Here is a 144,179-nt window from a genome sequence, read left to right as displayed (position 1 = left end):
TAGCTTGGAATCAGAATTGTTTATGCATTGACATGCTGTACTTATATGTTACTCTATGTTTGTAATATGCACTTTCCTTGTGTGTAAACAGTTCATTGTGTGTTCATGAGTGCCTTTTACTTCAACATTTTGCAAGACAGTTGACATAAAAACAGGTACAAACAATGCTGTTCAGAATATACTGAATGAAAATAAACGGGGAGATTATTGTTCAAACTAAGCTGCATGAACAGCTGAAATCATTCCCAGAAGGTGCATCGAATGTACCTTCCATTTGTTTGTGCACCACTATTTCATACAAGGCAACAATGCAGGTGGGTACTTTATGTCACTGTGTCCTCGTCTCAGTAACTGATTTAGACATGTTAAACATGTGGATACATTGGAAAATAAATCCTTAAGAAAACTCGGATTATACGGAGACATTTGTACAGTGATTTCCCCCCAAGCGTTTGCTTATTAGCATGTCCCTGAAGCAAGGTATCCTGGCCTATCTGTACTGGGAAAAATGACACTATGAATATTTGATAATATTGCTGGAAGGGCAAATTCTATGAAATCAGAGCATGTCCTCCTGGTTAAATGCTTACTGAGAAAATGTGTTAATGTTATGACATGCCTTGAGGGTCTAATGTCCACAGTCAAAGTTATCTGTATACTGTGCATGTCATACACTTTTTTCACAATGATGTTCCTATCAACAAAATGTCCGTTGGCCTTTCACAGAACGTTCACGTTACATTATGACTGGCATCGTAAATCAATTTGCTTCCAAATTAACAGCCACTTGTTAAATTGCCTGATCCAGTCTGTTGCTCTGCTAAAGGATGGGCATTGATACGATTGGACACAGACCAACAAAAGTGCGAGAATGTACCCGTGAGTTCCATTGAATTAACTTACGACCACTTCAGAGGGAAATTAAACACAGCCAAAGTCAAATAATTCCAGAAGGTTCGATTATTCATTAATCGCCTAGAGTGGAAAATAAATTGTACGCAATTTAGGCTTATGTGCAAAAAAGACAATTAAGTGTCTTACAAAAAGTTCAGAGACTTGCGGGAGAATTCAAGGAAAACAAGTTTGAGGGCAAAATCATGCAAACCAAAGTTCTGCATAGAACTCCCCTTCCCTGCCCCCCAGTTCTTTCAAACATGTTGCTGTTTCTGGGGTGTATAAAACCTATTTTTGCAAATGAGTTAAGTGTAGATGTTGTTAGATCGGACAGGAAATGAACACACGGTCGTAGAACTCTCAGTGAGTGAAAACGAAAGCATGATATGCCCACACAGAGAAAAGCTGCCAGGAGGTGGGATGAGTTGGCCCTCAGAAGAAAGAGCATAATGAATTAGGCCGGAAGAACAAAGAAGTCATGCAAGCTCATTAGTGAGAGTGATGGGGTAAAAAAGAAATCACATTGTGCACAGCGATTAGAGGAGGAGGTGCCAGAAGGAAACGATTAATTGAGGTTTCAAACTTGCCCCTGTAAAGCTGTGGTGATATATTGGAAAACGATGCAGTGAGCAGCGGCGTAGGGGCCAACCGTGATGAAAGGACTTCTCTTCAGTAGGAGCAAAGGATGCATGGTGGCTAAACCACCTACTCAGCCCCCAGCCCTACAAACCAACAGTGATCGCAATCATAGGGGTAAAACAGTCACAGATAAGAGATATACATCCTTCATTTTATGTGCTCATATGTACCAGTAGCAACACAAACAGTAAAGTACACCAGTTATAAAATAAAAGAATGCCCAATCAAAGTTCTATAAAAATGTATACTTTTAATTACACAAGTCACTTGTACACTTGGGATGAATGACCATGTGGAAAGGGTGTAAAAGCCCTGGCTTTTTTGATTTTCATTAATAATAAAAAATGATGGGGGTAATTGCATCTCTGAATGAGTAATCTGATCAGATTCCCTTTACTTAAACGCCATGTCAAAAGCATAGTGTGCAATTATGCCCTGCTACATCAGTATCCTGATCGGTAGTGCCTGCTATACCAGTGGCACAGTGCATGTTCAGAGGTCACAGGTGCACATTTGACAGATGCAGTGAGAACAAAGTCTCAGCAGCATGGGGGCTGCATTTAAAATATGCACACCTATACCAGCACTATGATCATTATAAGTAGCTCATTATACTGATTGCAGGGTAAAGTCTAAAATAAACCATGCCTGAGGTAAGGCCTGGTACATGGCCCAACTCATAATCATTGCAGCCACATCCAATTTGATATGACACATATCTCACCTTCCGTGAGCCAGCTCAGCTGTGATGTTACAAATATCATATCATATCATATCATATCATATCATATCATATCATATCATATCATATAATATCATGTGTGTCCTAGCCAAACAAGCAAATCCTGCAAAAATGATAGGGCAGGATCTTGATTGGCCATGCTTCCTTTTTGATCACTTTGTGAGGGCAGGTATTGTCCTCCTCCTGAGTCAGTCGCAAAAAAGGCAGCTGGCCTGATCACAGCCCTACAGGGATCGGAACCATTAAAAGGGGGTAGTATTTTTCAAGGCTTTTGAATCGAGTGAGAATGGAAGAGGTGGGAATTGTGTTGACAGGAGAGTTTTGTACAGTTAGGGAAGATCTCCACCATCATGCCTCTTTCTGCCTTCACTCCACTTCCTCTAGAGCAAAGGCATTTGAGTGTGATGTCATAAGGGCAAAGCCCACTTATTTTGTGAGAATGATTTGACCAGTAAGGCAGGCTAGCTTGAGTCCACTCACCTGTGGTGGTATATCGCAAATGTGAGAGCTATTCAATGTATGCTGTTGCAATGCGGGGACTTAAGTATGGCAAAATATTAGTTGCCATTTAGGCCAAAATGTCGCACAAACTTTTGCGACTTCATCAGAGTGTCCCTATTGAATATATATATATCCCAAATTCGAGTTAACAGGTGTAACGAAAGCATATATATGCCAATCAGTATTTTTATTTCATGATCTATGTACTCTTGCAACTGAGACGATCCTAGTACCCTATGTCCAAGTACTTTTGAGAATAGAGGGGAGGCAGCTCCAGGGGTTAGCTCGCACACTAAAACTACTTTATATGCAATAACAGAGGTCTACTCAATATCTCTTATGAAGGCAAGATTGAAAACTAAGCTAAAGGTGAATCTAAGAACATATGGCTATGAGACATATATGAATGCATTAATAGCTAAGACAAATAGTGGATTGTATTGCTCCATGAGGGCCACGTGTATGAACACACCTGAGTACCTCAAGGCTTATCCTAGTGTGAGAACATTTGTACGTATTTATTAATTAAATTTAACTTCACAGAAGCACTAGAGACTAAGGGTGCAGGGATGGGAGTCAGTCGTGAAAGACGTTGTTGCCGACATTGTGACAACAACGTAATTGAATCACTCCAACATCTTATTATTGATTGTGAAAGCTTGAAATCCCTTCATTTTAAATATATAAAATCATATTGTAATACTGTTGACATGAATGTTTTAATTGATGTAGGGGGTGACTTTTCTTTTAGGAGATGATATCAATTTTATATATTTATACTGTTGTTTATCTGAAAATCGTTGAGATTTTAAAATGTCTTAAGCAAACCTCTCTTTTAGTTATGGTATTAATGTTATTATGAATTTTTATATATGCAATGTAAATGTAATGTAATGTGTATTATGTTATACAAAGCCAATATTGGCTATATGTATATATAATATAATAAGACATTTGAAATTTAAGTCAATGGCACTCATTACGACCCTGGCATTGGACCATGGTTGTAATTGCACCATGGTCCATGCTGGTAACTTACCGACTCCGCCATGGCGGAATGGGGAATTACCGCCCATTTCCGAGGTTGGCGGGGCGGTAATTCCCCATGTCGCCATGGCCCTTCCCCATTCCCATATTTGCCCCATAGGGCTCAATGGGAATGGGGAAGGCACCAAGTACGGTGCCGCAAATTGTGGAACCGTACTTAGCACCAAGGTCCCTTTGCGGGTTGGTTTTTAACGCCTACAAAAAGCAGGCGTTAAAATCTCCAACCCGCAAAGGGACCTCGTAATCAGGCGTTAAGGGGTTAACGGCGCTGCCACCTTTTACGGCGCTGTTAACCCCTTAACGCCAGGGTTGTAATGAGGGCCAATTTGTATACTTTTATTTTACAAGCCTAAGATTATCCACACTCTGATCTTTGCCGTACAAGGAGAATGTGCTTGTCCTTATCATTTCTTTTATAAGTTTGTTAATTTCTCAGCCACCTCACTATCATAAAGGTGAGGCCAGAGAAAGGATTTTTTACTTGGCTTTTGAATGATCTTTTAGGGGAAATGTACTAATATCTATCCTCGATATTCACCTTATTCAATATACCCTGTTCCAGAATTCAATTTGTGATCATTTCATCAGGGATATAGTTATGTTTTAATCTTGTCCCTTGATTATTAGTTATCAAATTGCTTAAACAATTTGTCATTTTTGTCCGTATTATAGAAATCTCCAGTTGCAGTACCACATATGCAGATTGCGTTAATTAACAATAGACTGAGCAGCATAGAAATAGTCCATCATGGAACTGCTTTGACCTCTTTGACAAGTAGGCTAGCTTGGTATATTTTGATTAGATTGAAAAAATCTGAAATTGTATTGGCCCCTGAAGAAGAGAGTTCATCTCGAAATGTGTTGGGCATATTACCCTCTTGTGAATAATAAATATATTCTGCACTAAATCAGATAACTTGTTCTTACTACTTATGTGCTTTTTCATAAATGTGTGCTACGAAAATATCCTTCAAAAGAACTTTTTACAATGTAGAAAATCATTACCTGAAAATGTGTGGCTGCCTTAGCCTTTGATAGTGTGTAGGGGACGGAAGTTCCCTAATAGGGAACTTATCTTTTTTTTCAATTCATTATACAGCCCACATGCCAGGGTTGCACTTCTTCTCCCCTGCACCTTAAAATCTCTAAGCAATTCTTTCAACATATTCTATATAACAAATAGCACTGAAGCTACACATGGTGTGCACGTGATAGAGATTTCTCTTTCTGGCTTGGTATATCACCAGGTAGATTACCACCCAATTTCAAAAAGTGCCAATCATTCATCAACCAGGTCCAGCAAATACTGACTGGATTTAGAGATGGGCCACAAGGAAGTCCCACACTTGATTTACCAGAAGAAGAATTACGACATGTACAATTTAGAACCCCTCCACCAAGATTCTCAAATTAGAGCCTATAATATTGAACTAATTGGAAAAACTGCGACAATCATCAAAGACAGATCTTTGACGTTGATGCAGATTGGGTTCCAATGAACGAGAATCAAAGGAGCTGAATGCTACCTCAACTCAAACTAGCAACCATAACAGATCTGAATTGCTGTACCATTCTTTACAAGAGCACCCCACAGAGTTATCAACTCTGATTATCAGACCCCCACAGAGGTGTACTTTCTCCCTCCTTTTAGATTTTATCATGAATATACAATAGCCACTCAAGATAGGTAGAGCCATCAACACAACTTCCTGCAAAAGAAAAATAGGGTACTCAAAAATGTCAGAAAAAATGTTGACAAAGCAGTTACACTTTATTACTAAGGATGTTTTCAACTGAATATATTATACTTTATATTTAGAATGGACAGCAGCCGAGACCAATTAACATTTCTACCCAGTACCTTATCTTCATGTGTACATACCTGAACAGTTCCAACCCACATACCTATAGTGTGCAGGTAATGGCGTATTTAGAAATTACCTAGTTATTTTTTTTATTGAAAAGATCTACTGTTTTAACATAACGTAAACACCTTTGTTTCAAATTCACATCAACCAACTCAAACTCAAATCACATCTCAAACCCTCCAGTGCAAACATAGGATCAAAGAAGAAAAAGAAAAAGAAATTTTAGTTGCAAACCAGGAAGGAAAGATAACAATTTCAGCCAACTTATAAATAAAAGAGTAAAACTAAATAAAACGAGGTAGTCTAAATCAAAATGTGGCATTATCAATACAAATTGTACACTACTCAGATATGATGTTTTAGTAAATCATCTAAGTAATTTACCAGTGCACAAACGTGTTTTGCATTGTTATCAGATGAGATCCTAGCCCACCATTCAATCATGTTAGCGTCTAAAGGAGCAAATTGGCCGAGATGTATGAATCGGGACACACTGGTTTTCTCACACTCAATAACCAGATGTTTCAGTGATTCAACTGACGAAGAACAAAAGCAACATAAATTGTCTTTTGTCGACTTTTCCTTTCGTAGCCATAAAATGTCCTTAGATTTCAAGATGTTGAAACTAAATCTAAGGAATTGCTCGCAATAGTAGCGAGATGGACATCGAAGAAGATAAGACGACTGGATATTTAGCTTGTTATGAGTGGTACCTAACCAGTGAGTGGACTACAATTTTTCACAGTTTGCTATGTTGGTGATCCAAGTCCACATTTCAATTTTTTTTGCGTGTTGTGGCCTAGTTAAGAGATCGTATTCAGAAATATCTGCAGCATCTACCCAAGCATGCACTCTAAGGCGCCACAAGTCCAATAAAGAGACATTAACGTCAGCATGGTTCATGTTGAATATTTGATAAGTGGGTGTTGGTCTTTCAGCGCTCATTTTTCGCATCAACATGATTGATTTCCAAACCACGTGACTTTATAATGAGTTCAAAGACAGCTCATAACGTAGAGCTGTCATTGGAACACATTATGGTAATTTAAGGACATATCGCCAGAATCACCCTTCAATAATATTCCAGTATTGCTCATTGATGTTCCAGCTAGCTTCTGCTCCGAAAGTTAGAATAGGAACAACCTTCGCAGGTAAAAAGTCAGGACCGTTGATAAAGAAAATTTGCCATAGCATTTGTTTATTTTGGCAGTTTGTAGAGCTAGCAATGTGGTTTTCGATTTTAAGTCATTCACCCAATGCTGTTCACGCATGCAGTTGCCCACATATTTGATTGAGTCAACAGTATCAAGAAATTGGTCACCAACAGCCCATCTGAACACTCTGGCCCTTTTATTCGAAACAGCGCCAATGGATATGATTTTTGTTTTTCCTGTGTTGATTGTAAGCTCGTTGATCGTAAGGTACTCATTTGAAAAGGTGAGAAGTCTCTGCAGACCAATTTGGGTTTTATCAATCAACACAAGGTCGTCGGAGTATGCAATACATGATACCAGAACTCGATTGAGCCTTGGAGAAAAACAATTTACCTGACTAAGATGGTGTGGTAAGTCTGCCAGAAATAGTTTAAACAAGTCAGCGGCAAGAGGACACCCCTGCTTGACTCCCCTTGCCATTGGGATAGGATTGGATAATTCCCCACTACCATTAAGGCGTACCCGAATTGTTGTATTCGAGTGGAGGGAAATTATAGGATCAAGAATATTTGAAGGGCAATTCCACTTTCTTAGTTTGTTCCAAAGCAGGCCTCGATTTATACGGTCGAAGGCCTGCTTCGTATCGATAAATGCTAGATGTAGATTATGCCCTGCTTTCTTGGCTTCCAGTTTAAAGATGGTAAGTAAGACAAGATTAACATCCACACCTACACCTTAAGAAAAGCCTGTTTGCAGTACATCAAGAATACCGGCTGACTGAGCCCATAGAATTAAGTTCAGTCGAAGCTGGGACCCAAAAATCTTCCCAATCGAATCCAACAAGGCAATGGGTCGATAGTTGTCAGAGAGGTCGCAGCTGCCTTTCTTATGAATGGGTACTACAATTGCCGATAACCATGAAACACGCAGACGTTTAGATAAGACGATGCTGGCAAACAGCTTTTCAATAAAGAGGGCCCAAGTCATTGAATTCTGTTTGAGCATCACATTGCTGATCAGATCAGGGCCAGCAGCACGAGAATTCTTTTATCACATAATTGCGACTTCAATTTCATCACACGACATTGCGACTGCCCATGGCTCATTTGTTTCAACCAGATGACACTCTAAGAGAGTAGTCAAACTGACAAAGACACCAGAATAATATCTGGTCCATCTGTCACCTGGGATGGTGTTTTGTGGAGTAAGTGATCGTCCAGCAGATCCCACGTTCAATATCTGCCAGATTTCATGAGAATTCTTGGTAATGATCAACTTCATCATCAACTCTGCACTGTCTTGTTCAATGACAGATTTGTGTGAAGTTAACCAATTCCTATAACTAGCTCTTCTCACTCTCACAGCTTCTTGGATCTGATTTTTGGGTTGTTTTTTTTATTAGCCACAAGTCCCATCGCATTGCTTTTTTTTCCGTATGCAAAACAGAACTGAACGGTTGTTTATGTGGAATTTGTTTGCGGCCCTGAGCACTATTGGCATTTTGATAGTTAGATATTAGGACAGGGTAATCAACCCCATTCAATAAACTAGTGAATCTGGCAGTGAGGTGACTAATTTGGAAGGCATTTATTTGAAGACGATTGCCCGTCCAGTTTGATTCTACCAGAACAGTATATAAAGGACCTGAAGAGGCGGATTCCATTAGGCAACTGAGTTTCAGTATCTTATGATCACTGTGGGAAGTGGTTTGGATTTCCAGACTTAGGAGCTTCGACTCAAAGTTCCTTGAGACCCAAAAGTAATCAATGATACTGTGAGAAGAGTCACAGTGCCAGGCTGGCTGAGCCGGGATGTCATCCGTTACTGCACCATTTAACATTACATAATCACGCAAATTCATGGCATCAGACCACAATTTCTCTCTAGCAGCTACATCTCTCATGGGACATCGCTTGTAACATTGAGTTGACTGATTGAAGTGGAACCATGAACAATTAAAATCACCGCAACAGATGACTGTTAGGTTATTGTGCGTCAACATTGCATCATCGATTAATTTACATATAGCGTTGACAAAAACCATTGCAGAGATTTTTACAGGATTCCAGTAAGAATTGACAATTAAGAGCTATTTTTTGAAACACTGGATTTAAGTGCATTGTATGCATAATGATTCCCAGTACATATGGATTACGATTCATGCAAATCGATGATGACCAGTTTTGAGTTATGTGGGTCATTATCAATAAGCCAGCACTCGATCTTCCTTGAGCATTTTTAACAGCAGGATTGATCGACATAGTGAAGCCATCTCTCCAAGGGGTGTCAATTAACCACGTTTCCTGCAAGCAGATAGCAAATACATGCTCAAGGGAGACTTCAAAGTTGTTAAACAAGTGTTTAAACCCACGAGTGTTCCATGATAAGATGCAGGATTGCACTTCGGTGACCTACAATCATGCTAAACCTGGGACAGGCATCTCGCTGGAATTGCAGGGCTATCATTTGAATTCACCATGCGGTTTTGAGTTGGTACAGTGCGCATGAGATTTTGCATGTGAGACACGTCGGAGATCTTCTTGGGCTTCAACTTTGGATCCTCGAAGACCATAAGGTGCGGTCCACAAGCCTTCATAGGTTCCAGAGAAATTTTGAATCCAAAGAACAGGAGGTCATCTGCTGCTTTGAGAAGCGTATTGCGTACCCCAGCCGAGTCAATATGCAGCAAAACTGAATCAGAACACTGCTCTTTCACGTATGCCACGATTTTAATATCGTCTGAATTTATCAAACGCAAAGGTGGAATGCACTTGAACAGTGTTAACATATTACCTCGAAGCCTTAGCTTATGATTGTAGACCACTTGATGAGTTGACTTTGAGTCATGAACTCGAGATTTGAAGTGCGTGAGATGTTTGCGTTGATTCTGAGTAAGCTTAGGGTTTAGGCACCGAGCACCCGAAAGTGAATCAGACACTCTTCCATCTTCCAGACCAGTTAAAGATTGAAACTCAAAATGTCTATTCGCATCTGAATTTAAGACAGCAGATTGAGACAGGGAATTGACTTCCTCCTCAGAACAAGTGTATGTGGATAAATCACAAAGATTTATTAATTCAGACACCACTGAAATCGCAGACGAACAGTCACCAGAGCTAATACGCCTTCTTTTTGAAGATGGCTTCGAAGGCGGCAAAGTGAAATTAGGCACTTTAAAGTTGGATACATCATCCGCACTGGAGTAACGAGAGAATAGACTCAGTCTTGGAGGGGTCGTCAAATTTCTTATAAATGTTTTGGTATTAGAGTGGCCTGGGGCAGTAGTTTTCTTTTTCGGCATTACTTTTGCTGGTTGCGGTTTTTGCTTCTTAGAAGGAGCCTTTGAAATGGCAAAGGGAGGAACGGCCGACTCTTTCAATAAACCGCCAAGGTTACTTGATTTTGCAGAGCTGGAAAAAATGCCAAATGAAGATCATGACTGTGCTTGTGTGACTGCTTTGGGCTGTACTTCGGGTGGAATTTCTGGCCCAGTAGCAGGTGCCCCCACCACTGAAATTACCAAATCTTTTTTGGCGACCAAAGTAGACTCATCCACGTCAATTTTGGAGCATACCACTATAGCCGGACATAATGATATAGGAAGGTCACTTGGTGCATCGTGCATTGCATCACAGGAGGCCGATGCCTGAACGGAATTCATGATTGATTGGTTATCAATGAAAACACTTTGAGGAACGAAATTGGCCAACATTTTTTTCCTCAATTTTTTTGGCTTGCAGCCACATGAGTCATCAGATGAATTTACCTTCTGACGCATCCATATTCCGCATCTAGTAAGCCAGAAGCAAGGTTATCGTTTTGACAATGATGGCCTGCCACAAGCTCAGTGAGCCGAAGTTGCCATTGCATCATCAATTCAGCTTCAGCCTGCATTTGTTGTTTCAAAAATTGGATAAAGGTATCAATTTGTTCCATTTTAGTACTTAACGACGTTAAGATGGCAACCTGATCATGGATAGAGTCATTCATAGATTGGTAGAGTTTGTCAAAACGAATCATCACTTGTGAAGAGGCCGCAAGAACATTATTATGTATTTGAATTGGTGCAGCAACTGATAGACTTGATTTGTCAGATGGAGTAGTCGGACAGTCAGCAGTCAGACATGCACAGCGTGATGATTCTTTGTGAGGAGTTTGAATCTGTGAACGATTGGCTGATTCTGGAATTTCTCTTGATTTTTTACGAATAGTATAGTCGGCTGATTGATGAGGGAAGTTGACAAGTTCCGGTGTTTCGTCCTCCTGACCACATAAAGGCACTTGCTGAGGCGTAGATGAAATGAAAGCGCCTGGGACAGGGTTAACAGTTTGCTGAAATTAGGTGCTTGCAGAGGTTTTAGAGGGGGACTAAAAAGGCAAATAATTAGAGGCTTGCAGGGCGAGAATTGTGAAGAGTCCTTTAGAGCCCTCACTCGCAGGCCTGGCAATTGCTGTCCACCATTGACACTTGCAGTCGAAGTCGAAGTGCAGTTTGCCGGTCGCTCCTTGCGCATTTCCCAAAGCAAGGGAACCAAGGGGCAAACCTTGTGATATGACATTAGGGCTTCAAACTGAGGATAGAATGAATTTTGGCAAATCATGTGACGGTAAAGATAGACGAGTGTCTGGTCTCAGACAAGGGTTGAGCATGTTCGTCGGGTTTTTTTCTGATAACTCCAGAGAACCACATTCACCTATTTTAGGTTCTGTTTGTGCGCACGATTCGGGAGGTGCAGACATATTGGTGTAAGCGAAAGCGAAAGCGAAGTCCTCGGCCACACCATCACCTGGGTTCAGAACAGCAGACTTGAAAACCAAAAGGAATCGGTAAGCCAGCATTGGATTCAACAGACACTCATGACCTCAGCATCTGTTATGTCAAACGGAGAGAAGTAGATGTCCGCAGTCGGTCTTCCGAGGCGATGGTCTTAGCTACGATCTTGGAGCTATACTAAGCTCCAACTCTGATATTGGTGTGAGATTAGATAGCGTCAGCAACATGGAAGGGCGTAAGGCCACTTCAGCATAAGAAAAATCGCACAAGTCTGATGAGCAAACAGCGGCATTTGCATTTGCAGGTGGAGAAACGGTAGCCATTGCACTTGTTGCTACGGATTGAATAGAAGCATCATCAGAGGCCACAGGCACTACGGTCGGCAAGGTAGAATCACAAATATTTTGCATTGCAGAGGCAGTCTATTTACTTAATTTGCATAACTTGCGTACCTTGCCGTCTAGCGGGCCTCTCTGGGAAGCAGGAGTCCATGGGTTAATCATCCGCCGTTGTTGTAAAGTTTTGTGGTGGGTCTGAGGACCAGGCAGAGAACCAGATTATATACAGTCAGTCATGCTGGATATGGGTGCCTCAGGGGGACTCAGGCGGACTGGGCAGACTGGACTCTGTGCCGGACTATGCACTAAGCTCCGCGCGGAAATGTGGTTTTTAAACACAGTCCCAATAAGAATAGAAAGTGGACTGGAATGCGGGCAGGTAAATTGCAGCAGAGGCAGCTCCACAGAGAGTAAAACACAGCAGACTGGGCAGACTGTACTCTGTGCTGGACTCCGCGACCTAGTTATAGGATGAGTTTGCCTTAGGTCTTTGGACTTTCAATGTCAAGGCTCCAAGCTCATACCCATATTGTGTACAATGTGTTTGACTTTTATAAATAAATGTTAAAAATGCATCAATTTAATTCAAAATCAAGTTGAAAGCATTCTTGGAATTAACATGAGCCACTACAAAATCTTCTCTGTTATCGTCATCTAATTTCACTAAACTGATGTTACTAGAGATAAAGGAACGTCGTGCAGGGATCATGTTGAAGACTCTAAACAATCTGTTAATAGAAAGCTGACTTGATCATAAATAATGTGCTCAAATCCAAAAGCTTCTTGAACCAACCATAGAGAGGTTTAACAATTTTTGTCAACATGTATACCAATCTTCCTATTCTTCTTTTCGCTTCCTATATCAAGAATTTCTACAATAGGACCACACCAAGTATTGCTGTCCTCTGCAGCTGGGATACTCAAATTGTCCTTGTTGATTTGAAATCATTGACAAAGATTTCCAGAATATTAGTTCCTGCATTGAGGCACCTATTTCTTGGGGAGGCAACAATAATACTGGTTTGCTGGAGGTTTGTTGCAGGAAATCTTTCTCCCACCCTGGTATTGTCCTTCCTTTTCGAGTACAACACTGTATTGTGTTTGTTTTTCCCAGTTTTAAGCTTCCTATTGTTCTTTTTTTTAATATTTATTTTAGATCAGGTTGTTTTGAGCCAGTTCCAAATTGGCCTTCATGGAATTACCACCTCACCTCATTATCCAGGTAATCTACTTTAGTTGAGTGTGTGTTCCGTGTGAGGGAAGATGTGCTGCTCAAAGGCTCACAATGAAGTCAGACCCACAGTTGCACTGTAAGAGAAATGGAAGATACACACGAGGCTGCTGGATCACCTGAACACTTGCTGGTGGCAAGCACTGTTGTCTCTTAGAAAACTAACAACCCGCCATATAGGAATGATCACTGACCTGTGCCTGAGTCTCAGTCAGCTCACCTGTGATTCTGAGGTGTTGCATTGTGTCTGCCAAAAGTGGCCTCACCTACATAAGCAGAGATATTGTCTGCTGATTGCTGCCCAAGGTGGGGAGCTGGACTTTAAAGGGTGATTCATACGTGTCAGAAGCCTTGAGGTCCCATCTTAAGTGAGTACTAAAAGTGTATGTCAACAGTGGTTTATTTCAAAAGTCAAAAAAAGAGAGAGCACAGTATGAGCCAGAAATCAGGCTCTTCCTCGATCATAGTCAGTGTACAAAAATGTACTTGGAATCTGAACCAGCAGCTCTTCCCTTGACAGATCTCCGACCACCTTACACTACACACACACACACATCCCCAACATACATCCACCACAGGCCCAGCTATTAGCTAAGCACTCGTCTTTAGCTCCATTGCATCCTTCAACACTAGTGGCTAAGCAATACCATAGCACTTCTTAGTTTAATTAGGATTATAAGGAATTATAATAACAGTATAATCAGGGCCTTACAGAAGACCAAGTAGACAGAAAATATTCGAAGATGACATTAAGCAACAATAGAGCAAAACTGTCGAAAATGATGCTGGGACAGAAAAAACAGGTAGGTGGAGGTATTAACAAAGTGAAAACCCAGCCAGGAAATAGTACACATTCTGTATATGCAAGATACATGTATAAATAGTGGACAAACAAGGAAGACTAATGAGGGGACAAACGCGAAAACAAGAGGAAGGGAGGGAGGGGAGCATGTAATGATGAAGCAGTGAAAACTTGGGAGTTAGATTACGATGCAAACCAAACCAAAAACACAATGTGAAAATCAGTTTAAGGAAGAAAGGATTGTGCAATAACATAAGAAAGCGCATATCAGGACTGCTTAAGAGCCATAGGATGTCGAGCGAAAGTGATATGATATGATAGGTTATTTATAACGCACTAAATACGCAGAGGTTTCTAATCAGGGACCCAGGGATCGAACCTGCGTTGCTCTGCGTCGTCTTGTTTCCAAGGCGAACACGTTGCCCGTGAGCGAACACGTTGCCCATGAGCTATCCTCCCGAGACAAAGTGATTCATGTAATGAATAAAGTGTTTGTTATAACAAATAAAGTGAGCCCATTTTGCATTGTATTTGGGAATGGCATCAAGGTAAATGGCCATGCAATGTTCCATTCTCTGCACATAACATACGTTGTTCCACCATCCCTTTACGGAAACATTGTGCACATGTTTCTAATTGGTAGTTACAAGTTTATGTGCCAGAGCAATAAGGAGGTCATAAAGTTTAGCGGATTCATGTAAATCAATAGTAAAAATGGCATGACTACCCAAAAAGACATTAAAAAACGAAAGGGGAATTTTGACATCAAAGATTAAATGAAGAAAACGCCACACCTCCTTCCAGAAATTGCGCACATGGGGGCAATCATAAAAATATGTTTATAGGAGGTAAAGGCATCACCACAGGACCAACATTTCTTATCCGTTCCAGGTTTTGATTTGGATAATTTCAGAGGAGTTATGAAGACTCCTGTGGATGAAAACATACAGACGTTGCATGTTGTTACTGGAAGTGGATACAACTAAAAGAGACCAGGTTTTGTTGTCCAGAGTAACACCGAATTCCAATTTCCAGTCGGATTACATGTATCATTTGGTGATAGGATGAGATGTAATGCACAAAACTTTATAGAATTTAGCAGCAGGGGCGGCACAAGCCATGGTTAAGAGCAGAAGTTTGGAGGCTTCAGGTAGAAGAATAACATTCGTTGAACAGGGCAGAGCATGCAACCAGGCATTAACCAATTCAATGTAAAAGTTGAGATCTGAATTAGGAATAGAAAACAGGCCTTTTAACTAATGAAATGATCGAGGGGAGCCATTATCTATAATGTGATAGAAGAATCTGCATTCAAATTAATAGCTTTGTTATGCAATAGAAATGGAGAGAGAATCTGGGTGGGGGATCTTAAGTCGGGGAAGAGAAACGATCTCAGACTGAAATCGAAGCCTTAATGGGGCCTGAGATGGCAGAGGGGATATGGCCAAAGATGTGCTCCCTTCATAGAGCAAAAACGCTTCGTGAATCGAACATTCTTTTTCAGCTGACTGCTACCAGCTGACTGTAAAGGTGCCGTGCCGTGCAGGACATCGCTCGCTTCCTGGAGGAGGCGGAGCTTGGGCACGATCACGTGGCTGATCACGTGATATCTCTTCACTTCAAAGGGGAGCACAAACCACCCTTGCGGCGTTAAGCCTGCGCTAGTAAAGGGCGCAAGTGTATAACTGTCAGCTAAAACATAGTAGAGACCAACTTAGGAACGAACCTATAATACAAAGCTCTCCCTCCGGCTTTGTCAAGATGAGAGAAATACTATGCAAACCCAACTCTCAGAGTCAGACAGACCAAGAGGCTTGCTATAATCGGTTAACTGAAAAATTAAAAGCTGACTATCTTGCCGTGGAAGCCAAATTAACAGCAAGTTTTCAAAACGTAGCAAACAAAAAGAAAGAAGAAAAAGGCGGTCTGATCTGACAAAACTGCTTCACACTTCGGAAGCTAGACGCAAAGCCACCACTAGTACCCCAATAACAAAACCTCACGATCTGAAAAATTTTGAACCAAAATCAATAGAACATTGGGACGCTACGTTAAATTTGTCTATTGCGGGCACTAAAGCGCACTATGCAAAAGACGAGAATGAATCCAAACATCCTCAAAACAGATGCAAAACGCATGAAAACGAAACTCAAATCAACCACGAGTCAGGAGCCAAACCTAATATTTCAACTGCAGCAGCAATCCAAATCCACAACAACGTTCTGGCAGCTACGACCTTAGCGTTATCCCCGTTCATTAATCTCTACCAGTCTCTCCATGAAACCGTGAATAACCAAATGATTATGATGACAAACTTGCTCTCGAAAATAACAGCAATTGACGAGTTTACAAAACTTCTTCACTGCAAAATCGCCAACGAAGCAGAACAATCAACGCAATAGCAGTCAATTCAGAAAGAGCAGATGCTAAAAGATCAATCCTCTAAAGACGATCTAATGGCAGCACTACTTGAATCCATAAAATGGATGCACCAAAATGAAATCAGAAAAGACTCTCAAGCTTCATGCCATAGCTCTAGCCGAGCTTGTAAAGAAGAATTCCCAATTGCAAGAGATGTCGCAGATCCAAACGGAAATTCTGAACCAGTCCAGCGACCGCTAGCACATCTTTACCCAACTGTTACTATAGCATTGAACTTGACAAATAACACCGTCCAGAGTGCGTTCAATGGCTGCACACAAAATAAAACAACAAACATGTTAGAGACAATCGAATTAGCTGACAACCTGAAATGCCAAAAATCATCAAGCAAACCTCCAAATGAAATACCTTCAAAAACTCAAACGGAAGAAGGCGACGGGAGAACACAGGATGGCAGACCAGTTTTAGCAAAATTCAAAAACAACGAGAATGTTATCCCAACGGGAAATTCCCAAACACACACTTCATCCTCTTATGGAATGTTTTCCGGCTCTGCAAAAGCAGGGAACTGGAACGTGAAAGGAACAACAAGCGGGATTATAATAGCAAAAAAGAAGCCTTCAACAAGCGTGCACAAACTCAATCTATGGAAGCCCCCGCGTAAAGCAGCCACATTTTTTATCCGAAACCTGACAACCCCTAAGAAGACAGCATTGTTTGAACGTGCAAAGCCCCAAGACAAAGTAAATGCCTCTCAAGAAGCGCTCGCAGTAACAGATAAGATTCCTGGTGGCGTATTTTCAACCAAAAATATAAACCAAAAAAAATGCCGGCGATTAGATTCTGAAAGCCAAGAAAGCTCCCTATCCTCCTCATTAACTGACTTATGCGATCTCTCAACATACTCAGATGATCAGATTGCTGAGGAAACAAGCAAGTGCGAAATCGAAATGAACTCAACCCCTTCGCCGGACGCGGAAAGAGCTAAGCAACCCTCACAGCTGAATAAAGGTAAACTTAACTTGAGCTGCAAATTAAATCCCAAATGTACACAACTACAACATCAGAATGACTCTACTCTAAAACCTAATCTGCCCTATAGGCGAGAGCCCTCAAAAAACTGTGCACAAATAAAACTACGACTACAAAATATTCACTCAGATAATGGTGATGTAAATCTAAATCGCAGCAACATCATGAAATTATTCAAATGCATACCAGTGCTGCGTACAGAAACCTCTGAGGACATATTGATGTTAGAATATGCAACTGAAAAAACTTCCGACCAAGTGCTACTTCATATTAACTCATTGGCTTAAGGAGAACGCTACTAGACGCAAAAGACAACCTTCTACTATATGGATTCGACCTTTCGCTTGAGCCACAGGATTTCATCAAAGCTGACCATGCTTCTAAAGGAAACTTTGTCCCAACGACACAAATGGAACAAAGAAGAGAACAATTGAGGTACCATATATCCAAGTCAAGGCAAGACAATTCAAATATGCAATTAGAACATCAAGAAAAAAAGAGGAAATATCATACCATCACTCAGAATTAGCTAGGGACTGAATGCCAAGACTGGGCCCAGAACTTAATCTCTTGGAATACAAGAGGATTCATACACCTGCTAAACACCTTTCAGTAAATCTTGATGGAAATGTTGCTATATGCTTACAAGAAACATGGTTACGAGAGCCTCCTACTACAGATGGCTATATGATCTTACTAAATCCGGCCGGAAAAAACAGAAATGGAAGACCTTTTTCCGGCTTACTGATGATGATAAAACATTCAACATATTGGCAGGTGAAAGAAACATTTAACCCAAACTTATTTGTCCAAGGAGCATTACTTGAACAGCAAAACAACTCAACTGTTAAAAAAACTCAGATGTTACTTATAAATACTTATTGGAATTCTGCAATGATTACCCTCCTAAATTTGTCAAATCTGTAACAACAATGATAGACACTTACCTGACACTTGGTAACAACCTCCAAATTATATGTGGAGACCTAAACAATACTTGGATCGAGATTGACGACCGCACGTCAAAACAAAGGCTCAAAACATTTCAAAAATTGTCAGCAGAGGACAAACTGTGGCATGCAGCGATGAAAATTCGAAATTGCATACTGTTGAACGGACAGGTCCAAGGAGACCTACCAGCCAATACAACCTGCCATCAAAACCAAACTAAGAAAACGCTAGATTACATCTGGATTTCACATAATCTACTTAAAAAAGTCACAAAACTAAGCGTGACACAGGTGCTCAATAGTGACCATTCCCCATTGAAGTTGACCTGGCAAACGAGCGAGCAAGCATCACCAATCAAATATGTTAATGACGTTTGGTCAAACGCAACTGGAACTCGTCTTCGGATTAATGGGAAGCAGATTTGTCAGCTGACTGACATGTTCGGTCAATCTACAGCCTCAAAAGATGCAAACTATGCGCCATTGCTAAGCAAATTTTTGGTGAAGACCACTTCTAAGGGGATAGCTGCCCATCATCACCAACACAAATTTAGTAGCCAGCTTATGAAGGAAAAGAAAAAATGTCTGCAAGACATTAGGAAAATCAAGAAATCAAACCATCTAAAGCACCATGAGCAGCTACGCCACCGTCGACAACGCTATCGAAATTGGGTCAAATCTTTTTCTACCCAAAGGGACCAAGAACGGGCAGAAACAATGCTAGAACTTTTTCAAAAGCATAACTCGAGGGATATCTGGGCCATCTTGAACGCTGGCAATTCCAAAAGCAATCAAGCATTAATCAACGAAGTAGTCTTGTGCTGACATCCAGAACGCAATCATGCAGCTGAAAATCTCGAGAGCTCCAGGCCCTGATAACATCTCAAACGTGATGCTATTCATCTCTGATCTACCCACTGAGTTAAAAGATGTAAGATGTTTTCCACCAAGAATAAATGGTCAAGAGCTCAACTGTATTCTCTACTGAGATGGCATTGTCTTGGCTGACCAGACAGCAATATGTTACAGCGGCTGCTAAACAAATGAAATATATATCTCACAAAGTATATGCTCGAGATTAACACAGATATAACCAAAATTATAAAGATGTTGAAAACGATGGGTCACAAAACTGACCACTTTAAATGGCATGTGGCAAACGAGGAAATCGAAACAACAAAGTCGATACGTTATCTCAGAATCATCTACAGTACTTCCATTCGAGAATGGCCATGGTACCAAGACCTGCGTAACAGAATGCTAATATACGCCCTACAAGGACAGAAATTACATAATGAATACGGCAAATTTTCTGTTCGACCATTATTAACATTTTATCTAAACAAAGTAATACCTGCAATAACATTTGGGGCTGAATGTGCTTGGAATCTCAACTTTAAAGTATGGGACTTACTAAAAGGGCTGTTTTGGCGTAAAGCCCTATGATTTCCTCGATATGTCTCGATTACAATCTTACAACATGAACTGGGGATCAACTCTTTATATATATCGTCACAATCTGGAAAGCATGTGCACTGCTACGCAAAATAAGAGATCACCCTGGAGAACCGGCATACAAAATATTTAAATCAGATACACCTGCTTCATACTCACACATCCTAAAGGATTGGGCCCATAAAGTCGATCAAATAATGGTGATCGCCGACATTGAAACTGACTCTCTGCAATACCATCCGCAACTTGTCAAAAAACGTCTCCAACGGTGGGGGTGGATCCTGAACAGTGAAAAAAGAGCACTTCTTAAATGTGCTCTCCCGTCAGGATTTGTACTGAACAGACTTGGGGGGTAATTCATAGAATTTAGCGCACAAGTGGCGCACGCGGCTGGCACACAGTGTGCACGTGCGAATCCCTGCGCCAGCCGCGTGTGCTAAAATCAATTTCCGCGCACAGCGTATTCATGGATTCCAGCTACCAAAACCAGCCGTGGCGCACAGTGGCGCAGCGGCCCTGCAGCAGCACCAGTTACGCCCCCAAGAATGCCCCTCACGCAGGGAAAAGCCATCAAAATCCCCAATCCAGCGCAAAGGGCTGCGCTAACCCTGTACCAGCACGGCAAGCAGGGAACGTGTATCAATGGGGATCGCGGGAAGTTTCACATGCGACTGGCCCTGTGCGTGCGGGGTACGTGTATTACTGGGGTGTGTGGGAAGTTTCACACGCGATTTCAGCAGGGTACGTGTATTACTGGGGTGCGCGGGAAGTTTCACATGCGATTTCAGCAGGGTACGTGTATTACTGGGGTGCGCGGGAAGTTTCACACGCGATTGGCCCTGTGCGAGCGGGGTACGTGTATTACTGGGGTGCGCGGGAAGTTTCACACGCGATTTCAGCAGGGTACGTGTATTACTGGGGTGCGCGGGAAGTTTGACACGTGATTGGCCCTGTGCGAGCGGGGTACGTGTATTACTGGGGTCCGCGGGAAGTTTCACACGTGATTTCAGCAGGGTACGTGTATTACTGGGGTGCGCGGGAAGTTTCACACGCGATTTCAGCAGGGTACGTGTATTACTGGGGTGCGCGGGAAGTTTGACACGTGATTGGCCCTGTGCGAGCGGGGTACGTGTATTACTGGGGTCCGCGGGAAGTTTCACACGTGATTTCAGCAGGGTACGTGTATTACTGGGGTGCGCGGGAAGTTTCACACGAGATTTCAGCAGGGTACGTGCATTACTGGGGTGCGCGGGAAGTTTCACACGCGATTGACCCTGTGCGAGCGGGGTACGTGTATTACTGGGGTGCGCGGGAAGTTTCATACGCGATTTCAGCAGAGTACGTGGAATACTAGGGTGCGCGGGAAGTTTCACACGCAATTTCAGCAGGGTACGTGTATTACTGGGGTGCGCGGGAAGTTTCACACGCGATTTCAGAAAGGTACTTGTATTACTGGGGTGCGGGGTAAGTTTCACACGCGATTTCAGCAGGGTACGTGTATTAATGGGGTGCGCGGGAAGTTTCACACGCAATTTCAGCAGGGTACGTCTATTACTGGGGTGCGCGGGAAGTTTCACACGCAATTTCAGCAGGGTATGTGTATTACTGGGGTGCGCGGGAAGTTTCACACGCAATTTCAGAAGGGTACGTGTATTACTGGGGTGCGCAGGAAGTTTCAAACGCGATTGGCCCTGTGCGAGCGGGGTACGTGTATTACTGGGGTGCGCGGGAAGTTTCACATGCGATTTCAGCAGGGTACGTGTATTACTGGGGTGCAAGGGAAGTTTCACACGCGATTGGCCCTGTGCAAGCAGGGTACGTGTATTACTGGGGTGCAAGGGAAGTTTCACACGCGATTTCAGCAGGGTACGTGTATTACTGCGGTGCGCGGGAAGTTTCACACGTGATTTCAGCAGGGTACGTGTATTACTGGGGTGCACAGGAAGTTTCACATGTGATTGGCCCTGTGCGAGCGGGGTACGTGTATTACTGGTGTGTGTGGGAAGTTTCACACGTGATTTCAGCAGGGTACGTGTATTACTGGGGTGCGCGGGAAGTTTCACATGCGATTTCAGCAGGGTACGTGTATTACTAGGGTGCGCGGGAAGTTTCACACGCGATTTCAGCAGGGTACGTGTATTACTGGGGAGCGCAGGAAGTTTCACACTTGATTTTAGCAGGGTACGTGTATTACTAGGGTGCGCGGGAAGTTTCACACGCGATTTCACAGGGTACGTGTATTACTGGGTTCCGCGGGAAGTTTCACAGGCGATTTCAGCAGGGTACGTGTATTACTGGGGTGCGCAGGAAGTTTCACACGCGATTTCAGCAGGGTACGTGTATTACTGGGGTGCGCGGGAAGTTTCACACGCGATTGGCCCTGTGCGAGCGGGGTACGTGTATTACTGGAGTGCGCGGGAAGTTTCACGCGTGATTTCAGCAGGGTACGTGTATTACTGTGGTGCGCGGGAAGTTTCACACGTGATTTCAGCAGGGTACGTGTATTACTAGGGTGCGCGGGAAGTTTCACACGCGATTTCAGCAGGGTACGTGTATTACTGTGGTGCGCGGGAAGTTTCACACGTGATTTCAGCAGGGTACGTGTATTACTAGGGTGCACAGGAAGTTTCACACGCGATTGGCCCTGTGCGAGCTGGGTACGTGTATTACTGGGGTGAGCGGGAAGTTTCACACGCGATTTCAGCAGGGTACGTGTATTACTGGGGTGCGCGGGAAGTTTCACAGGCGGTTGGCCCTGTGCGAGCGGGGTACGTGTATTACTGGGGTGCGCGGGAAGTTTCACACGCAATTTCAGCAGGGTACGTGTATTACTGGGGTGCGCGGGAAGTTCCACACGCGATTTCAGCAGGGTACGTGTATTACAGGGGTGCGCGGGAAGTGTCACACGCGATTGGCCATGTGCGAGCGGGGTACGTGTATTACTGGGGTGCGCAGGAAGTTTCACACGCGATTTCAGCAGGGTACGTGTATTTCGGGGGTGCCGGGGAGTCCTACACGTGATTTGGCAGTGTGGGTCCTCCCAGGTGTTCCCTGTACACCCTCCACGGACCCTGCAGGCAGCCCACACCACACGGGACTACCCTGCATCCCTGGTCATGTCCCGCAGGCAGCCCACCCAACATGGGCATGCCCCCCAGGAAAGGCACATGTCTCCTTGCATTACTGATCATCAACTCATGTCCCCTTGCACCCCCAGCCCCCAGCATTGAGGGGCACCTGCCAGCAGGCCCCCACTCATGTCCCAGTCATGTCCCCCTGCACCCCCAACCCCCAGCATTGCGGGTCACCTGCCCGCAGGCCCCCACTCATGTCCCACTCATGTCCCCCTGCACTCCCACCCCCCAGCATTGCGGGGCACCTGCCAGCAGGCCCCCACTCATGTTCCCCTCCCCCCTCACCCCCCAGCATTGTGGGGCACCTGCCAGCAGGCCATGACACATGTCCCCCAGCCAACACGTCATCACAATCTAGATCCCTGGCCCTTATGGGCAGCCTCCACATGCCAAACACCCACCCAAGTATTGCATCCACCCACTTAGAAATGCCAATTACATGATACAACCCCAATGGCAAGTATGTAAATGAACACATGTCCCTCACATACACACAATGGGTGTAAGTGAATGTCAAAAGCCATATCATGATATGCATGAATCCAATGAGATGATACTACACATTGAAGTTTGATGAAAACATTTTATTAAAAGCAACATAAATGGAATTAAAAATAAACAAACGACAATGGGAATTAAAAACCAAAAGCAGCATGTCTGTAAAATAATGAAAAAACACAAATCATAATCCAAAGGAAAGGTGTCCAAAGTCACAGTTCAAAAAAGTAAATCCAAGGGAAAAACAAAACTGAAAACCATTGCTCCATGGGTAAATCCAAAAAAAAAAACTATAATCCAACAGTCAACTATATACAGATAAACAATCCAGGGTCCATGATCCCAACTGAAGAAATGAAACCTATCTAAAAATACTACCTAATAAAAAAACTATATACAAAAATGTGGTCCATTGTCCAAAAGGTCCAAAATAAATAAAAAAGCAAAGGAAACCTAACACTAACTACATAACTATTTACAATTGCAGCGGGCTAGTCCGACGGCTCACTGGTTGTTGTCATGGGCCAGGGCATCATCAAACTCCTGTTCAATCGCTTGGAGGTGGGCATGTTCCCTGGCCCCGAGGTCTCGCAGGGATAATGCAGTGTCCAGCTCCAACTACCTGCGAATACCCTCGAGGCACTCAGCCCGCCTCAGTGCCCTCCGCATGGAGTTCTCCGCCCTGGCCATTGTGAGCCGTTCCTCCTCTGCCCGCTGCCGCTCCGCACCTATCTGCTGGCCCAACCGTTCCCACACGGAAGACACTCCCATTCCAGGGTTCTCCTGCCCTCCGGCCGAAGCCTGCCCCCCTGATGTTGATAGCCCCGAGCCATGATGCCTCCCACGTCGAGCCTGCCGCTGCCTCCGACGCAACTGCCTGTGCCAGCACGACGGCATCCAGGCTGATGGAATCCACTGACGCCATCGCGCACGTGCCCTGCCCGATGATGCCGTCACATCCTCCATCTGCTGGGGTCCAGTTGCTGGTGTGTCCACCCATGCTGGACCTCCGACTCCCGACTGTGGCAGGGATGGGATCCCCACCGAGTTGGCTGCGTTGGTCGGGGCAGGTCCACAGGGGGCCCTGGTGGCATCTGGGCCGGAAGACGGCATGGAGAATGACTGGCGCATAGCCTCCACAGAGGAGAAGAGTGTGGCCAGAGTGGCCGACACATGTACAAAACCCCCGACCACGGCCGCTCCCACTGGGCCACGTTGGCACAGTGCTCTTCGTGATGACGTGCGTGCTCCCCCCGGGAAGCACGCACCTCATCACGAATGACACCCGTGCGCAACACGACACCAATCAGGACGTTCTCCATACGGCCAGGGGTCCCCTCGTCCGCAGGTGGAGGGGAGTCAGATGACATGGACATCCCCCCTACCTGCTGACGGGCCTGGGATGGGACATCCCTGCTGGTGCATGGTGGTGCAGTCACAGTGTCAGGGACAGTGACATGCACAGGCACCTCCACAGTGACCTGTGCTGCCTCCTGCCCCTGCCCCTGCACTGCACCACTTGCACCAGCAGGGATGCCCCCACCAGGCCCCATGTGCGGCTCAGTAGCGGCCTCCTCCTCCTCTGTGGAAACCACCAACCTGTATGGCTCCACCCTGTCTTCCGCCGTTGCAAGCCCCTGTGGGGGCTCACCCACCCCTTCCGCTGCATCCGTGGTGGTATCCCCGCCGCTTTGCTCCACAGCACCGTCTCCACCCTCTTCTTCACTCTGCGCTGTGTAGAGGGAGACATAGAACACAAGCATCAGGGTACTGTACAATGGTCCCCTAGACAGGAAGCAATAGCAGATGAGTGGCACTGTCAAAGATCACTTCCATCATGTCCCTCCACAACACATGGGTCAGTGCAGGCAAAACACATGCAGTAACAGGCATGGCGCATGCTATGGACATTATCAAACATGTCCAAGGGACTCTTGAAACATACAATGTTGTTTTTGAACTCACATGCATCATGGGTCATGCCTATCACATGCACACACTTCACCGTACTTTCATCCATCTCGACTCGTACACCCCAGACACAGTGGATGCAAGGATAACTAGGCTGCATCAGTGATTCTGAACATTGTCACAGACATGTGTCATGCATCCATGGCATTCACAAGTCACAGACACGCAGGTCAGACACACAGACATGGACACCATACATGTACATGGCATCAGCACCCATCCCTCACCCCCACCCATGTCCAGGAACAGAGACTGGCATGCTCTCATGTGTCCATTTCTCATAGGGATCCCCATGTTGCATTTAAACACAATCACAACCGTGTGCTTCACACATTACTGGTCTCACATGCATGACCATGATGTCCCTGCACACACACACGCGTACATGGCCTATGTCACACATACAGGCAAGTATCAGACAACCAGCACACTGCAACATGCCCTGCCTCACACAGCAATGCTTGGCCATTTACCGCTCGACTCCAGACGGGTCTGCCTCTCAAGGATCTGGGCATGGAGCACTGGGCATACGCGTTCCAGGAACCTCAGCTGGATGGTACTCATGCTGCCCCGGTCCCCCTCCAAGAGGCGCCGGGCCTTTATGAGGGTCCTGGACCTCATGTCCTCCCATCGCTTCTTGACTTGCTTGATGTTGCGGGTTGCCACCCCCTCCGCGTTGATGGCAACCAAAAAGTCGTCCCAGATCCTGTCCCGTCCTTCCTTGTCGGCGCGTGATGATCCAAAGAAGGCATCATAATGCCCCAGGACAAGCTCCACCAGGACACCAACTTCCATCTGACGGAAGCTGGTGGCCCTCTGCCCCTCTGGCTGGGGGTCGCCAGTGGTCTCAGATGGTGTTTGCCCCGACATGGCGACCCCCGAAGCAGGCGTGGGTGGGCAACTGGGTCCTGGGGCTGGGCTGTGGAGCGATGGTATCCCAGTCGGGAGTCTTTTGTTACAGCAGGGGTGGACACAGCAACTGGACCCCTGCAGATGGCTGATGTGCAGGCACCAAATGGCAGAGCACGAGGGAAGCAGGCAGTCAGGCACCAGCAGATGGCAGGTGGGAGCGTGGTCGGGGCTCTGGGGGGCAGTGATTCGGCCTTTTGGGCAGGAGTGTGGTCTTCCGTGTGTTTTCGCGTGGCCAGCTTGATACGGAGTGATTTGGCACGTGAAAAAATTGCACGTCAGCGTGTAATTCGAGGAAAGGCCCTTAGCGCGTAAGCACGTCTGCACGCATACGTGTTTTCATTAGACCGAAGGCCCTTCAAGCGTAAGCACCTCTGTGACGTGACACGCGCGGGCGTGCACGGGCATTTCAGCGCGCGTGAAAAACTGCACGTCCGCATGGGAATGCATGTAATCCGAGGAAAGGGCCCATGCGCGTAAGTGACGTGACGCGCGCGGGCATTTCCCTCAGCACGGGTTAAAGGTGAGCAGGGGCAGCAGTTCGCTGTATGTGCCTTTCGTGGAGACCGACGTGTTTTGCTGCTTCCTGTTGTTTCGCGCGCCATCACAACTTCACAGCTATCAAGGACGTATCTCTTCTTTTGGCGGGGCTATTGGCTACACGTGTTTTTCTGCATCGCGCTAGTCAAACGGTGAGTCGCACACGCTATTTTTCCCACTGTGGGTGCCCCTGTGTATCGCACCCATTTTCGAGGTCATAGAAGCCTGCATGTCCCACGCGTATGCGTTATTCGTGTTACTGGGTGCCACCGCGTACTGCGGGAGTTTGATTCCACGCATGTAGGCTGCAGGGTTCCGTGCACGGTTTTACTGCAGTTTTGGGGTGCCTGAGTGTTGTGTGACCCGTCACTACATCACCGGGGTCACATACAGCCTTGCAGGTGCAGGGGGGCTGTTAACAACTTGCTTCCCACCCCCTTCACCCCAATTGCCCAGGTCAATTGTGGTGTACACCTCCCATTGGCACTATTCCATCTGTGCCGGCACTACTACATCTCTGCCATGGTTGGGAGGACACCAAAGGTGAGGGGCGCCTCAGCTGGGTGTACTCCTCATGGCGGGCGTGGTCGGCGACGTGGCCGTGGTGAACAGGGAGTAGAGGGACTCCAGGGTGTCCAGGGCGGCCACAGAGGGGGAAGAGGCAGGGGTGCGCCACTTGAGCACAATGTTGTGCCATGTGTTGGTGCAGTCATGCCACCACCCCATGTGGTTCCGGGGGATGCAGCTTCTGCATCTGGCACTGGTGCCCATGTGACCCGGCAGTCCGTTCCATCGACTGCCATGGGCCCAAGGGTAGTGGTAGCTGCAGGTGCAGCTGTGGAAACCGCAACCCAGGCTCAGGGTCTGCCAGCGCAGGCTGCGTTGGCACTTGAGGAGCCCTTGGTAGATTTCCAACAGGCCAGGAGGGAAACCATAGGGGCACGCAGGGCTGCTCAGACCAAGACACGTGTCCCTGGGGCAGTTATGTCATCTGCTGCCCCGAACAGCCGGGTGTTGGCAAGTGCAGTGGCAGATGCACCTAACAACACCCCGGTTGTGAGTCTGCCAACCAGGACCGTTGCAGTCAATGACCCTGCCACAGCGGATGTTGCTGTGCAGGGTCCATTAGAGGGCACCCAGATGCCACTGACACAAGTCAGGCCTTTGGTCGTCTCTCCACCTGCCACTCCCTTGGCTCAATCCACCAAACCCACTGGCCATACTGGTCAGGGCGACATTAGCCAGCCAGGGTCTGCACCACAGTCCAAGTGGAGGAAGGTTGCACCTGCAGCACAGGCTGGGACCCCACACACAGCCACGACCTCCTGCACGTCGAGGAAGAAGCCTTTCTGAAAGCAGGAACTGGACTTCCTCGTGGACTACGTGCGCGGCCACAGCCGTGACATGGTAGTGGGTGCCAATAGTCAGACTACGGCTGCCCACCGTGACACCCACTGGAAGCATGTTGTGGAACATGTCAGTTCATTCGGCCATGAAGTGTGCACGGCGCAAGAGTGCAAAAAGCATTGGAATGACCTCAAACGTAGCGCTGAGGCTAAGAGTGCCTCAAATTGACTCTGGTGACTGGCGGTGGGCCTGCACCAGAGGAGGAAGAGCTCACTCCACATGAGTCACTCGTTGCAGAGTTCATACCACCTGAATTGGTCAAAGGAGTGGGAGAGATGCTGGACTTTGATGCCCAGTCCAGTGAGTGTTGATGCCTGTTTGTTGAGGACGTGTGCATTTTACTTGTGGGATGTGTTGTGCATGATTGCCACTACATGTAACCTGTACATGGTTCTGATGTGTAAGTAATGCAATGCTTCCATGATGCATGTCTGCTCTGCTGGATGCTGGACATGTGGAACAGACGGGCACTGTCCGCATCACCACTATTGCACCCTACTCACATGCTGGTTACAAGTATGCCCCTCCGGTCCATGTTCCTGCTCACTGGCGCTTCTGCATGTGGCGTGGGGTGACCTTCTTCTCAGCCCAGGCAAAATGTCATTGCATGACTGACGTGCATGTGTCCTCTGCCTGCATGCGGGTACTCCATGTAGGCATGCTCCATTGCCCCTCCTCTGCCACTCTGCACCCCAGTTCCACCTTTGCACTGGTCTGCTTCAATCTTGCTATTGTGTACTTTCCTGTTCATGCGTCCTGTGTACATGCTAACTTCCATCGTACAATCTGCCAGACATTTGCTGTGTGGTACAGCCTTAGTATTTGATGCAGGGTATCTCACTTGTACTGTGCATAGGTCAGATGTCCCGCAGGGACATGAGGGCACATTCATGCTCCATGTGCATTGCACGCATGCCCCTATGTGTCCTTGACTGGATGATCACTGTAATACAAGTCCTGGGTGACATACATTTCATGGCATCTCATCAGCCTTCCCATGTCAACTGTGGCTCAGTACTGCATTGCACACATGTTTAGGGTCTGACAATCTGTGTGGGTCACAGGTCTCAGCCTGTTTAATGGCCAATGACTCTGGCCGACTGTTGTAGTGTCTTCTTCACACGTGGGTGGCCTACAGAGTTTTCATCATGTGTCCTGCTAACTGTCCCATCATCATTTGCAGTGTTGTCACTTGAATCACATTAAGTTGTTGATGCCAGTCAACACTGCCTGTCAATACACAGGTCTATGGTCAGCCTTTGATACCATGCTAGGCATCCCTGCTTTTGTTCTTGGGTGGAGGGGTGCTTTGCTTGTAGATATGCTACCCATTGAATGCACAGTGCATGTGATGCCTGAATTTGACCTTGCACTGCCTTCACATTTCCTGACACACACCATGGAGTCCTTGTACATGTAGGTAGTGAGTGACAAACACATTTCCTGCACTGCATAGACCCACTTCCATGCAAACTGCCACCTTTCAACAGGTCTGATCACAGAAGCAATTCAAAGTTGACCCAACATGCATGCCAGGTTCTATGCTGTGTGTCACATGTCTGCCTGATGTGTTTGTTGTCGGTGTGTGTGTGTGTTGTGTGCTCCTGACATGTGTAGTGACCTTTTTTCTCTCAATTTTTCAGGTGATGACGCAATGGAGGCAGAGGATGGTGTTGTCATGCCAGACACAGGGTTGTTACCACTACATCAACCCGGCACAAGTGGGGGTCGTGGGGTGGTAGGCCACGAAAACCCCCAAGTGCTACAGTCCATCTTGTCTCTGGCTGCCTATGAGTCCAGCCCTGATGACGACTCTGACGTCCATGTCGAGTTGGATGAGCATCAAGTCCATGTGTCAGGGGTGAGTGATTCTGATGTGGACACTCCTCTGTCCGCGACACCTGCACTGAGGGATCAGACAGTCTTGGTTCCTCCGCCCGCGGCGAATCGGGACGCAGGGTCACCCTCCACACCAGTCACTGATGTGCCTGGGACATCACGTCGACGGGGGCATGTAGTCGTGCAGCCGCGGGCGGTGCCAACACAGCGAGGACACCCAGTCCTTCGGTCCCGCAGGGGTCAAGCCCAGCAACGCGGTCGCCGCGCGCAACCGCAGTATACTGAGTGGGAGCAAGACATGACTGCCAATTCAGAACGGCAGGGGGCAGCAATGGAGAACATCGCTGAGAGCATGGAGCGTGTGGCCCGATCTGTGCTCCCCCCTGCTAGGCAGGTGCTTCTCCAGCAGCAGGCGGCAAGGTCCACGGCCCGCTCGCACAGGCTGGGCATGGCGGCCTCAGACATGGCACGCCGGGCTGAAATGTCGTCTCTGCGTAAAGCAATTGCTGCTCACGCAGAGGCGCACATGGATGCCCTGAGGGAGGAGTATGCTTCACTCAAATCCACTCTGGGTGTCCTTATGATGTCCCAGAGGCAGCGGGCAGAGGAGAGGTTTGCACAGCTTGAGCGTACCATCTCGGCTGAGCTACAAGCTTGCCGGGAGGTGCAGCGATTGTCCAGCCAGGCCTTGCAAGAGAAACTCTGTGTTACACGTGCTACCTTGCAAGAGGAAGCACGTGTATCACGTGAGGTTCTGCATGCAGACCTACGTCACATCGCCACACAGAACCAGGCTCACCCGTCCGGCAGACTTGCTGCCGTCGAGGGGCAAGCTGCGGCTAGGCGTGGCCAGGCTACTGTGCCACGTCCTCCTTTCCAGGATGAGCCAGACTCGGACTACCATCTATCTTGCACATAGGTCGGGCTGTGCAGGCGTTGAGCCCATGGAGGTTTTTTTTTTGGCTCAGCATCATCGCATGTGGGTGTTGATCAGCACCCTGTACCTCCCCCCTCCTGGGTGCCTCGTATGTGGCCATTTTTGATTTTTCTTTTAGTTTAGTTAGTTAAGTTTCTGTTTGATAGTTAGTTTAATTGGGTAATGTAGGTTTTTCATAGTTAGTGTAATTAGTTAATATAGTTTAAAATTGCTTGTCTATTGTGCTTTCATGTGACGGTGCGGTGCTTTGTGGCTTTTGAAAGCATCCACTGTCTGTTCAAGCTGGGCCCTTCAGGCTTGTCTTGTGTATGTGTTTGCTGCTTGGGGTTCTTGACTCACATATGCCACTCCTGCCTCCCTTATCCATGGGCTCGCAAAGATGGTTCGGTGTGACAGCCTATTACGCAAGGGCTTTGGACTGTCATATCCGTGGGGATGATTGCGGTGTTATTGACCACTGTTCGGCTTTTGCTAGATGGGGTGTTTCATGATTAATGTGTACATTCATTGCTATGCATTGTGTAGTATGTTTCTTATCTTTACTGTACACATGTTTGTTGCAATTCATGCCGTAGATAGTGTGTTCCATACTTTGGATGTGAAAGACGGACTGATGGTGTGATTTCTGATGTACGTCTCTGACATGGTCCAGTAATGAGATGCCTGAAGAGACACACACAGATGGCTTTAAAGCATTAATCATGTGTTTCATTCCCTTTCTGCAGGGGGATGCGCCTCCAGACCACCTTCGCCAGCAGACATGGCCCATTGGACATCGGGATTCTGGACACGTTTGTTGGTGCCCACATGCACATGTGTGCACAAGCAGAGGCACAGGGATTGCAGACATACATCCTAGAACTGCTGACGTGTTCCAAAGAACTCCAGGCAAGGTGAGCAGCACAGGGGGGCCACAACACAGCACAGTTTCCACCAGGCCAGTTGCACATGCAGGCTTAGTAGCAGCACTGAGGGTGAGCTTGGACGAATATTGGTGTTGAAGCACAAAATACAGCTCAGATGTGTTGGTGGACTGATGGCTGTTGATTGTAAGGTTGTCTGGGGCACCTGCAGGGGCAGTGGCACATACCCTCCGGTACACCAAGGTCCATTGAGGCACTTGTATCACCCATGTAGCCTTCCGAGACATGGAAAGGAGCAGCTCACAGGGACATACAGCAAGGGACATACTCGGGTGCAGTGCATTTCATTTCCATGTACATTTTGAAACATGCACTGCCTACTTTGTTTCGGTCATGGTGGAACACGACTTGTTCTGAAGTCATGCCTTGCTATATGGGTCTGTCTGCTTACCCAGGGAACATTGCATGTTGTGTGAATTGTGACACATTGCTGTTCCATTTGCCACGCACCCACCGGCGGCTGACTTACTGCATTGACTGTGTATGACCCATCACAGGGGTAATGTTACATATGGGTACGAAGCATCCACACCAGATTGTCTGTTTGTAGAGTAGATTGTTGCTATGGGGCATATTTGGTGTGTATTTTTGTGTTATGGGCATGCACAGATTATTAACTGTCGCCCTCTTTGCAGCATTGAAGTGCTCCTGTAACCGGACCTGAGAGTGCGCAGGCAGGAGGCCAGCACTCAAAACCAGAGCTAAGTGTCTTGTTGTTTTTCTTTCAAACTGCTCTGCATAGGCTTGCTGGGGGGTGCACTAATGCATGGATGAATGTGTAATTCAATTTGGTATGTTTTTTTTTCCCCTAATCACCCCGAGTCCTATCCAATTCTAAACCCTGTACCCTCTACCCGGTGTTCCTGCTTCCCGTACCTATCCAACCAACGTTCCCTAACCCTCTTTCCCCGCTGGGGTTGCGGATGCCTGTTTAAGCCCCAAGCTTGCAGGCGCCGAAACCCTAGAGGGGGTGGTTGGTTCATGCCACTCCTAAGCCTGGACTCTGGAAGGCACTGACAATGATGTTCAAGTTTGTTCGGATTGTGTATGTGTTCATGCAGGTAGTACATTTTCGTGCATTCCCTACTTTCACGTGTCATTCCTCCTCCCCTCTCCTGCCACTCATTCCAGTTATCCAGTGTGCCAACGCCTGTCCCGACTGCATATCCCTGACCCTCTTTCACCACCAGGGTCTCAGAGGCATGTGTGAGTTTGACCTTGCAGGCACCCGGGCCACGGTGGGGGTGGTTGGTTCGTGCCACTCATGCGCCTGTACACGGGAGCTATGACAGTACACATCCGTTCGTGGTGCATCATTCTATGTTATGTACCACACATGGTTCACATCCTGTTGTGACATTGTTTTACTGTGCTACCTTGGTTGTTACATCATTGTGGTAGTACTTGGCCTTTGTGAGGTACTGCTACTTCAAGTCATCTACTGGAGGCTGTTCTGGTTCGTTTTTCTGCCTTGGATTTTGTGTTTTTGCAAATGAAGGTGGACTCTGAGGGTGCAGGCACCTTTTTACACACAAGGTGGGAGATGGTGACGAAGGGGAAGGGTGATCCTGTGGCCAGGTGAAATTGAGGGTTGAAGGCTCCATGACCCAGGAGCAGTTGTTCAGTGGGTCATGGTGATTTGTGAGGGAGGGGGGGTGTTTTGTTGTTGATAGTTGCCTTGCCCTGCAGTGTTATGGGAACACTGACATTGTAATTGTGGTATACGATGTACATGTTGTGTTCTGCTGATCAATGCCTGTTCATGTGTTGTGTTTACCTTTCAGGTGTGAGGGGATAGATGTGGTTTGACATGCTGGGGTGTACACATGGTGAAAGTTTACATGTGATGTGTAGAGGACACTGATGGTCACTTGATTGCACATGCATATGTTGAGTGCATGTCCTTACTGACCCACACACTCGCACTATGATGCACTACATGTACAACCACCCTTGTATATCCAAGTGTACACTCTGTTTGCCTTCTGGTGCCCATTGTGTCCCTGCAGAACATGTTCTGTGACCAATTATGGATCCTGTACATGCCTAATTTGCTTTTTGATGTGGTTTGTCGCTTAGATGTGATGTTCAGGGTGTGCATCACACACAATAGCTGTTCACTGTGCTGTGCGCTGAGCAGTGTGTTGCAGGAGTTGGACACAGCACACAGAAGCTGCAGTGTTGATTTTGCAATGCACAATGTGCATGTAGACAGGCATTCATTGTTATGTTGCGGCTACTACTTTTGTGATGCATTTGGGAATTACTTATTTTGGGTGAGAGGTTGTTGGTCAGTCATTTCATCTGATTCCATGTTAGGCATCATTGTATGATGCCAATTTACATTTTTCACTTGGCAATTTGTACCTTATTGGTACTGTGTTGGTGTATGGCTATTGCTTGCTATGTCATGTTGTGGTTTGGGAGGGTTTGAGTGACATAACAGTGATGGTCATGGCCTGTTTTGCAGGTGTGTGTGATTCACACCTTGCATGTCAGGGTCAGCTGCTTCTCGAAGCAACAAGCTGGGGGTAGAGCTCTCTCCGCGGCAGGGGCCTCCCTCTGGAACAGCCTTCCTGCCTCCCTGAAACTTGAGGAGAATCATCTCCGGTTCCGGAAGCACCTCAACACCTTCCTCTTTGCTTCTGCTTTCTCTTTCCCTCTCCCTTGCTAATTTCTTCACTGAAACTGCACTGAATCTGCAACTGGGCCACTCTCACCGACCTCGGTCCCTGGCCCAGCCACTCTCCACTTGCACTGCCTCCCTGGCAACCCCTGCACTGCGGGACTGTCTCTGTATCCCTACAGCCCCCCCTTCCCAGTACTTGTCTGCACTTACCTTTGCACTTGTCACCAGCTGGCCTATTTATTTATTTTTTATTCTACTCACCCTATACTGCACTCCCCCCTCCCCTTCCCCTTGCACTTTTCCCTTCCCCCCTACCCCTGCACTTGCGCAATCTAAATGACACCTGGCCAGTAGGATCGTTGTTTGTCTCCCTTGTTCCCCCCTCCCTGCCTCGTCGCGCCTTGAAACACTTGTGTATAGGCGCGTTACAAATGCCATATCACATCATACCATATATCATATGTGTGCCTTTTAGTCACACAGGATAGCTTATGTTTAAGTAGCTAGGGATGCACACAATGTGGCACTTCCATGGCAACAATCTCAGGGTGGTAAGGTTGTGACAGTTGACTGCCTCTTTGTCATCATCGATTGTCACCTGGTATGTGCCAGGCCTGTGTGCACTCCGCAGGGGTGGGAGTTTAGGTGAAAAATGTGGCCACAAGCTGGGTCCGGGCTTTCTCGCCACGTGCCCTATCCCCTCCCATGGGCAGCGCCTGTGGTTGGGGATGTGGGGGCACCACCATGTCCACCGGTACGCCCTGCCGTGTTGCAACATTGTGCAGGACACATGCTGCCACAATGATCCTGCACACTACTGGGGGTACATAGAGTAGCTGCCCGCCAGAGCGGTCAAGGGAGCGGAAGCGTGACTTGAGCACTCCGAATGTGCGCTCCACTATGGCCCTGGTTGCAATATGGGCCGCGTTGTATCTTACCTGGGGTGGTGTGGTGGGGTTCCGGATTGGCGTCATCATGTGGTTGCTCAGAGGGTAGGCCCTGTCCCCTGGGGAGGTGTAAATGGTTGTGATTATTGGGGTTTGTGTATTTGTGTGTGTGTGTGTGACATGCATGCATGTGCAAGAGCATTTGTACTCACCTAGGAGCCATGTGTCGCCATGCTGCCCAGCTTCCAGGGCCTCTGGTTTTGAGTGCTGGCCTCCTGCCTGCGCACTCTCAGGTCCGGTTACTGGAGCACTTCAATGCTGCAAAGAGAGCCACAGTTAATAATCTGTGCGTGCCCATAACACACAAACACACCACCAAATATGCCCTATAGCAACAAACTACTCTACAAACAGACAATCTGGTGTGGATGCTTCTTACCCATACGTAACATTACCCTTGTGATGGGTCATACACAGTCAATGCAGTAATTCAGGCGCTGGTGGGTGCGTGGCAAATGGAACACCAATGTGTCACCATTCACACAACATGCAATGTTCCATGGGTAAGCAGACAGACGCATATAGCAAGCTATGACTTCAGAAAAAGTCGTGTCCCACCATGACCGAAAAAAAATAGGCAGTGCATGTTTTAAAATGTACATGGAAATGAAATGCACTGCACCCGAGTCTGTCCCTTGCTGTATGTCCCTGTGAGCTGCTCCTTTCCATGTCTCGGAAGGCTACATGGGTGATACAAGTGCCTCAATGGCCCATGGTGGACCGGAGGGTATGTGCCACTGCCCCTGCAGGTGCCCCAGACAACCTTACAATCAACTAGCCATCAGTCCACCAACACATCTGAGCTGTATTGTGCGCTTCAACACCAATATTCGTCCAAGCTCACCTTCAGTGCTGCTACTAAGCCTGCATGTGCAACTGGCCTGGTGGAAGCTTTGCTGTGTTGTGGCCCCCCTGTGCTGCTCACCTTGCCTGGAGTCCCTTGAAACACGTCAGCACTTCTAGGATGTATGTCTGCAATCCCTGTGCCTCTGCTTGCGCACACATGTGCATGTAGGCACCACTAAACGTGTCCAGAATCCAGACGTCCAATGGGCCATGTCTGCTGGCAAAGGTGGTCTGGAGGCTCATCCCCCTGCAGAAAGGGCATGAAACACATGATTAATGCTTTGGAATCATCTGTGTGTGTCTCTTCAGGCATCTCATTACTGGACCATGTCAGAGACGTACATCAGAAATCACACCATCAGTCCGTCTTTCACATCCAAATTGTGGAACACACTATCTATGGCATGAATTGCACAAGCACGTGTACAGTAAAGATAAGAAACATACTACACAATGCATAGCAATGAATGTATACATTAATCATGAAACACCCTATCTAGCAAAAGCTAAACAGTGGTCAATAACACCACAATCATCCCCACTAGGGGTGTTAACACAAGTTACACAGCACCAGACATGCCACAGATATGACAGTCCAAAGCCCTTGTGAAATAGGCTGTTATACCGAACCATCCTTGTGAGCCCATGGATAATGGAAGCAGGAGTGGCATATGTGAGTCAAGGACCCCAAGCAGCAAACACATACACAAGACAAGCCTGAAGGGCCCAGCTTGAACAGACAGTGGATGCTTTCAAAAGCCACAAAGCACCGCACCGTCACATGAAAGCACAATAGACAAGCAATTTTAAACTATATTAACTAATTCCACTAACTATGAAAAACCTACATTACCTAATTAAACTAACTATAAAACAGAAACTTAACTAGCCGCAGCTTGCCCCTCGACGGCAGCAAGTCTGGCGGACGGGTGAGCCTGGTTCTGTGTGGCGATGTGACGTAGGTCTGCATGCAGAACCTCACGTGATACATGTGCTTCCTCTTGCAAGGTAGCACGTGTAACACGGAGTTCCTCCTGCAAGGCCTGGCTGGACAACCGCTGCACTTCCCGGCAAGCCTGTAGCTCAGCCGAGATGGTAAGCTCAAGCTGTGCAAACCTCTCCTCTGCCCCCTGCCTCTCGGACATCAGAAGGACACCCAGAGTGGATTTGAGGGAAGCATACTCCTCCCTCAGGGCCTCCGTGTGCTCCTCTGCGTGAGCAGCAATTGCTTGACGCAGAGACGACATTTCAGCCTGGCGTGCCCTGTCTGAGGCCACCATGCCCAGCCAGAGCGAGCGGGCCATGGACCATGCCGCCTGCTGCTGGAGAAGCACCTGCCTAGCAGGGGGGAGCACAGATCGGGCCACACGCTCCATGCTCTCAGCGATGTTCTCCATTGCTGCCCCCTGCCGTTCGGAATTGGCAGTCATGTCTTGCTCCCTCTCAGTATACTGCGGTTGCGCGTGGCGACCGCGTTGCTGGGCTTGACCCCTGCGGGACCCAAGGACTGGGTGTCCTCACTGTGTTGGCACCGCCCGCGGCTGCACAACTACATGCCCCCGTCGACGTGATGTCCCAGGCACATCAGTAACTGGTGTGGAGGGTGACCCTGCGTCCCGATCCACCACGGGCGGAGTTACCAAGACTGTCTGACCCCTCAGTGCAGGTGTCGCGGACAGAGGAGTGTCCACATCAGAATCACTCACCCTTGACACATGGACTTGATGCTCATCCAACTCGACATGGACGTCAGAGTTATCATCAGGGCTGGACTCATAGGCAGCCAGAGACAAGATGGACTGTAGCACTTGGGGGTTTTCGTGGCCTACCACCCCACGACCCCCGCTTGTGCCTGGTCGATGTAGTGGTAACAACCCTGTGTCTGGTATGACAACACCATCCTCCGGCTCCATTGCGTCTTCATCTGAAAAATATACAGAAAAAAGGTCACTACACATGTCAGAAGCACACAACACACACACACACCGACAACAAACACATCAGGCAGACATGTGACACACAAAATAGAACCTAGCATGCATGCTGGGTCAACTTTGAATTGCTTATGTAATCAGACCTGTTGAAAGGTGGCAGTTTGCATAGAAGTGGGTCTATGCAGTGCAGCAAATGTTTATGTCACTCACTACCTACATGTACAAGGACGTCATGGTGTGTGTCAGGAAATGTGAAGGCAGTGCAAGGACAAATTTAGGCATCACGTGCAATGTGCATTCAATGGGTAGCATATCTACAAGCAAAGCACCCCTCCACCCAAGTGCAAAAGCAGGGATGCTTAGCATGGTATCAAAAGGCTGACTATAGACCTGGCATCAACAGCTTAATGTGATTCAAGTAACAACACTGCAAATGATGATGGGACAGTTAGCAGGACACATGATGAAAACTCTGGAGGCCACCCACGTGTGAAGAAGACACTACAACAGTCGGACAGAGTCATTGGCCATTAAACAGGCTGAGGCCTGTGACCCACACAGATTGTCAGACCCTAAACATGTGTGCAACGCAGTACTGAGCCACAGTTGACATGGGAAGGCTGATGAGATGCCATGCAATCTATGTCACCCAGGACTTGTATTACAGTGATCATCCAGTCAAGGACACATAGGGGCATGCATGCAATGCACATGGAGCATGAATCGGCACTCATGTCCCTGCGGGGCATCTGACCTATGCACAGTACAAGTGAGATACCCTGCATCAAGTACTAAGGCTGTACCACACAGCATATATCTGGCAGATTGTCCGCTGGAAGTTAGCATGTACACAGGACGCATGAACAGGAAAGTACCCAATGGCAAGGTTGAAGCAGACCAGTGCAAAGGTGGAACTGGGGTGCAGAGTGGCGGAGGAGGGGCAAGGGAGCATGTCTACATGGAGTACCCGCATGCAGGCAGAGGACACATGCACGTCAGTCATGCTATGACATTGTGCATGGGCTGAGAGGAAGGTCAACCCACTCCACATGCAGAAGGGCCAGTGAGCTGGAACATGGACGGGAGGGGTATACTGGTAACCAGCATGTGAGTAGGGTGCAATAGTGGTGATGCGGACAGTCCCCGTCTGCTCCACATGTCCACCATCCAGCAGAGCAGACATGCATCACGGAAGCATTGCATTACTTGCACATCAGAACCATGTACACGTCACATGTAGTGGCAATCATGCACAACACATCCCACAAGTAAAACACACACGTCCTCAACAAACACACCTCAACACTCACTGGACTGGGCATCAAAGTCCAGCATCTCTCCCACTCCTTCGACCGATTCAGGTGGTATGAACTCCGCAACGAGTGACTCATGCGGAGTGAGCTCTTCCTCCTCTGGTGCAGGCCTACCACCAGTCACCAGAGTCAAGTTGTAATTTGAGGCACGCTTAGCCTTAGTGCTGCGTTTGAGGTAATTCCAACACTTTTTGCACTCTTGCGCCGTGCGCACCTCATGGCCGAACGAACTGACATGTTCCGCAACTTGCTTCCAGTGGGTGTCACGGTGGGCAGCCATAGTCTGACTATTGGCACCCACTAGCATGTCACAGCTGTGGCCCCGCACATAGTTCACGAGGAAGTCCAGTTGCTGCTTGCAGAAAGGCTTCTTCCTCGACGTGCAGGAGGTTGTGGCTGTGTGTGGGGTTCCAGCCTGTGCTGCAGGTGCAACCTTCCTCCTCTTGGAGTGTGGCGCAAACCCTGGCTGGCTAATGCCGCCCTGACCAGTATGGCCTGTGGGTTCGGTGGATTGAGCCAAGGGAGTGGCAGGTGGAGGGACGACCAAAGGCCTGACTTGTGTCAGTGGCAGCTGGGTGCCCTCTAATGGACCCTGCGCAGCAGCCTTCGCTGTGGCAGGGTCATTGACCGCAACTGTCATGGTTGGCAGACTCACAACCGGGGTGTTGTTGGGTGCATCTGCCCCTGCACTTGCCAACACCCGGCTGTTCGGGGCAGCAGATGACATAACTGCCCCAGGGACACGTGTCTTGGTCAGAGCAGCCCTGCATGCCCCTACGATTTCCCTCCTGGCCTGTTGGAAGATGTTAACAGCCCCCCTGCAACTGCAAGGCTGTATGTGACCCCGGTGATGTAGTGACGGGTCACGCAATGCTCAGGCACCCCAAAACTGCAGTAAAACCGTGCACGCAACCCTGCAGCCTACGTGCGTGGAACCAACCTCCCGCAGTACGCGGTGGCACCCAGTAACATGAATAACACGTACGCGTGGAACACGCAGGCTACTATGACCTCGAAAATGGGTGCGATACACAGGGGCACCCGCAGTGGGAAAAAAAGCGTGTGTGACTCACCGTCTGACTAGCGCGATGCAGAAATACCCCCGCCAAAAGAAGAGATACGTCCTTGATAGCTGTGAAGTTGTGATGGCGCACGAAACAACAGGAAGCAGCAACACACGTTGGTCTCCACGAAAGGCACGTTCAGCGAACTGCTGCCCCCGCTCACCTTTAACCCGTGCTGAGGGAAATGCCCGTGCGCGTCAGGTCACTTACGCGCATGGGCCCTTTCCTCGGATTACACGCATTCACACGCGGACGTGCAGTTTTTTCACGCACGCTGAACCACTATGCTAAGGTCACGAGGAAAACGCCTGCACACGCCCGCGGGTATCACGTCACAGAGGCGCTTATGCTAGAAGGGCCTTTGGTCCGATGAAAGCACGTATGAGTGCTGACGCGCTTACGCGCTAGGGGCCTTTCCTCGAATTACACGCTGACGTGCACATTTTTCACGTGCCAAATCACTCCGTATCAAGCTGGCCACGCGAAAACACACCGAAGACCACGCTCCTGCCCAAAAGGCCGAATCACTGCCCCCCAGAGCCCCGAGCACGCTCCCACCTGCCATGACTGGGATACCATCGCTCCACAGCCCAGCCCCAGGACCCAGTGGCCCACCCACACCTGCCTCTGGGGTTGCCATGTCGGGCACTACACCATCTGGCACCACTGGCAACCCCCAGCCAGAGAGGCAGAGGGGCACCAGCTTCACTGCCACCGAAGTTGGTGTCCTGGTGGAGCAAGTCCTGGGGCAGTATGATGCCCTCTTCGGAACAAGATGTGCCAACAAGGAAGGACAGACTCGGATCTGAACGGACATCGTGACTGCCATCAACGCGGAGGGGGTGGCAGTCCGCGACTTCCAAAATGTCAAGAAGCGCTGGGAGGACTTCAGGTCCAGGACCCTCAACAAGGCCGGCGCCTCTTGAAGGCAGCGGATGCTAAGGGGCGCCGGGGCCACCTGTCGGAACATCAGATGAGGGTCCTGGAACGCATATGCACAGCGCTCCATGTCCAGGTCCTTGAGAGGCAGACCTGTCTGGAGTTGAGCGGTAAGTGTACATGCATACTGATTGGAAGCTGTGCGTGTGCTGGTGTGCCAGTAGTGTGCAGGTTGTACATGTGGTTTTCTAGGGCCATGTATGGGTGTGTATGTACAGGGCTGTGAGGCTGACACATGCAAGTCCTTTCATGTGTGAGACACATGGATGGTGTATGTTTGGGTAAGCATGCAAGCCAAATGCAGATGTGTGAGCACACATGTTTGGATTACTGTGTATGTCAGTTGGCATGGTTTTGGTGTCACACATGGATGTTGGTTCCAGCTGCATGTATCTGCACCGTGTACATGTGCATGTGTCTGTATTTGACAAGGGTGCAACAATGATGCAACATGGATGCATGTGACACTGATATGTGTAAGACTGATTGGCAGATGTGACATGGATGCCGATCTCAACACTGCGACAGTTGGCGGAGGTGTACACATGCATGTAAGTGTGGTGGCATGTGTGCATGTGTAGTGCACTCCCTGTGTTTCATGTGATGTCTGGCTCACCTTTGGCTGCTCATGCTGTTGTATGTGTATGGGTGGTGCTGGCTGTTGCGATATGGCTGTGGAATAGCTCATGTGTGTGAGTCGAAATGACATGTGTGTTGGGGATTGCGATGCCATGTCTGAAGTTTGACAATGCCACTCATGTATAACTGTCATGTGTGTATGAGTCCATTGTACAGTGCCCTGATGCCTGTGTTTTATTTCTCGCTGTCTGCAGTGTCAACTGATGAAGAGGGCGGAGAAGGTGCTGTGGAGCACAGCGGCAGGGATCGCACCGTCAGCCGGAGACTCAAGGCCCGGCTCCCCTCCCAGGTTGTCATCTCGTCGGGGAATGAGGAGTCCGGTGCCGCAGCTACCGAGGGGTGGTCCAAGCGGTAGAGGTCGGAGTTGGATTCCTCGGCAGCAGAAGGGGCAGCTGAGACCCCACAGGGCCAAACGGAGGAAGATGGCATGGAGTCATCCAGGTTGGTGGGGGGTTTGGTGGAGGAGGAGGCCGTGCAAGGGACAGAGACGGGGTCTGGAGGTGGGGATTCCACTGGTGCTAGTGGTGCAGTGCAGGACCAGGGAAAGGAGCCAGCACAGGCCGCCGCTGAGGTGCCTGTGTGCAATCCTGTCCCTGTTCCTGTCACTGCATCATCTCGCACCAGCTGGCATGCCTATGTCCAGACCCGTTCTCAGGGAGGGGATTGGCTTACACCAACTGGCCTTCCTCTCCCTGCAGATGTGGCTATCCGGCACTGGGTTGAGCCTGTCCTGGGTGGGTTGGCGTTGCGTCAACGTGCCATGCAAGGTGACCTGCAGTCTTTTCATGAGGAGACTGTACGTCTTCTCGCATGGCTCGTTGACCGCGGTGACCCACTGGGACAGCTCACCAGGGCCAGATTCCTCCGTTTCCTGGACCTTGTTCCGACCCCCTCCTCAACTGAACCCCCTACCCCCAGTCATCCTCCATTCCATCTTCCCACCCATGTATCACCTGGGTGCCCTGTGGAGCTGCCTCTGACCCTGCGGCCAGGCTGGTGGACAACAGATCCCTGCCACAGTCGGGAGTCGGACGTCCAGCAGGGGTGGTCACCTCAACAACTGCACCACAGCCTGAGGAGGATGTGCAGGCAGCAGGAGCCAGGGCACAGGCAGCGGCACAGCAGCAGCAACAAGGTGGGAGCCATGATGGCTTGGGGCCTTCATCATCAGAGGGGCAGGCATCGGCAGGAGGGCAGGAGGACCCTGGACGGGAAGTGTCTTCCGCGTGGCAGCGGTTGGGCCATGCGATAGATGCGGAGTGGCAGCGGGCAGAAGAGGCACAGCTCACGATGGTCAGGTCGGAGAACTCCATGCGTAGGGCCCTGAGGCAGGCCGAGTGCCTCGAGGCCATTCGCAGGGACCTGGAGAGCCAGATGTCATCATCCCTGCGAACCCTCGGGGCCATGGAAGAGGACCGCCTCCGGGACATTGAGCAGGAGTTCGATGATGCCCTGGCCCGGAACATCAACATGTGAGCCGTTGGACTTGCCCGCTGCCCTTGTAAATAGTTATTTAGTTGTATTAAGTTTCCTTTGGTTTTTCCTTTATTTTGGACCTTTTGGACAATGGACCACATTTTTGTATATAGTTTTTTTATTAGGTAGGAGTTTTTGATAGGTTTCATTTCTTCATTTGGGATCATGCAGTTTCACCCGCGATTTCAGCAGGGTTCGTGTATTCCTGGGGTTCGAGTGAAGTTTCACCCACGTTTTCAGCAGGGTACGTGTATTACGGGGTTCGAGTGAAGTTTCACCTGCGATTTCAGCAGGGTACGTGTATTCCTGGGGTTCGCGTGAAGTTTCACCCGCGTTTTCAGCAGGGTACGTGTATTACGGGGTTCGAGTGAAGTTTCACCCGCGGTTTCAGCAGGGTACGTGTATTCCTGAGGTTCGCGTGCAGTTTCATCCGCGATTTCAGCAAGGTATGTGTATTGCAGGGTTCGCGTGAAGTTTCACACGCGAAAGGGCCCTGGTCGAGGGAGTATGTGAATTTCAGGGGTGCTCGGCAAGTTTTACACGCGAAAGGGCAACGCCTGTGCACAATACGTCACAGACGCGCTTACGCGCTAAGGGCCTTTCCTCGAATTACACGCTGACGTGCAAGATTTTCACGTGCCAAATCACTCCGTATCAAGCTGGCCACGCGTACACAGACGGAAGACCACGCTCCTGCCCCCCAGAGCGCCGAGCACGCTCCCACCAGCCATCTGCTGCTGCCTGTCTGCCTGCTGCCCACGTGCCCTGCTATTTGGTGCCTGCACGTCAGCCATGTGCAGGGGTCCAGTTACTGTGTCCACCCCTGCTGGAACAGAAGACTCCCGACTGGGATTCCATCGCTTCACAGGCCAGCCCCAGGACCCAGTTGCCCACCCACTCCTGCCTCTGAGGTTACCATGTCGGGCACTACACCATCTGGCAAGAACCAAAAAAGGCTAGATAAGAAATCTAGTCAAACAGCCGCTCTCCGTACATACCCTGTACGGGTGATATAGTTTAAACTTAGATTGAAATGTAAGTTCTTTTCTTCTTATGCATAAGTTCAATAAAGAGACACTTGATCGAAAGTAGTAGTGAGAGTAATATGTTTATCAAAAACATATATTTCGAACAATGAAAAAAAGAGAGAAAGTCACTAATTCTGTCTTAGTGAGGATACAGCTGCCACTTCTCATATTTTAAATAGACTTTGTGTACCAATGCATTTCGGAGCAAATAGCTCCTTCATCAGGGTGAGTCTAATCTAATAACATAGAATTAGAATATATAACACATGACATACGAAATAACGTAAAAAATAGCGCAATATGCAATCATAAATCACAATAGAAAAAGAAGGTAATAAATTAGAAATCACATACCAAAAAGTAGATGAGGGTTCAGGTCAAAGTAGAACATCTAATGAAATGAAGTAGACAAAACCGAGGGTCAATAGGTGCAAGTAGTGGGGGAATATAACCATGTGAATGGAGGGAAAACAATGTAAATGGACTCACGAGAAGTGTTTGGCCTCGTAGAAACAAAAATCTACAATCACAAGCAGATATGTGATCTGTTGTCGGTAACAGCAGCGTGCAGAATGCAGCCAAATCGATAAAGCTGTAAGAAGCAAAAGTGTGTTTTAAGCGGAGTCAATGAGGCGCTGTGGCGCTGTGATTAGAAAGAGTCGTCTTCAATGGTTACCTGGAAGACAATCAGGGTCTATGCCGGCCAGAAAAACGCCGTTCTGCATCGCTGTAAGCAAGCGTTGCTAATGGTAACGCTGCTATAAATACCCACGTGATCGCATCGCGTCAGGAGAGTGGCGGGATGCGGCACGTACTTTTAGGAGGCTGCATATGAGATATGTAGGCATATTTGAAGCTAAAAATACAATTATCAACACTCGGGTGAGATAAAAAGGAAAAATGAAAAACGAATGTACAAAAATAGACATAGAAAAAATACTATAGAAAAGTAAACAACAGGGAAGGTAATAGGAACATATAACTACACAGGCACCAAAAGTGGTAGCCCATGTGAAGGTAAGGGATAGTGAACTAGCATTACAGCCCTGGTAGGTGGCACTAGAGGTGTCACCTTGGGTCCCAGACGGGTGTCCGGGAAAGGCTGCAAAGATGCATGGGCACAATGCATGCAATTAATGTGTCAATTAAGGAAATTAGCAAGTGTTAACATAACGACTCTGAAGATCTGGAGCACTGCGTAAGTATTATCAATGCCTAAGGATACTGGCCTAGACCTCACAATATGTTGAGGACCACATTAAATGTCTATTAACAGTCAAACCATTGCGTATAACATGCAAAATCATCAATAACTAATACAAAGAACATTATGTAATGTCACATGAAATCAACATAGATACATCACATTCAAAGATAACAATGATAATTGATTTCTTCATTTAGGCCATTGGGATACAGGCTCCCCAATCTGTCAATCCAATATGTCTCTCTTTGGTTAAGCCGAAGGCTCAGATCCTCATGTGGATTGACTTTGCTTAGCACTTCAAGAATCAAAAATCTGATTTGAGTCAAATTGTGGCGTTTCTCGTTCCAATGGCGAGCCACTGCCGAGTTGGGATTAAAGTTACGTATACAAGAGCGGTGTTCGTTCCAACGTACTTTAGCTGCTCTCATGGATTGGCCAACATAATATTTCCCACAGGGACACTTTATTCCATAAATGATATTCTCACTATCACAAGTGCCAAATGTCCTCAGCAGAATCTTATTGCCTGTGCTGGGATGGTATATGGTGTTGCCTTTGATGACCAGGTTGCAATTAGTACAATGAAGACAAGGATTGGGGAGCCTGTATCCCAATGGCCTAAATGAAGAAATCAATTATCATTGTTATCTTTGTGAGGTCTAGGCCAGTATCCTTAGGCATTGATAATACTTACGCAGTGCTCCAGATCTTCAGAGTCGTTATGTTAACACTTGCTAATTTCCTTAATTGACACATTAATTGCACGCATTGTGCCCATGCATCTTTGCAGCCTTTCCCGGACACCCGTCTGGGACCCAAGGTGACACCTCTAGTGCCACCTACCACGGCTGTGATGCTAGTTCACTATCCCTTACCTTCACATGGGCTACCACTTTTGGTGCCTGTGTAGTTATATGTTCCTATTACCTTCCCTGTTGTTTACTTTTGTATAGTATTTTTTCTATGTCTATTTTTGTACATTCGTTTTTCATTTTTCCTTTTTATCTCACCCGAGTGTTGATAATTGTATTTTTAGCTTCAAATATGCCTACATATCTCATATGCAGCCTCCTAAAAGTACGTGCCGCATCGCGCCACTCTCCTGACGCGATGCGATCACGTGGGTATTTATAGCAGCGTTACCATTAGCAACGCTTGCTTACAGCGATGCAGAACGGCGTTTTTCTGGCCGGCATAGACCCTGATTGTCTTCCAGGTAACCATTGAAGACGACTCTTTCTAATCACAGCGCCACAGCGCCTCATTGACTCCGCTTAAAACACACTTTTGCTTCTTACAGCTTTATCGATTTGGCTGCATTCTGCATGCTGCTGTTACCGACAACAGATCACATATCTGCTTGTGATTGTAGATTTTTGTTTCTACGAGGCCAAACACTTCTCGTGAGTCCATTTACATTGTTTTCCCTCCATTCACATGGTTATATTCCCCCACTACTTGCACCTATTGACCCTCGGTTTTGTCTACTTCATTTCATTACATGTTCTACTTTGACCTGAACCCTCATCTACTTTTTGGTATGTGATTTCTAATTTATTACCTTCTTTTTCTATTGTGATTTATGATTGCATATTGCGCTATTTTTTACGTTATTTCATATGTCATGTGTTATATATTCCAATTCTATGTTATTAGATTAGACTCACCCTGATGAAGGAGCTATTTGCTCCGAAATGCATTGGTACACAAAGTCTATTTAAAATATGAGAAGTGGCAGCTGTATCCTCACTAAGACAGAATTAGTGACTTTCTCTCTTTTTTTCATTGTTCGAAATATATGTTTTTGATAAACATATTACTCTCACTACTACTTTCGATCAAGTGTCTCTTTATTGAATTTATGCATAAGAAGAAAAGAACTTACATTTCAATCTAAGTTTAAACTATATCACCCGTACAGGGTATGTACGGAGAGCGGCTGTTTGACTAGATTTCTTATCTAGCCTTTTTTGGTTCTTGCATTCATGAGTCAGGGTGTCTCCAGACTTATTGCAGCCAGCTCCTGTAAGCATCCATTTGAGCTTTGGTCCTATTTTTGACTCAATTTTTTTGAGTGCCTAATATTAACATACAGACTTACTAAAAGTGTGGTGCCCACTTTATTTTATTATTTGCTTCTTACTACACCATCTGGCACCACTGGCAACCCCCAGCCAGAGAGGCAGAGGGCCACCAGCTTCACTGCCACCGAAGTTGGTGTCCTGGTGGAGCATGTCCTGGGGCATTATGATGCCCTCTTCGGAACATGCCGCGCCAACAAGGAAGGAAGGAGAGGATCTGGGACGACGTAGTGGTTGCCATCAACGCGGAGAGGGTGGCAACCCGCGACATCAAGCACGCCAAGAAGCGCTGGGAGGACTTCAGGTCCAGGACCCTCCACAAGGCCCGGCGCCTCGCGGAGGGGGGCCGGGCACGCCTGAGTGCCATCCAGATGAGTGTCCTGGAACGTATAGGCCCAGCGCTCCACGCCCAGATCCTTCGGAGGCAGACCCGTCTGGAGTTGAGCGGTCAGTGGCCAAGCATTGCTGTGTGAGACAGGGCATGTTGCAGTGTGCTGGTAGTCTGATGCTTGCCTGTATGTGTGACATAGGCCATGTATGGATGTGTGTGTGCAGGGACATCATGGTCATGCATGTGAGACCAGTTATGTGTGAGCCACATGGTTGGTGCATGTGTTTTAAAGCTGGGGGGTGGGGTTGCTGGGGGACATGAGTGGGGGCCTGCAGGCAGGTGCCCTGCACAGCTGGGGAGTGGGGGTGCAAGGGGGTAATGCGTTGGTGATCACTAGTGCAAGGTGACATGTGGCTTGGCTGGGGGGGGCATGCCCATGGTGGATGGGCTGCCTGCGGGACATGCCCAGGGGTGCAGGTTAGTCCCCTGTGGTGTGGTCTGCCTGCAGGGGCCGTGGAGGGTGTAGAGGGAACACCTGGGAGGACCCACACTGCCAATTCACGTGTAGGAATCCCCTGCACCCCCGAAATACACATACCCCACTTGCACAGGGCCTATCGTGTGTGGAACTTCCCCGCACCCCAGTAATACACGTACCCTGCTGAAATCGCATGTTAAACTTGTCCGCACCCCAGAAATACAAGTACCCTGCTGAAATCGCGTGTGGAACTTCCCACGCACCCCAGAAATACACGTACCCTGCTGAAATCGCGTGTTAAACTTCCCCACACCCCAGAAATGCACGTACCCTGCTGAAATCGCGTGTTAGACTTCCCCACACCCCAGGAATACACATAACCTGCTGAAATCGCGTGTGAAACTTGCCCGCACCCCAGAAATACACGTACCCTGCTGAAATTGCGTATGGAACTTCCGCGCACCCCAGAAATACACGTCCCCTGCTGAGATTGCGTGTTAAACTTCCCCGCACCCCAGAAATACATGTACCCTGCTGAAATCGCGTGTTAGACTTCCCCGCACCCCAGGAATACACGTACCCTGCTGAAATCGCGTGTGAAACTTGCCCGCACCCCAGAAATACACGTACCCTGCTGAAATCGCGTGTGGAACTTCCCGCGCACCCCAGAAATACACATGCCCTGCTAAGATCGCGTGTTAAACTTCCCTGCACCCCAGAAATACACTTACCCTGCTGAAATCGCGTGTTAGACTTCCCCGCACCCCAGGAATACACGTACCCTGCTGAAATTGCGTGTGAAACTTGCCCGCACCCCAGAAATACACGTACCCTGCTGAAATCGCGTGTGGAACTTCCCGCACACCCCAGAAATACACGTACCCTGCCGAAATCGCGTGTTAAACTTCCCCGCACCCCAAAAATACACGTACCCTGCTGAAATCGCGTGTTAGAATTCCCCGCACCCCATGAATACACGTACCCTGCTGAAATTGCGGGTGAAACTTCCTGCGAACCTCAGTAATACACGTTCCCCGCTTGCCATGTGCTGTGTGGCAGCCCTGTATACTGGTCCAGGGTTAGTGCAGCCCTTTGCGCTGAATTGGGGATTTTGATGGCTTTTCCTTGCGTGAGGGGCGTTCTTGGGGGCATTACTGGCGCTGCTGCAGGGTCGCTGCGCCATTCTGCGCCGCGGCTGCTTTTGGTGGCTAAAATCCATGAATACGCTGTGCGCCGAAATGGATTTTGGCGCATGCGGCTGGCGCAGACTATCGCATGCGCACACTGTGCGCCAGCAACGTGCGCCACTTGTGCGCTTCATTCTATGAATTACCCCCTAAATCATTAGATTTGAAAAAAAAATGATGGTCCGGAACAACCGTTCAATCAGCCATACTCCCGGGCTACAAGCCACGCCCCCCATCATAGCACTTCTATCCATCAAAGCTTGGGTTCTTCTCTATGGACAACATATTCCTAGGCCAAACCTATAGGAAGCAGAACGGCAACCATGAGCTCAGTACTTCCTACCCACACCCATCAATACTGCTTGTTTTGTGTCTGCCTCCCACTATCCCACCAGGTCCCAGGTGGCCACTGTTTCTTACAGAGACAAGGGAAGACTAGAAAGAATGACACTTACATTACATTAGTGACAAAAATGACTACTGCATGGGAGACCTTGAAATATCTGTATACAGAAATCTATGGCCAATTGTTACAAAACTCTTCATCTTAATAAAGTTCTAATTTACTTGGATGGACATCACATGTTATGCGAAATAATAATCCCACGCATAGAACAAATCCATGTCTCATCTATATATGCGCTGTAATATAACTTGTAATGCTATTGCCAAGCAGTAGCCATGACCTGTACATTGATATTTCACTAGCTGGGGGAGGGCCCCAGATTGCAGCATGACCAAACGTGCAGCATTTCTATTGTTCCATTTCTCCTAATAGAACGTGAAGATTCGAATGCAAATACTAGCATTGGAAGGAGTCATCTAGTCCAGTGAAGCAGAGCATGTGGAGGGATTGAGGGCAGAGCATACAGATGTTCAATGGATGCTTCTAACAGCTTACAGCTGCTGCCTCCTGCATAGCTAAAACCGCATCTTACTCGCGGGCCTTTGCTCCACAGAATAATTTGCACTGATATAAACTGAACAAATTAATTGAGCATTGGACACGGCCCACCAACTGCTCTGCTTGAAGTGAAGTGGGACGAGTCCTTTTCTTCCACGGGATGCCCGGCAGCTATGCTTTGATGGTTACTTCAGCGTGATACCACTTTTTATGCGAGCTCATGCTATTACATTCCTTCTATTCTGAAAATAGTTTTTATTTACCAGAATGCGAAAATGTATAGTGTTTGTATGATGGAGCTCAGGTGGGAGTCAGTGGTGCTGAGGGCGATTTAGCTATCTGGCTCACAGACACCAAACAGCATCACAATAGGGTTCCATTACATCACAGCAGGGCGCCATGGAACAAGCTGCTCGTTTCCTTTCATTTCTGAATTCATCACTTTGTTTGAGAAAATGCTTTCCCCATATCACTATAATGGCGGCATGGTGTGTGGGGTAAGATTTCCTCGTGTCTCACAACCAGTTTGGAGAGTATTCACAGTTGCTGATATAGAAACATCTACGTGCGCTATTCCGTAGAGGGAAAACACATGTAAATGCAGATGTTTGTAAAGTACAGCGCTAAAATGGGTTTCAATTGTGTTGTTTGCAGACACACACATGCAAAATGCACACAAGAAGAAGACATATTTTAACACGTACAAAAAGGTCTGATATAATCCTATTAGCAAATGTAAAATCAATAATAATAATAATAATAACGAAAATATAATAATAAACTAAGCTGTACATATTCATATTTCCTAAGCGTTGCCTGTCACCCCAGGATCGAATGTAAGGAGTTCTCTTTCTATTCACCTGTAAGGGGAATGAGGCCATGGTATCCAGAACGCACATCTCAAAGAGCAAGACCTCCCTTTTTAGACTGTTTTTTTACTCTGCTATGTAAAACGCCTCTCTAGTAATCATTGAACCTTAAACCAGCTTCATTCGCTAACTCTCTAAAACGTTGTTGATGCGTCGTGTGTCTTTGTGTGTCAAGGAGCTCGGACACTGACTTGCTTATTTTTGTATGAAAAGGACAATTTATTGCAAAGCACACCCTTTTTAAAAAGGGAAAGTATCTTAAGCATTACACTCGTGGAAATGACGCCACACACCACCTAAAAAAACAATTATCCTATCTCTTCCCACGAAATATCATGTCACTCCCACGCTGACCCTCTCGCAACAACTTATGACAACAATGCCGCATTTTTAAATCCTAACCATCTACAGCGCTGATTCGTACCAATGTTCCCTCTAAGCTGTGCGCATGTGCGCTTGCCCAGCTTCCTTCCGAGGTCCGCTCAGAAGATTTATAGCAGCGCAAACAGGCAATTCTCACCTATGCAAAAAGATTTAATAAGGCACAAGCCACAGCAATTACCTGACATTAACTTTCTCTTAAAATAATTAATTAGTCATGATATTCTGGTGTAGCTCATTTACATTACCCTACTATGCAAGTGTGACCATAAAAACCTAAAAACAGAATGCAGCCACAAGAGGTAAAAACTAATATGAAAAAGTGGCTCCATGAACAGAAAAATCTAACGAAGATATGCTTGCACACATTAACCAACTACTCTTCCCTCCACACCCATGAATCCTATGCTTTGGTCTATGATGGGCTTACTCTAACATCTAACACAAAACATATTTAGATATTACCAGAAAACCTTGACGCTTCCTCTCTTGGCTCTGCGAAAGGTTACCAGACATGTACCTGCATTCACTTATTTTATGTTTGTTGTAATTTCAATAGTGTTTAAGTAACAGAACTTTGGTTATTCATCGTGCCTTATAAAAAGTTCCTTTTTGGAGGGTCTTCCAGTGACTACCCTGGCACCCCTGAGATGTGTCCTGCATTTTGCAGCACCACTCATGTAAGGACTCTGGAAATTCAACCCTGACCCTCCTCTAACTGCATCTTGAAATCCTGTTGTATCATCTACAAGGCTGTCACCCTGAAGTCGCAAAGCTACCTCACTGAGAATCTCAGCGTCTCCAGAGGTCTGCAATCCACCAGAAGTAAGGAAATGTGAAGGCTTGAACTCTGAGGGTGCAGGAAAGAAGAAACGAGAAGAAAAGCCTTCTCCGAATATTCTCCAACACTCTGGAACGTTACCCCATTGCTGCTACAGTTCAGGAAAGAGCTCAAGACCTTCCTCTTCAAGGAATGGCTCCTCTGTAACACATAGGTCCACACACTCTCCACTCCCCATTGTACCCGAGACTCTGATCTGCCCCCACTGTCTCCTCCGTTGGTTGCTTGCAGGTCTCTTGCTGCAAATTAGCCGACGTTGCCCTCTTCTGCTAGCTCCCACTCCCTTGTCTCTGTTTCATTCACTGTGTTCTTCCCCCTATGATTGTAAATCACTCTGTTGATTCGGAAGCCAGGTCTGCGCTCAATAAATACACTAATAATATTAATAATAAAAGCATCACCCACACAATGTAACCTAATTATCATCTCAAATATCGGATACTGACTGTAGGTAAACAGGCAACTTGGATATGTAACCTCATCCCATGCTCCCTATTCTTAGTACATATGTCAAACAAGCGCTTTGCCGTGGTCTCTTGCATGTTAATGCATTGTAAAACTCAAATATTAATTTGCTCTCTTAGAATCTTTGAGTAGACCAATGTCATGCTCGATGTCTCCTAATTTAGCATTGCTAATATTACGCTATAAGTGGAGAACACCAATGCAATATCACTTACTTAGCCTGAAAGGGATAATGGGTATGGGCTATGCCAGGTATTACTCGTCTATAGTATTAGGTCAACGGATATTCAGACAGTAGAATGCTTTTCACACAATCTGCTTCCTTTCTAAGTATTCATAGTTGCATTGGGAATAGACCTCAACAAATGATATTGTAATTCAATGTTATATAATAACATTGCTTTCACTTATCAGTTGTATAATCCTACCCAACAATACAAGGGTGGAATAAGTTGCAAACAATTGTGTGTGCTCTGCAAAATAATTGTGAACATGAAGATAAATACATTTTCTTAAAATGCATATCATTTCATGGTGAGGCACTAAGGGGGTAATTCATAGAATTCAGCGCACGAGTGGCGCACGCGGCTGGCGCACAGTGTGCGCGTGCGAATCCCTGCGCCAGCCGCGTGCGCCAAAACCCATTTCCGCGCACAGCATATTCATGGATTCCAGCCACCAAAACCAGCCATGGCGCATAGTGGCGCAGCGACCTTGCAGCAGCGCCAGTTACGCCCCCAAGAACGCCTTCCGCGCAGGGAAAAGCCATCAAAATCCCCAATCCAGCGCAAAGGGCTGCGCTAACCATGTACCAGCACGGCAAGCGGGCTACGTGTATTCCAGGGGTTCACGTGAAGTCACTCACGCGATCGGGCCTGGGGGAGCGTGCTATGTGTATTTCAGGGGTTCGCGTGAACTTTTTCACGCGATCGGGCCTTGGGGAGCGTGTATTTCAGGGGTGCGCGTGAAATTCTACACGCGAATAGCCTGGGTGCGTGTATTTCAGGGGTGCGCGAGAAATTCTACACGCGATTGGCCTGGGTACGTGGATTTCAGGGGTGCGCGAGAAATTCTACACGCGATTGGGCCTGTGCGAGTGGGGTAGTGTATTACGTGGGTGTGCGGGAAGTTGAAGAGGTGAATTGCCAGTGTGGGTCCTCCCAGGTCTCCCCTTTACCCCCTCCACGACCTCTGCAGGCAGCCCACACCACAGGGGACTACCCTGCACCCCTGGTCATGTCCCGCAGGCAGCCCATCCACCATGGGCATGCCCCCCAGCCAAGCCACATGTCCCCTTGCACCCCCACCCCCCAGCAGGCCCCCACTCATGTCCCCTTGCACCCCCACCCCCCAGCACTGTGGGGCACCTGCCAGCAGGCCCCCAACCATGTCCCCTTGCACCCCCACCCCCCAGCACTGTGGGGCACCTGCCAGCAGGCCCCCAACCATGTCCCCTTGCACCCCCACCCCCCAGCAGGCCCCCAACCATGTCCCCTTGCACCCCACCCCCCAGCACTGTGGGGCACCTGCCAGCAGGCCCCCAACCATGTCCCCTTGCACCCCTACCCCCCAGCAGGCCCCCACTCATGTCCCCTTGCACCCCCACCCCCCAGCACTGTGCGGCACCTGCCAGCAGGCCCCCAACCATGTCCCCTTGCACCCCCACCCCCAGCACTGTGGGGCACCTGCCAGCAGGCCCCCAACCATGTCCCCTTGCACCCCCACCCCCCAGCAGGCCCCCACTCATGTCCCCTTGCACCCCCACCCCCCAGCACTGTGCGGCACCTGCCAGCAGGCCCCCAACCATGTCCCCTTGCACCCCCACCCCCCAGCACTGTGGGGCACCTGCCAGCAGGCCCCCAACCATGTCCCCTTGCACCCCCACCCCCCAGCACTGTGGGGCACCTGCCAGCAGGCCCCCAACCATGTCCCCCTGCCCCCAGGTCCTGACGAAACGCAATCATGGCAGTAATGGGCAGCATACCCAGCACAAACACCCAGCCAAGGATTGCATCCACCCACATAGTAGATGCAATTACATGATACAACCCCAATGGCAAGTATGTAAATGAACACATGTCCGTCACACACACACATGCACAATGGGTGCAAGTGAATGTCAAAACCCATATCATGACATGCATGAAACCAATGAGAAAATACCACAAATGTAAGTAATAAATATATGTATTAAAGATGAAAATGAAGTAAAGAAAAAAAACACACAACAATGGGGATGACAAAACAAATGGTCCATGTCCGAGAACTAATAGAAAAAATCAAAAAACAAAGGAATCCAAAAACTAATGTAGTCCAAAGCAAAATAATGGGGGGAAAAAATAAGGAAAAATCATTGCCTCATGGTGAACAGAAATATAAATCCAACAAATGTTTTCCAAACATCAAACTATGTACAAGAAGATCCCAGGGTCCATGAGCCCAACACCATAAATAAAACCCACTACTACTAACTAATGAAAAAAATATATACAGAAAAGTGGCCATTGTCCGAGCGGTCCAAACAAAACTTAAAAAATAAAGGAAACCTAACACTAACTAACTAAAGAACTATATACAATGGCAGCGGGCAAGTCCTGCGGCTCACTCTGTGATGTTGCCGGCCAGGGCATCATCGAACTCCATGTCGATGTCCCGGAGGCGGGACTCTGTCCTGGCCCCGAGGTCTCGCAGGGACAACCCCGTGTCCAGCTCAAACTCCCTGCGAGCTTCCTCGAGGCACTCAGCCCGCCTCAACGCCCGACGCATGGAGAACTCCGCCCTGACCATGGTGAGCCGCTCCTCTTCCGCCCGCTGCCGCTCCGCACCTATCCGCTGGACCAACTGCTCCCACACGGAAGACACTGCCATCCCAGGGTTCTCCTGCCCTCCGGCCGATGCCTGCCCCTCTGATCTTGATGACCCCGAGCCATGATGCCTCCCACGTCGAGCCTGCTGCTGCCTCCGACGCCACTGCCTCTGCCAGCACGACGGCATCCAGGCTGATGGAATCCACCGATGCCGTCGTGCACGTGCCCTGCCAGATGATGCAGGCACATCCTCCATCTGCAGGGGGATAGTTGCTGGTGTGTCCACCCCTGCTGGACCTTCGACTCCCGACTGTGGCAGGGATGGGGTCCCCACCGAGCTGGCTGCGTTGGTCGGGGCAGGTCCACAGGGGGCCCCGGTGGCATCTGGGCCGGAAGATGGCATGGAGCACGACTGGCGCATAGCCCCCACAGAGGAGGAGAGGGTCGCCAGAAGGCCACACACATGTAGGAAACCCCCGACCATGGCGGCTCCCAAATGGTTCACGTACGCATGGTGCTCTTCGTGATGATGTGCATGCTCCTCCCGGGAAGCATGCACCTCATCACGAATGCCAGCCGTGCGCAACGCGACACCAATCAGGACCCTCTCCACACGGCCAGGGGTCCCCTTGTCCGCAGGTAGAGGAGTGTCAGATGACATGGACATCTCCCCTACCTGCGGACGGGCCTGGGATGGGGCATCCCTGCTGGTGCATGGTGGTGCAGTCACAGTGTCAGGGACAGTGACATGCACAGGCACCTCCACGGCGACCTGTGCTGCCTCCTGCCCCTGGCCCTGGACTGCACCACTTGCACCAGCGGGGATGCCCCCACCAGGCCCCATGTGTGGCTCAGTAGTGGCCTCCTCCCCCTCTGTGGAAACCACCAACCTGGATGTCTCCACACCGTCTTCCGCCGGTGCAAGCCCCTGTGGGGGCTCACCCACCCCTTCCGCTGCAGCTGTGGCGGCATCCCCGCCGCTCTGCTCCACAGAGCCTTCTCCGCCCTCTTCTTCACTTGCCACTGTGTAGAGGGAGATATAGAACACAAGCATCAGGGTACTGTACAATGGTCCCCTAGACAGGAAGCAACAGCAGATGAGTGGCACTGTCATACATCACTTCCATCATGTCCCTCCACAACACATGGGTCAGTGCAGGCAAAACACATACAGTAACAGGCATGGCGCATGCCATGGACATTGGCATACATGACCAAGGGACTCATGATTCATACAATGTTGGTTTTAAACTCACATGCATCATGGGTCTTGCCATCACATGCACACACCTCACCGTAGTTCCATCCATCTGGCCTTGTACACCACAGACGCAGTGGATACAAGGATGACTAGGCTGCATCAGTGAATCTGAACATTGTCACAGACATGTGTCATGCATCCATGGCATTTACAAGTCACAGACACGCAGGTCAGACACACACACATGGACACCATACGTGTACATGGGACCAGCACCCATCCCTCACCCCCACCCATGTCCAGGAACAGAGACTGCCATGCTTCCATGTGTCCATTCCGCACAGAGCCCCTCATGCTGCAATAGAACACATCACTGTACTCACATGCCTGACCATGATGTCCCTGCACACACACATACGTACATGGCCTATGTCACACATACAGGCAGGTATCAGACAACCAGCACACTGCAACATGCCCTGTCTCACACAGCAATGCTTGGCCACTTACCGGCCAACTCCAGATGGGTCTGCCTCCGAAGGATCTGGGCGTGGAGCGCTGGGTCTACGCGTTCCAGGACCCTCATCTGGATGTCACTCAGGCGTGCCCGGCCCCCCTCCGCGAGGCGCCGGGCCTTATTGAGGGTCCTGGACCTCAAGTCCTCCCAGCGCTTCTTGATGTGCTTGATGTCGCGGGTTGCCACCCCCTCCGCGTTGATGGCAACCACTACATCGTCCCAGATCCTCTCCCGTCCTTCCTTGTTGGCGCGTGGTCTTCCGAAGAGGGCATCATAATGCCCCAGGACATGCTCCACCAGGACACCAACTTCCTTCTCACTGAAGCTGGTGGCCCTCTGCCTCTCTGGCTGGGGGTCGCCACTGGTCTCAGATGGTGCTTTCCCCGACATGGCGACCCCCGAGGCAGGCGTGGGTGGGCAACTGGGTCCTGGGGCTGGGCTGTGGAGCGATGGTATCCCAGTCGGGAGTCTACTGTTCCAGCAGGGGTGGACACAGCAACTGGAACCCTGCAGATGGCTGATGTGCAGGCACCAAATGGCAGGGCACGGTGGCAGCAGGCAGGCAGGCAGGCAGGCAGCAGCAGATGGCACGTGGGAGGCTGCTCGGGGCACTGGGGGGCAGTAATTCGGCCTTCTGGGCAGGAGCGTGGTCTTCCGTGTGTTTTCGCGTGGCCAGCTTGATACGGAGTGATTTGGCACGTGAAAAATCTGCACGTCAGCGTGTAATTCGAGGAAAGGCCCTTAGCGCGTAAGCGCGTCAGCACGCGTACGCGATTTCATTGGACCAAAGGCCCTTACAGCGTAAGCGCGTCTGTGACGTTTTGCGCACGGGCGTTGCCCTGGCAGGGCTTGGAGATCCCGCGTGCCTTTATGTTCTGTACGTGCTTTTCGTGCGGTGCGTGTGTTTTCCATCCGTTGGGGTTCACACGCTATTACTTCACAGCGGGTGTTGGCTACGCGTTCTACTACACGCAAGGCAGACGGTGAGTGGTACCCCGCTCCCCCAGGCCCGATCGCGTGAAAAAGTTCATGCGAACCCCTGAAATACACGTAGCCCGCTCCCCCAGGCCCGATCGCGTGAAAAAGTTCACGCGAACCCCTGTAATACACGTAGCCCGCTCCCCCAGGCCCGATCGCGTGAAAAAGTTCACGCGAACCCCTGAAATACACGTAGCCCGCTCCCCCAGGCCTGATCGCGTGAAAAAGTTCACGCGAACCCCTGTAATACACGTAGCCCGCTCCCCCAGGCCCGATCGCGTGAAAAAGTTCACGCGAACCCCTGAAATACACGTAGCCCGCTCCCCCAGGCCCGATCGCGTGAAAAAGTTCACGCGAACCCCTGTAATACACGTAGCCCGCTCCCCCAGGCCCGATCGCGTGAAAAAGTTCACGCGAACCCCTGTAATACACGTAGCCCGCTCCCCCAGGCCAGGTCGCGTGTGTGACTTCCCGCGAACCCCCGAAATACACGTGCCCCGCTCGCACAATTGCTGTATGTTGCCACTTTTGTAATGCGCAGGGACGCTACCGCCTGCCTTCGTGTGGCGGACGTGTTTCGGCTTGTGCGTGTCTTTCGCTGTACGTGGCTTTGCCCTATTCGGTTCCATACGTGTGGTTCGGGTGCGTGTGGGCATTCCCTCTGCTTCCCTGCAGTACATCCCCAGTTAGGCCCTTGTTTTCGCAAGTTGTTCCCCATTCCGCGCGTTACGCCCCGTGTTCCGCCCACTTTCTAGTGTATGCGCAGAGGTTGTGCGCTTTCACTGTGCGCGTCACGCACGTCTTTCGGGATGTTGCAGTGACGTGTGCGCCATGCACGGGTTTGGCGCACATCCCGAGGAAGACACGCGCAGGGACTTCCATGAATCGCACGCGTGCGCGTGCGCCTCTTTTTTTCCGCTTGCGCCTGCTTGCGCGTAGATTTTCGGCGCACGTTTGTTCCATGAATCGGCCCCTAAATATGTTGTGCTTGCAAAGTATTATGGGTATAGAAATATCCCAGTGAGTGTTTCACTGCTAAAATTCATCACGTTTTACAGTGCCCAGTCAATTAGTGTTGGAGGTGAGCACAGGAGATTGGGAAGGGTAGTGGTGAAAGGGCAAAGGAGAACACTCCTTGCGGGTGAAAAACAAATTAGTAACTTTCAGAAACAAACCCGTTTTTTTGGCAGTACAATATGTTTGTATGCTGAAGGAAAGAAACTCTAGCAACAGTCTAGAGCATTGCACTTTCTATTTCTTTCTATGCTCAGCTGCTGAGGGCATTAAAATGTAAACATGTGTTCTGTTTTTACTGACTGTAGCATCCCCCTGCATCTTGTTTAACTGATAACAATGTATTACAGTGGGATCCCGAGTTACAGAAGAAGGCTCTGAAGCTGTTGTACATCTGAGCATTGATGCTATTAACCTAAAAGGTACAAATATGTGATTTACTTCAACAGGGCTCTATAAGAAACCTCAGGAAACCTCTTGTTGAATTTTGTGTAGGTTGTGGTGAGGAAGAGCGGGCAAAATTATAGGCTATATTGTGTGCCCTGTCATTTTACTTCCTATGACAGGGTTACAAGCAGGGCTCTGATAATAATGTGCTTCCTACTTAGAGTGAAATGATTTTTCTAGATGTAAAATAAGTAATTAGCTGTGCCAACAGGAATACTTTATGCTTATTAAAAGATTTTCTTTGCCCTTAAAATGTGTCTTGAGATGGTTAGAAATATTATTCCTATGCCACTGCTCTGCTGATCACTGATTCAAAAAATATCAGTGGAGTTTTGTGGGCAGAAGCCTGGGGTTGGTTCCTAAGTGTTCATTGTTTCCCATTTTTATTGGGCACATTTCTTGGTTTTTAATGATTACAAAATGGATGGTCTCTAAGCTGTAAGGCCGGTTTGAGTAACTCACAGGACAAAATAATGTGGGAGTAAGTAGAGGCTAGAGAATTTTGATCATCATATTCTGTGGTGCAGTTCGTCTGACACAATCATCCTCACTAAAATTACTAGAGGGATGTTCTCATGGCCCTTGAATTACTTCATTAAAATGGCACATTAACTCATATTGGCATGTTTTCTCACACATTCCTTTTAGTTGCCTTTATTCCATCTGCAAATATTGTATCTGGTCTGATGTTTGATAGCCACATCAGTTATGAAAAGCAATGTTTGTACTTTTGGCTATACCTGAGTGTTTTTCCAGTGACATACAGCACACATTTTACTCTGCACACAAGTACTTTTGCTAGCTACTGTGGCATATCTTGAGTTCTAAGCCGGTTGAGCAGTTCTCTTAATCATCACATATAAAAAATGTGTAACCTATGTGTTTGGAAAAACTGTTGTAAGATGCACCTTTTATGCACATTAGTGGAGAATTGCAGTGGTTTGGAAGGGGCAATCCTTTCCAAACTCTCTTCAGAGAGGGTAGCTCACTAATTATGCATGCTCAAAAAGTGGCTTAACTCGTGAGTCAATTGCGCACATGTAGAAAAATAATTAGAGGGAACATTGATTCGTACCCATTTCTAAACCAGTGTCAAATCCACTTCCCCCCCTCTCAGTTAATTGCTCTTTGCACTGTTTTATGGAATGATTCAAGTTGTAATTTTTGCTCACAATGTTAATTGTTGTTATTTCTGTGTATTTGTTGTTCCATTGTGCAGCGCTTTGATGTAAAGCACTCAATAAATAAACAAATCAATCAATCAATCAACTGGCTAAACCATATTTCCGCAGTCAATTCATGGAAAGTTCTGTTTAAAAATCACTCCGACAAAAGTGGGTTAAAGCATTTCTGTACTAAAAACAAAGTAATGATTCTTAACTATAAGGGCCTGATTCACAGAGCGTTTTCCTTTGGGATTGTGTCATTATAAAACGCTAAATGGGCCCAAGAGTCTGGACTAGCTCCTGTGGCGTGTAAATTCAGCACCCGGAGCAACAGAGATTGAGAGGCCATACAGGCCCTATTGTGAGAAGGAAGCTGGCTGATGTTGAAAACCCATTGAAACACGCAGGCCTGTTCAAACATTGATTTCCAACATAAGGCATACTTAATTAAAAAAAATGGGCCTCTCTCACCTTCATCAAATTGGACAGGTGCTCAAGTGAAGGAAAATGTGCCTGATAACTGAAAACTGCTGCATTTGCCCAATATATTGCAAAAGACAGTTGCCGGTGAAAATGCTGTTTTCATAAAATATGAAAAGCTACTATTTCATTTAAGGAGACAAATAGCAGCATGTTACAATGACTTCAATGCAGCACAAGACTGTGATCCAGAAATCTGAAGTGAAGTGTTCTGATGTTGGATTAGACTACACGCAGACTACACACTGTTTTGGATTTCAATTGCATTACAATTAGAACACTGTGCCTTTAACGCTGTGTGCTTTAAAATCTTCCCTGGAAGCGAAGAGAGGCAAAGTGTTCTGGTGTTGGAGAAGACTACACGCAGACTATACACTGGGCCTCATTATAAGTCCAGCGATAGCCGTGTCGGTAAAAACGGCACGACTGCCGCCGGAGTCATTTCATTTTCCTGCACTCGGCAATGGGGACTTACCAGGGCATTACATTAAAATATTGTCCCAATTCCCATTCAAGTCCCATTGGACTCAATGGGAATGGGAGGACGGATGCACCGGCATCATTAATGAATGGTGCCGGTGCATCTGTCAAGGTCTGCTGGCGGGTGCCGTTCCTGACTATGGGGACAGGTGTTCCCTGTAGTTGGCTCTGTTGGAACAGGCATGGTTTTCATTCCTTTCATTTCCATCCTATATGCGTTGCCTATATTAGAGCAAGCAATGTATTCCTATTGCAGGAGAGTTGGGCCAGTGATTAATTTATTATTGATGGCTAATATATATATCACACACTCCAGCAATGCGAGAAGAAATAGGCCAACCACGTGGGGGTCTGGCTATTGGTTCCCAGACCAAATATATATTAAAAGCCTATGACATGCATACATTGTCACCTTTTGTCATGACGGCATTACTTTTTGATCCTATGCACAGGACACTGATTATGAACATGTATGACCCCCCTGGTGATATGGCCACTACTGGGATTATCACTAACATTACGAAAACTTTGGTGAATTGGTAAGAGGTCTGACCTAGGGCTGGGATTATTAATGCAGGGGACTTAAATGTTCTGAGCCTTTTGCCGAAGATCTCACGATTGCCGGATGGGTTGGATAAAATTGAGGAGCATGGAAATATCACTTGGGGCTGCTCCAATGGTGATGTATGGTTAAATCTGTTTGAGATACACAATCCCATCTTGCTAAACATCAAAAATGGAGACAGGCCATCCATTCAAAGAAAAAACAAAGAGGTGATGGCTGGAGGGTTTAGACTGAATCTTAACCACTGGCATTGCTCTGGGCAACCCTCCAGACAATCATTCTTCGCCTGCCAAGCCATTATAGAAGAGGAAAGACCATATGCAACTCAGGCTTGGCCCCACCCAAAAAGGGGCAGTCCAGCCCGAACTGCTAGATCACATCCCTTCTGCAAGAGACCACAAGCATCCCCAAACATGTTTCAGCCTTTTTGGGCCTCATCAGTGAGGAGTAGCTTGGGTCTCTAGACCCAGCAGGCACGGGACCCACGTCTGGGCATACCTGTCCCACTCGGGGTGACAAAGCAAAAACAAAGAGGTGATGGCTGGAAGCTTTACAATGAATTGCTCTGGGCAACCCTCCAGACCATCGTTCTTCGTCTGCCAAGCCATTAAAGAAGGTGAAAGACCATTACAAATCAGGCTTGGCCCCACCCCAAAAGGGGCAGTCCAGCCCGAACTGCTAGATCACATCCCTTCTGCAAGAGACCACAAGCATCTGAAAAACATGTTTCAGCCTTTTTGGGCCTAATCAGTGAGGAATAGCTTGGGTCTCTAGGCCCAGCACGCACAGGACCCACCTCTGGGCTTACCCGTCCCACTCGGGGTGACAAAGCAAAAACAAAGAGGTGATAGCTAGAAGGGTTAGAATGAATCTTAACCACTGGCATTGCTCTGGGCAACCCTCCAGACCATCGTTTTTCGCTTGCCAAGCCATTACAGAAGGGGAAAGACCATATGCAAATCAGGCTTGGCCCCACCCCAAAAGGGGCAGTCCAGCCCGAACTGCTAGATCACATCCTTTCTGCAAGAGACCACAAGCATCCCCAAACATGTTTCGGCCTTTTTGGGCATCATCAATGAGGAGTAGCTTGGTTCTCTAGGCCCAGCACGCACAGGACCCACCTCTGGGCTTACCCGTCCCACTCGGGGTGACAAAGCAAAAACAAAGAGGTGATGGCTGGAAGGTTTAGAATTAATCTTAACCACTGGCATTCCTCTGGGGAACCCTCCAGATCACCGTTCTTCGCCTGCCAAGCCACTACAGAAGGGGAAATACCATATGCAAATCAGGCTTGGCCCCGCCCAAAAGGGGCAGTCCAGCCCGAACTGCTAGATCACATCCCTTCTGCAAGAGACCACAAGCATCCCCAAACATGTTTTAGCCTTTTTGGGCCTAATCAGTGAGGAGTAGCTTGGGTCTCTAGGCCCAGCACACACAGGACCCACCTCTGGGCATACCCGTGCCACTCGGGGTGACAAAGCAAAAACAAAGAGGTGATGGCTGGAAGGTTTAGAATGAATCTTAACCACTGGCATTGCTCTGGGCAACCCTCCAGACCATTGTTCTTCACCTGCCAAGCCATTACAGAAGGGGAAAGACCATATGCAAATCAGGCTTGGCCCTACCCCAAAAGGGGCAGTCCAGCCTGAACTGCTAGATCACATCCCTTCTGCAAGAGACCACAAGCATCCCCAAACATGTTTCGGCCTTTTTGGGACTCATCAGTGAGGAGTAGCTTGGGTCTCTAGGCCCAGCAGGCACGGGACCCATGTATGGGCATACACGTCCCACACGGGGTGACAAAGCAAAAACAAAGAGGAGTTGGCTGGAAGGTTGAGAATTAATCTTAACGACTGCCATTTCTCTGGACAACCCTCCAGACCATCCTTCTTCGCCTGTCAAGCCATTATAGAAGAGGAAAGACCATATGCAAATCAGGCTTGGCCCCACCCAAAAAGGGGCAGTCCAGACCAAACTGCTAGATCACATCCCTTCGGCAAAAGAGACCACAAGCATCCCCAAACATGTTTTGGCCTTTTTGGGCCTCATCAGTGAGGAGTAGCTTGGGTCTCTAGGCCCAGTACGCACAGGATCCACCTCTGGGCTTACCCGTCCCACTCGGGGTGACAAAGCAAAAACAAAGAGGTGAATGCTGGAAGGTTTAGAATGAATCGTAACCACTGGCATTGCTCTGGGCAACCCTCCAGACCCTCCATTGTTCTTCAGCTGCCAATCCATTACAGAAGGGGAAAAACCATATGCAAATCAGGCTTGGCCCCATCCCAAAAGGGGCAGTCCAGCCCGAACTGCTAGATCACATCCCTTCTGCAAGAGACCACAAGCATCCCCAAACATGTTTCTGCCTTTTTGGGCCTCATCAGTGAGGAGTAGCTTGGGTCTCTAGGCCCAGCAGGCACGGGACCCACGTATGGGTATACCCGTCCCACTCGGGGTAACAAAGCAAAAACATAGAGGTGTTGGCTAGAAGGTTTAGAATTAATCTTAACCGCTGGCATTGCTCTGGGCAACCCTTCAGAACATCATTCTTCGCCTGCCAAGCCATTATAGAAGAGGAAAGACCATATGCAAATCAGGCTTGGACCCACCTACAAAGGGGCAGTCCAGCCCGAACTGCTAGATTACATCCCTTCTGCAAGAGACCACAAGCAACCCCAAACATGTTTGGGCCTTTTTGGGCCTCATCAGTGAGGAGTAGCTTGGGTCTCTAGACCCAGCAGGCACGGGACCCACGTCTGGGCATACCTGTCCCACTCGGGGTGACAAAGCAAAAACAAAGAGGTGATGGCTGGAAGCTTTACAATGAATTGCTCTGGGCAACCCTCCAGACCATCGTTCTTCGTCTGCCAAGCCATTAAAGAAGGTGAAAGACCATTACAAATCAGGCTTGGCCCCACCCCAAAAGGGGCAGTCCAGCCCGAACTGCTAGATCACATCCTTTCTGCAAGAGACCACAAGCATCCCCAAACATGTTTCGGCCTTTTTGGGCATCATCAGTGAGGAGTAGCTTGGTTCTCTAGGCCCAGCACGCACAGGACCCACCTCTGGGCTTACCCCTCCCACTCGGGTGACAAAGAAAAAACAAAGAGGTGATGGCTGGAAGCTTTAGAATGAATCTAAACCACTGGCATTGCTCTGGGCAACCTTGCAGACCATTGTTCTTCACCTGCCAAGCCATTACCGAAGGTGAAATACCATATGCAAATCAGGCTTGGCCCACCCCAAAAAGGGGCAGTCCAGCCCGAACTGCTAGATCACATCCCTTCTGCAAGAGATCACAAGCATCCCCAAACGTGTTTTGGCCTTTTTGGGCCTAATCCATGAGGAGTTGCTTGGGTCTCTAGGCCCAGCACGCACAGGACCCACCTCTGGGCTTACCCGTCCCACTCGGGGTGACAAAGCAAAAACAAAGAGGTGATGGCTGGAAGGTTTAGAATGAATCTTAACCACTGGCATTGCTCTGGGCAACCCTCCAGACCATTGTTCTTCGCCTGCCAAGCCATTACAGAAGGGGAAAGACCATATGCAAATCAGGCTTGGCCCTACCCCAAAAGGGGCAGTCCAGCCTGAACTGCTAGATCACATCCCTTCTGCAAGAGACCACAAGCATCCCCAAACATGTTTCGGCCTTTTTGGGACTCATCAGTGAGGAGTAGCTTGGGTCTCTAGGCCCAGCAGGCACGGGACCCATGTATGGGCATACACGTCCCACACGGGGTGACAAAGCAAAAACAAAGAGGAGTTGGCTGGAAGGTTGAGAATTAATCTTAACGACTGCCATTGCTCTGGACAACCCTCCAGACCATCATTCTTCGCCTGTCAAGCCATTATAGAAGAGGAAAGACCATATGCAAATCAGGCTTGGCCCCACCCAAAAAGGGGCAGTCCAGACCAAACTGCTAGATCACATCTCTTCGGCAAAAGAGACCACAAGCATCCCCAAACATGTTTTGGCCTTTTTGGGCCTCATCAGTGAGGAGTAGCTTGGGTCTCTAGGCCCAGTACGCACAGGATCCACCTCTGGGCTTACCCGTCCCACTCGGGTGACAAAGCAAAAACAAAGAGGTGAATGCTGGAAGGTTTAGAATGAATCGTAACCACTAGCATTGCTCTGGGCAACCCTCCAGACCCTCCATTGTTCTTCAGCTGCCAATCCATTACAGAAGGGGAAAGACCATATGCAAATCAGGCTTGGCCCCATCCCAAAAGGGGCAGTCCAGCCCGAACTGCTAGATCACATCCCTTCTGCAAGAGACCACAAGCATTCCCAAACATGTTTCTGCCTTTTTGGGCCTCATCAGTGAGGAGTAGCTTGGGTCTCTAGGCCCAGCAGGCACGGGACCCACGTATGGGTATACCCGTCCCACTCGGGGTAACAAAGCAAAAACATAGAGGTGTTGGCTAGAAGGTTTAGAATTAATCTTAACCACTCGCATTGCTCTGGGCAACCCTTCAGAACATCATTCTTCGCCTGCCAAGCCATTATAGAAGAGGAAAGACCATACGCAAATCAGGCTTGGACGCACCCACAAAGGGGCAGTCCAGCCCGAACTGCTAGATCACATCCCTTCTGCAAGAGACCACAAGCATCCCCAAACATGTTTGGGCCTTTTTGGGCCTCATCAGTGAGGAGTAGCTTGGGTCTCTAGGCCCAGCATGCACGGGACCCACGTCTGGGCATACCCGTCCCACTCGGGGTGACAAAGCGAAAGCAAAGAGGTGATGGCTGGAAGGTTTAGAATGAATCCTAACCACTGGCATTGCTCTGTGCCACCCTCCAGACCAATGTTCTTCGCCTGCCAAGCCATTCCAGAATGGGAAAGACCATATGCAAATCAGGCTTGGCCCCACCCCAAAAGGGCAATCCAGCCCGAACTGCTAGATCACATCCTTTCTGCAAGAGACCACAAGCATCCCCAAACATGTTTTGGCCTTTTTGGGCCTCATCAGTGAGGAGTATCTTGGGTCTCTAGGCCCATCATGCATAGGACCCATGTCTGGGCATACCCGTCCCACTTGGGGTGACAATGCAAAAACAAAGAGGTGATGGCTGGAAGCTTTAGAATGAATCTAAACCACTGGCATTGCTCTGGGCAACCCCCCAGACCATCGTTCTTCGCCTGCCAATCCATTACAGAAGGTCAAAGACAATATGCAAATCAGGCTTGGCCCCATCCCAAAAGGGGCAGTCCAGCCCAAACTGCTAGATCACATCCCTTCTGTAAGAGACCACAAGCTTCCCCAAACATGTTTCGGCCTTTTTGGGCATCATCAGTGAGGAGTAGCTTGGGTCTCTAGGCCCAGCATGCACAGGACCCACCTCTGGGCTTACCCGTCCCACCCGGGGTGACAAAGCAAAAACAAAGAGGTGATGGTTGGAAGGTTTAGAATGAATCCTAACCACTGGCATTGCTCTGTGCAACCCTCCAGACCATTGTTCTTCGCCTGCCAAGCCATTCCAGAAGGGGAAAGACCATATGCAAATCAGGCTTGGCCCCACCCCAAAAGGGGCAATCCAGCCCGAACTGCTAGATCACATCCTTTCTGCAAGAGACCACAAGCATCCCCAAACATGTTTTGGCCTTTTTGGGCCTTATCAGTGAGGAGTAGCTTGGGTCTCTAGGCCCAGCAGGCACGGGACCCACGTATTGGCATACACGTCCCACTCAGGGTGACAAAGCAAAAACAAAGAGGTGATGGCTGGAAGGTTTAGAATGAATCTTAACCACGGGCATTGCTCTGGGCAACCCTCCAGACCATTGTTCTTCGCCTGCCAAGACATTACAGAAGGGGAAAGACCATATGCAAATCAGGCTTGCCCCCCACCCCGAGGGGGCAGTCCAGCCCGAAATGCTAGATCACATCCCTTCTGCAAGAGACCAAAAGCATCACCAACCATGTTTTGGCCTTTTTGGGCCTCATCAGTGAGGAGTAGCTTGGATCTCTAGGCCCAGCAGGCACGGGACCCACGTATTGGCATACCCGTCCCACTTGGGATGACAAAGCAAAAACAAAGAGGTGATGGGTGGAAGGTTTAGAATTAATCTTAACCACTGGAATTGCTCTGGGCAACCCTCCAGACCATCGTTCTTTGCCTGTCAAGCCATTACAGAAAGGGAAAGACCATATGCAAATCAGGCTTGGCCCCACCCCGAAAGGGGCAGTCCAGCCCAAACTGCTAGATCACATCCCTTCTGTAAGAGACCACAAGCTTCCCCAAACATGTTTCGGCCTTTTTGGGCATCATCAGTGAGGAGTAGCTTGGGTCTCTAGGCCCAGCATGCACAGGACCCACCTCTGGGCTTACCCGTCCCACCCGGGGTGACAAAGCAAAAACAAAGAGGTGATGGTTGGAAGGTTTAGAATGAATCCTAACCACTGGCATTGCTCTGTGCAACCCTCCAGACCATTGTTCTTCGCCTGCCAAGCCATTCCAGAAGGGGAAAGACCATATGCAAATCAGGCTTGGCCCCACCCCAAAAGGGGCAATCCAGCCCGAACTGCTAGATCACATCCTTTCTGCAAGAGACCACAAGCATCCCCAAACATGTTTTGGCCTTTTTGGGCCTTATCAGTGAGGAGTAGCTTGGGTCTCTAGGCCCAGCAGGCACGGGACCCACGTATTGGCATACACGTCCCACTCAGGGTGACAAAGCAAAAACAAAGAGGTGATGGCTGGAAGGTTTAGAATGAATCTTAACCACGGGCATTGCTCTGGGCAACCCTCCAGACCATTGTTCTTCGCCTGCCAAGACATTACAGAAGGGGAAAGACCATATGCAAATCAGGCTTGCCCCCCACCCCGAGGGGGCAGTCCAGCCCGAAATGCTAGATCACATCCCTTCTGCAAGAGACCAAAAGCATCACCAACCATGTTTTGGCCTTTTTGGGCCTCATCAGTGAGGAGTAGCTTGGGTCTCTAGGCCCAGCAGGCACGGGACCCACGTATTGGCATACCCGTCCCACTTGGGATGACAAAGCAAAAACAAAGAGGTGATGGGTGGAAGGTTTAGAATTAATCTTAACCACTGGAATTGCTCTGGGCAACCCTCCAGACCATCGTTCTTCGCCGGCCAAGCCATTACAGAAGGTGAAAGACCATATGCAAATCAGGCTTGCCCCCCCCAACAGGGGCAGTCCAGCCTGAACTGCTATATCACATCCCTTCTGCAAGAGACCACAAGCATCCCCAAACATGTTTCTGCCTTTTATTGGCCTCATCAGTGGGGAGTAGCTTGGGTCTCTAGGCCCAGCAGGCACGGGACCCACGTCTGGGCATACCCGTCCCACTCGGGATGACAAAGCAAAAACAAAGAGGTGATGGCTGGAAGGTTTCAAATGAATCTTAACCATTGACATTGCTCTGGGCAATCCTCCAGACCATCATTCTTTGCCTGTCAAGCCATTACAGAAAGGGAAAGACCATATGCAAATCAGGCTTGGCCCCACCCCGAAAGGGGCAGTCCAGCCCAAACTGCTAGATCACATCCCTTCTGCAAGAGACCACAAACATCCCCAAACATGTTTCGGCCTTGTTGCCAGTGGTTAAGATTCATTCTAGACCTTCCAGCCATCACCTCTTTGTATTTGCTTTGTCACCCCGTTTGGGACGGGTATGCCCAGACGTGAAACATTTGAAACAGATTCCTCTCTTTCCGTTAGCACACAGGGCCATCAGATTGTGCTGAGCAGTAGGAACTGTATGCAGATTACTAGTTTCATACAGCATAATCAGCAACCATTGTTACAATGGCTAGCTGATCAAAACTGCGATATATCAGATATCATGTCCTTTCTGAATAAACAGCTCAATTTAAGTCACAATGCGACCATCGTACCAACTGGCCATATAAATAAGTTTGACATCATGTAAAGAAAGTTCATCGTAGGAGCTTTGGCGGCATCAAAAAATCTGCAAGGTATAGTGATGAAGAGAAATAGAGTTTATTAGCTCACCGTTCCACTAAGCATACAAATTGGCGTTGCAGCTACACATTCGCAATGAGGAGTACTGACTGGAAAGGTATGTTTTTATTGTTAAGAAATAATTTTGATGGAACATTTTGATCAAAAGTCTGAACTTTTATAAATGGCACCAATGAAATCGAAGTAAATCCTATCAGTGACTCTAAACCTCTTATAGGAGCCTTACTTAACGTCAGATCACTAGGCGCACATGCCATTGATATTCATGATCTCATTTTGGAATACAATGTGGACTTCATAGCACTAACAGAAACATGGCTTCACACAGCATCAGGCCCATTAATCTCATTAGCACTACCCACCAACTACACTCTGTTCAGATCTGATCGCCAAGACACCAGTCACCAGTAGAGGGGGACTCACCGTTATAGCAAAATCCACCCTCCAGCTTAGAGAATGGAACACTGAAAGGCTATCAGGTTATGAACTCCTCACTCTCAAGCTAACCACCAATCCCAAAACCACATTTAATGTACTACTAGTGTACAGAGCCCCCAGCTCGTGTACACACCCTGACATAGACCTACCACTGCACATCGTTCCCATACTCAAACCCAATACTAAATTCATACTTCTAGGTGACATCAACCTCGGTTTTTAATGACAATTTGGACCATAAAGCCACAGCATTCCACAATGCCTTCCTAGAAATGCAATTGAAACAATTGGTCCATACCCCAACACATTCTGAAGGCCGTATCCTAGATTGGATTCTAACGCTGAACTCCACAATCCAGATAGAAGACTCTATAGAAATGACCTGGACTGACCACCGGCTCATTACATTCAATATAACCACAATAAAGGACCCCCCGCCCTCCGGTAGCCACCACGCCACCGACTCTTATGCGTGACTCTAGGAAACTAACTCAGGAGAATCTAACATCAATTTTAAACAAATGAATGTACACTACTCAACCAATAGACCATGAACCAGAAGCCATTGGTATGCATTACCATGAATGCCTAAAAACAGCCCCACTCAAACTCAAACAACCTAAGCCTAAAAAAAGCAAAACATGGTTTAATGACGATCTTAGAGAACTCAGAAGAAACAAAAGAGCAGAAGAACATCTCTTTAGAAAAAACCCCAGCAACGATACCAAAAAGGAATCGGAGCAATTCTCTAAATTATACAGACAAGAAGTGTTCACCCAGAAAGCTAATTCCCTCAACTCGCGTATCACCAATGTCACCTCAAGTAACAAAGAATTATTCTCCATCATAAAAGAGTTAGGAACTCCGGTACACCCAACAAGTATAGTCACAGTGAACAAAGCTTGGTGTACTACCATCCAGGACGCACTAGCCGCTAAAATAACCACCTTGCAAAACAAAATTAAATTACAAAAAGAATCTCTAGCTACCCCTTCAAACTCTATGATCTTACCCATATTAGACCATGTTACGGATACGCTGGAATTCCACTTCCCCACAGTAACCACTGAACAGGTACTAAAAACCAAAGCACCACTAAAACCATCAAACTGTAAAGGAGACTCCTTCCCTGCAAAACTAGTCAAGGACTGCGCTCCCATACTAGCAACAACCATCACCAAGTTTGTCAATGCCTCCTTAAGTACTAATACCATCCCGCCCAACATCAAACAAGCTTGGGTTACCCCACTCCTCAAAAAGCCCACTTTAGACCCTACCATCCCGACCAACTACCACCCTATCACCACAGTCCCATTCCTTCTCAAAGTCATAGATAAAATCACTTACACTCAAGTCCAATCCAACCTCGAAAACAATCGCCTGCTAGGAGAAAGACAATCCATATTCCGTTCAGGCCATATCACAGAGACAGCTCTTCTGGACCTAAAAAACCAGATGGACGCAGTCAGAGAAATAGGTCAATTATGCCTATTACTATTACTCGATCTGTCTGCGGGATTTGACTTAGTAGATCATAAAAAACTTTGCCAACCGTTGTCAAACAACTTCAGATTCTCCAAGGGCGCCACCTCCTGGATAAAATCATTCCTCTCAGACCGCACCTCCAGAGTTGCCATAGGAGATGTAGCAGCAGACCCCATACCAGTCCCCCTTGGAGTTCCCCAAGGCTTGTGTCTCTCCCCAACACTATACAATGCCTATACTAAATTACTCTTTAAAGCGTTAGATGCAATGGGAGTAATTTATGCTAACTTCGCCGATGAAAACCAAATACTTATCCCCATATCAGGGAATCTAGAACAAGACACTATCCAGATAAACAAAATCTACTCCATCATCCAGAATTGGATGGCAATAAATAGTCTATGCCTAAATGGAGAAAAAACTGTGATCCTCATTGTCGGCTCTCCCTCTCAATTAGCTAAACTGCCCACTCAATACAAGACAATAAACATTGACGGAACCCCCATTATTATTTCCAAACAAGTAAAAACTTTAGGCGTCTATCTAGATTCTAGCCTCACCATGAACAGACATATCAATGCCCTTGCATCATCCACGTCATACGCATCCAAACTTATCTCACTAAGCTGACCATTCCTCACACAACACAATTGCATTACTCTGGCCAGAGCCCTTATATTATCCAAGATCGATTACTGTAACATACTGCTATTAGGCACTTCCAAACAAAACTAAACTTAAACCAACTACAACTCATTCAAAACAAAGCCCTAAGAGCAGCTCTAGGCATAATAAAAAGAGAATACATATCACAACACAGAAGAGACGCCACTGGCTCTCTATCGAAGCAAGAATATTACATAAAACGCTCACCCTGGTACACAAAATGTATCAATGGTAAGAGACCAATCTACCTCAACCACTGTATAAGCCAGAAAACAACGAATCGCACACTCAGATCTACTGGCAATCTCCACCTATTCATTTCTTGCTTCAAGAGCACCAGAACAGGTAAATCCAACTTCCCAACAGCGGCCCCTAGAATTTGGAACACACTTCCTCCAAACATTAATAACGAGCCCACACTCAATAAATGTAAGAAATTATTGAAAACATGGCGCTTTAACAAATTCTAACCCCACAATATACTTTCATCATCGCCAACACCTACTGATCCAACATGACCCCATCTGCTACTGTCTTCACATAGATAACTGTACCACCCACTAGTCACATGTCTGCGTCAAGCTTTCCACTGTCCAATTTGTCCAAGACCAACATGTGTGAATCTCAGTACTGTGGAGGTGCCAAGAAATGTATATATGCTTGTACATAGGAAACCCTTTATGTATCGTTATGTAAACAGCAAGATTAAGTACACTGTAAACTACGCCGTGGTACCTTCCGGTTTGGGCATAAAAGAAATGCAATAAATAAAATAAATAAAAATAGTGTGTCGAACTGGACCGACGCCATTCAAACTCTATGATAAACCGGACGTCTATTCAATTTCGATACCCTATATTATCAATGACTCTTTTTGCTCAGGGTTTGATCATGAAGATATTGAAATGATTATCAAAGCATTGAATGGATCCCGTGCTCCTGGGCTTGATATGATGGGCAATGTTATATTCAAGGCTGGCCCTGCATTTTGGGCTTTCATATTAGAAAAATAATGTTAACACATTGTTAAATCTGGATTCATTCCATCTAGTTGGAGGAAATCCATACTTATTTTGGTGTTTAAAAAGGAAGATTGTGCTAATACTTTAGATCACGGGTTGCTTGCCATGCTGGATGTCAGCTCAAAAATGTTCTCTACTATACTACAGAAAAAATTAACTAAATGGGCTCTAACTAATAATCTATTGTTACCATTCTAGACAAGGTTTTGCAAATAACATAGCACATTGCACAATCTTAGTGTGTTGTCCACTATGATTTCCAATTGTCAGGATAGTGGTTATGGTAATCTGTATTTATGCTTTGTGAATTTTACTAAAGTGTTTGATACAGTATCCCATACACGCTTATGGACAAAATTGGGACATAGACCATACCCTTCTCTATTTTCTTAATCTCTTTATACTAACACCTCAGTATCAGTCAGTGTAAATGAAGGTGGGAAAGTTACGGAAGACTTAAGAACTAATATTGGTTTAAAAAAGGGTTGTGCTTTGGCCCCATTGTTATATAATTTATATGTCTCGGACATGGGCCATTTTATTGAACATATGCATAACTTTCCTCCATGCATTAGCAGCATCACAGTGGGCCTCATTCCAAGTGGGGCGGTAAGGGATACCGGGCACCGGTAAGGAGACCGGTGCCGGTAATCCCTTATCCCCCTACTATGAGTTCCCTTATCGGGGCCCTCCTTTAATGCCTGGTCTGACCAGGTGTTATGGATGGGACCCGTTAAGGGAATTCAGAGCCAATAACGGTACTGCAATATGCGGTACCGTTATTAGCACCTTCCCCATTCCCATTGAGCCCTATGGGGGATCATCTGGAACAAGGAGTATGGATGGATCTCCTTCAAAGTGCTTCGCCAAAGTCGAGATGGTGGGTGGATCAGTCTCCTTTTCTAGGTCCTCAGCTGTCTCTATTTATGTGTTTGATAAAGGGGTGGGCATGCTGAATTATCCTAGGCGCACCCCCTAGGTAGTATATTGGCTAAAGTCTGATCTCTCCCTTGGTTGGAGGAGAAAACAGTGTGTCACCATGATGATGAAGTTTATGAGGCAAATCATCCTCTGCTTTGCCTTTTGCACATAAAATCTATTTTGATATAATACATCTTTACATGTGTACAATCTTTATACCAATGACATACATAAGTCACATATTTTGTGGAGCAAACCCTCTTCCAAGCCTCATTGCTGTGAGATCTTGCGTCTGGATTTGGCAAACTCTTGCACTTTTTGTCTGGGACACAACATCTGATTTGTCCAGAATTTTGTACCTATGTGCGCATGATATCTGGGCATAATCGTGTGCTTCTGACATAAATACAATTGCTACAAAACCAGAATTTTCACTGTATCTTCCCTGAACATCGCACACATTTCCGGCAACTCTTAAAATGTGCACAAAAAAAATCACATTAACAATGCTATTCATTTTATATTTTTTACAAATTTGCACCGTCCTTTATTAGTCGATTTCAAAAATATGCTTTCTGTGCTTTGTGAATCCACAAATGGTCGTCTCTCCCCGCCTCCTTGGCTCTCTGGAAGTTCTGAAGCAATCCGCCCTATTCCTTCTGGTAGAGGCCACTTTGACCTTTTACAATCTGCATATCCATTCAGCCAACAAAGGTTCATTGTCTCTCCCAGGAGCAGCCCAAGTTCCCCTCCCCCTTAATCAACACCTGAATGTGAGTTCCTGGTTCAGAGAGCAGAAGGGAGGTGCATTGCCCAGTGGGGAAGTTGCTTTGTAGTTTTGCTTGAATCAGGCTTTATTTAAAAGTCACTTTGTTACATTTTTCTTTGTTGAAAATAAACTATAAAATGAATTTTCACAGGCAAGCACACTTTTTACTGTGGATATTTTGAGGATAGATTCTACTTTTCCTGACATTGTGCGTTCATAATGATTCCTTAAATGAAGTGGCGGGTAACAACCAGCAAAGATATTGGATGTTTTGTGGTGTTTTGGACCAGTATTTTGTATTTTCAGCAACCAAGAAAAAGAGATTTAAGAGCAATTTCTGGGTTTCTTGCAATAAAGCACTGCTTTTCCTGCAGTGGTCATTTTTACTTGGTAGGCAGCCCAGTGGCATGTTTCAGCAGTATGGTCTCCTTCCACCACTGACAACAGGCAAATTAGATTTGGCAGCCATCTTTTTTTGCTTGGTGGAGCACAATTTCCTTAGGTTTTGGCGCACATGCAGTTTTCGTGGCCATTTGGCTGATTCTGGTGTCACCAGCAAACAGTGATGCCGCAGGACAAAGCCTAGTGGGTTAAAGCATCCCACAATAGAACACTGGTACACCTACATCATTCCCTAGATGCACTAGCCATTTATGCTGATGGAAATCATCTTCAGGTCAATAGTACCAAAACAAACGTTTTGATACGTGGCAAGAAAAATAAGGTGAAGCTACATTTCAAATGGTTTTATAAGGACACCCCATTGGAAGTTGTAGATACATACATCTACTTAGGTTTGCCTATTTGTAACCCCCCCACCTTGCATTTGTATGGTGATTTTATACAAACTAAAATAATGTAGAAATGGCTGATACTTAGGAGATTTGTGCGTAATAGGGGAGTGAACAATCTGGAAGGTTTGGTTGCTGTGTACCGTAACAGTATACTTCATGGGATATTGTATGGCTTGGCTATTCATCATGAGAAGATTATGACTTGGATGGATAGTTTCTAAGCAAAAATTCTCCAATCGATTCTTGGAGTTCCTTCTTCGGTGTCACAAGAGGTCTCCGGTGTGACTTGGGGTACACTCCATTCATGCCCTTTGGTCTCTGCAATGCTGTAAATTGTTCCTTTCCATTTACTCCTCTCCTGTGGTGAATGATCTATTTAGATACTGTAAAGGCTCACTCCCCATCTTACCAATTCATAATTATAAAATGTAACACACCCAATGGGTAATGAAACTAGGAGAACAGGTTGCAAGATTTAGTAAGTTTATATAAAGTTGGCATCCAGAGAACTCTGCTGCTTTGAGAGCGCTCTTGCAAACAATACAGTTACAAAGAATTATAAAGAAAAACAGTGTCATAAATGATGCAAATAACATAGGGTTCTACAACAGTGCAGGATTGGCTGGAGGGTGAAGGCATATAGGTCGTTGTAGGTGCTGCTTCTTCTGGATAGGTTGCCCAGATGGCGTGAGGGTGAGCGTCACGAGGTCCAGCTGCCTGTGTCCAGGAGGGGTGAGGGTTAGGTCACAGCAGGGTAGAGTTGACACTAAGCTGGCATGAGAAACTACTACTAGACATTTAATAAACAACAATCATTAGTATAGCTTTGAGTAGATCTTGAAAACCTATAAATTGCATACATGTGATTACAGCATCTTTCATTGGGACTTTTATGGGGTACGGGGCTCAGAGGGCTTGTCCTCTGTGATAACGTTGGGTACTGGGTGGTTCTTATAACATCAAGGCAAGTGAGGAGTGTAATGAGATATGTTCGTTTTAAGACACAATATACTGTGACAGAGGTCTAGGTTTATTGGGGGCACTCTGGGCTGGGCTGCACAGCAGTTGTCACACTTCTGGTAAATCAAGAGAATACCTTCGGAGGGCACGGGGTTACATTGGCAGTACTTTTCCAACAGTCGGGGTAAGATGGCAGGAGGGGGTTTTGTGGAGATGGATGAGCTACAAGGCATGGTTTGAGCCTGTTCACACACAGGACAGTGATCACAGAGGAAGGGTGATATGATACATTCTATTATTTGTTTCAATTATCCCCAGCGCATTTGTGAGAAAGGGATTTGTGAGGCTTTCAGACAGTGGATAAAAAGGTGGGGGCCATGAGTGCGTTGTGCACAGCGCTGCAGAGGGGAGAGAAGCCTTTTCGTATTATCGAATCGAGGCCTAGTCCAAAGATGGAGTCGATGGCACACAATATGGAAGCCAAGTGTATCCCGCAATAGCCCCACTTATGCTAATGTTAGCATACAGGCAATGGAGGCATCCCTCGCTAATGCGTGAGCAAGTGGGTTATTTCATGCTGAATGTGTGAGGGGGGCCCAAACGACCCCTCACTTCCACACATTCCCCCCTTTCGTTACATCTAAAGTAACAAACTAATCCTTATTACTATTTTCATTCCAATAATACTCTGCTTCCTGCACTGCCTCATCCCATGCAGGAGTCCCTTTTATTGGCATCCAAGCCCTGCAATCACTTCGTAGGCTTTTGGCCTTGACTGGCGTATTCATCATGTGTACATGTCATGTATATTCCCCCGTCCCTACCAGATCCACCCACAACTTCATGTACCATTGTAATTCACGTGGCTCTTTAATGGTGGTATGGTATAAGTTATCCACCCTGTCCCCACGCTGATGATATATGGCTGTCAAGTGATACTTAGGGGGGGTTTGACTCCCCTTTTTGTATTTGTGCATCTTTCACATTTGCTACTGTTGTCGATGTGCTCATTGTTACCATCATCATTGCAGAACTAGGCATTGATGTTGCACAACATCGAATGCCCATATGACACTCACAGAAAAATAGCAAAAGAAAAATGATGACTGGGACAAACATTTTCATCCTCACACTGAACCAGGATGGTATCCAATTAATAATGTTGTTGAACCAGTTTCTCGGCTCTATTCCTCCTTTCTTCTGCATTCTTTCCCCCAAACTATGCACCGCTGAGATGACGTGGGAAAGGGTCCCATTGTCCGCGTCTTCAGAAGGTATGGCAGGCACTCCCGATTTTTCAGCAAACAATGCCATCAATTGCTGTGAGGAGGTCCAGGACGTACCGGTTCTGCATCGTCATTAGGCGCAAGGCGCGAAATTCCACTTTTATCACATTGAACCCTTCTTCAGTGTCGTTGGCCAGTTGGATCAGCTCCCAGCGCACGATCTGCAGCCATTTGGCATGTGTTCGCACCTGAAGTCCTGGCACCAGGAGGGAGGAAAACATTTTTCAGCAGAGTTAAAGAGCTTGTATTTATCTGGAATCTCAGCCAGGAGGTCTGATGACTTGCTGGAGATATAGTTGTATGACCGTTGTTTTGCGATACACCCTGTCTTGTAGTTCGTTTTCAGATATCGTAGGTGGAAGGCTCTGTTGTTGCTGGCTGGGGTGCTGCCAATATGTCAGCTGAATTTTTCCCCTCTTGGATATGGCTTTCTAGAATCACCATTGGTGCTGAATGCAGTGTGGCCAGGGCACACGTACCCCTCCACGATGGTGGGAGATGCAGGTATGCTTGCCTGCCACATACCCAATACATGTCCATGAGTGCTGCTGCACCCTTTTCATATCTGGAATGATGATTGTTTTGTTGCATTGTGTGTTAGAGCCCATCTATACCTTCCCTGTACCTTCCCTTTGCCATGGAAACAAAGTTCATGTCCAATTTTGTTCCATGTTTTAATGGGCTTCTCGAGAGCTGTAACCCATGTGAGTTTTGCGATGTGCGGTGACCAGACCGGAGTGCATGTCTCTTTGACCCACTGAAAGTTCTCTTCTCTTAGGCTTCGCAATGCCTCAACTTTGCATGTGATAGTCTCGTCATGCCACTTGTTTTCTGTGTACCGTGTCCCTCGGATAACAAGAAAGGGTTCTTTGATGCAAATCACTTGTGGTTTACTTTTGCAGATTTTTTCGTTCTGCAGCATTTCTATTGCAACTGTGTGTGCTTGGAAGGTGCTTCGAATCCTACACAATAAATAAAAGGGTTAAGTACATCTTGAAAAACTTTATATTCTTGTAGATACATTTTCTTTTCGAAACATTAGCACATTCTTGTGTACAAATCCACTCATAATCCTTATCTTATTTTGAGTAATAAAAAAACTGTTTAGTACGAAGATACCTAATTTTTCAGATATTCACCCTTTCTACATGTATTTCTATAACTTCTATTAAACTTCATAAATATTCTTGGAAAAAATGAGCTCAGTAAAAAGACATGAAGAAATAGCAAGCAACAGAAAGATGGAGAGAGCGAGAGAGAGAGAGGGGTGTATGCTGTAAACTTTAACACTATTCTCTATACATTTTTCTTTATGGTTGCATGGTTGTTAAAATTCTGTACTTATTTTATTTCATGTTTTATACCTCTATTTTAACCACTTGCAACTTCTTGGCTCTGTCGTTGCTCACTCTGAGGTGTTGTGCTATCATGTGCTCTTCTCACATCTGATAGATACTCCCAATACTTCAACCCCTTAACCTTCACTGCAGTGGGCGTGCAGTAAATAACTTTGTATGGGCCATGAAATCATGGGGAGTTCCATCTCCGCACGAAACTACGCACATATACATTTTCTCCTGGCACTAACTGTCCTGTGGGGCTGTCTTGTGCTGGTGTTGTTGTGTCTGTCTCATTATCTTGTGTAAATCCTGATGCTATTTGCCTTGTTATGCTCTGTACTGCATGTGTCAGCTGGGTGAGGTATTCCTTAAATTCATCCCCTAGCACTATGGCAGGTCTGTGAGCATCTGATGCTCTCCTTACTGGCGATAGTGGCATATAAATGCGCTGTCCCGTCACTATTTCATGCAGGCTCAAATGGTGGTACTTACTCAGTTGTGTTCTGAGCTGGAACAGTGCTAGTGGTAAGCAATACACCCAGATCTTCTTGAGTGTATTACACAACTTAGACAATTTACTTTTGAGCAGGCCCTTTATTTTTTCCACCACTCCGTTTGCTTGCAGGTGATCAATCGAACATAATTTGTGCTTTACACCCAACAAGGTGGTCACCTCCTTGAAGAGATTGTTTACAAAATGGGTGCCATTGTCTGATCACATTGCATATACCCCATCTGGAGAAAACCTCTTGTACTAAAAACTTCAGTATGCACTTCCCGTCTGTGTGGGGACATGGCCCAGCTTACACTCACCATGAGAAGGGACAAACTATTACAATGAGATACCTCGCTCCATTACATCATTCTCCCATGTCTGTATAGTCAATGTGGAGCTCTCTAAAAGGCCCCACAGAATGTGGAAGTGTTCCTCATAGTGTTCTGAGAGTCATCCCTGAATTGTATGTTTGGCATGTAGAGCATTCAATTGTTAATTTAGAAAGATGTTCCTGCAAATTGGGGACAAACCATTCTTCCTGAATCTCTGCTGCAATGTGTTGTTTTGTTACATGTGTTGGGAAGTGTAGTTGTTGGAATGCTATCATTAACAATTATACTAGCATCACTACCTTACCTGTCAGTTCTTGTCGCCATATTAAATCTGTTGGTTATTGTTTTTCCCCATAATTCATGTTCTTCTAATGTTGCATGTTTTTGAAAATATATAACTTGTAGAATGGGTGTACAGTTGTATCCTTGCTCCTGTACTTCTGAACTTGTTGTTTTTACAATGCACTCTAGTGGTTGTGGGACATCAAAATATGCTGCTTCTTTTGTGACAGCATCCACTGCTGCGTTCCCGAACGAGATTGCGTCTGTGTTATTTGTATGTGCTTGGCACTTTACCAATGCTACCACTGACGGTTCTGCTAGTGCTTCAATTAGGTCATTTAATAGTGCTGCATGCTGTACTAGTGAACATCTGCCCTCCTGAACCCTCTTCGTCGCCATCGTCACACCCCTGAATGTAATGTTGTTGTCACGTATGCCGAGTCAGAATAGATTGCGACTGCACATCCTTTCGCTGTATGTAATGCTTCAATTAGCGCTATTAGTTCTGATGCCTGCGCTGAATAATCTGAGGGGAGGCATTTTTGCACAATAACTTCATACTCTTCTCCTTCGATTCTGACCACTGCTGCCCTTACATGTTTTTCTCATGTCTCACTGTCTATTGATGCTGACCCGTCTACAAAGTATATTTCCTCCTCCTCAAGGGCATTTCCACTTGCTTTTGGAATGTCATCCTCCTCTCCTTCATATGTGGCACAATCATGTGCCTGCATATTTTCCACTGTGCATGGTTCAGTAATGAATGTTGTGGGGCTCACTGTCTTACATCTCACCACATGGACGTTTATGGCTGGATATTATGATCTTGTATGCTGTGGCCTTTGTGTTGTGAGGGTTGATTTGGACCTTTCTAAAATGGCAAACAGTGAGTGATCTGCATACAGTGTCACTGAACAGCCCATCACGATGGTGGTGCTTTTCTCTATTGCGAAGGCCGCTGCTGCGAGAGTTTGTTTGCACGCGTAGGGGCACTGCATCACTGAGTCTAATGTACTGCTGTAGTAGGCCAATGGCTTGTGGCCTAATGATGTTTTCTGTATTAGAACTGCAGTCATCAGTATTCCATTACAGTGTGAAAATAAGTAGAACTCGCAATCATAATTGGGGTTCGCTAAAACTGGTGTTTGGGAGATGAGGTTTTTAGTTTTAAATATTGCGTCATCATTTCTTATGACCATTTTATGGGGGCGCTGTTCTTTTGGGATTCTTTTAATCCTTGCAATAATGGGCGTGTGTATGCTGCATAGTCCAGTATCCATGCACGGCAATAATTACAAATGCCAAGAAATGTCTGCATGTCCTTCACTGTTTTTGGTATTATTGTGTGACATATTGCTGATGCTCTGTCTGGTATAATTCTTTTACCATCTTTTGAAATCAACTGTCCTAAGTATAACACTTCCGCTAGGCAATATTGCAGTTTACCTTTGTCCAACTTGTATCCTTTTGTGGCCAGTAAATTTAGTAATGAAATGAATCCTCTCTGCACTGTTCTTCCCTCCTACTGCAGATGAGGAGATAATCCACGTACTTGGTAATCATGTTCTCTACATTCACATCACCAAGGTCTTCATGCAAAATCCTATTAAAGATGCTTGGGCTCTTACAGTACCCCTGTGGCAATCTACAATGTTAATATATGTTGCCCCCCCAATGTAAATGCTGTGAGATACTGACAACTGGGGTCAAGTGGCACTGAGAAAAAGGTGTTCTTTAAATCTACGACCGTGAAACAAGTTTCGTTAAGTATGCTACACAAAATGGATGCGGGATTAGGCACTAATACTTTCTGTATGATGTCATTAAGTGGGCGTAGGTCCTGTATCAACCTCCATGCCCCACCCCTTGCTTTTTTGATCGGGTAAATTGCCGTATTACTCTTCTACTTCTCTTGACAATGGGTACTTTTTTACTCTAGGTGGAATTGTACCTGCTTTCAATTTTATTTTTATGGGTTTGTCCTCTTGCAATAGCCCTACGTTATGTGGGCATATAGTCCATAATTCTGGCAGTACCTTTTCCATATCTTCATCAAATATAGTGGGTGGTGCACTAACGCTAGCCATGAGAGGGTTATATATTTTTCTATGCTAGATCATTATGTCACAAGGTAACTTATTTCCATTATAATTTCCCCATCAGTATCATTGTCAGTGAACAATTCTTCATCAGTCAAATCACGAAAATCTACATTCGGGTCTATACACAACACTGTTCTCCATTCGCATCCATGTGTGTCCAGTCCTATCACCGCAATACATTTGCTTGACACTTGTACCCCTTCCAAATGAATAGACAATATTGTACCTGGCACAATATCTGAGATTACAATTGGGCGGAAAACAAAATCAGATTGCACTCTCCATTCTTTCTGTGTTATCTCGGACACCTCACTAGCAAGTACCAGTATTCCATAAATGAACATATCCATATCTATGGGCACCCCTCTTACTGCAATTTTATTTGTCAGTGCTTATCATCAACATTGCTCTTACTGGGCACACCCCTGGAGTGGAGCACACAATCCCTTATTCTGTAAAGGAAATGGTCATATTCAATTTCCCAGGAGGTCTCGACCTAACAAATTTATTGGCAAGTCTTCATGATATAGTAGGGGTGCTTGCACTGTCTTTCCCCCTACCGTTATGTCTAGGTCTATTGTTTAAGGAACTTTTAAAATAGCCCCAGAGAACCCTGCATTTCCACATGTTTTCCGGAGAGCGGGAACTGGCCTTCTAGGAGGCACCATTTTTCAGCTCCAGAGTCCACCATAAAGATGAACTGTTTGTTGCCTATCTTCACCCCCACCAGTGGTTCCTCTTCTGCACATAGGGTAGCTGATAGGACTGGACATGCAAGTGCTTTCTGTGGGCTGTCCTAATCTGGATATGTTTCTGTTCCGGGGACAGAAAAGGCATTGTCCTGCACCACAGCTGTGCCGCGGAAACGTGCCGGCACGCCATTTGCAGTTGTTGCAGAAATGAGAGTGTTTGCTTTTCCCATTGTGTTCTGATGTGCTATCCGTTGTTGCATACCTTGCTGTTGGGGTTGCTGCCTGCGTACAATTTGCTGTACTCTCTGCTGCTGCTCATTGTAGAATTGTTCATTCTGCCCACTCCCACCCATTGGTAACCCATAAGGGCTGCCTGGATGTAGGTGACCACACTGCTGTTCATTCCCCCTGGGAGACTGCCCTTGGTAATATCCCATTGGTCGCATTCAACATTCTCTAGAAAAATGTCCCCACCTCCTGCAATTCCACCATGATCCTTGGGGTCCACACCTCATTCCTTGCCCTCCAAATCCTCTATTTCCCATTCCTCTGAATCCCCCTCTCTATTCCCGGTGCCCACTTTGTCCTCTTACGGGTCTGCCCTGCCATTTGGGGCCTTCGTACTGCTACTCTCCTGTCCATTACTACTGTCCGTTTGCAGACCAAGTTGCTGCCATCCTTGCCGTTTTTTTCCCTGACCCGTCCTCTTCTCCCCCTTGCCTGATAGTGGGTAGTGCTGAATTCATTGCTGCGACCATCACTAATTTATTCTGAACCAATTTTGCTTTGTCTGCCAACCTTCTCTGTGCTATCTCTTTTTCTCTTTCTTTGATCCTCTTACAATGGTGTACTCCGGCCATACCTTGGCTTCAATCCCAGCTATTTTATCCAAGGCCTTCTGTACCTCCTTCGGGAGCCCTTTTTTAATTCTGAAGTAAAATAGGGTGGTGGATTGGCCCCACGCTGTGCCCGTTTCTGATCTCCACAGGTCTTGCACCCGAAGGATGAATTGTGTAGCCTCTTCCTCTTCTCCCATAGTACACTGCATTACTAAATGTAAGTTTGGGATGTCTAGGAAGGTCCTCCCCAATGCATCCCATACTTGTGCTCTTATATTGTTGAATGATGACCCATCATGGCGGTCACAGTTCATTGTTACTCCTGAGAAACCGGCCTTCAACCAGACCCCGTCTGCTTGATCACTGACGGCAGACACTAATAAACATTTTACATCCCCTATGGCCAATGGTACCCCTGCTGTGTTCTTTTTGAATGCATGTTTCCACTTCCCCGCCCCACCCGAAAGTGGAGGGAGGAGTTTCAACAGGTTATTTTTGTCCATCTGTGCCAATGGTATGTAGTGGGGTCTTCCTGTTCCCTTATGTATCAGAGGCACCTGTAATTTGGCCTTACCTCCTTTTTTTACTTACCGTTCCCTTCTTTGTTTTACTTACCAACATGTTTCCTACTCTTTGCCTCAATCTCCCTTGCCACCTTGGGAGCCCGCCCCCATCCTCCTGGTCCATCCGTAATGGGAGCGAAAATCCTGCCGCTGCCGCCCCTTCCTCGTACTCATCCAAATCACTCCATACCTCATCTATCTCATCTTCTGACTCTCTTTCTCCCTGTCCCTCTCCTCCTTTCTCATCTTCGGCTTCTGCTCTTACTAGTCTTATTGGCTTTTCGTTTAAATGGAAGAAACACTCTCCTGATTTCCACTCATGTTCTGGTCTCTTTGGCACATTCCCCTGTGGTGGCGGAGATGGTGTAGACCCCCCCCGCTACGCTGGGTGGAGGTGTTAAGTCACTCGCCACACTGCATGATGCCTCACCTCCCCCCAGCAGCATCTGTCCCCTATCACACAGTTTCTTAGCCAGGTTATTTCCATTTGAGTATTAGCAAGTTGTCTTTCTAAATCCCCAGTAAGCCGTGCTAGGTCTACCAGAGGGGAGCTAGTGGGCCCGTATAGCCCTCTTGGATCATAAGGTGGCGGTGCCCTGGTAGCTGGAGTTGTCAGGGCACTTGACGCAGACACATACCTGGGCTCACTGTACCCTTGTGTGGGCCTCAATAATAATGGCTAAAGCTTAGTGAGATCATTTTCTCCTGTTTCTGGTGAACATTCCTCCACCTTTACTCCCTCTTCCTCCCTCGGGGCTGTCTGCCATTCTGAGGGCCTTTCTTTATTTACATCAGGCTCAGGGCTGCTTCCTCAAACATTCTCCACAAATCTAGTACTTCACGTCTGTTTTGTAATTGCTTACCTTGATACTTTGCTAACAAATGGGTTGCTACAAGATCTAACACTTTTTTCTCAAAGGACCCTCGTTCCGGCCATATTTTGGATGAGCCCTCTCCTTTTTATTTCTGTGAGCCACTGTTAGTGATACGTCTGTATTTTTTCACTATGCAAAGAGAGGTGTTGACAAATATGTGCTAGCGGTGTACTCCTTCCCATCATCTTTTATCCCAACGCTCTTCCTTTTGCAACACTCAACTGTGTATGTTATACAATGTAACTTTGACAACTTTTTGCTTTCTTTTATCAATACCTTCTCAATCGTATCACATTAAGGGGGTAATTCATAGAATTTAGAGCACAAGTGGTGCACGTGGCTTGCACACAGTGTGCGCATGCAAATCTCTGCGCCAGCCGCGTGAGCTAAAATCCATTTCCGCGCACAGAATATTCATTGATTTTAGCTACCAAAACCAGGTGTGGTGCACAGTGGCGCAGCGACCCTGCAGCAGCGCCAGTTACGCCCCCAAGAACGCCCCTCGGGCAGGGAAAAGCCATCAAAATCCCCAAACCAGAGCAAAGGGCTGCGCTAACCCTGTACCAGCACGGCAAGCGGGGAACGTGTATTACTGGGGTTCGCAGGAAGTTTCACAAGCGATTGGCCCTGTGCGAGTGGGGTACGTATATTACTGGGGTTCGCAGGAAGTTTCACACGCGATTGGCCCTGTCCGAGTGGGGTACGTGTATTACTGGGGTTCGTGGGAAGTTTCACATGCGATTGGCCCTGTGCGAATGCGGTACGTGTATTACTGGGGTTCGCGGGAAGTTTCACACGCGAAAGGGCCAATGCGAGTGGGATGCGTGTATTACTGGGGTTCACGGGAAGTTTCACACGCAAAAGGGCCTGTGCGAGTGGGGTACGTGTATTACTGGGGTTCGCGGGAAGTTTCACACGCGAAAGGGCCTGTGCGAGTGGGATACGTGTATTACTGGGGTTTGCGGGATGTTTCACACGCGATTAGCCCTGTGCTGGTGGGTGAGCAAATCCAAGGGAAAAAGGAAAGTGAAATCCATTGCTCCATGGTGAAAATAAAAAAGATGAGAATAATCCAATGGTGAACTATGTACAAATGAACAATCCAGGGTCCATGAGCCCAACTGATGAAATGAAACCTACCAAAAATACTACCTAATAAAAAACTATACACAAAAACATGGTGCATTGTCCAAGCGTATACAAAATAAAAAAGAAAAGGAAAGGAAGCCTAACACTATCTAACTATATACAATGGCGGCGGGCAAGTCCTGCGGCTCACTCTGTGGTGTCCCGGGCATGAAGTTTCACACGCGAAAGGGCCTGTGCGAGTGGGGTGCGTGTATTACTGGGGTTCGCGGGATGTTTCACACGCGATTAGCCCTGTGCTGGTGGGGTACGTGTATAACTGGGGTTCGCGTGAAGTCTCACACGTGATTGGATCTGGGTACGTGTGTTTCGGGGGTGCGCGGGAAGTTTCACACACGATTGGCCCTGTGCGAGCGGGGTACGTGTATAAGTGGGGTTTGCGTGAAGTTTCACACGCGATTTGAGCATGGTACGTGTATTTCGGGGGTGCGCGGGGAGTCCTACACATGAATTGGCAGTGTGGGTCCTCCCAGGTGTTCCCTCTACACCCTCCACAGATCTGCAGGCAGCCCACAGCAAAGGGGACTACCCTGCACCCCTGGTTATGTCCCGCAGGCAGCCCATCCACCATGGCCATGCCCTCCAGCTAAGCCACATGTCAGCTTGCAGTACTGATCACCAACTCATGTCCCCCAGCACACAACCCCTCAGCAGTGCAGGGCACCTGCCAGCAGGCCCCCACTCATGTCCCCCTGCACCCCCACCCCCCAGCAGTGCAGGGCACCTGCCAGCAGGCCCCCACTCATGTCCCCCAGCACCCCCACCCCCCAGCAGTGCAGGGCACCTGCCAGCAGGCCCCCACTCATGTCCCACTCATGTCCCCCTGCACCCCCACCCCCCAGCAGTGTGGGGTACCTGCCAGCAGGCCCCCACTCATGTCCCCCTGCACCCCCACCCCCCAGCAGTGCGGGGCACCTGCCAGCAGGCCCCCACTGATGTCCCCCTGCCCCCAGGATCCTCAATCATGGCCATTATGGCCAGCCTCCCCAGCCCAAAGACCCAACCGAGTATTGCATCCACCCACATAGAAAAGGCAATTACATGATACAACCCCAAAGGCAAGTATGTAAATGAGCACATGTCCGTCCCACACACACAATGGGTGCAAGTGAATGTGAAAACCCATATCATGACATGCATGAAACCAATGAGATATTACCACACATCGAAGTATGAAGAAAAAAATGTATTAAACACAACATAAATGTAATTAAAAGAAAACACACAACAATGGGAATAATTAAAAAAATGCTGCATGTCCGTAAAAGAATAAAAAACAAGAAATCATAATCCAAAGAAATCCAAAAGAAATGGTGTCCAAAGTCACAGTCCAACAAAGCAAATCCAAGGGAAAAAGGAAAGTGAAATCCATTGCTCCATGGTGAAAATAAAAAAGATGAGAATATTCCAATGGTGAACTATGTACAAATGAACAATCCAGGGTCCATGAGCCCAACTGATGAAATGAAACCTACCAAAAATACTACCTAATAAAAAACTATACACAAAAACATGGTGCATTGTCCAAGCGTATACAAAATAAAAAAGAAAAGGAAAGGAAGCCTAACACTATCTAACTATATACAATGGCGGCGGGCAAGTCCTGCGGCTCACTCTGTGGTGTCCCGGGCCAGGGCATCATCGAACTCCATGTCGATGTCCCGGAGGCGGGCCTCTGCCCTGGCCCCGAGGTCTCGCAGGGAGGCACTCATGGCCTGTTCCAACTCCCTGCGAGTCGCCTCGAGGCACTCTGCCCGCCTCAATGCCCGATGCATGGAGAAGTACGCCCTGAACATGGTGAGCTGCGCCTCTTCCGCCCGCCACTGCTCCGCATCTATGCCCTGGCCCAACCGCAGCCACACGGAAGACACATCCATTCCAGGGTCCTCCTGCCCTCTGGCCGATGCCTGCCCCCCTGATGTCGATGGCCCGAGCCATCATTGCTCCCACCTAGAGCCTGCTCCTGCTGCTGCTGCTGTTCATGTGCCCTGTCCGATGATTCCTGCACATCCTCCATCAGCCGCCTCCAGTTGTGGTGTCCACCCCTGCTGGACCGCCGACTCCCAACTGTGGCAGGGATGGGATCTCCACCAAGCTGGCTGTGTTGGTCAGGCCAGATCCACAGGGGGCCCTGGTGGAATCTGGGCCGGAAGACGGCAAGGAGAACGACAGGCGCATGGTCTCCACAGAGGAGGAGAGGTCCGCCAGAGTGCGCGTCACATGTAGGAACCCACCAACCAGGGCCCCTCCCAACAGTGCCACGTCGCGACGCTGCTCTTCGTGATGGCGTGCGTTCTCTGCCCAGGAAGAACACACGTCATCACGAATGTCAAGCGTGCGCAACGCGACACCAATCAGGACAGAGCCCATACGTTCATGGGACCCCCCGTCCGCAGGTAGTGGAGAGGCAGATGACATGGCACTCTCCCCTACCTGCGGACGGGCCTGGGACCGGCCTCCCTGCTGGAGCATGGTGGTACAGTCACAGGGTCAAGGACAGGGACATGCACAGGCCCCTCCGCAGTGACCTGTGCTGCCTCCTGACCCTAGCCCCGGACTGCACCACTTGCACCAGTGGTACTACCCCCACCAGGCCCCATGTGCGGCTCAGTAGCGGGCTCCTCCTCCTCTGTGGAGACCACCAACCTGGATGTCTCCGTACTGTCTTCCGCCACTGCAAGCCTCTGTGGGGGCTCACCCGGCCCTTCCGCCACAGCTGTAGTGGCAGACGCGGCACCAGCCCCCTCGCTCCTGGATGATGGCAAGTCCTGGGAGGGTGGCTGGGCCTTGCGTCACCACCCAGTGGAGGCATCCCCTCCGCTTGGCTCCACAGCGCCATCTCCACCCTCTTCTTCATTTGACGCTGCGTAGAGGGAGACATAGAACACAAGCATCAGGGTACAGTACAATATTCCCCTAGACAGGAAGCAATAACACATGAGTGGCAGTGTCTAACGTCACTTCCATCCTGTCCCTCCACAACACATGGGTGAATGCACGCAACGCACATGCATAAACAGGCATGGCGCCTGCAATCAACATCAGCATCCATGTACACTGGCCTCTATTAATCAAACTCACATGCATCCTGGCTCACACTGATCCCATGCACACACATCACCGGAGGGTCATGCATCATGCCTTGTACACCACAGACACAGTGTATAGACACAGTGCATACAACGGTGACCGCACTGCATGAGTGAATCTACACATCATCACGGACATGTGTCATGAATCCATGGCGTATCGCTGTCACAGACACACTTCTCAGACACACACACATGTGCACCATACATGTACATGACAGCAGCACCCATCCCTCACACCCCCACCATGTGCAAGAACAGACACTGGCATGCTTTAATGTGTGCATTTGCCATACAGCTCCCCATGTAGCATTGGAACTCATTAACCAACCATGTGGTTCGCACATTACTGGTCTCACATGCATGACCATGATGTCCCTGCACACACACATCCATACATGGCCCATGTCACACATACAGGCAAGTATTAGACTACCAGCACACTGCAACATGCCCTGTCTCGCACACCAATGCTTGGCCTCTTACTGCTCAACTCCAGACGGGTCTTCCTCTGAAGGATCTGGGCGTTGAGCACTGGGCATTCGTGTTCCAGGACCCTCATCTGGATGTCACTCATGCTGACCTGGCCCCCCTCCGCAAGGTGCCGGGCCTTGTGGAGGGTCCAGGACCTGAAGTCCTCCCAGCGCTTCTTGACATGCTTGATGTTGCGGGTTGCCACCCCCTCCGCGTTGATGGCAACCACAAAGTCGTCCCAGATCCTGTCCCGTCCTTCCTTGTCGGCGCGTGATGATCCGAAGAGGGCATCATAATGCCCCAGGACAAGCTCCACCAGGACACCAACTTTCATCTGACGGAAGCTGGTGGCCCTCTGCCCCTCTAGCTGGGGGTCGCCAGTGGTCGCAGATGGTGTTTGCTCCGACATGGTGACCTCCGAGGCAGGCGAGGGTGGGCAACTGGGTCCTGGGGCTGGGCTGTGGAGCGATGGTATCCCCGTCGGGAGTCTTCCATTCCAGCATGGGTGGACACAGCAACTGGAACCCTGGCTGACGTGAAGGCACCAAATAGCAGGGCACGTGGGCAGCAGGCAGTCAGGCAGCAGCAGATGGCAGGTGGGAGCGTGCTCGGGGCTCGGGGGGGCAGGAAAATGGCCTTCAGGGCAGGAGCATGGTCTTCCCTGTGTGTACGCGTGGCCAGCTTGATACGGAGTGAATTGGCACATGTAAAAAGTGCATGTCAGTGTGAAATCCGAGGAAAGGCCCTTAGCGCGTAAGTGCGTCAGCACACGTACGCGATTTCATTGGACCAAAGGCCCTTAGCGCGTAAGTGCGTCTGTGACGTATCGAGCACGGGCGTTGCCCTGGCACGGGTTGAAGATCCCACATGGCTTTCCATTGCTCTGTATGTGCTTTTTGTGGGGTGCGGGCGTGTGTTTTCCAGCCGTTGGGGTTCACACGCTATTACTTCACAGCGGGTGGGTGTTGGCTACGCGTTCTTATACACACAAGGCAGAAGGTGAGTGGTATCCCGCTCGCCCAGGGCCGATCGCCTGTGAAACTACCCGCGAACCCCAGGAATACACGTACCCCACTCGCACAGGGCCCTTTCGCATGTAAAACTTCCCGCAAACCCCAGTAATACACGTACCCCACTCGCACAGGGCCAATCGCGTGTGAAACTTTCCGCAAACCCCAGGAATACACATACCCCACTCACACAGGGCCCTTTCGCGTGTAAAACTTCCTGTGCACCCCTGAAATACACGCACACGCTATTTTTCACACAGCGGGTGTCCGTGTTTGTCGCATACACCTTTTTATTACGACCATACTGGCCTACCTGTTGATCGCGTACATTTTTTTTGGGCACCTGACTGCCACACCGTACTACGTGTGACATTTTTGCACGCACGTGGGCTACTGGGGGGCACTTGTCTCTTTTTCTTCTTTTCATGGGGGGCCTGTGTGTTGCCTGCACGTCATTTATCCTAGGGGGCCACAGTATGGGACATTCATCATGGCTGTATATACGTGCTTTTTGTTTGCGCACACTTTTGTAATGAGCAGGGACGCTACCACCTGCCTTCGTGTGGCGGACGTGTTTATGCCTGTGCGTGTCTTTGCCCGTGCACCGGTTTGCCCTATTCTATTCCATGAATACGTGTGGTTCGCGTGCGAGTGGGCGTTCCGTGTACTTCCCAGCAGTACTTCCCCAGTTACGCCTTTTTTTTCACGCGTTGTTCCCCATTCTGCTTGTTACGCCCCCTTTTTGGTGTGCGCGCGGACGTTGTGCGCTTTCCCTGTGTGTGTCGCGCACGGCGTTTGAGCTGTTGCAATGACGTGTGCGCCCATGTGCGCCACTCTCGGGTTTGGCGCACATCCCAAGGAAAACTCACGCAGGGACTTCCATGAATAGCACGCGAGCACGTGCGCCTGTTTTTTCATGCTTGTGCCTGCTTGTGCCAAGATTTTCAGCGCACGTTTGTTCCATGAATCGGCCCCTAAATGTCAATACTCTTTTTTACTTACACCTTTTTGAGGAACCACAAAACACTTTTTATCAATACTTATTGCATAGACACCATAGACACATACATGCATTGTCGACAGACCAACCCAAAGTATTCAACAACATTGAACATGTAACATGTACTATATTCTGCTTTAGATCGCCCCCTTATTTGATCTGGTTTCTTACCCCTTAATCTTATTTTCTAATTCACTCCACACCTCTGAGCCCCCATGGGCTACCTCCTAGAAGAATACTGTTCACACGGAAAAATAATATTCTAAATTACTACTCCGAGCCCAATAAATATATGAGGCTCCTACGTTTTTTTCTTACTTTCTGTTTTTAACCCTCACTGGTCGAGGCAATGCTACGTAGTGCAGCCTTCTACCCCCCTTCAGAGCTAGGATCCCGTATTCCTTTTTATCTCTTGTTCCTCAACAACTTAATGGCCATATAAAGGATAGATAAGAAACACCTCACAGTTTCATTCACACAGGCTCTAAACCCAAACTTTCAATTCCCACTTTCTCACTATTTCGTCACCCTTATCTTTTACACCATTATTTCACAATTTTGCCCCTCATTTAAGAATCTCGCAACCAGTACTCACATGTCCAAGGTGGTCCGAGAGCCTCCGTTCATGGTCTATCCAAAATTGGGGCCATACCCCAACCAAGCCGTGACCCGCGTCGGCGAGCAGTTGGGTATTTGCAAAGATGATGGGGACCCATGGAACCTTTTTTTTTGTGCGTACACTGGGCAATGGCAGAGGCAATGGTTTGCTCGGGTCATCCTGGATCTCGCTGCATGGCACGGGGGCCTCTCTCGCTGCACCTGTATCAATGATGTTGCGGGGGTCACCAAATTTAAAGGCTCACTCCCTGTCTTACCAATGCAGAATTATAAAAAGGTTGCAAGATTTAGTAAGTTTATATAAAGCAGGCATCCAGAGAACTCTGCTGCCTCGAGAGCACTCTGTCAAACAATACAGTTACAAAGAATTATAAAGGAAAACAGCATCATAAATGACGCAACTAACATAGGGTACTACAACAGTGCAGGATTGGATGGAGGGTGAAGGCACATATGTCGTTGTAGGTGCTGTTTCTTCTGGATAAATTGCCGAGATGGCGGGTGGGTGAACGTCACGAGGTCCAGCTGCCTGTGTTCGGGAGGTGTGAGGGTTAGGTCACAGAGAGGTAGAGTTGACACTAACTAAACTGGCTTGAGAAACTACTAATAAACATATAATAAACAACAATCATTGGTATACCTTTGAGTAAATCTGGTAAACCTATTAATTGCATAGATGTGATTACAGCATCTTTCATTGGGACTTTTATGGGGTTCGGGGCTCAGAGGGCTTGTCCTCTGTGATACCCTGGGTGACTGGGTGGTTCTTAGCACATCAAGGCAAGTGGGGAGTGTCATGACATATGTTAGTTTTAGGGCACAATATACTGTGACAGAGGTCTAGGTTTATTGGAGGCACTATGGGGTGGGCTTCACAGCAGGGTCACACTTCTGGTACATCAAGAGAATACCTTAGGAGGGCACAGGGTTACATTGGCAGTAATTTTCCAACAGCAGAGGTAAGAGGGCAGGAGCGGGTTTTGTGGAGCTGGATGAGCTACAAGGCATGGTTCGAGCCAGTTCACACACAGGACAAACACAGGACAGTGATCACAGAGGAAGGATGATATGATACATTCTATTATATGTTTGAATTATCCATGGCACATCCTTGATAAAGGGATTTGTGAGGCTTTCAGACAGTGGAGAAAAAGGTGGGCTCCATGAGCGCGCTGTGCGCAGCGCTGCAGAGGGGAGTGAAGCCTTTTTGTATTATTGAATTGAGGCCTAGTCCGAAGATGGAGTCAAGGGCACAAAAAATGGAAGCCAAGTATCCTGCAATAGCCCCACTTATGCTAATGTTAGCATACGGGCAATGGAGGAGTCCCTCGCTAATGCTTGAGCAAGTGAGTTAAATTCATGGTGAATGTGTGAGGGGGTCCAGATAACCCCTCAATCCCACACAATACCTCGATTGTTTATATGCCAAAGTCTGTACTAATAATTGTCTTATTCAATTACGGTTTACAGCAATGGAACATTTCCAAGAAATTGATATTACTTGTGAAGAATTGAATTCTCCCCCAATGCACATAGCATTCTTAAAAGGGAAAATAGCAATGATGATTTTATTTTGAATATATCTTATCTCAACAGAAAAGTAATTTAGACTGTTTACAGTGCATATCAGACCACCTCCAAAATACCTTACTTATCTTGTCTCTTTGAATATTCACAAGTTTATTATTTACTAACGGTTTAACATACTTCCTACTTGGGAACATACGCGCAATGGATCAAATTGGCACACCAGGAACGTACATGCTGATTATGTACTTTGAATCTTGAGACTTCCCTTCATCTTCTCACTTAATGCCATATGTTGGAGCCTCACTATGTTTTTAATGCACAGCGGTTTTGTGCACAACCTCTACTATATTCAGGATGATACATTCTGGAGTTTAATATATGGTGCATAAAGTACAGTCATAACTGTAGCAGCTTTCCATTTCTACAAAGTAGCATTTTCTCATATATCAACTGTTAATGGGGGTGGCATTTTAATTGTTAAATGAATGCTTTGAACTGAGTACACTACTTTTATATTTATCTATTTGACTACGTATGTATATATTATATGAATTTTATAACATGTATTGTGACATGATGACATAGATTTTTATTTTCTATTAGTGATGAATTAATTCCATATGACGTACATTTAATTTTAAATGTTTGTTGGATAACAATAAGCAATACAAAAAAAAGTCAAGCATCTTTTTCCCAAATAAGGAGACTTAATTTTCAACATTTAAAATGACATAATTTAAAATGAGAGGCCTTCTTGGTTTAAAAGTGAACATTGGTTTCCCATGGTAAACATGTCCCTATGTGTAAATAATGCTGAAAGTGAGACTCTTTTTAACCATGGTATTAAAGAAAGACTTGGTTTCTGGACAACAGGCCCTGATGCAATACAAAATGGCATGTGTAAAACACATCTTTTCAATTTAAAAGGCTATTCTGTTAGATTTATGTATTTAGCCTGTTTAACCCACTTAACAGAAAGGTCTGTGCCTCTGCAACTTTGACCTCTAGATGCTTGAGCTGGACCCAACAAGAAACTCTGGTTTTCCGGATGAAATGCAAAAGAAATACAAAGAATTGGATCAACATTTTGGAAGGTTCAGATAAGACAGACAAGAGAATTGTCCACTTGGACTGGCTTGACCCTAATAAAGTGCCTCTCAGAGAATGCTAATGGATCTTCAAAGACTGTTTTAGAATCAGGCACTACTCTTAAGTAGATGTTCAGGTCATATGTTTCTGAGGAAAACAGAACTGAATGGATCTGCTTGGAATATGAAACTACGACTCTCCATATAATGTGTTGCCATTTGATTAACATTGGACTCCTTTTTCCTTAATAACAGGAGAAGTGCGTTGCAATGAGCTCATCCAGAACTCATATTAAAGATCATTAAAGGCAGTCAGTTCTATGTATCTCTTAATTGTATGTGATGTATAGAATTTGAGTTAGGAAGAAAACCACGATCATGGCCTTTTCATAATTCAGAAGAACTCGAAAATTGGTGAACTGATAGAATGTGAAACTAATGCTTGGATTGTGAAGTGTCATATTTGTAACTATTTCAGCTCAGGATCAAACCATAAACAAGAATAGCTTCTCCCAGGAAGATTGTGCTGAAATAAAATGAGTGTTCCCCGATTTTCCATAAATTGTTGAATTAAAAAAAATATATATATGTTTATGCAGTTATCTGAAAAGTGGAGGTAGTTGCCATGTAGTGAGATTTTGAGAAAAAAAACAAAATGTGAAAACATGTCATTTTGAAATGATGCATTTCCCTCCTCCCCCATTATCCATAATACAGACCTCTAAACGCCTTGCCCTCTTGGTTGTCAGTGGGAGTACTGGTGGGAAGGGGCGGAAGAGAGATGTCCAATACATAGCGTGGGAATATTCATGATATTTAACTGTCATCCGCACTATATAATATCAGCTTTCAATCTAAAGAGGAGAAGAGAATGAAGAGGAGAGCAGCTTGACAACAACAGAGAGCTAACAAAAAGGAATGCTGACACCTAGGAGAGCAGATAGACAGGAGACCCTGGGACACTTGCTGGGGACTTTTGACTGGAAGCTGGGAGCCCTATCTGAGAGAGAGGCCTACAATCTGGCTCGAGGCAACTTGCTGTGAATAGAATCCTGAGGTGTGAGCTGCCTACCAAACAATGGTCCTAAAATCTGCAGGACTCCTGAGCTAAAAGCAGAGAACTCTCATTGCAATAGATATATCCCAAAGCTATCCATTGTGTGGGGAGCTACCTGCCTAAATCCTTTTCCATTAGCGAATTCGGGCAAAACTGTATAGACCCTGGTCATATTTGACTAAAGATATAACTTAATAATCTGCTTAAAGAAAAAAAGCATATCCATTTAAAGCAGAAGTGTGAGGGGAAGCTGTCTGTTTTAGTAGTGAGAAGGGGTTAAAAGCATTATACCCTTAGCTTATTTGACTAAAAATATAATTTAATTAATTCCGATAGGTTCAGCTACCACGGAGTGATGTTTTTGTCAAAATTCAAAATTGACAAAAATTATCCCACTGTACAGTAAATTACTCTAGTTTGGGTAACACTGCTGTTCATTTCAATGTGATAGTGTCCCCAAAGGAAAAATCGAAACATCTTGCATTCCATGTGAAAACGAACTGCCCCCCACAAAAATCCCATTCATTCTAAATTCCCCAAACCATTTGAATGTGTGTTCTTCCCATTGAGATAATTTCCCAAACCTTGCCTTTCAAAATGCCCATTATATTCCCACTCCCTGTACCTTGCCTTCCAACCAAGGGGTCATATATAACTGATGCCTGGTGGTGGGTGATTGCTGGGAGAAAAGAGCATTGTGATGAACAAAGCAATCAATGCATGTTTTTAAAGTTTCCTATCTGTTAATGTGCAGAGAAATCCTATATGTGTTTTAACATGAAATTCTCAATGTGTTTGTTGTTTTAACTGAAAGTCTACTATGAAATACATTTAAGTCAATTGATGTGATTATTGTGTTGTGCCACGGATTTGGTGGCTGGTGTTATTGTAAGTTATAATTCATCGTGGAAATGTAAATAAAAATACACTATTATTTCTATAGACCTGCAGGAATTTGAACAATCACCACACAAAGCTTTTGATGAAAAAACATGCAAGGATCTGCCAACTGTATATGTGGATGGTTGTGCTTTTCACATTGAAAATGTCAGTAAAAAACAATTAGTGTCAGGAACAGGGAATGTCTGGTTAAAATGTGAAGGCGTCCCCAGTGTAGGGATGAGGATTGGAGCTAGAAGCAGTCAAGTGGTGGAATTGGCGGCCATGTATAAAGCAATTGCTACTGCAGTTGATAATAAATTCAGTGAAATTGTCCTGGTGACTGATTCTGACTATGCACGAAATAGCTTTGTGGAGTATTTACCTGGCTGGAAAGCGAGAGGCATGGTTACATACAACAAAAAGCCACTTAAACATGGAAAAATGATACAAGCCATAGACAAATTGGTGTCAGAAAATGATTTGACAATATACTGGAGAAAAATTTGTGGGCATTTAAAAACACCCGGCGAGGATAAGGAGGGAAATGATAAGGCAGACCACCTGGCTAAAATTGGGGCTGTGATGGGAGAATTGCTACCTATAGATGATTTACTGGGTGAAATACAAATTGATGCAGTAACACGTTCTAAAGCACCAAAGGAGGTAGATCAACCAGTGGTACAGTGGGGTCATGATATGCCAGACCGAGATTTGATTGAGGCACAAAAGAATGATCGAATTTTGGGAATCTATTATAACCATTTCATAGATCCTGAACAAAACCCTTTAACAGAAAATAATTGTATGGGAAAAGAAGAGTTGAGGGTGCTATTAAAGAATAAAAAACAAGTTAGACTGCAGGATGGACTCATGATTAGAGAGTCCATAACAGGACAAATACAGTGGGTGGTACCCCTTTCATTCAGAGGGCTAATGCTACAACATGCACATGATGCAATAACTGCAGGCCACAGAGGTTCACAAAAAACATTGGAAATACTAAAAGATTATGCTTACTGGCCACATATGTCCCAAGATGTGGAATTATATACTAGAAGATGTCTAGTATGCGCCCAATTTAAACCTGCTTCACCAATGCATAGAGCCCCATTGATGAAAAGAGGCCTAACTCTTCCATGGTCAAATTTGCAAATAGACTATGTAGGCCCTTTAAAAAGGTCGAACAGAGGAAACTGTTACATTTTAAGTGTGATATGTTTGATGTCGAAGTGGATTGAATGTATTCCTGCACCAGATTGTAGTGCGCAAACAGCAGCCACATTGCTGGTGAACCATGTGTTCTCAAGGTTTAGGTTGCCACAAAGAATTGAGTCAGACAGAGGAAGTCATTTCACAAGTACTCTAATGAGTAAGGTATGGCAAATACTGGGTGTGAAACGGAAACTACATATCGCATATCGGGCAGCCTCTTCAGGTGGAGTTGAACGGAGCAATAGGTCTGTTGTGGACATATTAAAGAAATTTGTGGCAGAAGCAGGTTCCAGCTGGGATTTACGTTTACCGTTGGTTTTGATGGCAATCAGATCAACTCCTGCCAAAGCAACAGGTATTAGTCCACATGAGGTCTTAACAGGTAGGGAAATGGTGTTACCACAACACCTACTATACAGAACACATGAGCAGACACTTGTGAGTGCATCCACAGTTCATGAGTACATTGATGAATTGTGGAAGCATTTGCAACATACATTTGCTTTTGTGCAGAGAAATCTAGAAAGAGCTGCTGACAGTGCAAAGTCATACTACGATAAAAGAACATCAGTGAGAGAATACAGTGTAGAGGATCAGGGGTATAAGTTTAATTTTGGAAAAAGTAAACAGAAAAATTCTAAATTTCAAGCAGCCTGGCAGGGGCCATTTCGAATTATAGATAAGGTTTCTCCTGTAGTTTATAAAATCTTAAAGACTGAAGGTGAAACAACAAGAGAGCAATTTGGGCACGTAAATCAGATAAAGCCATGCCATCCCAGACACGAGATCAGGCAGCTTGAGCATGTAGAAACAGATAAAGTCCCTTGAACATAAAAAGGTGGAGTGACTATGTCTAGTCAGGAGGCAGTGACAGAGAAGTTAAAAAAAAAGATGGTTGAAATAATGTTGTTACTGTGAATTTTCCATTTATTTCTGTAAAAAAAAGAGTAAGCTCGTGTTGAAATGCAAGTTTTATAATACAAAAAAAAATCACCTGAAAGCAGGCGGGAAGTGTGTTTCATTTTTATCTTGTCCTTTGTGCATCTATTATTATAGCACTGGTAATATGGGAAGATCTTTGCACAGTGCTATTGTCATTTTTAAAAGTTTGTAAAAGATAAGACATGGCGGTAGCTGTGTGCATGAATCCATTCAGTGTATGAGTGTGTTTTCTGAATGGAACATAATAATAACAAAATGAAATAGCCTGCTGCCGAAGGTCTATGAGTCGGCAGAAAGAGAGGCCCTGGACATAGCTCACCAAACGTAAATAAGTTGGTGATAAATACCACACATAGCTTGCTGTCGTAGATACGTCAGTGAGGACAGCCCATGGTGGCACACTAAAAATGAAAATGTGGTATTTCTGAAATGTAGGCCTGACCAAACTAAGCAAAAATAAGAGGTTCTGGATATTGGGGCCAATAAAACAAAGGAATTATGCTCACCAGAAATACCACCAATAACGCATACCAACATAACATATACCACTAAATGTATCAGTGTGCTGAAATAATGTATGTATACCATAGTACTATATACCAAATCTAATCTGAATGCAAAGAGTGATTATTACTGAATTATTTTCATCTTGGCGGTAAGAAAATACCGCTAGGCCCCAGATCTATACAAAATACCCAACAGACCGGCCTGGTTTCTAGCTTATTGAAGATACAGAGGGTATCTGCTGAATGGTTTTATACAGGTTGGAGGCCTAACCAAATTTGAATCTGCTAAGCGCTTTGTTGTGCGACACCCTGATTGGGGGAAAGGAATGACCTGAGTTGAGAGTGTCCATCCAATAAACCACGAAATAATTGGGGGCTCATCCAGGATTTGTTTAGAGTTTTAACTTGTGATATTTGCAGTATCTGCAGACTATTCATTTTGGTGTAATTGCATTGCAGTGTATATAAAGTTGTCTTTGCATTGTTAAAGTGCCCATCATTCTTGTACCCTCGGTTCCAGGAAGGTGTATAGAGAAAACAGAAGATTGAAGAAAACTATTTTGAGTTGACATTGTGAGTAGAAACTAAGCAGGATTGGTTGAGATTTCATCCCGGCATAGAGAGTATAAAAGGTTGCAGAACACATTTCAAAATGAGCACCGTAGAAATCAATATGGCCAGGAAACATCCTATCCAAATAAGTTATCAAATGTGAATGGGAGGACTAAGAACATGAAATATGGCAAGTCAGGGGGCGCTAGAGAGCACGAGACCAAGATGGCAGTAGTGTCATGATCTCCGAACTGGATTCTGAAGAGTGGAGGCAGATCTTAAGCCCATGAGTGCCTGTGCGAGCCCCAGGAAGTGAAGGATGGTGGGACGAGATGCCCGGGGAGGGAAGGAGAAGAAAAGGTCACCCTAAAGAATGAGATGCCCTCCCCGTGGATCGGGTGACCATCCCCACGACAGCTGTACCCGCGAAGAGGCAGCCCAAAGCCAGAGGCATCAAGGAGCAGAGCACACGAGATGGAGGGAGGAGAGATTGGTGCCGGTGGCAATGGCCCTTCGGAGGGCACAGGTGAGGCAGGCTAGTGCTATCTGCGAGAGAAGGGGGGACCAGGGCATAAGCGAGGACTGAGGCCAGGAACACAGCCCCGACTGCGGAGAGGACTTGAGCGCTGAGGGGAGCCTGCATGCTGCACAAGTCAGGCCCTCCCTCTTGAGCAATAATCCCGGCGAAACAGGTGAAGAGGACTCAAGGCCCTCCTGGGTCATTCGCCCCTCCCCCCTGTGGGTGGTAAGTAGCAAATGCTGTGATTGGGCGCGCATGGGCATGAAGTCGGCGTGGCCACGGCTACTCCTGCATAACTGCCAGCATTCGATTACTGCATCAGTCCCCCGGCACCCTGACAACTATTAAGCAGAAAGAGGGCAGCCATAGAGCCTGTAGCTCAAAGGCACCATCGCACAGGGGTGGAAGGCCAAAACCCAGGTTGCCCAATCATGGCACAGACACATCATCAGCCCCCTGAGGCCTGGTTGTAAGGAGCCCTGCGACATCTCAATCTGCAGACGCTGCTCCATATTCCACCGACCTCTAGGTTGCATTTCTATCAGTGGTAGCACTCTGGTAACACCAGGAAGGGGAGACACCATCAACACTGAGTGGAGATCTTGAGGTGGGAGCGGCAAATCAGTGCACTAACTGGAAGACGCAGAACTTGAAGTGTACTGACACCATCAAGAACTGATTGTAGCCATAACTGGCAACGGCTGGTGAACGGGGGGGGCCTGGAACAGGGAGTGGTGACAGCAATGAGCCGTGGCCCTGAAGAACACGAGGCAGCTCCCAGGGTGACACTAGCTCCAGAACAAAGGGCACAAACCTGTAACGGGCCAAAACTCCACAGGCCACCAGCACCACATACATGAATGTACCTGGAACAATGCACGGCCTACCAGTTATGATCCGACTCAAAGCAGGTAATTGCTCAGGTGTGCCCTCTTGCAGTAAAGAACCTGCGCCAGGGGTCATTTAAAAGCGGCCTTAGCCCACAGCTATATGGCAAAAGGAAATAAGCGGCAGTCCAGTTTACCATTCACCCAAAAGGAGGGGCTAAATAAAAGCAGCAACAAACTGACGGTGCCTCAAGATGCTCTCATAATGCTGTCCACAGTGCCCCAGGAGGCAGAGGCTGCCTGTACGAGCGTGAACAGCTCACCATCAGAACTGAGTCAGGTGTTGATGGAGATGCGATCTGGCTTTGCTGCCATCAAAAGTCCGATAGCACAGCGAGTAGAGCGCTCGCTTTGACATCTGTGCAGAGCCTGCTGATGCAGGTTTGAATCTCGGCAAAGCCAAACACAGCCTTTCATCCTTCCGAGGTTGATAAATAAGCACCACACACCGTGGGTAATAATAAGCAGCGCTCCGATACCTGAGGGTTCGTAACGCTATATAAATGCCAAATTATTAAATTATTATTATCAACACAAAACTGGATGGAATGGCTTATAAGGTGGACAGAAAGCAAGAACGCATAGATAACGAAAGTAGCAGGACCTACCGAGGTCAAAACAGGGGTTAGTGCGCTTAACGACTCGAGCAAGAAACATTGCAAGCAATCTGTGAACTGCGGCGGGATGTAAAGTCCATCAGAGTCAAGAACGAAGATTTGCAAGGGAGGTTGAGAAGAAATAATATCAAAGTGGTGGGGGTCCGGGAATCCATGACGCAACAAAATATGGAGGTCTTCATGGAGACATTTATTATGGAAGTGCTGCAAAGCCCACCCTTGTCGTCCCAGTTTCTCGCGGAGAGGGCGCATCGAATGTCACAAATTGCCCAGAGACCTGGTCAGAATCCTCATCCAATCATAGCACGAGTCGTGAATTATCAGGACTGAGACACCATACTTCGCAGAGCGAGGGAACTCAGACACCTCACGTACGAGAACGCTAGAGTATCTTTCTATCCAGACTTCACGCTGGCAGTCCAGAAAGCCTTCCTGTCCTTCCTCCCAGCAAAAAAGAGTGCTCTGAGATCCAGAGATACAATACTGAATGCAGTACCCCTCCAAGTTAAGGGTCCAGCACAATGGAGGATCCATTTCTTCACTGAACCTGGTGCTGGTCACTATTTTCTCGAATCCTTGCCAAAGTGAGTGCCAAGGACTTCATTACGTACTCTAGGAACGAGCCATTGAGGTGGCCCCAAAGTGAAAGGATTCTGACTCTCTGCTTGTGAACAGTTATGAGTTGAACAAATGCTGTTAACGGGGCACCCCCGATGGGTCTTGACAAAGCTCTGCACACAATGTAATGAATAAGTCCAGCGGCATACATACGAAAGGTTGACTGCTTTGGTTCCTCCCCTTGAGGTCCAACATGGTAAAGGTCACTTAGACAGCGGTGTCCAGCGCCCCTGGGCTATTGCCCATAATACTGTGGTTGTTTGGGGTTTTTGGGAGGGGGGTTCTCAGTCACTGCAGGTTGTGGGTGGGCAATATGGGTGGGGGAGGCAGAGAAGAGATCTCCCTGAGTTAAAGGGAGAGGAGAGGGTGGGCAGTTCTGGGGGTTATTGGTTTAAGCTACCTCAAAAATGATTGCATCTCATGGAAGTGGCCAAGAGCCAGATATTGGATGGGTTGAAATGGTGAGGTGGAGTCGCCTATGTCTATAGCCCTCACCCCAGCTATGGCACATAAGGTCATCAGCTGGAACGTGCAGAGACTTAATAACCCATGCAAAGCCCGCTAGGTGGTACAATACTGTGAGTGACATGGGGCTAACATTGTCATGCTACAAGAAACTCACCTCATGGGAGGGGTGAACAAAGTGGTTGCCAGAAGTTGGGGAAATAATAATACTATACCTCATACTCTGCTCACTCGGCAGGGGTAATGACACTAGTTCACAAGTCACTGGGGTTCTGCAAAAGCGAAATACTCATCGACTCACAAGGGAGGTATGTTATTGTCTCTGGATGATGGGGAACCACAATGATTACATTTGTCAACACTTACCCGCCAAACGTTGATAGCCCCATGTTCTTTCAAATGCTAGTAAGTCTCTGCCAGAAGTACCGACACACTAATATTGTATGGGCAAAGGACCTCAATGTGGTACTAGACCTGAGCAGAGACAAAACACTTGGGTGGTAAGGCAGCGCTCCAGAGCCACGGAAGCTATCGTCAGCAGTATGAGAGTGCTAGAACTGGGTGATATCTGGAGACTTGAGGGCGGAGGGGAAGGAATTTTCACACCATTCAATGGCCCACAACACCTCGTCCCAGTTAGATTTAATTCTTGCATCTCTGTGAATTGAACAGATGAATGTGTACTGCCCCCTAGAACATCTCTGACTACTCCCTAGTGCTGTGGTCACTGCATATGGACTTGGCACCACCTCGCCCAAAGTGGATGTTCAAATATGCAGCATTGACTGACATGGTATTCAGAGGTGAAATTCATAACCTGATCAAGAACTATTTTAATGAGAAACTTGGCTCTGTCACCGTGAGGGGTACTTCGAGGGAGGCATTTAAGGTGGTCCTCCAAGGAGGTTGTCCCTAGAACTGGGGTTGTTGAAACAAATAAGGAGGCAGTTAAATGATACCGAGATTGAAATCAAGAGGTAGGAAAGAGAGGTGGACAGGGGAGACATGTCGGGCGCCCAAGTTAAATTTAGTGAGGAGCTGGACCACTTTGGTGTCCTTGCTGAAAAGGAGGTCAAATACCTTGCCCAGCCAGTAATGGATGACAGATATGGAAAGGAGGGTAGACCAGGCAGACACTTGGCAGGCAATAGTGAGGCACGAAAGAGGCCACAGGGAAATAACAACTATCAAAACACCAGAGAGGGAGGTGGTTGTGAAAACAAGTGTTATAGCGGATGCTTTTCGACACTTCTATGAGTCCCTGTATGCTTCACGAGGAATGCTCCCAAGAGTGGACGTGGTGGACTACATCAGGGAGGCCGCCCCCCAAAAATAAGTAGTGAGGCAGCAGAGGCCCTGGCAACACCCATCACGGTAGATGAGATCCTGGGTGCAATACGAGCATTGCCTTCCTCTAAGGCGCCGGGCACAGATGGGTTGACCGCTGAGTTTTACAAGGAGTGGGGTCCTGAGGTAGTACAGCACATGCTGGCTGTGTGGGAGGAGCGACTGACAGTGGGGCACCTCCCCAGCACGATGTGTGAGGTAGTGAATACACTGATCCTCAAGCCGGGAAAGGATCCCCTTGAATGTTCCTCATACTGTCCAATATCTTTACAGAACCTTGATAAGAAAATATTTGCGAAGGTACTGGCGGACCGCCTGATATCACATGTCTCCCAACTTGTCCATATGGACCAGTCTGGGTTCATCCCTGGGAGGTCAACTTCCCTAAACCTCTGACTACTGTTCGCTATATTGGCCCTGATAGACCCCAACATACAAGCAGGGGCTGCACTGCTGGATATGGAAAAGGCTTTTGATTCTGTGGAATGGAGCTACTTATTTGAAGTCCTGACACAGTTTAGGCTCACAAAATATTTTCTCTCAGCAGTACAACTCTTATATGCAGGATCGAGCGCCCAAATAGGTATTGGCAGCACTCGCTCCTGCATTTTCAAGCTAGGACAGGGAACCAAGCAGGGCTGTCCCCTATCGCCCTTGCTGTTTGCCATGGCAATTGAGGTACTAGCAGCTCGACTGCACAGACTACATGGGCACAGGGGCCTGGCCATGGGGGGGGGTCAAGGGAACTGATACCCTTGTACGCAGATGACGCGGTTGTATATATCAAAGACCCTGAGAATAACTTAACCCCGCTAACTCAGGAAGTCAAAAAGTTTGGTGAAGCATCTGGCCTTAGAATCAATAACACCAAATCCTCTCTATTTCTCTTCAATGAGAATATGATGTGTTCCCTACACACTCAAGGATACGTTGGGAACAATGAATGCTCACCTAACTGGGAGTTCAGGTAAGCAGGGAAGCGAGATCGCTTTTAGAGGACAATCACAATCATTATCTACAGGTATTAAATTCCAGCATGGAAAGATGGTGTGGGTTGTCTCTCTCCCTTATGGGCAGAATAGCAATTGCCAAAATGATAGAGGTACCTAAACTTCCTACATCTTCCAGAATATCCCAGTCTGGATAGGGGCTGGCTTCATCGCGGAGGTACGGTCCCTATTGATCAAGTTTGCCTGGCATCCAAAGAACCCATGCATAAGCTGGGACAAGCTAACCCAGCCCTGGGAGGGCGGGGGAATTGGGGCTACGGATGTTGAACTGTATTTCCTGGTGGCACAGTTGTCCTTTACAAAATTCTGGATGCCGGGAGCACAGACTCCTCATGTATGCATTGAGCGACGCTCAGTGCACCCATTCTCCCTACAGGGGTTGTTGATATCTGGCTACTTACGAGACAAGTGTAGGTTTTACCTGGCTGCTTGTACCATGCACACCTGGAAGAGAGCCCTGAAAAAACTAGGAGTGGACCATCCGTTTGACCAGAGCATCTCACTGTGAGACATAGAAACCCTGGCACCTACCTGTGATAAGGCCATTGTACAGGACTGGGAGGAGTGTGTATTACTCAAATGGACGATATGTACCCAGAGGTGTTGTTCGACTCCCTGGATTGTTTGTAGAAAAGATGGGAAGTGGGTTCCAATGCACACTACAATATTTGAGAATTAAAGTAGCTTTTAGAGAGGGGTCCCCGGTGTTCCCTGAAATACTACACACTACTCCACTACTACAATACATCAGAAACTACCCCAGGTGTAAGGGGGTGGCATCTACAATATATAAGCTTCTTCAGGCTTGTTCACCTAGGGTACCACTGAGGTACAAGAAGAAATGGGAGGAGGACTCTCGGGAGGCCATCACACGAAGACAATGGGCAGTTATATGCGGCACAACACATAAGAATGCTTTTACCTCTCGCCTGCAATTCATCCAACTTAAGACATTGAATAGAGCATACATTTCCCCAGCAGGCACACACCAATATGATACCACAAGATCAGCCAAGTGTCCGAGATGTAATGTGGGCCCAGCCGACCTGTTACACATGCTTTGGGCCTGCGTTAAAATACGCCCCTTCTGGGAGGGAGTGGCTGATATCATGTCTGAGATGATGGGGCAAAGAGTACCAAGTGAGCTGTTATGTTGCTTGTTTGGGTGGCTCCCCAAGCTGCCAAAACAGTATCATGAGCTACTCTCTACCTACATGATGATGCCAAGAAGGTGTGTATTGATAACATGGACAAATGCACCCCCCCCCCTTGGGGTGAATACATGGCTGAAAGATCTAATATGGTTGAGTGATATGGACACAGAATATGCAAACATGTGTGGGCTGCCAAATTGGCCCACGAACATCTGGTGCCCAATTACGGCATAATTACTAACTCAAGGAGGAACCACAAACTGACCCCCCCCATCCAAGACTATGAGCACCAAGTCATACCCAGTTACATCCCCACTAGAGGGAATAGCAGGAACCCCAAAAACATCAATCTAACCAGGTGTGCCGCAGTCCCACTATCAAGTGATATTTGTACCCATGACATTTAAGGTCTTGAGCTCAGGGCCCAGGGTTTGATGAGTAATTGTTGGAACACAGCTCCTGTGGCAATTAATGAGGCACTGTATTTTTAATATATATGGTCACTGTCAATGAGATGCAAACCACTTAATAAAGAAATTAAAACAAAAATATATATATATATATATCTATATATATATTCAGTGAAAAAACTTTGTTAAAGGGTCGTTATGGTTAAGTTGCGCTACTAAAAACCTATGAAATTCAGTAAAAAAACTTTGTTAAAGGGACGTTATTGTTACGTTGCGCTACTAAAAACCTATGAAATTCAGTGAAAAAACTTTGTTAAAGGGACGTTATGGTTCCAAGTAAAACCGAAAAACCCTTGAAATTCGCCAGTTATGGTAAGCTAAGCAACCATAACTCGCGCCACCACCGTACACTGCTAAGACTAACACCCAGGACATCAAAGATGACATCACAAATGTCATTGATGACATCACCATTTAAATATTATTATTTTGTATACATTTAACATATATATATTTTTTTTGTACAGAGCATAACAAAATAGAAACTACCTCTGAAGAAGCTGTTATGGAAAACACGCTTGACAACATAAAAGAAAAAATTGATTTACTGTGGACCAATTTTAATAATTTGAAAACTTTTGTTGAAGATCATTTTAAAACAAAAACATCATACCATTGCCCCACATGTACTTGTCCCTCCTCACCATATCCCAGTCAATCATCCCCAAACCCTCTCCATAATCCAAAACGTTTTGATGAGATTTCCATCCCTTCTTCACCTAATACCAATCATGTTGAAACCCCAAATTCTCCTGTTTTCGTTTCTGTTTCTGCCTCACCTTCTCTGTCATAAATTATTAATATACGTTAAATAAAGTTTAGTTTTTATATTGTTTTGTGAATAGTTTCGTTTTTTTTTTTTTTTAAAACAATAAAAGTGTCCGCGGACAGTGCGAGTGTTCTGAAATGTTCGTACATAAATGAAAATGGAGGTGTCCTGAACAACACCACACCTGTTCGTACTGTTCGCTAGCAAATTGAAACTGTTCTAAGAACACACGTGGTGTCCTGAAATGTTCGTAAAGAAACAAAAATTAAAGTGTTCTAAAGAACACTATATCTGTCAGTAATGTTCGCTATCAACTTAAAACTGTCCTAAGAACACAATTGGTGTCCTGAAATGTTCGTAAATAAACGAAAATGATGTGTCCTGAAGAATACTATACCTGTGCGTAGTGTTCGCTACCCAATTGAAACTGTTCTAAGAACCCTATTGGTGTCCTGAAATGTTCGTACGTAAACGAAAATGGAGATATCCTGAAGAACACTATACCTGTGCGTAGTGTTCGCTACCCAATTGAAACTGTTCTAACAACACAATTGGTGTCCTGAAATGTTCGTACATAAACTAAATTACACGTGTCCTGAAGAACACTATATCTGTCCTTACTGTTCGCTACCAAGTTTAAACTGTTCTAAGAACACACGCGGTGTCCTGAAATGTTCGTTTCACGTGTGACGGACTTTTAATTACTTCAGAACCCGAACAGTGTCCGTAGGACATCAATGCGCATGCGCTAACCAATCTCCGTGCACTTGGTGTCCTGCGGACAGGCGCTTCCTTCGCAGACTAGTTCGCAAACAGATCATATGACCGCGCCCACGCCCATCGTGTGTCCTGAAATGCGGACACTGTTCGTGTCCCCGAACAATCCTCATGTTTCAGTTAATCCATAATATTTTTCAATAAAATCTCACCATGCCACAAGTCCCACATAGCAATCTTGAGTTTCTACATACCTTTTGAAACTTTCCGATCCTTTTTTTGTGTTCGATCTGTCCGCGCACAGTGCGCATGTCCGCGGACCGCGAACAAGCACCCCTATAAAAGACCACGCCCAAGAGCTTATTCCCATTGTGTTTCTGGCTATTCTTCAGAACACAGTGATTTTTGCTGCCACCTGCAGACTACACCATCATCGAGATGGCATCCTTGGCTGCTGAACTGCCACTTGGTGCTGCACCTGCTTCAGCACCACCACCACCCCCTCCACCACCACCACCTCCCCAAGGGCCTGAAGAGGGGAACAGGACTGAGGCTGCGGAGGAGGAAGAAGAGGATGATGAGAATGAGGTAGAGGAAATCCCTACTACCCGCACTAGGCGTGAGTCTTGGGTGTGGTGGTTATTTACCATTCATGGGAATGGTCCTAAGGCTCGTGCGAACCATGTTACCTGCAATGAGTGCAAAATGATACTCAGTCGCGGGAAGCACGGTAACTAAAGCTTTGGGACCACTACTATGAAGCGACACCTGAGGTCATTTCACTCTGGGGCTATTTGCAGGGTTGTACCTTGCGAAGAACGTAGCAGGTTGATTTCCTCTACTTCATCCTCTGTTTCTCATCCTGTGACCACAAGGACCACCTCTGTGGGACAGCGTCTTTCTCAACCTGCCTTACAGGCCATACAGAATGCTGAAGACCCTTACCTTTCGAGGGTCACAGTTGTATGTATGTACTGTGACACAGTACTCTGCAGGGGGGAGCGACTTCGGAGTGCTTTTGAGACTATTGTCTCAGAGCACGAGAAGACCTGCTCACTACCCAAATAAAACCCACTCTACATCTTCCTCTCTCAGCTCGCCCTTTCTTATCCCTGTGGTTGGTGTCCCCCTTTACCCTCCTTTACCCTCCTCTCCTAGTGTGTCGTGTCTGAAAAACCAAAAAAAATACAAAATTACAAAAATAAAAAAAAAATAAGGCTCTTTTCAGAGCCGCCTTTCCCAGTTAAAAAATAGAAGTGAAAACAAATGAAGCAGGGCTCTTTGTATTTTTTGGAAGTCCGCGGACAGTTCGCGAACATTACTCCATCACAAACATTGTAATTTTCTCTGGAAAGAAGTGGTGGCTCTGAAAAGAGCCTTTGGGTGGTGTTTGTAAGTCAAAAATTGTAAATGCTTAACATCTACTTCAAAATCGTTGTTGTAATTCCAAAAAAGGTCGCAATGCATTTTGTACATTTCTCAGAAAAATCTGATTGCCAGCATAAGTAAGATGGACTCCATCTCTGCGAAAAATGTATGTACTACAAAACATCATATTTTCATTGTGAAAAGAAGACATGCCAAAATCTCTTAGAAAGCTACAAACAGCCTTATTAACATTGCGCCTTGCTTTTTCCATTTGTGGACCAAATGAAGAAGAACGAAGCCACATTTGTCTCTGCGCAATCTGTGAAAATATCACTTGAGAATTAGGAAACATGTCCATAACCTTCCTCAGTCCTTCTTTCATAGCAAATTGCAAAAGCATTCCAGTCACATGTCCTAAACTGTTCCCTCCACAATGAATTACAATTATGTCTGGATGTTGCTCTGTCTCCAAAGTAGCAAGTCCAACCACTTCATTCCACGTATTCCATGCCAGTGTACTTCCACATGTGGGAACCCAAGATCTACAGCTACTCCACAGCTTTCTGCATGCACCTTCAACCAATGTATCCACGAATCTCCTAAAATCCAAACAATCTGTTTTCTGAAACACACAGCCATAGCTATCTTTTGTTCTCTCAGCAAAAAGAGTATCTGAGAAAATCTCTCCTGGCACAACACACCCACCAAACTTTCCTGACCAATCCCTTTCAGTACTTATTCTCATTTGCATGACTTCTGAACCCAAAAATCCCTGGATGTAACTCCCGATGTCCGCGAACTACCGCCATTTCCGCTGACATATCGTAACATGAACGGCCCTTCTACCATTTCCACTACACTCTCTCTGCCATTCCCTCATTGGATGTACCTCAAAAATCACATGACAATGCACCAATCACATTCAAGACCTCTACATCTAACTGCATCATCATAGATCAGCACTGCAAATGTACTCTGAATCTCTCTGAGTACAAGTGTCATATCATTGGCAAGCAGCATCTACCAGAAATACTGTACAAGTCTTCAAGATTTCTACTTGCAGCTCCATGCATATCCATATGCATGAACACAAACTTCAGGTATGCATATTTTCTGTATAGTAGATGACATAGCTCTCAACCATTTTTGTTTTACAGGCGGGTGAAATCACCCGATTTTGTTTTTGGCGGGTGAGACGTGCATTGGAATGAATGAGCGTGCAGGAGGCTTGGCGGGTGAGTCTGCCCTTTACAAGGCATGTGAGAACCGCCAAAAGCGTGTGAGTTGAGAGCTATGGTAGATGAACACATTTTCAAACAGACTTTTACCTTGTAAAATCTGTAAAATGAATTTACTGTACTTTTTCAATTTCCTAAAATCAACTATCACTTATAAACCTTTATACTTTTTACTTTCTTTATACACACACACTCAAATCATGTTAAACTAGCATTTTTTAAATGAAATATATAGACTACATATATTCAAACAAAATTGCATGCAAACACAATCTATGTTTAAACCTTTATAAAAATACTTATACAATTTCATATTTTTTGTTTTTATTTATTTATTTGCTTAATTACTTTAAATTAGACATGACATTGAGGCGCTATTACCTAGAACAGTTTACTTACAGAAATAGTGGTATTCACTAATATAATATAAATTTCACAAGACATAGTAAAGATATTTTTTTTTGCTACAGTTTGTCATTCAATACAATTTGTTCATTAAGAACATATCATATGTACTGAACTGATGCAATGTATTTTATGTAAATAAATTAGTTTAATGTTTTTACAGAAGGCACTGACGATTTCAATTAAAAAAATCAATATCTAAATTAAAAACAGTGCTATAAACAAACAAAGTTACTAATTTGAAGCTTTTACAATTACAGTGAAGACCAGTTTCCTGAAAAGAAGCAGCCGAATTCGAAGAAGAAAGAAAAACTAAGAAGTTACCTGTTAATTAAAAAAAAAGTAAGTAAAATATCACCATAATATTTATATTATTAATCAAATATACTATAACATTAATAAGAGCTATTTTGGTTTCTTAAAATAGAGATTTTGTACCATTTTGTCCAAAAATGTCCATGTCTTAAACAGCGATTTACAGCCAGAATGGCCCACAAATTTCTATTTTTGGACACACAAATTAGCCAACTGAACCACTACAATTTTCATATTATAGAACAAACAACTGTTTTAATTGTATACATTAGATTTACTATTTGTACTTTTCCACACCACTAGCTTACTTTTTTTTTGTCATCTGAACTCCAGTTTAGTAACACATAAATTCAAGATTACCTATCCCTACTAGTTTTAGTTCCCAATGCACAATCACACACCATTACATACATCTTTATCATCTTACTCAAACACTCATGCACACAGCACACATACATTCCAGAACACCCCAACCCATATCTTCTTTATTTTTTTCAACAAACCCTAAAGAATGCCTACCAAAAGACAACTCCGTAGAAAGCAACGCAAAATTAGAGCAAATGAAAATAAAGGTGTCCAACATAAGCATCCATGTTTCGCAGAATTTGTAAAAAAAGTTGAAACAAAACAGCTAATACAATCATTTAGTGAAACACAAGAAGTTTCAAGTACAACAACTTCGCTTCCTCTATCAAAATGTAAAACAAACCAAAAAACAATTAACAGAAAATCAGCTATCAGTACAGATAAAACTACTTCTTCAAATTTTAATATAGTGCAAAGTAAGCATACCAAGAAAAGTATTTTAGCCAAAATATACCGTCACAAAGTCTTTCAAAATCTTATAAAAACAGGAGAGAAATCAGGTTCAAAGCTTAAAACCTATCGTAGGAAATTAATCTTAGAAGCATTGATGGACAGTGCAATTCTTCTCAAAAGAAATGTATTTATTTTACTGTTAAACAAAATGAAACCACTAACAAAACTAATAACTAAATTACAAAAAAGACTTCTCAATAGGCGAAATGTCAACAGAAAGAACGTCTTAAGAATCTGCGGAGGTGAATAGAATCACACTACGAGCACAGAACCATATTTTAATGAAGAAGCGTACAAACAAAAGCAAACGAATACAATTGCCATAAATAGCAGTGGTCGAGGTTATGAAAAAGTGAATAATACCATAATGGAACAAGAAGTACTCCTTACAAAAATATGCCCTGAAAATTTAGAATTACCCCTCCATTCAACTGAATCAGAACGTCTAGTGTACAAATGGCCATGCACATCAATGTGTAACATTCCCAAACAATGTTTCAAATCTTTTCACCAATTCCTCAATAAATATGTAAAAAGCAAAGACAAAATCAAAATTAAATTACTGCAAAATATAGATACCTGTCCAGTGCGCAAGTACACAGGACTACAAGGACATGCATTGGCCTGCATTACAGGACCTACTTGTAAAACCACTTTCCATGATATCAAAAGGATATCAACACATCATTCAACTATAAGAAATCTAGTCTATAAACTGTACTATGCTAAAAGTCCTTCTTTAGCACTAGCAAAGTTAAATAACATCCTTCTACATGGTACAGCAAAAGACCTACTTGAAGAAATTCACTATATCCAGAAAAAATATTTTGGAAGTGAAAGCCATTTACAGAATGAAATAGCTTTAAACCAATTAAGCAACAATTCTACACATGGCAACCTTTTGCTAAACACATACAAAAAAGAAATACTAAAATGTAAAAGTACATCAGCTGAAGTACCAAACCATGTTTGTGTATGTTGCCGTAGAATTTTTTATAAAAGTAACACAAAAACTGTGGACCTATCATACAAAATAGAAGACAATGAAGATTCTAAATGGTTTGAATTAGCTCTCTACCTTCTAGCAGAAAACAAATATGAAATAACTGAGCCCTTAATACTTTGCAGTTATTGCACTACAAAACTTGACAACAACCAAACTCCTTCACGTTATATCACAAATAATTTGGAATTATACCCAGTACCAAACCCTCTACAACAACTTAATTTATATGAGAGCATCATAATTCAAACAGTACACCCATTTCAAGCAATAATACGCCTTGAACCAAAAACAGAAAAATTACCTCCCTCTGAATTGGTAAAAGGCATTCATGGAAAAGTAGTTTATTTACCATTAAATCTAAAAGAAAATGTGCATACTCTAGGAGTGCAACGTCCAATGCAGCAATCTTTAATTATATTAGTAAATGGAGTACCTGCAAAAGACAAAAAAATATGGCAACAGCTGGTAGATTTATATAAAGTTAGACAAGCCTTCCAATATCTTAAAGAGAATAATGAATATTACAAAGAAATTAATATTGAAGAAAACTTGAAAGATACAACTGAAATAATTCAAGAAACCCAAGAAGCTGGTCAATTTGAGCTACTAGATCCTGCTACAATATCAAATACTTTAGACCATTATACAATTCATCCTTTGCACTGTAATGACACCGTACAAGATGTACTGGAAACTTACCAAATGCGTCAAACAAAAGGATTGCCAATCAGTATATGGGAAAAAAGTATAGAAGCACATGCTTTTCCTCTACTCTTTCCTACTGCCAAAGGAGGAAGGTATGATGATAGACCTATTCAAATATCAGCTTCAGAATACCGCTCATTACGGATGTATTCTGAAGATCCCAGATTTAGACAAAATGTGGAATACATATTCCACCTACTCTTTGAAAGTGAACTAGCAACTTTATGTTACGGAGTTGCACACATATTAAAATCAGGATCACACTTTCAAAATATGACAGCTACACAATTATTAGAGAAAGTGCAACAAAAGGATGAGGTTTTACAATGAAATATTACAAATCTATTAGCAAATATGCGTGGCACTAAAGAGTACTGGTTTCGACGTCGTGGAGATGTACGTTGTATGATCAGAAACCTTGGCCCACCCACTTGGTTTGTTCCATTAAGTTGTGCAGAATATGCATGGGAAGATTTACATGATTTCCTACGCATATCAAATAAAAACAAAACAAACATAGATATTCTAACACCTGGAGAACTTTGTTCTTTGGATCCTGTTAATGTTTCAAGATATTTTCACTATCGCTTCATTGCTTTGCTACATTTTATTTGTAATAAAACTGTTCCTCCCCTTGGAGAAGTGCAACACTTCTTTTGGAGAAAAGAATACCAGGCCAGAGGAGCACCACATATCCACATGCTTTTATGGATTAAAGATGCTCCTAAATTTGGTCAAGACAGTGATGCCACTGTTTTACAGTTTATCGAAAAATATGTCACTTGTGAAATTCCATCAGAAGCCACAAATAGTGATCTTCGTGCACAAATTTTACAATTTCAAAGACACAAATGTGGAAAATATTGTCGTCGCAAATACAAAAACAAAGGCAAATACTACACCAAATGCCGATTTGGTTTCCCTAGACCAGTTACAAATACAGGTCAAGTAAACAACCTCATGTCTTCAGTTAGACATAGTGTTAAAGGTAAGTCACCTAAAATACATATTACATAAAAAGAAAAGAAGAAGAAAAATATATCAATGATTATCATGCAATCATTGCCCACTTATGGAATGAAAGCATAGATGTGCAGTACATTGCAGACAATTCTACTGCAGTTGCACGATATGTCACAGCATACTTAACTAAAGCAGAAAAGACAGAGCTCCAAAACCTCTGGAATGACCTGTCATCAGATAAAACAGTATCTCAGAAATTATACAGCTTGGGCATAAAAATGCTCACCCATAGAGAATGTGGATCTTATGAAGCAGCTGATTGTTTAACTGGTACTTCATTGTATGGTAAATCTGAAAATATAGTATGGCTAAGTCTTGGTCCAGCTAAATCTAGAAAAAGAGTTCTAAAATCATATGAAGATATAGAAACAATAGCCAAACATGATCCCAACAGCCAAGACATTTTAAAAAACAATTTATTGGACACATACTACCCAAACAGAAGTAATACTTTGGAAAACATGTGTCTATACCAAATAGCCCAAAACTACAAATACAAAAATAATATGAAACCTGATGAAAAAAAAGGTAAATATAGAGTGACAGACTGTGAAGGCAGCTTAGTTAAACTCACTAAACCAAATTTAATTAATCATATCAAATTGTCATTGAAGACTCCTTAACATAAAGAAGTATATTACATGTCCCTGCTACAACTCTTCAAACCATGGAGAAAAGAAGAACAATTACTAGATAACTATGACTCATATGAGGATGCTTTCAAAGCAAATGAAAGCACTATAACTGATGTAAACTTTACACAGTACAAAACAATGTTGCACAATGAACAGCAACATGAAGAAGAACTCCAAGCCCAACTAGATAAGGATACTCCTGACAGTAGTCAACCTTCTGTAACAGGAAGCCAAGAACCACTGGGAGAACCACTAATAACAAATGAGGCAGAATTAGCTATGATAGAAGTAGAAAACACCATGTGTCAGTATGAAGATAAGGAAGACTTAACTATACTACAATCAAAACTAAACAATGAGCAAAGTAGCATTTTTCAAGACGTAACAAAACAAATTGCACATGGTGTAAAACATGAAAATAAAGAATGTTCCTGCCATAATTATAAACCTATACTACTGTACGTCAGTGGTGAAGCTTGTTCTGGCAAAACATTCCTAATCAAAATCATTAGTAAGTTCCTTCAACAATTGACAAACAACAAACTGTCAGCTGTTGTCACTGCCCCCACAGGTTTAGCTGCCTACAACATAGGTGGTGTTACATTACACCGATTACTACTATTACCAGTAGAATACCAGAACAATTTAGACTATTACAAACTTTCTGCAGAAGCTGCAATGGAATTACGCAGAGTATTGAAACAAATGAAAATGCTACTAATAGATGAAGTGAGCATGGTCTCCAACCTGATGTTAGCTTTGATTCACCTCAGATTACAAGAAGTACTCAAAACAGACTATGAAGAGCTCTTTGCAGGAAAACACATTATTGTTTTTGGAGATCTGCTTCAATTAACACCAGTAAAAGGTGAACCTATTTTTAAAACATTAGGGCACAAACTCTGCCGTAAAACTGTTGGCAGCATTGGAAATGTCAACCTTTGGCAACATTTCCAATACAGAGAATTAACAGAAAACATGCGCCAAAGTGCAGATCTAATTTATGCCAACATTTTAAAAAGTTTGAGAGTTGGTATACTTTCTAAAGAAGCAGAAGCAACATTGAAAACCCGGCACATTAATGCAGTTTATGGCGATAATGCATGTGCTACAGATGTTATGGAACAATTAACCCACAAAAATGTCAATTGTATGGCCTTAATGCCAACTCTTGCAAGCTGTCTCAAATTCAATGAAATAATGTTAAGTAAAGAAATGCAACCAATAATGGAAATTAGCGCCACAGACAAACTAGATGTACATGGTATGACACTACCCATGTGTGACCAAGCCACAACAAGACTAAATAATTTAGAAAAATCAATCTCAAACACAGCAGGCTTAGAAAAGATGTTAAAATTATCCTTAAATTGCAGAGTAATGCTTAAACGTAACCTTGACGTGGACCAAGGACTAGTTAATGGAGCACTGGGTACAGTTGTTGGCTTTCAAACATACCCACGTGACAACAAAATTCAGTTTGTCAATATACTCTTTGACAAACTTTCAGAAGTAAAACGGATAGGACGCTCAACAGCTAGATTCCTTCTCTTCAAAGATATGTATGTACGCAGAGAACAATTTTCTCTAACTCTTGCATACGCAGTCACCATTCATAAATCACAAGGTCTTACCCTAGACAAAGCAATGATAGATATTGGTAACACAGTCTTTAAAGAAGGCATGAGCTACGTAGCACTATCACGCTTACATACACTTGACGGTCTATTTCTAATCAACTTTGATGCAAGTAAAGTAAACGCTGATATTCCTTGCATTTTAGAATATAATAGACTTCGCTCACTATACACTCCCCATCTAAACACATATTCTGTTCCACAAAAACTAAAACGTTGTAAAAGAAAACTAAATCAAACAGAAATGCAACAGGACGTCACTGCAAATCCTCCAAAGAGAGTAAAAGAAACTAATACTTCATCAAGCACCACAAACAAAAAAGAATCAATTAGAGAAAGTAAACCAGGTACTTCTTTAAAGAAGGAAGACAAACTCCAAAAAAAGCAGTTAGATACAGAACTACCTGGACCATTTAAATTCTCAAATATAGTTGGTGTAAGTTGCTATGCAAATGTAGCAATGAATATTCTATTTCCATTACCACCAATTGTTGACAACATTTACTTACACAGTACAGACCCATTGTGTTTGCAAATGTTAGTACTTCACAGAAATGCAGCAAACGATCCTGACAACACATATAGTGTTTTTGGAATAAGACGACAATTGGACTACTGTGCTGGAATGGTAAAATTCACTATAAACTCACAGGAAGATCCACAAGAATTTCTAATGTACTTACTACAAGTACTGGAAAACAAAAACATACCTATAAATGAAATCTTTCAGATTTCATACATGTGGAAACATACATGCACTCTCTGCAACAATGTCACACAAGAAGAAATCCCCAATGAACGCTTCATATATATATCAATACCAAATTGTGAATCCATTCCATTTCAGCAACTTGTACAAAATGCAAAACATGGTAGATTATGCTCTACCTGCAATTCAGATAATCGCTCCACATTAGTAATACAAACACATAGTAAATACGTAATACTAATGCTTCTACATTACAATGCAGATGGTACCAAAAACAACTGCAAGCTGACCTGATTCACACATGGTCAAATATCACTTGGTAAGAAAACCTTCACAACAATAGGTATAATCTACCACGCAGGAGCCACAACCAATTCAGGGCACTACACTGCATATATAAAAAAGAAATGTGGATGGTTTGAATGTAATGATAGTACCATTACTCTAAAGCAGAGATTACCAGCAAATCTTACAAACGCTTATTTGATGTTCTTAAAACCAAAATTTGATAAATAAACTGTATTTAAATCTTTAAGTACATTTGTGTTAAAAAAATATAAACTGTTAGAATACTCCAAAAGCTATCTAACAGCTCAAAGATTCTACAACAACTAATCAGATAAATGAATACCACTAAATTAGACCAAAAAATACACAGTTAGAATACGCCAATTGGTATCTAACTGTCCCAAAATTATAAATTTGTGTTAAAATAATATAAACTGTTAGAAACCTCCAAAAGCTATCTAACAGCTCAAAGATTCTACAACAACTAATCAGATAAATGAATACCACTAAATTAGGCCAAAGAATACACAGTTAGAATACGCTAATTGGTATCTAACTGTCCCAAAATTTAACAATATCCAAATATATAAATCAAAACCACTAAACTATATTAAAAGAAATAGACAGTTAGAATACGCCAATTGGTATCTAACTGCTCCAAAATTTTATAATATCAAAACAAATGACGAATCTGTTACTGCTCCAAAAAAAATACAACAAAGCAAAGTATAAAGCATTAGCCAGAAACAACAAGTGAACACTGAAAACAAACAAACAAATAAACTGTAGCATAACAGAAAAAGGTTTTTTTTTTTTAATCCAACATGGATTTTTTTTTCTCCCACAGACCCAATGATTTTAGCAACAAATACAGAAACTGAGCAAATTGCACAGTACTCTGACTTGTACTCTACTAAATATGAGGGTCGAAAAAAAATAAAAGTATATTGCTTATACAATGTAATAAGTCATTACAAAATACTAATACTAACATGCTATTTTCTTTTATCACAGAAATGAAGAAGAAAAACATGGACTCCCATTACTAGACCAAACATGAAGTATACAATAATAAGGACAACCATAGCAGCATATCACATCCATAGTATCTAATACCTTTGTTCCTTATACATTTGTTTTTCACCCAAAGTTATAAGCAAATATGAATGTGATATGCTGCAGTGGTTGTTGCCAGGGCATAGAGTCTTGGGTGCATGGCCAAATGAAAATTCGGAGTGACCCAACTACTTTTTTTGCAAAGTTTGGTGAGGATCCGTCCAGGGAGAGCGAAAGAGCGAAGTTATAAGCCGCCCAAAATGTGCTCTTCCTATGGAAACAGCAACTTAACCATAACTACATGGCCACTACCGTGGCCATGTAATATATATATATATATATATATATATATATATATATATATATATATATATATATATATATATATATATATATATGGCAAGTCAGAATGATGCAAGTCAGAATGATGCAGGAGGTTACCTCTGCAAATGTTGACATGTGGCAGGATAATGGTCTGTTACATCAAGCTCTAACAGACATGTATATGGGACAAACTACTAGGGGTGAGCAAATTAAGATGACTCAGCTAACAGCATATATGTACTCCATTTGTTGATAGTGGAAAAACGACATCAGAATAGTGTGTCCACTGTGTAAAATCAGGCTGAGCTTTTGAATCAAGCCCAGCAAGAGCTGAAAACAATTAGAGCCACAGAGCCACATTTTAGAATTAAAGCAAGAAAGAGTCATTGAACACCTAAAAGATGAGTTTAAAATGTAGCAACAAGAAAATGAAGTATGTGTTGAAATTCTGGGTGCACTGCAACTGTTACGCTCACCTGGTCTCTGCAGAGGCGTTGGGTCACGGTTGCAGCTCTCCCTAGCGTTAGATCACCTTGTTCTGGTGTTGTCCCCTGCGGATCAGCAATGGGTGGTGACAATTGGTGGCACTGCTCCTGCGTCCTGCGTGGATATGGGAAAATGTGAATGCGCTGATAGGTGACTGTGGTATCTCCCAACCCCTTCAACCCAAAGTGCGATTTCTGTGGGCACGTACCGGCCCATAAGGTTCCCCTGGTAAATGTGAATGATGAGTGCTCCGTCCTGCTACTTCTAGCAGGGGTGCTTGTTGATGGAATCAAGTTCCTTCACTGATTCCTGAGTAATAGTCCAGTCCAGCTGCGACTAAGTTCCTCTTTCTGCTTTCTCTCAATGTCTTTTGTCTTTTACCCTCTTTCTGATTTCTCTCAATGTCTCTTGTCTTTTCCCTCTTTCTTCTTCCTCCAAATGTCTTGATGTTATTGCTCTCAATGTTGTTGTTTTTCACTGAATAACGTTCCTCGCTGTTTTCTCCCAAATAGGTGGAAATATGGTCTAACAACGGCTGTGGAGGCACGGAACGTGGCTGAGCAGAAGATGGATGCGACCGTGATGTCCAGCAGCAGGTGATGGCTTTAGGGAAGGTGCAAGGTTTTAATGGCAGATGGGGTATGTCGTACCGTGGTGCCTAGATGATGCTGTCTGCATTCTGAGATGTTTGCCGGTGAGCCGCGTTGCCAGAAAGAAGATGTCTGCGTTCCGAGATGTTTGCAGGTGAGCCACAGTGCCAGGATGAAAATGTCTGCACTCCAAGATTCATGCAGGTGAGTCGCGTTGTCAGAAAGAAGCATACGGGTGAGAGCAGGATCCTCCAGATGGTAAGTACGGATGAAGATGACAGGATCTCTCTAGGTAAGATGAATCCCAGGCAACGGTGAGTGTTACTCTGCACAGAGGTGCAGACTAATGCAAATCGTATGCCTTGGGGTTGGACTGGCTTTTATAGCTGAGCTCTTAAAGCCATGCCCCCTAACACAGTCCTGCATACCACACCCTGCCACTCCTAGAAGTTGCACGTGCAGATGCAGATGAAGACCACACCCGTACTAGTTACACACAAAGGAGAGTTCTTGAGAGTGTTCCTGCCCATAATAAAAGAGTTCCTGTTCCATTCCAAGCACTTCTGCCCATAATAAAAAATGTCTTGTTTAAGTTATTCCATGAGCCTGGGACCGAAGGCGACAGGACTGTGTCCAACCAGGCCCACCGTGTATAAACATCCCAAAGGGACATGCGTGAACCATGATGCCCCCTGGTCCCTCCACTTGATGGTGCTGCTCTTGTGATCCTGGGCAATGGGCCATGACAGCACTCCCCCACAAGGGTCCTCTCCAGGGTGATCCTCCTCCCGGCCCTGGTTTTGTGGGGTTATTACGATGGAATTGTCTAAGCAATCGAAGGGCATGAACATGTTCGCTGGGTTCCCAGGTTCGGTCTTGAGGTCTGTATCCTTTCCAGTCTATTAGGTAATACAGTTTGGACTGAACCACCTTGGAATCTGAGATAGACTTAACTTCATATTCGGGTTCCCCATTTAGTAATTTGTGCTTTGGCATAATCAATCCGTGTATTTGGTTTCATGGGTTTGAGGAGCAAGACATGAAATACCGGGAGAATTTTCATGTGCGATGGTAACTAGAACTTCATGGCGCCAGGGTTGATTATTGCCTCGATAGTATAGGGGCCAAGATATCTGGGGCAGAAGGCCTGTGGTCCTTTCAAAGGTATGTGTCTAGGCGCTAACCAGACTTTGGGCCTCATTACACGGAAGGCGGTAATGGTTAACGGCCACCGTTAATGGTAACGGTGGCCGTTAACCATTACCGCCTTACTACGAGGTCCCTTAGCGGGTTGGTGTTTTAACGCCTGCTTTTTGCAGGCGTTAAAAACCAACCCGCTAAGGGACCTCGGAGCTAATTACGGCACCGCAAAATTGCAGTGCCGTAATTAGCGCCTTCCCCATTCCCATAGAGCCCTATGGGGCAGAAATGGGAATGGGGAAGGGCAATGGCGGAAGGGGGATTTACCGCCCCACCAACCTTGGAATGGGGCGGTAAATCCCCTTTCCGCCAAGGCGGTGCCGGTAATTTACCGGCATGGTCCAGGGTGCTAATAGCACCCTGGACCACCGCCTTCCGTGTAATGAGGCCCTTTATCTCCAATCTGGTAATTGTGAGCTTCTTTTCACTGCCGGTCAGCAAATAGTCTTTGTCTTTCTTTGGCCTTTTTCAAGTGTTCTGTTGCTTCCTCATGAACTTGAGCGATGGATTTGTGCAAAGGTTTTTATTGATGGCATTTCCAATGTATTGGGTGGATCAAACACTAATGTCTGTGGGTGTCTTCCGTGTAGAGTATTGAATGGAGTTTGTCCAGTGCTTGTATGAACTGAATTGTTGTAGGCATACTGGGCTACCCAAAGTATGTCTTTCCAGTAGTCTTTGGACTGCTGAAGCATACATCTTAAATATTGTTCTAGCGTCTGATTGGTTTGTTTGGTTTGTCCTTCAGTTTGAGGCTGGTGGCTATTGGACAACTGGAGGTCAATTTTGGCAATTGCACAACACCTTCTCCAAAAGGAGGAAACAAATTGAGTCCCACGATCCGATATCAATACTGATGTAAAGCCATGTAAACAGACAATTTGCTCCAAGAACACAGTGCCGAGAGTTGATGCAGATGGAAGTCCTTTCAGAGGGATCAAATGGGCCATTTTGGAGACTAACTCCACAATGACTAAGATGGTGTTGTAACCATTGCAGGGAGGAAGATCTGTGATAAAGTCCATTGATGGTGTATGCCAAGGTGCTGGTGGAATCATTAATGGACGTAGTAACCCAGAAGGGTTTTGCTTCTGAGATTTGTGCTGTGCACAGACACCACAAGTTGGGGCAATGTCTTTCCTCTAAGTGGGCCACCAATAGTTTTGTTTCACCTTAGCCTATGTCTTGGCTATTCCAGGATGCCCTTTCACTGATGAATCATGGTAATTTGTGAGGATTTGGGTTTACAGTTTCTTGTCTTGAATATATAACCATCCTTATAAATATGGTAGATTGTTCGATGGTGTACCGGTCTCCCATTGAAAATCATTCCTGTTGTTTTACCTGAGTCATCTGGGAATATAAACTGGTTTTTAAGTCATCTACACACGTTGTAGCAGTGATCGTGATTTGGATTTACTCTTCAGGAATGATGGCTACAGAATCGGATGCTGTAAATGTCTCTTATTTCTCACTCATGTGTGATAAATGCTCTTCCATTCCACATTTGTTAGGACAGTTTTTCTGAAGTCCAACTAAGGGCTTAGTAAAACCATTCAACTGAGGCAGTACAAGACTCCACTCTTAGTATAAGGCCGTACCACCTGAGATCAGGGTAGCTTAGACAGAGCAGCCTGGCTTATTTTAGGAGGGAGAGAGGGCAGTAGACACAGTACAAGTGAAATTGTAATACAAATGATCAAAAGAAACACTGAAACACTATGGGCCTCATTACAGGTAAACCCGCCGCCACTGTTAATTGCAGACCGCCCGATCCCGAGTCCTGCAGGCGGGAGGTGATCTTCCCCCCAGGTCTGATCTGGCGGGTTGAACACCTCCTGCCTGCAGGCAGACGTGGAAACACCAGCACCATCACGAGATGGTGCCTGTGTTTCCACTTCCCCATTCTCATTGAGTCTTACGGGACTCAATCGGAATGGGGATTTACACCATTCCGCCTCCGGGATTCCCAGGACACCAGGGTCGTAATGCCCTGGTATTTCCGGGAGTAACGGAGGCGGAACGGTAATACGAGTCCGGCGGTAACCAGGCGGTTTTACCGCCGCGTTTACCACCGGACTCGTAATGAGGACCTATGTATTGTAAAAATAAAGGATTTATTTAAAAACAGGTAGGCCCAGATAAATCTAGGGGTTAAGTAAGTACTAACACATTATATAAAATCACAATATAAAAACACAACACTATACTTGAAATCCACAGACCCAAGTATGAACCTTATTTGGAACACCTAACAGTAGTTCTAGGGAAGTCAAAACATTGTCATACACATTTAGTATATGTGAAACCAATTCTTGGAGAGTAAAAGATCAATGGTTATTTTCAGATTACATTCAGTAATACAAGGGCAGTAGGCCATTCCAGTTGTACAGTGACTCTTGGAACAAATCAAATAAACAGCAACTGGAAAATATACTTTTGTTGAATAGTGAAACACTTAACCTAGGTGCAGTAAAAACCTTTAACTACTTTTGTCATAACATACATTTATACCAGGTGAGTAACACCTAAGGATGTAATATACAATTACAGATGCTTTTGAAATCAGGGAACCCCAGATTGAGGTAAGCAATAACTCTGGTAACTTATTTTGGATGGCACACAGCTAACACAAGGTAAGTAAAACCCACATACTTTAACTTCACAATGAAGGGGAAGTAAAACCCAATGTCACACTTTACTGAATAGTTATTCTAGGTAGGCAACTACCTAATGTAGACTTATTAAGGACAGGCTAGCAGCAAGTCAGGGGAAGCAAGACCCAGTTGGGGGGCACTCATACAGTTATCCTAACAGGACTAACCTGGTGATACCAACGGTTGGAGGACACTCATATAATTTACCTACAGGAATAATCTGGTGAAACCAACACATTACTTTTGTAAAGAGGCACAACCTAATCACATGACAGTAAAATACCTGCACATCTACCGTCTATTAAACTGGCAAAACAGTGGCTAAGGAAGAAAAGATGTTAACCATACTTTTAAGAATAGTGCATCACATATTCAAGATCAGTAAGAACTTCTGTAACTGTTCACTCTTAGAATTACAGTTACCAACCAACTCTTTACAAGTAAGTAAAACACTTGATTTCTTTTCTAAGCAGAAGTCCCAATACGTTCAAAGTCGTTCCCTTATTCTTGGAGCATGAATGTTCTCAGTGGCAGAAGGGGGGTCACTAGGACTAGTGACCAACAGGCAGTGTTAGAATAAGTTCTTTAGTAGCAAAAGTCAGAGTTCCTTAGGAAAACTGGGCAAACAGGTGAGTACTTTACTTTAGAGTTAGAAGAGGGTCCAGGGGCTTCACAGAAGACAGCCCAGCAGGATTCTAGCAGTGGGACTGGGTGCACTGGACGAGGGACCTCCCAATCACAGAAAACACCCCAAAGCTACACAGAAATCCCAACAGGCTTAAGGTAAGTATATACCCAAGCCAATGCAGTACCTCAGCAATGAAGAAGAGGTTGCAGCAGGAGAACTTCAGGGTCTGCAGCCAAATAACCAGTCAGTGGATTGCTTATCCTGGAGACTGAACACAAGACCTCAAAAGGGACTTTGCAGCAGGGATCGATGCAGAAGGTGCTAGGCAAGATTTCCCTTGTGGCAGAATGCGGTTCTGCAGATTTGGCACCTTTTTATGGAGCATAGAAGGAGACAGAATATCGCTATTGAATTCTCATCGTTACAAAGGTCCAGCACTCTTATGAGGGGACTTTTGGGACTTAATTTGTGTCTCTGGAGATACCCCAAGAAGCCCACAAGGTTTCAGTGAGATTCAGAATTCACTAGACCGTGCACTGCACAGTGGCTTGAGGACCCAGGGTATTGGGTATTGCAGGAACGCAAGGTTGCAGCAACCCATGGTATGGCTCAAAATGCAGGTCTTCTTGAGTCTAGTGCGTCTCATTAGGCTCTGGGTTCGGGTCGTCATTTTCTGAGAATCCAGATCAATTGGAAGGAAGGGCTGCAGCAGGCTCCACATACACAGCAGGCCCTCTGGTGGCTGGAAATCATCTCCACCACTTTTCCTACGTCATCCTCTTTGGATTTCTGTTCCAGTGGTCGACATGTCTTCAGCTTCCAGGTTTCCAGTATTTATCAGGAACTACAGCACAACCTCTGCATTCTCTCCCAGCATTTTACAAGAAAGCGGTGTCTGGTTGTCCAATCAGGACAGCCAGCCACCCACTGGGATTTGTCCCAGTTGAAGCAAGGTGTAAGACAAAGGATGGGGATGTTTTGGACTCCTCCCCCACTTCCTGTGTTTACAGACTGACGGGAGCCTAGGGAGAGTTCAAACCCAGTTCAAATCTTAATATTGGCAGGGGTACACAATTTGGGAGTCGCAACACCCTCTTCCAGAAAGCAGCCTCAAGTCTGTCCCATGAATTATTGTTAGCGTATAATTTTGATTCAGCGCCATAGAGCAGAATTGGAACCACCTTTTGTTCATAAAACATCATAATTTGTTTCAGCGTGAATTTCCCGTATTTATATACAAGAATTTTGGCTTGTGATATCAGGCTCAACAATTTTGTGTCCAGGATGTGTGTAGATGCATCATCAGTGGCAGTGTTTTTAATAACTACACCCAAATACTTATATTCTGCAACAATTTCCATGATTTGATGTTGCAAGGACCACGACCCCTTATATATTTTGGATCTTCCATGAGGCCTACAGACCATAATTTGAGATTTGGCCAGGTTGATTGTAAGATGGTTTGACTCTGCATAGTGTGAAAGGGCAGTCAGCAAATTTTGCAAACCCTTCGGAGTCTGAGAGACCAGAACCAGATCATCTGCTTATAGCATCCACGGGATGCGTTGGCCACCCAACTCCGGGGCGTCGGCGAAGATGTCAAGAAAGGATAGGCCCAAATCAGAGATGAAGAGATTAAACAACGTGGATGCCAATATGCATCCCTGCTTAAGCCCTACAGACGTTGGAAAAGGTGCAGATAACAAGCCTTCACGTGTAAGTCGGACTCGCATGGAAGTGTTCGTGTGAAGTTGTATAATTAGGGCCACAAGAGAACTGGGGCAGCCAAAAGCTTTTAATTTATTAAAGAGGAGATTCCGATCTATAGAGTCAAAAGCTGACCGGAAATCTATAAATGCGAAATATAGATTTTGTTTCCTGTTTACATATTGGGATTTCAGCATATTGATGGTAATGATATTGGGGATTGTCCCCAAACCACTGATAAAGCCCGATTGAAGAGGGTCCCGTCTAAAATGATTCTCTGTCCACTCATTTAGTTCTCGTAAAATGAGTCGACAAAAAATCTTTCCTGAGACATCCAATAATGAGATGGGTCTGTAGCTTGCCGGACATGTACGATCACCCTTTATATAGATTGGGATGAGAATTGATTGCCTCCAGGACATGGGAATTTTTTGGGAGTTATTAACCGCTTCAAACATAAGAAATAATATATCAGCCCAGATATCCGGGAATTGTTTTAGATGCATATTAGTTAGGCCATCCGGGCCAGGAGCCCTGGAATTACTGGCTCGTTTAATTTAATGCACAATGTTTTCTTTAGTAAAGCATAGATTGAATGCAATATCAAACTTTGTTAATGAAGCAGATAAGACTCCTTGAGAGCTAGCAAATAAGTCAGAGTAATAACATACCCACGCATCCTCTGAGACATCATTTGTCTGAATGGCAACCTGGTGGCCAGATGTTATTTGATTTATAATCTGCCACGATCGAGACAGATTTTTAGATGCCATGGAAAATAACATATTTTCCCCATCAATTTGATACAGTTTGGCCTTCATACTTCTTGTCCAATTTCTATAGGACGTTTGTATCCGCATGAGAGCAGCCTGACGTAATTCGGGAGACAGTTTGTAAGCCTTCCTTTTCTCAGCCCGAACTATAGATTTTTTTAGTCTAATTTCATGATTGGGAATGTGCAAGTGCGGTGTTTGTTTTTGTTTATGCATGATAGAACATGGTTGGAAGAGCTGCATTAAATCGTAATAGACACCATCAGCCAAATAGTCACTCACAACACTACTTGTTAGTTGGGCATGATAACACGATTTGAAAGCTTTTAGGGAATGTTCCGTCCACATTAGACGATTTCTTGCCGGATTCACATCATAGGTCCCTTTAAGATAAATCGATTGTGGCTTAGTGACTGTTTTATTAGTGCAACAAGTTGTGTGCAGAATATTGTGATCACTTGAGTTTGCTTCAATTACACGAAAATCTAGGACCATGTTTAACATTTGCGCGTTGACATAGGTAAAGTCGATAATCCCTGAACTGCATGCCCGATGCCATGTAGGTCTTGGTGGGATATCTTGAGAAAAGGCCCCGTTTAGCATGTAGAGGTTATGTGATTTAGTAAACATTAACCACATGTCAAGGCGTTTTTGTTCGTGTTTAGAAGAAGGCCCCAGACAATGTAGATTTAAATCACCTGCTAAGTAGATCATGTCAACAAGCCCATCCAACATGATTAAATCGAACGTCTGTGTCAATGACTCAATGAAACTATCATCAGAAATGCCCGCAGGATTCCAATATATGTTAATAACGGCATATGCTAAGCCATCTCCCTTGATTCTGGACATTTGTATAAATTCATTCGGACAAAACCACGGGATTATTTTCAGACCAGAGGATTGTTTGACAGCGGTTAGCAAACCAGAAGTTGGGCGCCCCACCCGATGTTTTACTGCAGGCGCTAAACAGACGTCATAGTTGTTCCAGGACGGGACGCTGGTCAGCCAAGATTCTTGAAGCAGAATCACGTCATAATTCAGCACATGATGCGTATGATTATTAATTAGATGTCGATTCCCTCTCGAATTCCAACTGACAAAGGAAAGATTAGATGGCGCGAGAGTTGAATGTTAACTTTGATTGATCTGACATTGACAGCTACATGATTGTACTGACCGATCTTGTGGTCTACTTCTTTGGTGGTTTGGAAGTGACTCAACACGCGTAGTAGAACTCTGAAGTCCGTCTGGGGTTGGCAGCAAATTGAAACCAAGATCATTAATTTGGGATTTCGCAGCCCAAATAGCATTGACCACCACCCTTGAGTTAATCCACAGATTTACCGTAGATTGATTGGAGGGGTCTGTAAATTCAACAAGTTCGATATCTATGGTTCCTATGTCATCAAGGTCTGGGATTTCACGAAAGATCGAGAGTACAGATGCCCGATTTAAGTTATACTGTTTGGCAGGTAGAGGCTGACAGCTAAGAGTCAAGGCATGGATCGCTGGACGTTTAAAACGGGCAGCAGATGGTTTTTGTTTGGCCGATGGTGGAGGTTGATTAGACCTTTTACACGCTCCATTGTCTGGGTTTGAACCAGAAACCATTTGGGGGCTAATGGAGGCCTCCAAGAACTTAGTGAAGGTTGCCTGTAAAAGGCGTTCCATATCACCAGAGAGAACTGGATTAGACCCAGACAACTCTGTGCTAGCAGTATTTGTGGAATTTGCCTTCCCTAGGGTTTGCAGAGAATTAGTGGCGATGGCCTCCGAGACTGTAGGCAAACTTGTTTTTTTTAATATCGAGACTACTGCTGGCACAGACACCTTCTCGACTACAGGTGCAGCGTGCGGAAACGTTAGATTTTTTGTGACAGATTTCGAAGCTAAATATTCGTCAACTGCCCTACGTATTTCTTTACAACGCTGTTCGTCGACCCCTAAGTTCTGAGTCACGGGGAGTTTAGAGGTAGAGCCAAAAGCTATTGGGCTAGGCCCGCCAAAATCATCACTAGTCAACGTACTCATACTTGGCTTGGTAGATGTGTTTTGCGAGAGCTGATCTGCCGCAATAATCAGTTCATTTAGGGGACTATATGCCGGGGCTGGATCAGAAGAAGCCGGCTGTATTTTTGCTTTTTTCATCTGATTTTGTACAGCATATTTTCTTACAATAGCCTTAGATGCCGATATTGTGGGCGTGGCTGGAACTGATATCTTGCTAATGAAGGCTTTGACTTGTGAGGATTGGCGGGAGCCCGCTTTGATATTTTTCGTTTTCTTTGTCTGGTTTTGCGAGGATAGATTTTTAGGGATGGGATTCCTCCCAAATAAAGCACACGTGGGAGTCTTTTGTGGATCAATTTTTGGCTCATGTTCAATTTCCACAGTGTCCACTATAGGCTCAAGTATAAAAGGTATGGGTTGAAACTCCTGAGCAGTAGGTTCAAATAGCAAAGACGTTTGTGTGCATACAGAATGTTTAACAATTGATGGGGCATTTGGCTTACTCAAGTTTTCCAACCTATTGGAAATTACATGTTGGTTCGCGAATACTTGGTCAAACTGATTCGAATGAGCCTCCGCCTTTAGAACCAGGACTTCGAATAGTTTCGCCAGGGCTAAAATAGCATTGTTCATAGATGTAAGTGCAATGCTTGTATTTACAGTTCCAGAGTCATTGTCACCCCTGTCAGGTGGGGCTTTTCCAACTACCTTTCTAGGAGTGGGAATAGAAAAAGACGGATTTGCAACTGAGTCGGCAGCACTCACGTTTGTAAAAAGTGCAGGCGACTTGGACAGATTTTTTGAATTTGAGTGAGGAAATAAAACAGAGGAGTTAGTTACCAAGTCAATAACAGGAATATCCTGAGACACAGAATTCAGAGAAGAAATAGAAATTGATGTATCGCTTATAGCTATACCAGACGCATTACAAGCCTCAAGCGGCGGCGCCACCACACCTTTTAATACATTTGTAAGTATAACACTATCAGTAAGCGAAACATTTTCTTTGGCAAAAGTAACAGATGGACCAGACAATGCCATTGATTTGCAGGTCTCGTCAGTTCGACCTTCCCCCACATGATCCACAGACATTTCTTTGTCAGTTCGTTTTTTTTCACAAGTGTTGGTACTCACAGGGAGGCCGTGCAATAAGCTTTTTGGATCCATACGCTCTATAACAGGCTGTTGCAACGGAATTTCTACAGGATTTCCAAATGGTAGAATTGTATGCCCAATACGACTTGTGTCCTTGCAAAAAGGGCGAATGTCCATTCCAAGAAGAAGCTCAGCACCACTCTGTATCGCACCTCTGGCGCTTGTCCGCGGAGTGGAGCTGAGACGAGGCCTTTTTGTGTTGGTAAGAGAAGGAGATTTGGAACCACTGGGGCCATTAGTACTATGGAGTGCAGTTACCATGGGCATACCAGTCTTTAAGGAGTTTAAGTTTCGTTTCATGGTTGGAAAAATGTGAGTTTAAAAAGTAAATGATACAAAACGAAGGGAAAAATAGAAAAGAAAATGAATCGAAATTAAGGGTTAGCAGTAATTAAAAACAATATTCACCGCTTACTGCGGTGAACGCGGCGAAGCGGCAAAGCGGGACTTAGACCGGGACTTCGCCGGTGCGCGCGCGATTCTCGTTAAATAGGTCCGCCTACCAAGGTAAGCAAAGCAGTGCCTACAAGAAAAAGGCGTATTAGATAATAGTCCAGCAAATCCAGCAATAAGTCCAGCAAAGAGTATACCACTGTATATGGTCACCTTCTGGTTGTCGTAGTGCGGAATCCACATACAGCTCCGCGCACAGAAGCAATAGCAATAGCAGCGGTTGCAGCAGTTGCAGCAGTAGCAGCAGTAGCAGCGTTCACCAGCGGCAATGCGGGACTTAGACCGGGACTTCGCCGGTGCGCGCGCGCGGTGCGCGCGCGATTCTCGTTAAATAGGTCCGCCTACCAAGGTAAGCAAAGCAGTGCCTTCTGGTTGTCGTAGTGCGGAATCCACATACAGCTCCGCGCACAGAAGCAATAGCAATAGCAGCGGTTGCAGCAGTTGCAGCAGTAGCAGCAGTAGCTGTTAAGATGTTGGTTTTCTTGCTCTGGTAAGGTGTAAATCCGTCTGCAGGGAATTTGGGCTTCGGGTATGAGGTCTAGTTGGCAGTCGTCGAGTCTATGCAGGGGCAAAATGTTTGCTTGTTCTTTTTGGAAGACATCCTGGTAACAGTGATATTTAGGTGTTAAGGTGCCCATGAGGCCCAGCACAATGCTATTCTTGGGTTTTTGGTGATGACATCTTTGTTGTAGCAGGTGTCGCCACAGTCTTCAGAAAAGATCAGAACGCGTTTTTGCCAGTTGATTTTAGGATTATGGGTCTCTAGCCAGGGCATTCACAATATCATCTGGAACTGCGGAGCGCCGATGAGATCAAAGATGATGTTCTTGGTGCCTATCCTGCAACAGAAGCTTGACTTTCTCAGTGCTTTGTGTCACTGGGCAGGAAGATAACTAAGATCCATACACTGCAGTGACATTTTCCAATTTCTTCTTTTGTTGAAGAGGAAGGTCTATTCGTATACCCATATCTTGGTCAATGTAGTTTCCTACTGCCCTATTTATCTTTGATGGCTGCTTGTGATTTACCAAAAGTACCGGAAGGACTAGATGTGAGGTCTGTGCGCATTCCTTTTTCTCGCTTGACAAGTGGACCCCCTGGCTTGCTGGGCATTGGAGTTTCCCGAGTCCGGTGCTTCTTCTTCTTCGTTGTTGTTTTTATCGGTTGCCCCAATCATTTTCTTGGGAGGTTTCACCGGGCAATCACAGAGGAAATGGCCTGCTTTCCCACAATATAGACAAAGTTGTTGTTGTCTTCTTTTTTCTCTTTCTGACTTGGTCAGCAGACTCTGTAACCCACCAATTTGCATTAGTTCTGAGTGTTCATGGGGTTTGGTGTGTATTTCGCGGGGTCGCACAAAAACGGTCCTCCCTTCTGTCTGGCTCGATCCATTTTCCTATTCTGCAACCTATGGTCGAATTGCACTGTGAGGTCTATGTAGTCTGCACACCCCTCAGGTGGGTTGTCAACTTGCGCCAACACATCCTTAAGTTCCCCACGTAGCCGTCGATAGAAGAGTTTAGTCCTTTTCTCTTCTGGCCAGTTAGTTTGAGCTCCGAGACGATTGAGAGCTGCAATGTAGGTTAATAGATCTTGATTTCCCTGTCTGAGTGAAAGTAGCTTGTTGTCCAGGGCTTGTCCCTGAGCATGTCGGTCAAACAATTTCTCCATCTTGTGTTGGAAACCCCCAAAGTTCCAAAGCAAAGGATCATCTTGGGTTACTAATGGTATTGACCAGTCTGCCGCATTACCCCCTAGATACGAGAGTACATATGCCACTTTGGATTGATCATTATGAAAGGCTCCCGGTCTGCATAAGAAATGTCGGCGACATTGGTTCATGAATATGGCTAACTTGTTTGGGTCGCCATTGAAGCGTTTGGGCGGAGTTAAGGGCACTGCCACTGGAAGGACTACCTGAACCGGTGTGGATTGTTGTGGCGGAGCAGCGTGGCTTATCCCAGGAAAGGAAACGTGTCCTTCTTGTGCCTGTAGTACCTGTCTTGCTATGTCATCGGTTCTTTCCTGAGTTACAATAAGATCCCGCCTTAATGCACAGGTCTCTTGTCGAGAGGCGTGTACTTCAGCCCATAATTCCCCTAGTAGTTGGGCCAACAGATCTGTCTCAGAAGTTTCAATAACCCCCAGGCAGAGAGTTGGTGAGGCTTCTCATTCTGTTACGCTCACCTGGTCTCTGGGGAGGCATTGGGGCATGGTTACAGCCATCACTGGTGTTAGATCACCCCCTTCAGGTTTCGTCCCCTGCGGATCAGGTGTGGGCAGTGACAATCATGGCACTGCTCCTGCATGGATATGGGAAAATGTGAATGCGCTGATAGGTGACTGTGGTATCTATCAACCCCTTCGACCCAAGGTGCGATTTCTGTGGGCACGTACCGGCCCACAAGGTTCACCTGGTAAGTGAGAATTATGAGCTCTCCGACTTGCCACTTCTGGCAGGGGTGCTTGTTGATAGAATCAAGTTCCTTCACTGATTCCTGAGTAATAGTCCAGTCCAGCTGCGACTAAGTTCCTCTTTCTGCTTTCTCTCAATGTCTTTTGTCTTTTACCTCTTTCTTCTTCCTCTCAATGTCTTGATGTTATTGCTCTCAATGTTATTTTTCACAGATGTTTGCAAGTGAGCCGTGGTGTCAGTAAGAAGTTTACAGGTGAGAGCAGGATCCTCCAGATGGTAAGTATGGATGAAGATGGCAGGATCTCTCCAGGTAAGGTGAATCCCAGGCGACGGTGAGCGTTATGCTGCACGGAGGTGCAGAATAACGCGAAGCATGTGCTTTTGGGTTGGGTTGGCTTTTATAGCTGAGCTCTTAAGGTCACACCCCCTAGCACAGTCATGCATGCCACACCCTGCCACTCGTAGAAGTTACACGTGCAGATGCAAGCGAAGACCACACCCAGACTAGTTACACACAAATGGAGTTCTTGAGAGTATTCCTGCCCATAATAAAATATTTCCTATTCCATTCCAAGCACTTCTGCCCATAATAAAAAATGTCTTGTTTAAGTTCTTTCATGAGCCTGGCGCCAAAGGTTCCAGGACTGCATCCAACCACGCCCCCATGTATAAATGTCCCAAAGGGACGTGCATGAACCATGATGCACCCTGGTCCCTCCACTTGATGGTGCTGCTCCACTGATCCTGGGGAAGTGGCCATGACAGCAACACAAATTAAATGATGAAGTTGCTCATATTCAAGTCCTTTTAGATAACATGATCACATTCCAATTGCGTATAAAACAATTGAAAACAAAGTAGCCATTTAATTATCAAAGGGATAGCGTCCCAAGGTGATTTTGATCAAATGCACCCACATCTAGACAATTTGAAACAATAGAGAAAGCAATTGACGAAAGAAAAAGACTGATTAAACCAAGAGAATAGTGTCCTTTCTCAGGAGGTGCGTCAGTTAAAGACAGATGCAGAGAAAAATTAGACAGATTCTCAGAAGCTGTCTGACATTATGTGACAAAATGCACAATTCAAGCAATGTGTTAGGCAAGCAAAGATTGACCTCGCACAGGCAACACAGTGCAGAACTGCACAAGAGGAAGAGATTTGTCTCCTGAAATTGAAACACTCTGAATATACGTGCAAAATGCAAGTCTCACAAAATGAAAATGAGTCCTACTATGAAGAAATCAAGGGAGTTAAATATAGATGAATGGCCCAAAGTAACGTGCTACAAGACACTCAAACACTTGAGTCAGAATTAAAAACTCAAGTCTCTGCATTCCACCAAGAGATAGGGACCGAGAAAAATAGGTGTGAGAGGTTGGAAACTGAAATAGTCAAATACAAATAGGCTTTGAGGCACCCTAACCAGTCGGGGTATAGAAAAGAGCCCTTCAATCACAGAGTGGGGACATCTCTACCAGGGACCCAAGCCAATTAACCACATCATGTGTCCAGATTGAAGCTGACCTGATGAATACCACTTATCCAGAACGGGGAATCATGGGGCAGCTGGACCCACCCAGGCACGGTCAAACTGAGCCAGACGTCCATTATCAGATATTGATGAATATTCATCTTTACCAAGCGGAAAGGAAGGTGGTCGGACCAGTGGGCTCTGGAATATCAAAAATACCCCAGTGAGTACTTCTGACCAGGACGAATACTACAATGAAAAGATCAGGGATTGGACTGGCAGAAAACTATGAAGGGACCACCTGGTTCGCTTTCTAGAAAGAGAAGAGGCAGTGTTTCGGCCTAGAAAGAGCATCTTGAAACCCTCCACACATTTAGGGAGGTGGGGAGATGGTCCCCACCATATCTGGAAGGAGGTATGATGAAGATGAGTACTCCCCTGTGCAGACAGGGAACTATACAGGAAAATACTTTGAGAGTTCACAGCACTATAGGAGAACGGAGTCCAGCCCCTCTCACTCCAGGAGGTCTTCCCAGTCTCATAAAGTTAAGGAGTGCCTAGACGATAGGGAATGAGTGGACTCAGGTGCAGCAAAAAAGGAAATCTGCCAAACAGAAGAAAGGTCTTGTGAAAGACCCAATTTGGGAGATAAAGGCTATAAAGATCTTTATGCCTCTATCATAAGAATGCCAAATATTCGGTATGGGTGCATTTAGAACTATATGAACAAAAGATGACATCATTTGGGATTAAAACCATGGGAACTGCATGGAGCTTGTCAAATGGACATTCTCCCTCGAGTACTCCAGCTTCTTTGCAGGGCTGGAGGATCAAGATCACCATAAATGGCTCACCTACAAGTCGGCAATTTTAAAACGGAAACCCACAGGAGGCCCACTAGGCGACATGCAACCTGCAGTGTGTTGAAGACCAGGCTCCTAGAGAGTTTGTGCAGGATTTGAAACAAGCATTTGCCCAGACTTCTACGCGGGTGAATACCAATAGTAGGGAGTTCATCAATACATACTTTCATGCGCTCCTGAAATACATTATGACCCAATTAGTGAGAGATTTTCATGAGCGTAGGACCCTGGATTTCGTGAGTGAACAGGCCACCAGAACTATGAGGTCCAAAAGCCCTCTGAGAATAAAAAAAGAACCCTAAAACCCCCAAACCATCCAACACACCTACCGCTGGAAGGTGGTAGAGGTAAAACATACTCCTCCATTGGACTCGGAGATGGGGGGGCCTAAAAATACTCTTTCTGCAAAGAAGCAAAACAACAGGTGGAGGAGACCCTCTGATTCAGCCGAGAATCGAGAGGGGGTCAGGCAGGATACCAGACAAATGACTCTTCTTACCCTGCCACATATGTAAGTCCAAAATACAAAGGTACAAGACCTATATTTGGATATACATGAACTCCAGAGGCAGACGGGGTTGTCCAATCAGGTGAGTACCACCCCAGGAAACCTCTCTCCAAACTTCCTTCTGGTGGAAAGTAATTCCTGACTTCCCAGCTTGACCTTCTTTCCCAGGTACAACCAAAACCCTAATTTCCAGAATAATCCTCCTCTCTTTCCGCACTTTCTGGACAATAGATTAATGAACCCGGGAGAAGGGAGACCTAGGAAGAAAAGTCTTCAGGGCAACTTCCAATACCCAAACTACTACGGGAGAAGGGGCAGTTACCCTTTCCAGGAACAGCAAAGGTATGAATGAAGACCTCCATACCAACCAGAAACAGTTTCACAACTGGAGCAACAGTTCCAACAACTAACCCAAGCTCTGGGTTGCATGCTGAGTGCTCAGTCGGACCCTCAAGTGGAACCTGCCACCTAGAATAACCCACCATCTGGGTATGAGGCCCCAGGGGGGAAATGACTGGAAGAACATTCTGACAACCAACAGGTTCCTGAGGAGGAGGCCGGGTAGAGGGGAGATGCACAGTCATAGAGGAAGCTCCCTTTCCCACCAGAAATAAACCCCTGGAGCACTCTGAGCAAGAATATGAATCTTCAACATCCGAAAAGCTGGAACCTAGAGAACAAAGGGTAGTAGGAGAAAGCAAAAGAGAACCCACTTTTGAAGGAGAAGAATCCCTGGAGGAGTCAGGTAAGAACATCTTCTCTTTCAGGGATGGAGGGATCCCTCCCATGGACAAAATGGGTCCCATAAAACCCTGATTTTGACTGGGTAAGAATGGAGACCGACCTAGAGCAAGAAGTTCTTAAACGCCAAAAATGTCTCCCAGATGACCTTGAAATCACAGAGGTATCCTTCCCCCAAACAGGTTCTGTGAACTGTCTCCAAGAAAAGGAGGCAGCAAAGATCAAGGGAGACAGAGGATCCCCTAACTCCATGTTTGTCTGGATGCTAAATCAATATAGTTCAATATAAAAAAAAAGGTAACCACCAAACTAGTGAGTTAAAGAGCCAGGGAGGGGAATATGTGGGGTGTAAATACAGCCCACAAGTGACAGAGACTAAGAGGCCGTGCAAAGCCGAATGAAGCTGGCTGATGTTGAAACCGATTGGAATATGCAGGCAAGTTCAAACATTTATCTCCAACATAAGGCATAATCTATGAACACAAATGGGCCTCTCTCAACTTCATCAAAATGGACAGGCGCTCAAGTGAAGGACAATGTGTCTGAGAACTGAAAACTGCTGGATGTGGCCAGTACATGTATCAACAATGGTACTTCCCAAATTTGTTGTTAATGGGGGATCAGTCACTGGTGGGGAAGGTGTCTCTAAGACTATATAAACAAAAAAGATGACTGATTACCCCTCCCTCATTTACACTTCCATTTATCAACACACTTGTTTTTTATGCTATCGTGAATTGTAGCATTTTGTTGTCCAACCAAAAAAACAGGATTATTAATCCAGAAAATATACATTTATTCATAGAATTTACAAAAATACATATAGGAATTCATTGTTTATCATATAACACAATTTTTATACCAAATTTCATCCAACAAAATGTTAACATTACATATAAAAAACATATTTATGTTGTGTGGTTAGTAGCAGTGTGGTTTAGTTTCTTCTCGACATATTCACTATTCTCACTGCAATTCTACTTTTGTTTTCTTCATTTGAATAAAAATAAATGTACAGAAAAACACAGGGGGGATTATGATAAGGATTTGGCCTTGGTGAATAGAGTCTACCTCATCATCCATGCATGCATGGGAGCACACGGTCTATGCTTGAATGATGACAAAACTGAACTCATAATTCTAGGCACCACCTCTAACCTTAAAAAACTAGGCCATAAAAACAATTGCTTTATTATCGACGGCAACCTTGCCAAAGTTGCTAAACAGGTAAACACTTTAGGCTTTTACCTCGATTGCACCCTCGCATTCACCAAACAAGTACATTCCATGGCGTCTACTACTGCATATACATGCAAACTTATCAGAGCTGGCAAACCATTTGTATCCAAAAACAGCTGTATTATCCTTGCCAGAGCCCTCATCTTGTCCAAATTGGACTATTAAATCTCCCTTTACATTGGGTCCAATAAGTACAATACTAAAACAATTCAAACACTCCAAAACAATGCTCTCAGAGCTGCCCTCGGCATAGCAAGAAGAGAGCACATCTCTGTGATAAGGAGACAAAACAACTGGCTACCTACCAGCGACAAAATCCGGTTGAACACTGCCTTGCTTACCTACAAAGGTCTGAATAATGCGGCAGACAGAATTTCATCAAGTGGCTTCAAGACAATGGCCCTCATTACAAGTCAGGCGGTGGACCATGGTGCTATGGTGCTATTAGCACCATGGTCCATGCCGGATTCCGCCATGGTGGATGGCGGAATTACCGCCCCATTCCAAGGTGAGGGGGGCGGTAATTCCCCATTCACCATTTGCCCTTCCCCATTCCCATTTTTGCCCCATAGGGCATAATGGGGATGGGGAATGCGCTAATTACGGCACCGTAAATTACGGTGCCGTAATTAGCACCAAGGTCGCTTAGCGCCTTGGACTTTAACGCCTGCAAAAAGCAGGATCAACAGTTTGACGTTCAGGCTGTCATGTTGTCTGCACATGTTTCAGCCCTTGTGTCCTAATACGTTGATCGAAACGTTGACAGGATGGTTCTTATTATATATTTGAAAACATCAGTATAATCCCTTTTCTTGAAACAATCACACTATATTAAAAATAATAAAAACCTTGTAAGATTATGTCACAGGTGGACACCACATTTAACAATTGTGTGTGAGTGTCTATCTAGAGTATGAAACACTAACCTTAGTTTTAGAGCGGTGTAGAAGGGCACTTTTAGTTGTTTTTCTCACTCTGCAGGTGGCTTGATAACTTTTGCTTGCTTGAAAAACACAGATAAACTTAACCCCTTAAGTGCCAGGCTATTATGTAAGTCTATGCAAAAAGGACAAGCATACTTGTCCTTGGTATTTTTAAGTTAGTGTTCTAGAAAACAGATTCTAATATGATAAAGGCATTTTGATTATGATTCTACGTAAATAAACAAAATATACCAAAATCACACTTACCTCACACTAGCTTGAAAAAATCATACAGCCATTTAAATCTGATGTTAACTATCCATATTCTTGTTTATCAAGTGTGGTGTCTCAAAATACTGTTATTATTTACATGCAAAGGCAGAAGACATTTTTTTAGATGTCAGTGATATTTCCAAACACGGACAAAAATATAGAGCAATTTTTGGTTTGCTGCAATACTTTGTTTCCGGTCAGGACAATCCTGTTCAAAATTGTTCTTATAAGCACAACGGTTCTATAATTGCTCATAGTTGACGGATGGGCTCCATAATTACATCGAGTTATGTCAGCATGCTTAGAAAACTATTAGTGTGGCTTAGTAACTTATTACATAACAATGTATATCTCGGCCCTTATATCAGGGCATCATCACTATCAAAGTATTGCCACTGTCTTTTTGCACAGATACACATTCAATGTTGTTTACCTTCTTCAACATGTTGGACTACCGCCATCATTACAAGCTCTGTCTATGTTACCTGCCGCCCACTAGAGCATTCAATGCAGTTTTTTCTTCGTCTTTTTCCAGCACCATTTTGCAGTGCTCAGAAGGCTGTTTCTACCCAGACATGTTTACAAATACCATCATTTTAAAATACCAACAAAGGCAGCAACTTGTGTGGGTACCTTAGTCGAGGTGACTGGGTCCCATGGCTTAACTGGTTACAATAGAACCTATCTGGCAAAGATTTTGTGTATGTATTCATCATATGAACCAACATCATTGTTCAAATTCTGGATTATGTTTGTAAAATTGATTTTATCAAAATGATTGGACTAGTCTCATGCCTCTTGGGGTAGGCAATGACAAACATGAGCAGACGATCAACACAACAAAGAGAGCCAATGTTCTTGTTTGTAATATTTTATGTATTCCCAGCTGTGACATGGTGTGGATCCAGCTGGCGCATGAATAGACCCCACTCAATGTTGGTGTTTAGGCCATTTATTTACTGTATCCAGTTTTTCAATCCACTTTTGTTGTGCTTTCCTCGGTTCAAGATCTTGATCGCTCCCTCTTGCAGGTGTTTCAATGGTTTGAATGATGAACCAGAGCAAATCTGATGGTTTATGATTTAGTCTCGCAAAGTGTGACACCAAAGGTTTGTCTTCCTATTTGTTCTATAAACACAACCAATGTTCTCAAATACATTGTCTAATTTGTCTTTTTGTCGTTCCAATGTAAATTAAATTACAGGGTCATTTTATAATGTAAATGGTCCATTGGTTCTTGCAATTCTCTGAAGAACATTTCCAAATACGTTTGGATCTCCCATCCCTTTTGGTTCCCTCCACTAGCAGCCCCATTGCAAACCTTCAGACCAATGATCTAGAACTGTTGACACAAAAAAAGAAAAAAACTAGTGCAGACAGATTCACATGGACAACTGATGCTTCAATACTTGAAGGCAGGTGTGTTTCCTGATGGCCTACAAGTACAAAATATACTGAGAGTTTTTATAGATAACCCAAAGTAAGATTAGGTAACAAATGCTCCCGCGATTGGATCATTTTGATCATTGAGACCACAGAGGAGGGATTGCAAAAATAAAAGGAGGAAATTGATACTGTGGAAAATAGGATTCAAAAAGAGAATGCAACACAAGATATTAAGAAAAAATTGGAAAAAATGGATAAAGAAATTGGGTCCTTAAAACAATTCACTATGGACACACATTTTTAGAAACTGAAAAAGATATAGATGACTATAAAGAAGAAAAGGCCTATCCATATCTTGTTGAAACGTATTATGAAGATCAAAATAAGTCAACATATAATAAGAACGGATTAAACAATTTAACATTGTCAAAATTAAGGTTTCTAATATTCTTAAACAGGTTTGTAACATTCTCAAACACTTCCAACAGTTCCACTGAAA

The sequence above is a fragment of the Ambystoma mexicanum genome, chromosome 1p (genome assembly GCF_040938575.1).
Source record: "Ambystoma mexicanum isolate Mex_15411 chromosome 1p, UKY_AmexF1_1, whole genome shotgun sequence".
Lineage (NCBI taxonomy): Eukaryota > Metazoa > Chordata > Amphibia > Caudata > Ambystomatidae > Ambystoma > Ambystoma mexicanum.
Note: the sequence above shows the minus strand (reverse complement) of the source record.